Here is a 126584-nt window from a genome sequence, read left to right on the forward strand (position 1 = left end):
TTGATATATATATTCCAGCTCAGTGTAAATTCTATTTTTGTAAGTGGGCTTTAAGTCACAATTTGACAAGGAATGTGTTATGGAAAGCATAAGACAGCATGGCTGTTGTCATCGTATATAAACAGCAATCTGATCATTCATCTCCAGCCTATTACGTTGTGAGAGCGTTTGTGGAAGTCGTGATGATTTGACCAGGAAGGTTCACACTCATGCTTCAGCAAGTGAAATCTATCACCAGTACCTGGCCCTGCTCACCAACATCTGACCTTTGCTTCAATTAGTTTACGCTCTATCTGCTGAACCATGGAAAAGTACAAAATTGGCCTGGGAGTATCTTGTCTGCCCAATCAACATGTACAACACAATCTTGAGTGACTACCTTTCTCAATATCATAGTTCCACTCTCACCTCTCACCCTTTGATACATTGAGTCCAACCTATATTCTAGAACAGATTCAGTGGCAGTGTCTACAACCAATTCTGTTCATCTCATAGATTTTTTCTCTTTTCTGTCCTTTTCCTCCCTTAATCTATCAAGTTTCTATTTCCTGTACCTTTCTGATAGCTTTTTTTAATTAAAAAATATATATATACTTGTAAACCAAATTAAACAACCAGGTGATTTGATGTCTTACTCAACAAAATCTAAACAATCATTTCTGTAATCAAAATTAGTTTAGTTTAGTTAGAGATTTAGCATGGAAACAGGCCCTGCGTCGAGGCCGACCATTGATCACCCATTCACACTGGTTCCATGTTATCCCACTTTTGCATCCACTCCCTACACACAAGGGGGCAATTTACTGAGGCCAATCAAACTACGAACCTGCACGTCTTTGGGATGTGGGAGGAAACTGGAGCACTCAAAGGAAATCCACAATCACAGGGTGAATGTGCAAACTCCACACTGAGATCACCCAAGGGCATGAGTGAACCCTTGTTTCTGGCACTGAGACAGATTGTGCCACTGTGCCAACCTATTCCTGTACCTTTATATGCTGCAAAGAAGTGCCTCTACTTCCTGACAAGATTACAGAGAGTCAGTTTCTCAAGGAGGAATCTCTTGAACTTCTACAGGTGTACAGTAGAGAGCATATTGACTGGTTGCATCGTGGCCTGGTTCGGCAACTTGAACGTCCAGGAGCGGAAAAGATTGTAAAAAGTTGTAAACACTGCCCAGGCCATCACCAGCTCTGACCTCCCCACCATTGAAGAGATTTATCGTAGTCGCTGCCTCAAGAAGGCAGCCAAAATCATCAAAGACCCACACCATCCTGGCCACACACTCATCTCACCACTGCCATCAGGAAGATAATACAAGAACCTGAGAATTGTAAAGTGCAGGTTCAGGAACAGCTTCTTCCCTACAGTCATCGGCCTATTAAACACTACAGGTACACAAAAATGCAGGAGAAACTCAGCGGGTATAGCAGCATCTATGGAACAAAGGTGATAGGCAACATTTCAGGCCGAAACCCTTCTTCAGACCTGATAAGCTATGAATTACAATAGCTTATTATTATTATTATTATTATTATTATTATTATTATTATTATTGCGCTGTTATTATTTGTTCCGTTTTTCTGAGTTTTTGTTATATTATTTATTATAATAAGATATTCTGTTGTGCTGCAGCAAGTAAGAATTTCATTGTTCTATCTGGGACATATGACAATAAAACACTCTTGACTCTTGATAATTAGTAAAGCCCAAATGTGCGTATTTTGCTTTCAAAACATTTTTCTAGCTTGCTTTCATGTTAGTTCACAAACTCATTAACTGATCTCCTCTTTGGCAGCAGTGATCACTGGAACTTATTTCCACTATGTTGCATGATGGTGTCAGCATTTTCTAATCTGAACCTACCATTCAATATCACTATTTTCAATGGAATGATTTACAGAGCATAATAACATGCACTAATATAGCTGTGGATGGATTTCTCAGCAATCTTAGTCTACTTTGTGTGGCAAATTTCAACTACAATAAAACAATACTGAACTCCCCAACATTCATAAATCTCCATTGTTCAGCTTGGGTTTACCAGGTGATGATCCTTATATTCTCTACCCATTTGGCCAGGGCCACAGTTTTAACTACTTGGTGGAGACTTGGGCCCAGCACTCCCCTGGGACCCAACGCCCTCTTTAAACTCACCCCTTTCTGTTTCCTGCACTCCCATAAAATTAATTATGCTTACTGACGTTAAAAATTAATATCTAAAAAAAAGTGAGTTCATGGCACAAATCGACTATTGCCTCGTGCCCCTGTTCGACAGGCAATTCTTTAGGTGACTACAGGCGACTAGGCTGTCACCACATGGTCGCCGGGATGTTGCCTGTATGGTCGTGAGTCGTCTCCTCAGTCACCCAAAGAAACGTAACATTTTTCTGGTCGCCGCTGGATTTTGAAATGTTCAAAACTTTTCGGCGACAGTCGGTGACAGTTGCCTTAATGCCAATGAGCGTAGCTTGACTTCTCCTGACGTAGGTGTTGTCGTAGGTTGTCACCAGGATGACGTAGGTTGTTGCCGGTGCTGACATCATTTTTTTTGTTGTTAAAGTATGATTCTATTTCAAATTTTATATCGAAAGGGGGTCCAGTCACCGGTTTTTCAGTGACCTGCTGCGACTATGATAGTCGCCGGCAGTCGCCTAAAAATAGCCTAAGTGGGACAGGCCCATTAGAAATTACCTGAGTCCAATTCAGTTTGCCTATCACCACAATGGGTCAACAACAGATTCAATCTCAATAGCTCTCCATTCTACTCTGGAACATCTGGCTTACAGAAACATATACAGCAGGGTGCTGTTTGTTGACTACAACTCAGCATTCAACACCATCATGCCCTCCAAAGTCACCATCAAGCAGCAAAGCCTGGTCCTCATAGTCATACAGTGTGGAAACAGGCACTTCATCCCAATCTGCCCACACTGACCAACATGTCCCAGCTCCCAGGTGAATTTATTATGGGGAACAAGGAAATGGCAGATGAGTTGAACAGGTACTTTGGATCTGTCTTCACTAGGGAGGACACAAACAATCTTCCTGATATAGTAGCCAGAGGATCTGTGGTGACAGAGGAACTGAAGGAAATCCACATTAGGCAGGAAATCGTGTTGGATAGACTGATGGGACTAAAGGCTGATAAATTCCCAGGGCCTGATGGTTTGCATCCCAGGGTACTTAAGGAAGTGGCTCTGGAAATTGTGGATGCATTGGTGATAATTTTCCAATGTTCTATAGACTCAGGATCGGTTCCTGTGGATTGGAGGGTAGCTAATGTTATCCCACTTTTTAAGAAAGGCAGGAGAGAGAAAATGGGGAATTATAGACCTGACATCGGTGGTGGGGAAGATGCTGGAGTCAATTATAATAGATGAGATAGCCGAACATTTGGATAGCAGTAACAGGATCGATCCGAGTCAGCATGGATTTACGAAGGGGAAATCATGCTTGACTAATCTTCGGGAATATTTTGAAGTTGTAACTAGGAAAATGGACACGGGAGAGCCAGTGGATGTAGTGTACCTGGACTTTCAGAAAGCATTTGATAAGGTCCCACATAGGAGATTAGTGGGCAAAATTAGGGCACATGGTATTGGGGGTACAGTGCTGACATGGATAGGGAAGTGGTTGGCAGACAGGAAACAAAGAGTAGGGATTAACAGGTCCCTTTCAGAATGGCAGGCAGTGACTAGTGGGGTAACGCAAGGCTCGGTGCTGGGACTGCAGCTATTTACAATATACATCAATGATTTGGATGAAGGGATTCAAACTAACATTAGCAAATTTGCAGTTGAACCAAAGCTGGGTGGCAGTGTGAACTGTGAGGAAGATGCTATGAGAATACAGCATGACTTGGACAGGTTGGGGGAGTGGGCAGATGCATGGCAGATGAAGTTTAATGCGGATAAATGTGAGGTTATCCACTTTGGTAGCAAAAACAGGAAGGCAGATTACTATCTAAATGGCATCAAGTTGGGAAAAGGGGAAGTACAACGGGATCTGGGGGTCCTTGTACATCAGTCTATGAAAGTAAGCATGCAGGTACAGCAGGTAGTGAAGAGAGCGAATGGCATGTTGGCCTTTATAACAAGAGGAATCGAATATAGGAGCAAAGAGGTCCTTCTGCAGTTGTACAGAGCCCTAGTGAGACCACACCTGGAGTATTGTGTGCATTTTTGGTCCCCTAATTTGAGGAAGGACATTCTTGCTATTGAAGGAGTGCAGCGTAGGTTTACAAGGTTAATTCCCGGGATGGCAGGACTGTCATATGCTGAGGGAATTGAGAAGCTGGGCTTGTACACTCTGGAGTTTAGAAGGATGAGAGGGTATCTTATTGAAACATATAAGATTGTTAAGGGCTTGGACACACTAGAGGCAGGAAACATGTTCCCGATGTTGGGGGAGTCAAGAACCAGGGGCCACAGTTTAAGAATAAGGAGTAAGCCATTTAGAACGGAGACGAGGAAACACTTTTTCTCACAGAGAGTGGTGAGTCTGTGGAATTCTCTGCGTCAGAGGGCGGTGGAGGCAGGTTCTCTGGATGCTTTCAAGAGAGAGCTAGATAGGGCTCTTAAAAATAGCGGAGTCAGGGGATATGGGGAGAAGGCAGGAACGGGGTACTGATTGGGGATGATCAGCCATGATCACATTGAATGGCGGTGCTGGCTCGAAGGGCCAAATGGCCTACTCCTGCACCTATTGTCTACACTACTCCCACCTGCCCGAGTTTAGCTCATATCCCTCCAAGCTGTCCCATCCATGCACTTGATTAATTGTTTCTTAAACGTTGGGATAGTTTCTGCCTCAACTACCTCTTCTGGCAGCTCGTTCCATACACCCACCACCCTTTGTGTGAAAATGTTACCCCTCAGATTCCTATTAAATCTTTTCCCCTTCACCTTAAACCTTTGTCCGCAGGTGCATGATTCACCTACTCTGGTGATCATCTACCTGATCTATTTCTCTCACAATTTCATACACCTCTATAAGATCATCCCTCATCCTCCTGCGCTCCAAGGAATAGAGTCTTAGCCTACTCAACCTCTCTCTATAACTCAGACCCTCAACTTCTGGCAACATCCTCATAAATTTTCCCTGTACCCTTTCCAGCTTGACAACATTTATCCTATAACACGGTGCACAGAAGTGAACTAAATTAATTAAAGCCTCAAAAACACCTTATGTAACATGACTGGTGGGAGGGAGGGGTAACTTTTAATCTCTCCCTGCACGGGAGACCCAACCTTTTCTTTGTCGGGTCTCCGTTGTCGTTGGGGCTGCAACGAGGAGCGGCGTCCAACAGGAAGACCGGGGACTCTGGTGCCGACGACTCACCTCACCGTCGCGGAGGTGGCCGAGTCCAGAGCGGGTGGAGCGGTGGTGGAGCGCTGCTGCGGCCCGACCTCCGGAGATTCGGAGGCTGCAACTGCGGGTCTGGCGGTCGGCGGCACCGGGAGCCGCGCGGATCCCTGGAGGGAGACCGCTTTTCAGGGCTTCCGCAACGGCGACTTCTCCCGCCCGAGTTGCGGGGTCGAAGAGCTCCTGGAGCGGGGCCTCACAGCACCGCCCCGCGCGGCTTGGAATGGCTGCGGGACTCTGCGAGCGCACGCCGGGGGCTCTAACATCAAGACCCGGTGTGCGACCTTGCACCACCCGGCGTGGCTTTAATGGCCGCGGGACAATCGCCATCGCCAGCCGGGGGCTTTGACTTTGACTCTGACATCGGGGGGGGGGAGAGTGCAGTGGGAGAGATAAGTTTTTTTGGCCTTCCATCACAACGATGTGATGGATGTTTATGTAAATTATGTTGTGTCTTGGGTCTATTTGTTTGTAATGTATGGCTGCAGAAACGTCATTTCGTTTGGACCTCAAGGGGTCCAAATGACAAATAAATTGAATCTTGAATCTTGAATCTTGAATCTTGACTCCCTTTTTTCTTCTGTGCCTCCCTTTGCAACAGGATCTTTGGCTCTCTTGTCAGCAGACCTAAGTGCTTCCACACTTATTTAAATAGAATCCCAAATTTCCTGGAATTTAATGGTATTTCCTGAAATTTTCAAAAATGCTTCCTGCACGCTATTTGTTGTTTTTGTTTTTTCGCAGGCACACATTAACAACACTAAGAAGAACAAGACTAAATAGATCTATGTAACTAAACCATATCTGCCTGCTTCTGTTACTCACTTGTACAGTGTTATGCAAGGCAGCTTTCGTTGCCAATAGTTTCGTTGTCTGTTTTTTCAGCCTGCCCTCATGTGTCTCAGTCTCTGCTCTCTCTCCCTCCCACTCTCCCTCCCTCCTTCCTCCTCTCCCTCCCACTCTCCCTCCCTCCTTCCTCCTCTCCCTCCCACTCTCCCTCCCTCCTTCCTCCTCTCCCCCTCTCCCTCTCTCCCCTTTCCCTCCCCCTCCCTCTTTCGCTCCCTCCCTCCCTCCCTCTCTTATTCCCTCCATCCCTATCTCCCTTTCTCCCTCTCGGCCCCTTGAGCCCACCCACCGTTCTGTAAGATCAAGGCCAATCCCAATGTAACTGCAATCCCACCGCCCACTGGTAACCTTTCAGCACTAGGCTTATCCAGAATTCTACCACTGCCTGAAAAATAATCAAAGGCTCAACTTCCACTGAGAAAGAGAATTCCAAAGAACAGTCTGTGATCCAAGCGATGTGGCCATAGCGCTATGTTTAAAGCCCATACGGCTGCAGCCAGTAGCGCTATATTTAGAACCCATAGTGCTGCATCCAACAGCTCTTTGTTTAAATTCCCACGCGTTAAATTGACAGCGCTCTGTTTAAACCTTTGAGCGCCAAACCAGCAATGATGTGTGTATTACATTTACACCCCTTCGCAGGCCAGATGCAAAAAATTTCCCGAAATTATTCAATTTCCCTAAAATTACCCGAAGACAACCAGAATTTCCAGTATTTTGTGTAATTTCCTTTAAAGTGGAAACACTGGCAGGCCCTCATTCAGTGCAGATTGGTAACATCTTCTCACTGACCATCAGCACAGTGCTCCACAGGACTGTGTGCTTAGCACCCTGCTCTATTTTCTTTATGCCCATCACTGTGTGGATAAGAACCGATCCATTGCCATCTATAAATTCACAAATAACACCAGTGTGAATCACCAGTGGTGATGAATCAGCCACAGGAGAGAGATATAACACCTGGTTGAGTGTCGCTGCAACAACCTCTCACCAGTTTGCATTGCTGGGTTGGTGGTAATGAATGTCTGGTGGCAGCTTCAAATTCCTATTTGTTAACAACTCAGATAACCTCTACTTTCTTATAAGTTTAAAGAGATTTGATATATATCTAGTCTAGCAAACCTGAACTCTAGAAAGTATTCTGACTCGCTGTAACATGACCTGGAATGGCACTTCCAATGGACAGAGTTGCAAGAGCGTGCAAGGAGTGATGGGCTCGGCCCAGTCCATCACAGGCACAGGCTTCCCCTGCATCAAAATGATCTAAATGAGGCATGCCTCAAAAGGCAGCATCGATCATCAACAATCTCCGCCATCTGAAGCATTCTCACTTCTCACTACAATCATTAGACAGGAGATGCAGAAAGCAACCTAAACCACGTTCAGGAACACCAACATCCTACAGTTATTAGGTTTTTGAACATACACGTGTGGAAAAGAAGGCAAATGTTATGCTTGCTTTCACAGGTCGGGGCATGGAGCATAAGAATCAGGAAGACATGATAGAGTTTTATAGAACTTTGGTTAGGCTGCATTTGGAGTCTCGTATGCAGTTCTGGTTGCCCCATTGCAGGAAAGATGTGAAGACTTTGGAAAGGTTTACCATAATGATGCCTGGATTACGATTTAAATTTACAAAAATAAAACCACTAGAAAAGCTGATTACTTAAATTGGAATGTGGGAACTGCTGTGCTTTGTACAACAACCACCAGAGAGTGTATTTAATGATGCATACAACGTAGGCCAATAGATGCAGGAACCAACCCTTGATGTTTACATCCCCATCTGGGCATGCACTAGTGCTTCCATGAAACCCAGCTTCAATGGCCCAAGGGTGTAGCTACATAGTTCCATGGAAGTGGTGAAGGAGGTGTTTGACACACTTGCATACATCGCACAGGGTTGGAAAATCATGCTACAGCTGTATAAGACAGTGGTAAGGCCACATTTGAAGCATTGCGTACAGCTCTGGTTGCCTAGCTATAGGAAGGACTAGACTAAGTGGAACCCATTGTCCCAGTCACACGGGATCCCATTCCCCAACACAATATTCCACCACTCACCCATAGCCCGTAACTGTGTGTGGGGGAGGGTGTGTGTGGGGGGAGGGGTGTGCGGGCGGAGGGGTTGTGAGGGGAGGTGTGTGTGAGAGCAGGGGGGGGAGGGTGTGTGGGATGTGAGGGTTGTGTTGGGGCAGGGGGTGGGGGTGGGTGGGGGTGTGGGGGGATGTGTGGGCGGGGGGGTAGTGGGTGTTGTGTGGCGGGAGAGGGGCGTGTGTGGGCGGTGGAGTGTGGGGGGTGGTGTGGGCATGGGGGGTGGTGCGTGGGGGGAGTGTGTGGGCGGGGGGGGGGCTTGTGAGGGGGGTGAGTGTGTGTGGGGGGGTGGGTGGGGTCAAGTCAAGTCGAGTCATGTCAAGTTTATTCGTCACATACACATACGAGATGTTCAGTGAAATGAAAGTGGCAATGCTCGACTTTGTGCAAAAATACAAACAAATAAACAACCAAACAAATTATAAACACAATCATAAACACACACATTATTTTACATATTAAATATTGGAAGGAAAAACGTTCAGTAAAGTTAGTCCCTGGTGAGATGGGAGTTTACAGTCCGAATGGCCTCTGGGAAGAAACTCCTCCTCAACCTCTCCGTTCTCACCGCATGGCAACGGAGGCGTTTGCCTGACCGTAGCAGCGGGTGTGCCCGGAGTGTGCCCGGAGAAAAGATGGGACAGAGTCATGGGGGAGAGGGGCCTCATGGGGGGACAGGGGAGGAGTCAGCGAGGAGGATCAGATGGGTAGTGGCTAGAATTGGCGGTGCGATGGGGACTCACAGCGGGCACTGGTCATTCTTCTCCGCCGGGGTCAGAGTCTCCGCTTTCCGTTTGGCGACATCTCCAACTCTGGGCTGGGCTGGATCTCCAACGCTGGGCTGGGTCGGGTCTCCGACTTGGGCTGCTGCTTGGGGCACGGCTGCTTGGGGGCTGCTGCTTGGGGTGGGGCTGCTGCTTGGGGCGGGGCTGCTTCGGGTCCCTCCGAAAGTCCGGTTGGAAACCTCTGCCACCTTTCCTCAGCTGCAGTAAAAACGCAATGGTGCAGGAAGGACCGTCCCAGGGAGTGACAGTGGAAGACACTAATCTAAGGCGCTGGATGGCAGGAGAAGAGATCGATCTGCGCACGCACGGTTTTTAAGATTTTTAAACCTCGCTAACTTTTACGACATTCAACAGATCGGAACGAAACTTGGTGGACTTGCAGCACAGGAGAACGGTGAGTGAACTAGCGAAAAATCATAGTGCTATAGCGAACCGTTTTTGCGCACATAGAAAGACTGCCAAATTGGAAGATAATAAGACCAGTTTTAGTTATGTGTAGATAGATGTCAAAGAACTGGAAAGAGTGCAAAAAAAAAGACAAGGATGTTAATGGATCTGAAAAGATAGAGTTCTAAAGAGAGGCCAAATAGGCTATGTTTTTTTCCCTTGAACATAAGAGGCTGAGTTGTGATCTTTATAAAATTGTAAGGGGCATATATCATGTGAATAGTCACAGTCTTTTCTCCAAAGTAGGGAACTAAACAACTAGTGGACATAGGTTTACGTTGAGAGGGGAACAATCTAAAAAGATCCAGATGGGCACATTTTTCACATAGTGGTTGGTGCATATGTGGACGTGATCAAGCTAGGTACAATTGGAATATTTATGTAAGGCATTTGAATGATATAAGGCTAGGAAAGGTTTTGAAGGATATCGGGCAGGTGCAGGCAAGTGGAACTATCTTGGATCGGCACCCTGGTCAGCATGGGCCTCTTGGGACAAATGGCCTGTGTCCATGCTATTTAACATCATGGCTCCATAACTGCTTCTGCCACCCACCTAGCCTAGTTTCAAGAACAAATCACAGTAACCAGTTAACTTCCCAACATATATTTCGGATGTAGGAGGAAATCAGAGCACCACAGGGAAACCCATACCCTCACAAGGAGAACTCTGAATGTGCTCTCAGATCTCAGGATCAGTAAGACAGCAACACAAACTGTTACACCAGTGAGCAACCATCTATGGTCAGATATATAAAGTTGCTATTTATTGTGAAAGTGCCTTCAACAAAATATAAATAATGTGGTTTGAATTAATTTCCTGGCAGGGTGAGCTCATAGCTCAATGTCAAGATTCCTGATTTCACCAAGATTGGCTGAATAAGGAGGAATGGACCCTAACAAATTGAGCAGTGCGCAAGTATTATTCCTGGAAAGCTGCACCCGCTGAGTTTCTCCAGCGCTGCACCCGCTGAGTTTCTCCAGCTTTTCTGTGTAACCCTATTATTCCTGGAAGGTGTGTTCATATATATCTTAATAAGGCATTGTATAAGGAGTGACACGATGTATCTAATCATGTAACGGAAAGATTGATGCTGATACTATGTGCACGCTATCAATTACCAGCAATAACATCCTTCACCTTAATAAACAAAAGAGTAGTATGCACACCCACACAAACTTTTATATTTGCTTGTGAATAAACTCAAGGATTAGTTGTCTGTGAGAAGTTATCCCTGATAACAGTCTGAAGAAGAAGAATGCCTGGAAGTTAGGTTTCACCCTCTTTTGGTTTGCAATGTGTTGCATATGGCACCCATACCCAACTGCAAAAAATCATGAAATAGGCAAAAAAAAATCTGCTGAAGGCTTTGCACATGTATCTCACACTATAGGTAAATCTGGGAAATTCCTGTCATTAGCTGCATATGCTACAGCTGCACATTAGCTGCACTTCACATGTCACATCATAGCTTTGCTGATTGCTGGGGAACGTGCCTGAGCTTAAAGATATCTCGTCATTCAAACCCAACAGCTGCAGGAAAAGCTGCATGGGGATGAAGGAAAACATATCTTCTTTGTGTCTTCAGGTGTGATTCAGTTGTTTGGTAACAATTGGGAAGAAACTGTCCCTGAAGCTGGCGGTGTGCATTTTCACACTTCTATACCTTTTGCCTGATTGGAGAGGGGAGATGAGGGAGTGGCCAGGGTGCAAATCATCCTTGATTATACTGATGGCCTTGCCAAGGCAGCGTGAGATATAATTGGAGTCAATAGAAGGGAGGTTGGTTTGTGCCATGGTCTGGGCTGCGTCCACAATTTGCTGCAATTTCTTGAGGTCTTGGATGGAGCTGTTCACAAACCAAGCTTTGGTGCATCCTGATAAAATGCTTTCTATGGTGCATCTGTAGAAGTTGGTGAGAGTTGTAGGGGACATGCCAAACTTCCTAAACCTTCTAAGGAACTAGATACATCGGTGTGCTTTCTTGGTCAATATGAGTGGTCCAGGAGGTTATTGGTGATATTGACTCCTAGGAATTTGAAGTTTTCAACCATCTCTACTTCGGCGCGTCAATGCAAACGGTGGTATGTGTACTGCTTTGCTTCCTGAAGTCGTACAATGGTACTTGGTCATCAAGGACCCAGTGGTCACAGCATGCAATTCAGAAATGATAGGCAGGAAATGGGTCTGAATAATGCAGGAACCTCCACTGATGCAGATTCCATGATATTGACCACTGAAAACTATGGTTGCAAATGTTGTGGACAAGGCAATGATATAACATTGCAATATTTCATTTCATTGCTAATCCCAGTCGAAAGTGCTCCAAAATGTTCTCAGTATTTAATGAAGGCCATAGGTTTCACTCAAAATCTCCAACTGATGTTGGTAATGGAGGTACAATAGGATAGTAACTCATGATGTATCAGTTGCATCTCAGACGGTTCAAAAATGTCAGCTGTGCTAACGTGAAATGCACATACAAGTGCACAAGCCAATTTCCTGAACGCTCAATATTACTGGAAGCATATGTTAGCAAGGTCTAATCCAGGTAAAGTGATATGTTTGCGGAAACAAAAGTAAATCAGTCCAATTTCTAGGTTTTATGGATATCAAGCTGAAGCCATGGAGCAGGTCACACTAAGTACAAGTTGCAAGATTTTTTCCCTTAAATGCATAGTAAAACTTCGGGAGAGCTCCAATAATCCAGCATCCTTGGGACGATGCTGGATCAGTGGATTTTCCAGATGATTGGATATTATTCCTCCCTGGCTTGACTGTCTTTTATCATATTTTATATAAAACATTTTGACAGTACTAGATCCCACCCAAAAAGTGGTCTGAGACGCAGATGCACAAAAGCTAGTGTTAAACCAATATATAAACTCTAAATGTAACATTTATTATCTCCGCAGAAAAGGGTTTTTTGCACAGAATAAGCCATTTAATCTTGCAAATTTAAAATAATTACAAAAGTTTTTCATATTCTGCCTAATTTAATTTCCAGTAATGGCCAAATTGGAAACTGTGCCTTCATCTTGCTTTTGCTTATTCAGTACACTATAATGAAAGTTGAATCCATCAACCTTGATAGACTCAGTGAGTTCAAAGGATGCTTTTGAATATCCAAATGTAAAGTAAACAATTATAATTTAATAATTAAAAAAATGGTTCATTTATCTACGTGAAGATATGCATTTTATGATTTCTTGTATGTTGACAGTTGACAATGTGGGAGAAGGCAAACAGGTGAAAGCTCTGTCCTTCTTTAGGTTACAATGAAATGTTTGGACCCTTTTATTTTTCTCATTTCAGCATGCCACAATACTCCAGCAAACTATAAAACTCACATACTGGGGATCTATGGTGCTGAAGTCATTACTGTATGTAAGTAGCTTTGCCAAGTTTTAAGAGCAAAATCTGCCAAATCTAAGGACCCTTTGCACTAAATTTCTTAATTGATAACTCTAGTAACACTGCTAATTACAACACATTCACTGCTATTTAAACCCCCCCCCATTTAATTACCCTGAATAAGATAAAGGCTCAGGATCCATGTGTTGATGAAGGAAAATTGCATTTTGGATTCCAGTCCTATATTCATTCTTTGTAGAATTGTATTATTTTTGCTGCATGCAGTTAAATAAGCAACTATTTTTAAATGGCTGCTGTATGAAAATGGAACTTCTGTCCACAGATGCTGCTATGAAATGGCCTTTAACTATAATTCTCAGCCCCAATTCAAGATGTTTGAGAGGTCAAGAAATCTGAGAGGCACTTTGAATTAGACGTGTTACACTCTGGGATATGTTTGTACATTCCAACTGATTTTCATGCTGGGAACATGAAACTATGTGTACGTTTGTAGACTCTGGCGATCAAGATGAAAAAAACCCCATCTGGAAGAATAACTTATTTGCTGAATCAAAGCTGAGGTATAAAAACAGCATATTCAAAACTTTAAGCTTGTGACCACAGAATGCTATATTTTGGAATATAGGAAAATGAGTTGGGCATCTGGATGAAATACCACACGTACTAATAGGTCAAAGGACATGGTTCTATTTTTAAGACAAATTTATGTGGATTTCCATAAAAAATTCAAAGGAGTTGGATATGAATTGAGAATGAAGAATACAACAAATTGAGAATGTCATACTTCATATCCTTAAGTTATTTCCTATGCTATGCTATTGTGTGTGGCCTACTTGCACAATTCAGTAGAATAAAAAAACAGTTAAAATAATAGAAATGTTTTGCTGTGATTATTATATGCCATCTTTTTTTAATTCATGGACGACACCATAAGAAGAAATGGGTCTCTACTGACTGAGAAAGGGAAAGAATAGGAAGCAGTAAGACGGATCAATGCAATGCTTTAATTCGGTCTCAATGCTGTTCTTATTAGCAAATCTAAAGTTCTCTCAGCCAGCATTGCCACTTGACCTTTCCATGTTCCAGTTTAAAGTTATTCATTCAATATCCTAAATTGATTGGATGCGTTTTCCTTAAGATTGTCTGCCAATTTATTCATAAATGCACAAAGATTTGTCCTTTTATGGTTGAAATGTTTTATTTGTGACATTGCGTTTGCACAAGATGGATCTAAAAATCCTCTGCAATAAAGTCATAGTTGCTGAGAAAATAAATCTAAGGTAGACACAAAATGCTGGAGTAACTCAGCAGGACAGGCAGCGTCCCTCGTGACAAGGAATGGGTGACGTTTCATAGAAACATAGAAACATAGAAATTAGGTGCAGGAGTAGGCCATTCGGCCCTTCGAGCCTGCACCGCCATTCAATATGATCATGGCTGATCATCCAACAGTATCCCGTACCTGCCTTCTCTCCATACCCCTAATCCCCTTAGCCACAAGGGCCACATCTAACTCCCTCTTAAATATAGCCAATGAACTGGCCTCAACTACCCTCTGTGGCAGAGAGTTCCAGAGATTCACCACTCTCTGTGTGAAAAAAGTTCTTCTCATCTCGGTTTTTAGGGTTTCCCCCTTATCCTTAAGCTGTGACCCCTTGTCCTGGACTTCCCTAACATCGGGAACAATCTTCCTGCATCTAGCCTGTCCAACCCCTTAAGAATTTTGTAAGTTTCTATAAGATCCCCTCTCAATCTTCTAAATTCTAGAGAGTATAAACCAAGTCTATCCAGTCTTTCTCCATAAGACAGTCCTGACATCCCAGGAATCAGTCTGGTGAACCGTCTCTGCACTCCCTCTATGGCAATAATGTCCTTCCTCAGATTTGGAGACCAAAACTGTACGCAATACTCCAGGTGTAGTCTCACCAAGACCCTGTACAACTGCAGTAGAACCTCCCTGCTCCTATACTCAAATCCTTTTGCAATGAAAGCTAACATACCATTCACTTTCTTTACTGCCTGCTGCACCTGCATGCCTACCTTCAATGACTGGTGTACCATGACACCCAGGTCTCGCTGCATCTCCCCCTTTCCCAATCGGCCACCATTTAGATAATAGTCTGCTTTCCCATTTTTGCCACCAAAATGGATAACCTCACATTTATCCACATTATACTGCATCTGCCAAACATTTTCCCACTCACCCAGCCTATCCAAGTCACCTTGCAGTCTCCTAGCATCCTCCTCACAGCTAACACTGCCCCCCAGCTTAGTGTCATCCGCAAACTTGGAGATATTGCCTTCAATTCCCTCATCCAGATCATTAATATATATTGTAAATAGCTGGGGTCCCAGTACTGAGCCTTGGGGTACCCCACTAGTCACTGCCTGCCATTGTGAAAAGGGCCCGTTTACTCCTACTCTTTGCTTCCTGTTTGCCAGCCAGTTCTCTATCCACATCAATACTGAACCCCCAATGCCTTGTGCTTTAAGTTTGTATACTAATCTCTTATGTGGGACCTTGTCGAAAGCCTTCTGGAAGTCCAGATACACCACATCCACTGGTTCTCCCCTATCCACGCTACTAGTTACATCCTCAAAAAATGCTATAAGATTCGTCAGACATGATTTACCTTTCGTAAATCCATGCTGACTTTGTCCAATGATTTCACCACTTTCCAAATGTGCTGCTATCCCATCTTTAATAACTGACTCTAGCAGTTTCCCCACTACCGGTGTTAGACTAACTGGTCTGTAATTCCCCATTTTCTCTCCTACTCCCTTCTTAAAAAGTGGGGTTACGTTTGCTACCCGCCAATCTTCAGGAACTACTCCAGATTCTAAAGAGTTTTGAAAGATTATTACTAATTCATCCACTATTTCTGGAGCTACTTCCTTAAGTACTCTGGGATGCAGCCTATCTGGCCCTGGGGATTTATCGGTCTTTAATCCATTCAATTTACCCAACACCACTTCCCGGCTAACCTGGATTTCACTCAATTCCTCCAACTCCTTTGACCTGCTTGCTATTCCGGCAAATTATTTATGTCTTCCTTAGTGAAAACGGAACCAAAGTAGTTATTCAATTGGTCCGCCATATCCTTGTTCCCTATGATCAACTCGCCTGTTTCTGACTGCAAGGGGCCTACATTTGTTTTAACTAATCTCTTTCTTTTCACATATCTATAAAAACTTTTGCAGTCAGTTTTTATGTTCCCTGCCAGTTTTCTTTCATAATCTATTTTTCCTTTCCTAATTAAGCCCTTTGTCCTCCTCTGCTGGTCTTTGAATTTCTCCCAGTCCTCCGGTATGCTGCTTTTTCTGGCTAATTTGTACGCATCATCCTTCGCTTTGATACTATCCCTGATTTCCCTTGTTATCCATGGATGTACTAACTTCCCTGATTTATTCTTTTGCCAAACTGGGATGAACAATTTTTGTAGTTCATCCATGCAGTCTTGTAGGAGGTAGTGACAGGTATAGTGAAGGTATAGCGACATCTTCTACGTTTGCAGGGGAAGGTACTTGGGGAGTGGGTGGTTTGGGTGGGAAGGGATCGGTTAAGCAGGGAGTCGCGGAGGGAACGCTCTCTGTAGAAGGTGGAAAGGGGTGGAGATGGGAAAATGTGGCTAGTGGTGGGATCCCGTTGGAGGTGGCTGAAATTTTGGAGGATAATTTGTTGTCTAACTGTTGTCACAGCTGGCAGCATGTGTCAGTGCTAGTCTTCCTCATCCCCATCATCATCTTGCTCATTCACCACTTCTTCCTGCACTGAGTTCAAAACCTGCCCCCTCCTATTGTTTCTGCAGACTTTAGGTATGTTACAAAACTTACCTTCAGTGATGCTGCAGTTCTGCCGCTGCCCTTGTGTGTAACTTTGGTGCCTTTGAGAGGGGGCGGGTTTAAAATGCAATTTTTCTGCAGCCTATTCAAATCGATCTCTGTTAGGCTGTTTAGTTGCTAAAGAAAAATCGCTTCGACTGCCGTTTTATTAAGTTTATTAAAATTAGCGCTGTATAATTTAATTGTTAGAATAAATTAAAAATCATATTCTAAAGCCGTGAACGCCGACAACGGGACGGATCTCACGTAGGGGACAAGGCAAGGTAGGCTGTTTTTACATTAAAAAGTGCTTCTTAAGATGCCTTTAATCAAAATTTCAAGTTGCGAGAAGGTGACTTGGAGCCCATCCGAACCGGCAGTATTTTTCGTGCCAACATGGGCTTCAAAATCACTGCAACCGCAACGTTCCAAACCAGCGCGTTCCACAAAATCCCACTCGCAAGATGATTTAAATGGCCATTCATTTACAGCAATTAAACACTAAATTCCTTCCATTTGGCCTATAAATTTATGACAATGAGATTTTAAAATCATGTTATATTGTGAATTCTTGTGTGAATGTTATTTGGACATTTAGGTTATTTAAAAATGTAAATCTTTTTTTAAGAAATGGATAGATGTTTAGATCTAGTAATTGAATTTTGGAATTAGCTACAATTGGGTAACTAACTAATTATCTGCTTTAATTTCAGATCATCCAAGTAAGATTGTTTAATATTTGTTTCAGAATGCTTCAATCTATAATAACTGAAAATTTATTTCAGTTCTCTTCATTTTTAATAAAGTTATGGCCATTTGACTGTCTTTGATCACAGCTTTTGTGTTAAGTCAATGGAAAAGCAATAGGGAACAAGATGCTAATTTCCGAGCATGAAAATGGCCATAACCTTTTTTAATTCTGAAGATATGAAAGTAAATTAGGTGTCAAATTAAACTTATTTTTATGCTTTATCTGATGGGATAAATTGCAGACTTGATTTTTAATATCTCAAAATTTTGTAACATTGCTACAGACTTACACCAGAATTCCAGCCATCCTTGGATGAAGAGGATCTATAGCTTGTATAATATGATGTCTTACTTTATTTTGCAAAAGGTGGCCATCCTGGATTCCTACCAGAACTCACGAGCCAGTTTTAGAAGAGTCGTTGGTTTCTCGAAGGAACCAGCTCCAGCATAACCAGTATGATGCTCTAGGCTGCATATGGAATGTTGACAAGGTATCTTAACCACATAGATACTGTGCACAGATCTGAATTGGTTTGACAAGGAGAAACAGGCCACTAATAGTAGTGTCATTGCTTACAAAAAGAATCAGGCCAAACCTTTAATTTCCTGATGTTTTTGAATGAGCTTTGGTCCCTGGCATTTAGATCAGTGGTTTAGATATTATATGTTTTGAATATGAATGTTGAAATAGCATATCGCTATTTTCAAAACAATAAGACAGTCATAGCTGCCATCGCATCATCACGACTGCAACAACATGCCCAAATATTTGTAAGAAAAATTATCACAGAAAATAAATTAATTTAACTATTTCTCCTCAAATGATTATGGATTATGGTTCATAGTTAAAGACCTTCACAACAGCTACACATATCATTAACTTAAATACTGGTAGTTGGACATCTAAGTACTTTAATCTGCTTCTTACTCAGCGAGAGAAAAATACACCCATTGGAGACATTTACTTATTACAATGGCGTGCTCCTACTCTCTGAAGCCAAAGTCTAGGCTATACTTCGTGTATCTAACACTATGCACTTTAATTTGTAGACCTGTAATCTTTTGACTATGTGTGGCATACCGGAAAATATAGAATATTATAGCAAAATGTTTACAGCCCATAGGAGATGGGGTTTTTTAAATAAACAATTAATATACTACATTTACAAGTATTCATATTATAAAGCAATTGAGTACTAACCTGGCATACTCAATTCCAAGAGCTGTCTTTGTCTCATTTCCACCCCATTGTTTTATCTTTTTAGCAACTTCGAGGAGATCTTCTGTTGTGTTGTATTCGTTGAGACTGACTTCATGTGTGACTTTGTAGCCATACTGTATAATTGCAACCTAAATTATAGGTGAGTAAAAGAACATTACAGCAATTGAAATTATAAGCAATGGTCTTTCATTTCTTCTAAATGCCAAAGAACATTGGAAAGCAATGTAATTGTTTTCTTATGCCAGAAGAATGGCAGTAGGCTCCTTTGCTGCTTGCAAAGTAAGTCTGTAGTATTTAATATAGCATTCAAAACAATAAATCTTATGTTAAATCACAACAATGATCTGGGGTTCAGTTTACAAAAAAAATGCTATACTTTTAAGATTCAGATTACTTTAATACGGGTCTGCACCATTGCCTTGCCGCTTCGAACAATTGGGTCTAAGAATCATACACTGCCCTCTTGCTCTAATTTGGATATACTATCAAAAGGATCAGCATTTAGATTAAAGTGCACCTACACAGTTGTGGCCATGCAGAAGAATTATGGCATGGTTTTGCAAGTTGGGGAAAGTCTACAAATGCTGCATGATGACTACAATATAAGATGAGAGAGAGAGAGAGAGGTGAAGAAGACAACTCAGAATATAAGAATTGTAATACCACCAGCCTCTTTATCCAGCAGGAAAAACATTATTGGTCAGTAGGCTTGGTGAGCTGAATAAACTGGGCTGCAAACTGCAGCAACAATGGCAACCTGGAATTGGGGCAATGTCAAAGTAGATTCATTTATCTTCCACAAGCATGAAGTGTAACAGTTCTGTGTAGCTAATAAATACTGTGGATGAATGGAGGGGGCATTTGTACACCCCTGGCTCATCCATGAGTGAGCATTCCAGAGATCTTTTGTGCCGTACAAAGTAGAAGTTATCCCATAACTCCGCAGTTTCTTCACTGGCAACACTATCTATCTCACTGCTTATGGCTTATGCTGAATACCCAGCCACAGGATGGATTTGGCAATATTATTAATGGAAAATATATTCAGAGAAAGCGATTGAAATAAACTGGTGGAATTGGTACTGTTTGAGTGTTGATATGTTTGAAGATTTCAGTATTCGTGTACGCAAAGCTCCCAGCAGGCAGGCCTTGGCTGGTAGGGGAGAAGCCGCAAGCCCCTGCTCATCCCCTGCGGCCAGATTCACAAAGACCCAGCGGGCTGTGGTCGGTAGGGGTGAAACCACCGAGCAGGCCCTGCTTGTCCCCGAAGACCAGAGACTGGGGAGGATGGAGTCGGCGACGGGTGGGGAGCAAGGAGATGGTAGGAGATGGACCACAAGGTACACAAAAATGCTGGAGAAACTCAGCGGGTGCAGCAGCATCTATGGAGCGAAGGAAATAGGGACGTTTCGGGCCGAAACCCTTCTTCAGACTGAAGGAGATGGACCACAGTCTGGCCTACCGCACCCTCAAGGTTGGCTACGGGTGGCGCCCCGGGGGCACAAAGGTGGATGGGTGAGGAGAGGGACGTCTGTTCGCTGGTCGAATCAGACATCCAAGGAAGGCAATGGCTGGAGACCATGCAGCATCCTGCGGCTTGCCTGGCCTTGAAGCCTCTCATAAGATCTAGAGCATGGACTGGACATTGTAAATGGCGCCAAGACGTGGTGCCTCATCCATGCAGGTTCAGTGGACTATTTCTGTATACTTTGCTAATCTGGGATTGTGCTTACGTTTGGCAGAACTCTACTAGACTGTATGTAAGAAAAGAATTTCAATGTGTGTTCATGTGACAATAAAGAACCATTGAACAAATCGTCTTGCACAAATATCTACAAAAAAAAAACAACACAGGAGTTAAGTCTAGACACAAGGAAATGCAAGTGCTGGTTTACCAAAAAAGGATACAGTGATAATGGAATGTTTATCTGATTAAGGATAGTGTAATGAACCAAGATAGGAAAGATTTCTTGAAATTTTACAAAACATTTTACATTTTCCACTCAAGGACAGACCAATGCCATATCTAGGCAAATTGAAAATTCTAAAGCAAGATTCAACGTGAGAGCTTCTGAAAAACAGCAAATGTCATATAGTGGAATTTAGAGTAAGAAGTGGAAAGGGAAAAGAGCAATCATAAGTGAAATGACTGAAACTGCGAGTTATTTCTATGTGAAAAGCAGATTTAGCCGAAAAGGGCTGGAAATAAAAATTGATGGCTAAAATAAAGAATGAAGAGGAGATAATTATGGTGCAAACTTGTTGCGGTTTTACACGTGAGAAATGAAGACATAGAAATTTTGAGTTCCCAACATGAATGAAGAAATTGAGCAAGTTGATGTAGGGAATGGAGACATAAAGAAAATAGGGTTGAAAATATATCAAATAATTGAGCAGAAGCCAGAATGTGCAGAGCAAATGAAAAACAATAGAAATAAGCAGGACTATAAGGGCCAATGGGAAACAAATACTTAACCTAAAAGGTAACAAAAGAACATTTCATGAATACCGTATAGGGAGCAAATGGATGCTGAAGCAATAGTGGGAGGAAATGTTTTTTTCTTGTGGAAGCAGTTTGAGGTGCTGAATAAATGCTTCACATTTGGGTTATAATCGAAGAGGATGCATTTGAGAAACTCAAAACGTATGCCAGGATGGTGTAAATGATTCATATGGTGCTGTCATTTTTTTACTGTTTAATCTAATATGACAGAACATTGGCATAGTCCTTGTTGGTGGTGGTGAAGAATTGTGTCACAAGTCACAAATTCAACTGTTTTCAAATAGAAGTGGTAATTTTTGATGGGTGAAAAGCTTCCTCAAAGCATGAATGTTACTGGGCTGTTAATACACATGCACATCACCGCATATGGTGTTTAGCTTTTATTCTTGCAAGGCACATGCTGCAAACTCTTTATAAATACTACATTCCTGCCAAATGTTTACAACATGAAGATAAGCAGAGAGTGATTATATTTCAAGAAGATGCCTTGAAAAATAAAATGAGTGGAAGGAGATGGAAGTTTGGCACAGCACTGTAAATGGGAGGTTGTTAGAGCAGATTCCTCTTGGAACAAGCTGTCTTGTTCAGTTTCCTGTGTAAGAAAAGGCAGCTGATCAAGACCAGATGTACAAAAGCTGCATTTATATGAAACAGAGATTGTAACTTGTAAGTTACAGACTCCTGCTGCAGATGCTTGTTTCAGCACTTTCACCAAATATTGTAATAATGCCACCAATAGTAATCGACAGAACTATCTGTGATTTTTGCAGTAAATGAACATATTGATTTTTATATAAATTTATTTTATGTATTGGAACACAATATAGAGGAATAAACAGTGAAACCTACGGCTGCCATTTTTGTTGTTGTTTTTGTTTTAGAGATACTGCTTGGATACAGGCCCTTCGGCCCACTGAGTCCGTACCGACCAGCGCTCCCCGCACATCAACACGACATGAGGACAACTTACACTTAATATCAAACCAATTAACCTACAAACCTGTAAGTCTTTGGAGTGTGGGAGGAAACCGCAGATCATGGAGAAAACCCACGCGGTCATGGGGAGAACGTACAAACACTGTTCAGACAGCACCCATAGTCGGGATTGAACCCGGGCCTCCAGCGTTGCAAGCGCTATAAGGCAGCAATTCTACCGCTGCACCACCATGCCACACTCTATTTCCGAAAGATTTCAAATGTCCTTGGCATTTGCATTACCAACATAATTTGGTTAAAGAAGGTTGGAAAGATGTGAGCATGTTTGAGTGGAGACCTGATAGATGTATAGAAATTGTGAGAGCCATAGATAGGGTAGACAGTCAGGACATTATCCCCAGGCTGGATATGTCAAAGACTAGAGGGCATAGCTTTAAGGCAGAAGGGAAAAGCTGAAAGGAGATGTGTGGGGTAACATAGAGGATGGTGAGTGCCTGAAACACGGTGCCAGGGGTGGAGGTGGTGGTGGCAGGTAGACAGGGGCATTTAAGAAGCTTTTAGATAGGATGTCTATGCTGGGAATGGAGGGAAATAGATTATGTGCAGGTAGAGGAGATTAGATTAACGGCATCATGTTTGGCACAGACAACGATATCCAGCGATAGCTGTATTGTACTTTTATAACTGGTTCTCGTAAACTCCTTGGAAAAGGCGGAGACTCAGTGGGCTGAAGGGCCAGTTTCCACGCTGTATCTCTGAACTGAACTGAACTAAGGAATACAGCCATGCTGGCCAACCTCATCATGTAGAATGACTCCTGACTAAAGTGGCCAAGCAAAACACTCGTATTCTCATAGGGATTTGGGATATGCATTAATGTCAAACTTGCTGGCAATGTAAGCATCACAAGAATGAGTCCTATTAAATGTAACAGAAGAAATAAGAACTTCTTTCTTACAAATGCACATTTTTTCTGTTATCAGTCTCACCTAAGAAACTTTGAAGCACTGTGTCAGGCATTTATTGCAAAGGGGAGTTATGCAAAAGGTTATATCTGTGAATGTAAATCCACTGAAGCTAACATAAGATAGCACAAAATAGATTTGTAGAGAAAACATGAGACACAATCCTTTATAGGAGATAGAACTTTGATGTGAAATATGAGAAATTGCAATAAAAGTAGTTGCAGCTTGTGTTGGTGGGATGTAAAACCTTGACAATTTAGTTTGTCCAAGTTGGTTTGGTTGAGAAATGTTTGGACCCTTGCCAGGGTGTGTGGCTGTAGTTCCCTTAATACATTTGTGGCAAGGATACAAAAACAGAAGTTTGGAATCAAGTGGCTTCCGACATTGTTGGCGGGTTGAATAATACTTCTGGGACAAATCTCAATAACTTAGCAGTTATACACCTTGAATATTTGGCACTCTATGGATGAATAAACTGCTTCAGTAATAGGCAATGTGTTTTATTTTGTTGCTAGACTGAAATGAACTTTCGAAATAACAATGTTTTGGACAAGGAAGCACAGAAATGCTGTTTAACTTACTCATTGACTAGAGAAAATGTGTACTTGAGGACCGTTTCTCCAGAAGGAACACTGGGGCGTTAACCTAGATCGGGCAGAATGTCTGTCTGGACAAGATTAAGTAATACAGATTTTGAATTAGATCCAAGACTTTAACACTGCATTGTCTTGTAAATTTGCCTTATGTATATTAGTTAGCGAAGATCTCCTGCTGAATGTTTTCAGTTGGAAAAAGTAAATAGTTCACCAATATTACATTACACTAGGCAAGCAACATATGTTGAATTGAAACAATATGGCTGTGGGTGATGTGAATAAAACTGGCTTGAAATTATTTTTAGAATTTGACCAGTTTTCTTCAAAAAAACTTTATTGTATTGTCCAAATGCACAACACCATTTCTATATTCACTTTCACAGTGCTGTAGCTGCACACATTTGACATCTGATTTTTTTGACAAGGCATTGACAGTGATATTTCAAGAATCACTAGAGACAGGAGAGGTCCCAGATGATTGGAAAATTGCCAATATTACCCCGCTGCACATGAAGGGAGCAAAGCAGAATAGTGGGAACTATAGGCTGGATAGTCTGACTTTGGTGGTTGGTAAGATAAAGGATGAGGTTAAGGAGTACTTAGAAGTTCACAATAAAATGGGCTGGAGTCAGCATGGCTTTATGAAGGGGAGGTCTTGTTTGACAAAACTTGCTGGAATGCTTTGAAGAAGTAAATAGCAGGACAGACAACGGAGAGTCAGTAAATGTTGTTTACAGATTTTTAGAAAGCCTTTGATGAGGTGCCCACATAAGGCTGCTAAGGAAGATGAGAGCCCATGGTATCAAAGGGCAGATGTTAGCATAGATAGCAGGTTGGCTGGATGGCAGAAGACAAAGAGTGGCAATAAAGGGGGCTTTTGCTGGTTGGCTGCCGGTGACTAGCGGAGTTCTGTAGGGGTCAGTGCTGGGGTTGCTACTCTTCACGTTGTATATCAATGATTTGAATGAGGGGATTGAAGGCTTTGTGGCCAGGTTTGCAAATGATACGAAAATAGGTGGAAGGGCAGGTTGTGTAGAGAAAGCAGGGTGTGGGCTGAGAAGTTGAGGGGCGGAATATAGTGTAGCAATGTGTGTAGTAGGAATAAAGGTATAGACTATTTTTTAAATGGGGAGAGAATCCAGATATCAGAGGTGCAAAAGGACTTGGGAGTGCTGGTGCAGGACTCACAAAAGGTTAATCTGCAAGTCGAATCGGTAATAAAGAAAGCAAACTCAATGCTAGCATTTATTTCAAGAGGGCTTGTATACAAAAACAGGAATGTGATGCTGAGGCCGCATTTGGAATATTGTGAACAATTTTGGGCACTATATCTGAGGAAGGATGTGCTAGCTCTTGAGAGGGTCCAGAGGAGGTTTACAAGAATTATTCCAGGAATGAGTGGGTTAGCATATGATGACGTGGAAAAGCTTTTCCCACTGAGAGTAGTTGACGTGGAAAAGCTTTTCCCACTGAGAGTAGGGAAGATTCAAACAAGGGGACATGACATGAGAATTAAGGGACTGAAGTTTAGGGGTAACATGAGGGGGAACTTCTTTACTCAGAGAGTGGTAGCTGTGTGGAATGAGCTTCCAGTGAAGGTGGTGGAGGCAGGTTCGTTTTTATCATTTAAAAATAAATTGGATAGTTATATGGATGGGAAGGGAATGGAGGGTTATGGTCTAAGCGCAGGTATATGGGACTAGGGGAGATTATGTGTTCGGCACGGACTAGAAGGGTCGAGATGGCCTGTTTCCGTGCTGTAATTGTTATATGGTTATATGAATGCTTGACAGCACTAGTCACTGGAGTTTAGAACGTTGAGGTGGGATCTCATTAAAACTTGCAGAATAATGAAAGGCTTGGATAGAGTGGATGTGGAGAGGAGGTTTCCACTAGTGAGAGAGCCTAGAACTAGATGTCATAGCCTCAGAATTAAAGGACATTCTTTTAGGGAGGAGATGAGGAGACATTTATTTAGTCAGAAGGTAGTGAATCTGTGGAATTCTTTGCCACACAAGGTTGTAGAGGCCAAGTAAGTGGATATTTTTAAGGCAGAGAAAGATAGATTCTTGATTATTACATGTGTCAGAGGTTATGGGGAGAAGGCAGGAGAATGGGGTTAGGAGGGAAAGATCAGCCATGATTGAATGTGGGAGTAAACGTGATGGCCTGAATGGCCTAATTCTACTCACATCACATAACGTTTATTTTGGGTTATGTGGCAGCAAAAACAGTTTAAATGGTTAATCGAGATGCTGGACCCTTTATGGAACTACAGAGCATTGAAAGTGGACATAATCTCATATCTCACTATTCCAATCACAAGAAATAGCACAGCAAAGAACTAAATATAAAACTACAGCTGGAGATTTAATGCTGGCTCAGGAAAATGAATGCATCCATTATGAGAAGCAAATGCCATTTAATCGACGCATGCCTGCCAGTATTCTTTTCAAGCTTGGCCATGGCACACACTGTGTAGTCATTTCTAGCAGTAGATGGATTGTAATACTTGAATTGGTTACAATAGTATTTAATGGTGTCAACTATAGTTCAGTCATAGCAGCTAAATCCACGAGTTTGAAGGTTACAGATTCAAGTTCAATTCCAGACACTAGAGCAGTTAATCACACACTACACTCCAGTCCAGCAAAGAGAAAACGAAGCAACATTATGAAGGTGCTATCTTACAGATGAAATATTACAAATGAGGTTTCCCCTCAATTTGTTGTAAAAACATCTATTCAAAGGCAGAAGTGGTGAGCTCATTCTTGTTTTTCCAGTTAATATATAATCTTCAACCAATACTTTTAAAGATGGTTGGGTGGTCTTTATTTTATTTCTATTTTTGTGATCTTAACATGTGAATGTTGACTGAATCACTTCCTAAATAACAATGAAGATTCAACTTCCAAAAATACATTTCATTCCTTGTAAAACGTTGAGATCCTCCAGAAAGCAGCAAGCAAATGTTGTCACCTATTGTTGTGCTTATGCAGGACACATGTACTGACATTATAACTATTTTATTTCATTAAGCATATCTTGCCATCACTGCTGCTTAAATCACATGGTACTCAAACAGGTATGTGTTGTCCACAAAAAGCAGAATAAATCCAATCTGCGTAAGTACTTTCTAACCCACTGATTCTTAATCATCAGGAAAGTGATAGAAAATATCATTAACTTTGCAACTAATTGGCACTTAGCAATAACTTACTCCATTATACCCGGTTTGGATGTCAGCAAGACTACTTAGTTCTAAAAATGTAACACTGAGCTGAATTACAGATGCGAGATGAGAGTGCCGGGCCATGATACCGAGGCAACATTTGATTAACTGAGGCATCATAGGAGTCCTGGTAAAACTGCATTCAAATGGCCATTAAGAAGAAAACACCATCATGGTTGGATATAACTTTTGCAAAGGAAGATGATGGTATTTGTTGGAAGTTAATCACCTCAGTCTGTGATTTAATTACTAGAATTTTTTAGAGCAATGAATTAGGCCCATCCCCTTGTTCAGCTGCTTTATCAATGACCTTTCTTACATCATTAGATATGAAGTAGGTATGCTTTCTGATGATAGTGTAATGTTCAACTCCATTTGCAGCTTCTTGGGAAATATAGTCTAAACCTGCATGCAGTTGACTATGGCAAATATTAGACAAGGCCTGTTAAATGGCAAGTAACATTCACACAGATGCCAAGCAATGACTGGTTCCAGAATGAGTCTAACTGCTCTGAATGTTGTGAAGGATAAGATGTATATGGTTTGGATAGACAGAGGCTGATAAGGGTTAGTCAACATGATTTTGTATGTGGGAAATGATGTATTACAAATTTGATTGAGTTTTTTGAAGATAATAAATGAAAAAGATTGATCAGATGAAGCCGTAGATGTTATATTTCTGGTAAGGTGCCACACGTCAGGCTGTTAGGGAAGATGAGAGCCCATGGTATTAAAGGGAAGATGCTAGCATAGTGGATTGGCTGGATGGCTGAAGGCAAATAATTGCAATAAAAGGCACTTTTCCAGGTTGGCTGCTAGTGATTAGTGGAGTTGCAAAAGGGCCAGTGCATGGGCCGCTTCTCTTCACGTTCTATATTAATGATTTGGATCAGGGGATTGAAGGCTTTGTGGCCAAGTTTGAAGATGTTGCTAAGATAGGAGATGGGGCAGGCAGTGTAGAGGAAACAAAGATCCTGCAGAGGACTTGGACAGGTTAGGAGAGTGGGTAGAGAAGTGGCAGATTAAATTCAGTGTAGCAAAGTGCAGAGTTATGCATTTTGGCAATAAGAATAAAGATGTAGATTATTTTCTGAATGGAGAGAGACCAGAAGTCGGAGGTGCAAAGGGACTTAGGAGTGCTATTGCAGGACTCCCAAAAAGTTAATTTGCAAGTCGAATCAGTAGTAAGAGAAAGCAAATTCAATGCGAGCATTTATCTCAAGAGGACTGGAATACAATAACAGAGATGCAATGCTGAGGCTCGCTAAGGCGCTGGTCAGGCCGCTTTTGGAGTACTGTGAGCAAATTTGGGCCCCATATTGGAGGAAGGATTTGCTGGCTCTGGAGAGGGTCCAGAGGTGGTTTACACGAATGAGTGGGTTAGCATATGAGGAGTGCTGTACTCACTGGAGTTTAGAAGATTGAGGCGGAACCTCATTGAAACTCGCAAAATAATGAAAGGCATAGATAGAGTGGAAGTGGAAAGGATATTTCCACTGGTGGGAGAGTCTAGGTCCAGAGGTCATAAGGTCATAAGTGACAGGAGTTGAATTAGGCCATTCAGCCCATCACGTCTACTCCGCCATCGAATCATGGCTAATCCATCACTCCCTCCAAACCCCATTTGCCTGCCTTGACCTTATGCCCTCTGGTCCTGGACTCTCACACCAGTGGAATTATCCTTTCCACATCCACTCTATCTATGCCTCATTATTCTGCAAGTTTCAATGAGGTCCCCCCTCAACATTCTAAACTCCAGTGAGTACAGGCCTTCTCCCCATAACCTCTGACACCTGTACTAATCAAGAATCTATCAAACTCTGCCTTAAAAATATGCACTGACTTGGCCTCCACAGCCTTCTGTGGCAAAGAATTCCGCAGATTCCACCTTCAGAAAGAAAATTCTGCTCATCTCCTTTCTTAAGTCTCCTTCCTAAAACAACGTCCTTTAATTCTGAGGCAACTTGTTCAGTTACGTGATTCCCAAATGTGACCACCTTAGCGTGACCACTGTAAGGTCTGAATGACAATAAAGGAATTCAATTCAATTCAATTCAATTAACAAATGGGCCAAAGGGCCTGTTTCCATGCTGTACGACACTATGACTAGAGGCAAAATGTTAGTCCAGTCATCTGGACTTAACCCTACAGCCCCTAGGTGTCTGAGGATGTTTCATATATCTCAGCCAGGATACCTGCAGTTTATTCTTCAGCTTCCTACAGTGTCTTTGGATATATCTAGCTATACATGATCTTGTGCTCTTTCCGTTTGCGCGATTTTTCTATTTGCGCAAAAACGGTATGTGATAGCGCTATGATTTTTCGTCAGCTCATTCACCGTTCTCCTCTGCTGCGAGTGCAACAACTTACGTTCCGATCAGTAGTATAATGTGAAAATTAGCGAGGTTTAAAAATTGTAAAAAACGCATGTGCGCAGATCGATCTCCATTCCTGCCGGTCAGCAGTGCGCGGTTTGGTCTCGACTCCTGTCACTCCCCAGGACGGTCCACACCATTCCTGCATCATTGCGTCTTTACTGGAGCTGAGGTCGGCCCGCGGAAGTCTCCAACCGGACATAATTTTCGGAGGGACGGGAAGCGGTCCGGCCCGGCTCGGCGATGTAGCCAAACGGAAAGCGGAGAATCTGATCCCGGAGGAGGAGTGTGTCCCGCCCCCGCTGTGAGTCGCAAACGCCATCGCAATGCACTGCAACTCCAGCCCCTTTTCCTCTGGTCCCCCTCGCTGACTCCTGTCCCCCTCACCTGTGATATCCTCCTCTCCCCCATGGCTCTTCCCCTGTCTTTTCTCTGAACTCCCCACCCCCACTACACCCACCCCCCCTCCCGCCCATATGCCGGCGTGGCCACAGCTGCTGGTGCTTCCGGGCCGAGCCGAGGATCCGAGGCCTGGCTCTAAGCGTGCCGACGGCCGATGCTCCTCTGGGGCGTGCAAGAAAGGAGAGATGTGGCAACCCCGAAATACTGGGGAGGGGAGGAGGGAGTGTGGGGGAGGAGTGGGGATAGAGGGGGAGGCAGGAGAGTAGGGAAGGGAGATGAGTTACAGAGGGAGGGAGTGACTGAGGGTAGGGAAAAGGAGAGGTGAGGGAGGGATTGGGGAGGGGAGGAGGAGAGGGGAGGAGGAGAGGGGAAAGAAGAGGGTGAAGAGGAGGGGGAGAGAGTGCTAGGGATTAGGGGAATTGAGCTGCGCCTGTGCAGTTGGGGGAATATTGCGTTGAGGGACCAAGCCTCCTGTGTGACAGAGACTCAATGGGTCCTACTTAGTCTAGTTTCATCATAAGAACAAAGGCTTTTTTTTTTAGAAATTGAAAGTAAAATCTGAAAAAGAAAAGCTGTTTGAAACAGTGATAGTGATAATCCTGGATCAATCCAGAGTTTGAAGCTCAGAAAAGACTACTCCCTCTCAGTAGAGTGAATTCATTCACACAAGTAGTATTGGAATCCAAGCCGCAAGTTTTGTCAATTAAAACATGAAGTGATAAACTGGAACGTTAAAGTGTGAAATTATTAGAAGTCTGTGGTTTGCATGTATGTATATTTAAACCGAATGCTAATAAAGATTAAGCCTTATTTGAATGCTAATAAAGAATGCAAATTGAAAGCTAATAAAGATCAAACCTTATTTGACAATCTTTTGTTCGACACATCAGTTGATAAACGATGGAGTTTAACAAAAGCTCAACAAATGACCAAGACCTTTAGAAATACAAGGAAAGCATTTGACTAACCTGAGTTTGCTGACGTCCAATTTCAATTTTTTCCAATAATTTGATGAGGAAATTGTTAACACTGGACCAAGGGTAGATGCTGTTGGAACCATCAAGTACAATCACAATGTCAAGTCGTGACTTGCATGCTGTAATTACAGACATGGCATATTTTTATAGAGATTGACACCAAATAATATTTAAAAGACTAGTGTTATATCAATATGCATACAGTTTGCAAATGACAGCATAATGAATGTAGAAAACAGAAGTGGAAAATAGTGACAGTCATAGATACACGGCTGCAGGAATATACATATTGGATATTAAAGAATATATGACATTTAAGGAGGACAGGGAGCTATGAAAAGGTGTAGAAGTGGTACTGTTAATCAATGATGATTTAATACAAGTGAGACGGAAGACCAAGAAACCAGGATGTAGACGCCACTTGGAAGGTGATGGGAAAAAAAAGATTTTCAGAAAGATACAACAATAATTATGGGAATATTGATTTGTTGTCAAAACTGGTTTTAGAGTTACATTCATTGCAATTCAAATGTATAGGATATTTTGTATTAGTTCAATGCAATGAGTCTTGACATTTATTACATTGTGGCAGAGATAAATGTCTTGACAGAGTAATCAAGAAAGTTTATTTCTGTAATAGGACTACTTTCACTTGTAATAATCAATTCACAATGAATTATTACTCTAAAATGATTCAAGGATGATTTAACAGATAAACACAAAATTCAAAATAAAATTTAAATACTAAATTAACATCCTCATTTTTATCAATAATCAGCAGATGCAGACTGTTAGAGATCATTCAGGAGTTGTAGAATTATGTGGGTAGCAGGAATTAATTAAAATGTGAAACAGGCTTCATAAAAAACTTCATAATTTAACTTTTACTGATACTTAAAGGCCAATGAAACCAGTCATTGGGTGTGAGGCATTCTGAACCATTGTAACTGTGCAGAGGAGGACAATAGATGACTGTTTATGTTAATCCACATCGCCATGATGAGATCAGGGATCAGGGAAGGCATTAACTGGCCATGTCCTGTCATTGTTAAAGAGATATCCTACCACTTAATACACAATTCAGAACATGCCTGTTTGTCATGTAATATTCTGTCTGCATATCCAGGAAGCCATCGCTCAACACTGTAACAGAAGAAGTATGCTTTGCATGTCTGGTGTTTTTAAGAGTCATGTGTTTTATTTTCATATGTCCTGAAGAGAGCTTGCAAAGTAAGAAATTCCACAAATTTACCCATCTCCGCTCATGATATTCAAGTTCATAAGAACATACGATCAAAAGTCAAGTCAAGTCAAGTCAAGTCAAGTCTATTTGTCACACACACATACGAGATGTGCAGTGAAATGAAAGTGGCAATGCTCGCGGACTTTTGTGCAAAAGACAAACAACCAAACAAATTATAAACACAATCATAACACACATATTCTTTTACATAATAAATAATGGAAGGAAAAAACGTTCAATAGAGTTAGTCCCTGGTGAGATAGGCGTTTACAGTCCGAATTGCCTCTGGGAAGAAACTCCTTCTCAACCTCTCCGTTCTCACCGCATGGCAACGGAGGCGTTTGCCTGACCGTAGCAGCTGGAACAGTCCGTTGCAGGGGTGGAAGGGGTCTCTCATGATATTGTTGGCTCTGGAGTTGCACCTCCTGTTATATAGTTCCTGCAGGGGGGCGAGTGAAGTTCCCATAGTGCGTTCGGCCAAACGCACTACTCTCTGCAGAGTCTTCTTGTCCTTGGCAGAGCAATTTCCAAACCAGATGGTAATGTTCCCGGACAAGATGCTTTCCTCAGCCGCTGCGTAGAAGCACTGGAGGATCCTCGGAGACACTCTGAATTTCCTCAATTGCCTGAGGTGGTAAAGATGCTGCCTTGCCTTACTCACGAGTGCTGAGGCGTGTGATGCCCATGTCATATCCTCGGAGATGTGGACTCCCAGATATTTAAAACAGTTCACCCTATCCACAGGATCCCCATTTATCCACAATGGAGTGTACGTCCTCGGATGATGTGCCCTCCTAAAGTCCATGATCAGTGCCTTCGTTTTTTTGATGTTCAAGAGGAGGCTGTTATCCTGGCACCAGAGTGCTAGATCAGCCACCTCCTCCCGGTAGGCCTTCTCGTCGTTGTCTGAGATCAGGCCCACCACCACAGTGTCATCAGCAAACTTAATTATTGAGTTGGAGCTGAACCTAGCCACACAGTCATGTGTGTACAGGGAGTACAATAGGGGGCTGAGGACGCAACCCTGGGGCGATCCTGTGCTCAGGGTGAGGGACTTTGATGTATTCCCTCCCATCTTTTATTTACGGGTAACTTTTAAATCTCTCCCTGCACGGGAGACCCGACCTTTTCTTGTCGGGTCTCCGTTGTCGTTGGGGCTGCAACGAGGAACGGCCTCCAACAGGAGAAGACCGGGGAATCTGGTGCCGACGACTCACCTCACCGTCGCGGAGCTGGCCGAGTCCAGAGCGGGTGGAGCGGTGGTGGAGCGATGCTGCTGCTGCTGCGCCCGACCTCCGGAGATTCGGAGGCTGCAACTGCGGGTCTGGCGGACGGCGGCACTGGGAGCCCGCGGGTCCCTGGAGGGAGACCGCTTTACAGGGCTCTCGCAACGGCGACTTCTCCCGCCCGAGTTGCGGGGTTGAAGAGCTCCTGGAGCGGGGCCTGACATCACCGCCCCGCGCGGCTTGGAATGGCCGCGGGACTCTGCGAGCGCACGCCGGGGGCTCTAACACCAAGACCCGGTGTGCGACCTCGCACCACCCGGCGTGGCTTTAATGGCCGCGGGACAATCGCCATCGGCAGCCGGAGGCTTTGATAAGTTTTTTTGGCCTTCCATCACAGCGATGTGATGGATGTTTATGTAAATTATGTTGTGTCTTGGGTCTATTTGTTTGTAATGTATGGCTGCAGAAACTGCATTTCGTTTGGACCTCAAGGGGTCCAGATGACAATTAAATTGAATCTTGAATCTTGAATGCTATTCTCCATTGAATACTAGGGCAGCTATTAACTAACACAAGCACACAATAATACTTGAATTATTGAGATTATTTTCTAGTTAGATTGTTCCTGATGGAAAAAAAATCCAAGGTGAAATCTCTCACTTGTTGACCCTTGGAATACTGTGAGCAAATTTGAGCCCCATATCTGAGGAATGATATGCTGGCTCAGGAGAAGCAGAGGAGGTTTACAAGAATGATTCCAGGAATGAGTGGGTTAGCATATGATGACCATTTGACAGCACTGGGCCTCTACTCACTGGAGTTTAGAAGGTTTTAGGGGGATCTCATTCAAAGTGACAGAATAATGAAAGGCATAGTTAGAGTGGATGTGGAAAGGATGTTTCCACTGGTGCGAGAGTCAAGGTTTCAAGGTCAGTTTATTGTCACATGTACCAATTAAGGTACAGTGAAATTTGAATTACCATACAGCCATACTAAGTGAAAAGCAACATGACACACAACCACATAAAATCAAAGTTAACATAAACATCCATCGCAGTGGATTCCACATTCCTCACTGTGATGGAAGGCAATAAAGTACGATCTGTTTCCTCTTGTTCTCCCGCAGTCGGGGCAGTCAAACCATCTGCAGCTGACGATCGAAGCCCCCATTGGGGTGTTCGAAATCTCCCGCGTCGGGGCGGTTGAAACTCTCTCTGCGGCATGGAGCTCCCGAGTCGGCCTCTTCTTACCAGAGACCACGGGCTTCACGATGTTAATGTCCACAGGCCCCGCGGTTGGATGTTAAAGTCCCACAGGCTCCCAGGTGCCCCTGTCGGTCTCCAGGAAAGGCCGCCAACTCCACGATGTTAGGTCGCAGTGCAGATGGAGATACAATACGGTAAATAATTGCATCTCCAAGGTAACAGATTGAAAAAAAGTCCCCCCCCCACCCCACATAAAACAAACCAAGGAACACTAAAACATACTTTTAACACATACTTAAAATAACAAAAAGAAGAAAGGACAGACAGATTGTTGGCGAGGTAGCTACTAGGCGCCACACCTCCTCCTTCTAGGACCAGAGGTCATAGCCTCAAAATCAAAGGGCGCTCTTTTAGAAAGGAGGTGAGGAAGAACTTTAGTCAGAACGTAGTTAATCTGAGGAACTCATTGCCACAGAGGGCTGTGTCAAGACAAGTCAAGTCAAGAGAGTTTATTGTCAAGTTCCCCAGATAGGACAATGAACTTCTTGCATTGCTGTGGAGGCTGTCAGTCGATATTTTTAAGGCAGAGATTGAGAAATTCTTGATTAGAACGGGTGTTAAGGGTTATGGGGGGGAAGGCAGGAAAATGAGATTAGGAGGCAGAGATCAGCCATGATTGGATGGCGGGGTAGACACGATGGGCCGAATGGCCTAATTCTATTCCTATAACTTGTGAACTCCCCTTCCTATGCTGCCTTTTCGGTCCTGCGCTTCCTCCATTGCCAGAATGAGGCCACATGCAAACTGGAGGAACAACACCTCATATTCTGCTTGGGTATCATACAATCCAGAGTATGAACAATTTAGTTAACTACAAAACCACCCCCTCCTCCTTCTATCCTGCCCCCACACCATCCTGTGAACTTGCATGTATTTCTCCCCAACATTCCTTCCACTAGCCACCGTAATTCACAATTCTTCAATCGTTGTATCTCACACCTTATGTCTTTTCATCTCGATCTTTGTCCAATCATCTGCCTATCAAAAAATCCTCTCACCCCTATCCATCTATTTCTTGCCAGGCTTTGGCAAATCAAATTCCTTGTATGTTTTTACATACTTGGCTAATAAATTAATTACATTTACAATACAATACAGTTCCATATTTCTACATCCTAGTGATTTTAGTTCCAACTCCTTTATAGGAATAGAGGAAAGGCACTCTTGAAGCTATAGTGGTTCATTTATTATCCTTTTTTGCTTATTGCTTATTTGATCTCCACAAGCCACAGTTGTGTTTAGGGGCTTCAGAATATATTTAATTATAATCAAATTGGTACACAGTTCCAGCCAACATTTTGAAGCAATGATAGGCACAATGTTGGCTGCCAATGTTGCTTAATCATCAAAGCTTGAAATGCAGGTTTAGCACTGCATTTAGAATCCAAGGAATATCCCACCTGATCCAATAAATATGCTGCACTCAGTGTCAGCAACCCATGCTACATCTCTGCCCCACAAGGGGAATTAATTCTTCCATGCCTCAGAAGCCTCCTTCACCAACAAATAAACCAGAATAGCACCATGCAGGAATTTGTAATTAGAGCCTTTAAATGACGTGCCTTGTACCTGGACCTCTGAGGTAGTTGCAAGATCATAATTCCTACCCACTGTCCACTAGGTGCCTGGGATTAAAGTTAACCCTGTGTTTTATTCTTTGCTCACATTACACTGCTTTGCTCACATTTACATCCACAATTTCTCACTTTGTTTGCATATGAACTGTGGGTTCATTTCCGAATGCTCTTTTATTATACTTCAGGTGCTGATACTAAGTTTTTTTGGATTTCTTTTACATTTCAGATATTAATTCTTTTAAATTAATTAAGGAAGTACACGGGATAAATTACTGTGAACGTATAATGAACTCCTGCAGGAAAAGCAAATAGAAATTTTGAGTCCTCAACTTTTGGAACATAAGATTATTTTGATTGATAATAGATGGTATGACAACATTTGCTCTGGTCTTGATGTCAACTAATAAACAGATAAAATGCCTGCGTGAGTGGGTCCTTGTAAAGTGTACAACAGAGCACTAATTGTTACGCAGCTTTGAAAGCGTTGAAAAGCAAAACATTTTGATTGTTTATATCCATGTAAATGCTTAAGGCAGAATCAATATTTCTCTGGTCAATATCTATAACAACATAATAGATTTGTTGGTGGAATTTTTTTCAAATAAATAACAGAGATATAAATTTGTAAGGAGGCATATGTGATGCTGAGAGTTTTGTTAAACCAACAGCTTGAAAGCATTATGTTACCGGAAACCACAAGCCAGTGGCATGTCATATTCAGAGCTCCATTCAGTTCATGAACTACACTAAGTGGAGAAATATGTCACATTTTCTCTCAAGGAAGAATTATTATATATTGCTCAGTTAGCAGCTACATCAGTCTGTTTTCCTTGATTGAATGAAGTTGAAAAAGTCTTTAGAGATACAGCGCGGAAACAGGCCCTTCAGCCCACCGAGTCCGCGCTGAACAGTGATCACCCCGCACACTAACACTATCCTACACACTAAGGACAATTTACAATTTTACTGAAGACAATTAACCTACAAACCTGTACATTTCTGGTGTGTATGAGGAAACCGGAGCACCTGGAGAAACCCATGAGGTCACAGGGAGAATGTACAAACTCCGTACAGACAACACGCATAGTCAGGATCGAACCCGGGTCTCTGGCGCTGTAAGGCAGCAGCTCTATTGCGAAGCTACTGTGCAGCCCTGAAAACTGTTGAGGTTCTACCCCTCCAAAATATCACAGATATTGCTTGGTTGGGTATTCTCTCCCAGATTATGACTTCAAACTGTTCCAAATAGGTATTTATGCCAGCAACTAGAACCAAAAAGGTCTGCATCAAGTAGAAATATTAATATACTAGTTGTGGAATCATCTGGTTGTTTTTGCAAAGGTTTAATTGCAAGTTAAATCTCCCTGACAGTAAGAATTATAGTCCTCTCACAAATGTGTGGTATGGGGGAGTCAACACATTTACGGAAAGAACCTTAAAAAGTATTTTTGATGAGATGCAGCATTGCTGGCAATATCCACTTTTATAGTATAGAACAAAAACTGAAAAGTTACAGAATTTGCGGAGAAAACTAGATTATTTAAAATCTATTCAGTGCATGCACCACTAACAAAGCCAACATTATCCTCCATGCTTATGGTCCAATGTAACCTTTTTGGTGTTTTAACAGGCCATTTCTTTACTGTGGCCTGGAGTCACATACAGCTGGATAAGGTAATGGCAGGAGATTTCCTCTACATGGGGCATAAGAAAACTGAATGGGTTTTACTGTAATCAATGTACAGTAATCAGGTCATTTCTTGGTAACATAGAAACATAGAAACATAGAAAACAGGTGCAGGAGTAGGCCATTCGGCCCTTCGAGCCTGCACCACCATTCAATATGATCATGGCTGATCATCCAACTCAGTATCCTGTTCCTGCCTTCTCTCCATACCCCCTGATCCCTTTAGCCACAAGGGCCACATCTAACTCCCTCTTAAATATAGCCAATGAACTGGCCTCAACTACCTTCTGCGGCAGAGAATTCCAGAGATTCACCACTCTCTGTGTGAAAAAAGTTTTCCTCATCTCGGTCCTAAAAGATTTCCCCCTTATCCTTAAACTATGACCCCTTGTTCTGGAACACCAGACACCTGGAACAAGTAACCTTAAATGACACCGTCTTTCAAAAAATGCTTACATCATTCCAAAAAAAGAATCAGCTCAAAGGATAATCTCTGATACACTTTGACCAGATAGTAGTGAATTGGTTCCTTTAATTGCTGCTTTTACCTGCAAAATCCAACCCCAACCATCTTTTGTCTAACACCAACAAGTTTGCCTTGGCCAAGTTTAGAACTTTAACTTATGGACCTGCCCTGTCCTGATCTGTAACTATTTTAAAGCGAGTAGACTATGGTCGCTGGTCCCAAAAGGCTCGCCCATTGACATTTTGGTCACTTGCCTTTCCCAATTCCCTAAGATCAAATCTAGTAATTCCCAAAAAGTAGGTTCTCATTCATTGAGGAGAGAAACAAATTGCCCTTAATCAGATTGTTTCAACAATTTTCTTAAAGAACCATGAATTTGATAGTATATTCAAGGACGAGTATAATCAAGAATGAGTCTCACTCTGGACACTCCCTCTTCACCCCGCTCCTATCCGGCAAGAGATACAGATGCGTGAAAATGCATACCTCCAGATTCAGTGACAGTCTCTTCCCAGCTGTTATCAGGCACCTGAACCATCATCCTAACACCAACGAGAGAGTGGACCTGACCTACGATGCACCTCATTGGAGATCCTCAAACTAACTTTAATTGGACTTTTCTGATCTTTATCTTGCACTAAACGTTATTCCCTTTATCATGTACACCGTCCTGTACACTGGGGAATGGCTTGATTGTAATCATGGACAGCGTGATTGTTGACTGGACAGCACGCATCAAAAAACTTTCCACTGTACCTCGATACATGTTACAATAAACTAAACTAATTCTGATACTGAAGCCTGAGTTACCCTCAGCCAGCTAGGTGGGGTAGTATTCTTTGCATGCCTAACACCAGACACCTGGAACAAGTATACGGTTATGAACTCTGTAATGGCAAGAAACATAGCAGATAGACAAATAAACATTTAAGGATATGCTTTTACAATATTGAAGGAGGTAGTTTAATTCGTTCCCTCTGCGCTGGCTTTCAGCGCATTCTCATTAGTCCTAGTCTCATTTAATTCCTTTTATCCTATTCCCTATTTGATCAATTTCCCACCTGGGATAAATAAAGTTCTATTGTATTGTACTGATTCAGGATCAGTTCCTGTGGATTGGAGGGGAGCAAATGTTATCCTGGATCTGGATCTGGATCTGGATGTAATATGCTGAAAAGCTCAAGAGCATTTTTCAGCACTATGATGTGGTGGTGGACGTGCTAGTCGGGTTGGAGATGCTTTTGGAGTTGCATCTTTGTATGTGTTGATGTTTTGGAGATCTCTGATGCTGGCTGGTAGGGTATTCCAATCCCACTTTTTAAGAAAGGAGGGAGAGAGAAAACAGGGAATTACAGACCAGTTAAGGGCCTGTCCCACTTGGACAACCTAATCCACGAGTTTAGAAGACCCTAGACGAGTTGAAAAAAATGTCAAGGTTGTGTTGACTCGCCGAAGTAAAAGACCTCCTACGACCTCCTACGACTATGTCTACAACCCCCTACGACCCCCTTGACCTCAGTCTTCCACACCCAAGACCAACTACGACTTGCTACGAGTGGAAAATGATCACATGATGAAATGATGTCATGTTTGCATTTTTTTCTCGGGCCAGTTACCGACCTACGACTACCATCACGACCTACTACAACCTACCTACCTACGAGTAAAAAGTATCAATTTTTTTCATGCCGACCTTTTCTTTACTTGTGGACATTTATTATCAGGCTGGAAAAAAACGCCGCAACCTACTTGAGGCCACGAGTACGCGGAGACCACTCACGAGCATGAGGAAGAGTTACAAAGATCTCCTACGACCTTGTGGTGACCATGCTGCGAGTACGAGTCAAGTGCAAACTCGGCAGAGGTCGCCAATTAGGTCGTGAAAGTGGGACAGGTACTTTAGCCTCCCCCTGCCACAGGTACCATGTAATCCCGTGCTACCTGTTCCATGGTCGGATAGTCGGCGACTAAACCGTCTCTCTCACCTGGTTTGCCAGAGGAGTATAGGAGCAAAGAGGTCCTTCTGCAGTTGTACAGGGCCCTGGTGAGGCCACACCTGGAGTATTATGTGCAGTTTTGGTCTCCAAATTTGAGAAAGGACATTCTTGCTATTGAGGGAGTGCAGCCTCGGTTCACAAGATTAATTCCCGGGATGGCGGGACTATCATATGTTGAAAGAATGGAGCGACTGGGCTTGTATACTCTGGAATTTAGAAGGATGAGAGGGCATCTTATTGAAACATATAAGATTATTAAGGGATTGGATACGCTAGAGGCAGGAAACATGTTCCCGATGTTGGGGGAGGCCAGAACCAGGGAGACAGTTTAAGAATAAGGGGTAGGCCATTTAGAACGGAGACGAGGAAAAACCTTTTCACCCAGAGAGTTGTGAATCAGTGGAATTCTCTGCCTCAGAAGGCAATGGAGGCCGATTCTCTGGATGCTTTCAAGAGAGAGTTAGATAGAGTTAGATAGGTCTCTTAAAGATAGCGGAGAAGGGATATTGGGAGAAGGCAGGAACGGGGTACTGATTGTGGATGATCAGCCCTGATCCCAGTGAATGGCGGTGTTGGCTCGAAGGGCTGAATGGCCTACTCCTGTACCTATTGTGTATTGTATTCTCTTTCACACTCCTAACAAGATCTCCTGACATTTCCTGCCACCCTTCTACTTCAGGGCTAAATTACTGCAGACGGCAAGCACTTCTACATATCTCAGGGATATGACTGGTAATCAGAGCACCCAGGAGGTAACCCGCAATGTTAGAGAGAGAATGTACAAACTCCCCACTGCCCACACCCAAGGTCAAAATCAAGGTATGGATCCATTTGTGGACTAATTTCAAAACCTAGGTCATTTGAGCTGTGGTACAGCAATTCTATCTACCCACTGGCATCTTTCCCAACTCCTGAGAACCACTCACCCATTATCACAGATTGCAGGGTAGTATTTGGGATGGTATGGAGAACTTGTGTAAATGACAGGAGGAACACATCACCCGTAAACTACCCACCTACCTGTCCTGTCTAGCACCTTCCTGCTCATCTGGGATGAGTCTCTGATTTTCATATTTGCTTTATTGGCATTCTCAGAATCCATGAAACTGAATGGGAGCCAGCCTTACTCCAGTCTTAGGGGCTGTTTATGTCAAAGTGTAAATGTTAATAATATTAATATTTTGATAATTACAAGCAATAAGAAAAATGTAAAAGCAGAAGTCTGACGTTGTTTGGCATGTCGTTGCTTTGGTCATCCTCCAATTTAAAAACCATTTAAAGGGTAAAGTTAAAAGGCTAACACATTTTCACATGTAGAAACACTTCCATTGCCAGCAACAGCTTATCTTGAAAACTGTTAGCATTATCATGAAAGCAAGCTATCGTGAGAAAACCACACTTTTCATGTCATAATACATTTTCTAGCAATACCCATTATGGAAAATGTTTCACAAAAATAATCAAACAGTCTGGGATTTGCATCTGGTTCTGAATATTGAGACTGTTTTAGTTTCCCTAATTTGGTAATTCTGTTGACCGAATCCTCCATATACAGTATGTTCACTTTAACATTATGTCTGTGTGGACTCAATTGGCTTTGAAACCATACAGAATTGTACTCTTTGCCGCATACCTCTGACTGTAGGCGCTATGGTGTTTACAACTTGAAAAGTGGAGCTTACGTTCGAACAGGCACCGACTGTATAATATAGGCCGCCACACTTGTAAGAATAAAGTGGTCCACAAGTCTGAAAAAAAGAATGTGAAGTCAACATACTTTACAATTTTTGTAAAACATTAATCATCTCCTTCATCTATTTTTTTCTTCTGTTCTGTAGGTGGTTACTCACACAAGCAAAAACGGCTATCCATTGTGGTCATGCCAAAGAATGAATCCAGACACGTTCACAGTTTATATAAACATTGAGATATCAAAGCCAACAGCGATTCTAACTGCAGCAAATTTTCCAATAGAGACCACAAGAAATCATCAGCAGCAAATAGTCTTGTAACTTTGTTTAAGAAGGAACTGCAGATGCTGGAGAATCGAAGGTACACAAAAAAAAGCTGGAGAAACTCAGCGGGTGCAGCAGCATCTATGGAGCGAAGGAAATAGGCAACGTTTCGGGCCGAAACCCTTCTTCAGACTGATCGGGGGGGGGGGGGGGGGGGGGGGGGGGGGGCGGGGACAAGAAAGGAAAAAGGAGGAGGAGCCCGAAGGCTGGGGGATGGGAGGAGACAGCAGGGGGACTGAGGAAGGGGAGGAGACAGCAAGGACTAACAAAATTGGGAGAATTCGATGTTCATGCCCCCAGGATGCAGACTCCCCAAACGGAATATGAGGTGCTGTTCCTCCAATTTCCGGTGCTGCTCGCTGTGGCCATGGAGGAGACCCAGGACAGAGAGGTCGGAGACGGAGTGGGAGGGGGAGTTGAAGTGCTGAGCCACCGGGAGGTCAGCTTGGTTATTGCGGACCGAGCGGAGGTGTTCGGCGAAACGATCGCCCAACCTCCGCTTGGTCTCACCGATATAGATCTGCTGACAGCTAGAGCAGCGGACGCAATAGATGAGGTTGGAAGAGATGCAGGTAAACCTCTGTCGCACCTGGAACGATTGCTTGGGTCCTTGAACGGAGTCGAGGGGGGAGGTAAAGGGACAAGTGTTGCATCTCTTGCGGTTGCAAGGGAAAGTGCCCGGGGAGGGGGTGGTACGAGAGGGAAGGGAAGAATTGACAAGGGAGTTATGGAGGGAGCGGTCTTTGCGGAAGGCAGATATGGGGGGAGATGGGAAGATGTGGCGAGTGGTGGGGTCACGTTGGAGGTGGCGAAACTGACGGAGGATTATTTTTTGTATGTGACGGCTGGTGGGGTGAAAGGTGAGGACTAGGGGGACTCGGCCCTTGTTGCGAGTGGGGGGATGGGGAGAGAGAGCAGTGTTGCGGGGTATGGAAGAGACCCTGGTACGAGCCTCATTTATGGTGGAGGAGGGGAACCCCCATTCCCTGAATAATGAGGACATTTCAGATGTCCTGGTGTGGAACGCCTCATCCGCGGAGCAGATGCGGCGTAGACGGAGGAATTGGGAGTAGGGGATGGAGTCCTTACAGGAAGCAGGGTGGGAAAAAGTGTAGTCCAGATAGCCATGGGAGTCAGTGGGTTTATAGTGTATGTCGGTCAGAAGTCTATCACCTGCAATGGAGATAGTGAGGTCAAAGAATGGTAGGGAAGTGTCGGAAATGGTCCAGGTGTATTTGAGTGCTGGATGGAAGTTAGTGGTGAAGTGGATGAAGTCAGTCAGTTGTGTGCGGGTGCAGGAGGTGGCACCAAAGCAGTCGTCGATGTAGCGGAGGTAGAGGTCGGGGATGGGGCCCTGGTATGTATTGAACAAGGATTGCTCGACGTAACCGACAAATAGGCAGTTTGTAACTTTATTGTGTTCCACATCATGGATGAAACTGAATTTATTTTATTCACCTCTCTTACAAAAGCATTTATGCAGGTTAATATATTTAAAATAAATTCATGTGAAAGGAGTAGAACTAGGCCATTCGTTCCATCACACCTACTCTGCCATTCAATCATGGCTGATCAATCACTGCCCTACAATCCCATTCCCCTGCCTTCTCTCCATAACCCCTGACACCCGTACTAATCAAGAATTTATCTATCTCTGCCTTAAACATATGCATTGACTTGGCAAAGCACTCCACAAGTCCACCACCTTTATTGCTTCTTACTTACTGCATGTTTTTGTGTAAACAGACCAAGAAAACTCACTAATAGGACTTGGGGACATCACAACCCGAGTAGCAGCTTAATTTACACTTCATCAAATGTATAGTTATAGCAAAATACTAACAGATATAAAAGAGTAGCTTTTGGCATTGGTAAATATTGCATTCATTGCAGGGGAATATTGGCAGTGCATGGTTCCCCGAGAGGGTTTTGTCTTTGACAATTTATTTGGCCATTTGTCATCATTTTGGATCCAGTTAGAATGCTGTTGGTCAAGCTTAAATCAATTTCTGGACACAAGGGACTGCAGGTGCAGGTTTACAAACAAAAAGACATAAAGTGCTGGAGTAACTTAGCATATAAGGCAGCATCTCTCATGGGTCCCGATTGGGAAAACTAACTATTAATTTACTCCAGAGATGCTACCTGACCCTCTGAATTTCTACCGCACTTAGTGTATTTTTAAAAATCTATTTCTGCTGTCAACATTTTAAAATAGCAATAGGCTTGAAAATTATAACAGATTATATAAACTTAAAAAAAGCTTTAAAGATTAAATTAATACATATGCAGGTTAAATTAATCCAAATGTTATTCCTGCAAATTGATTAACAAATGCACATCAGATGTGTGCGTTTATTACAGAAACAAATTGATAAAATCAATAAATTGGCAAGTTGGAGAGTATTTTGTAGGTCAGTCCAAGTCTGGTGATCTCAAAATGTCCCATCAGGGCAGCACAGTGGTCGACCCTGACTATGGGGGCTGTCTGTATAGAGTTTGTACGTCCTTCCTGTGACCATGTGGGTTATCTCCAGGTGCTCCGGTTTTCTCCCACATTCTAAAGTCGTGTGGGTTTGTAAGTTAATTGGCTTCTGCAAATTGTCCCTAGTGTGTAGGACTTATGTGCAGGTGATCACTGGTCAGTGTGGACTTGGTGGCCCGAAGGGTGCATTTCCACCCTGTATTTCTAAACTCTTAAATCAGATTCATAGAGAATGCTGACAGTGCATGGATCCTGAGAGATTTTGTATAACTATTGTGTTGCTCAAATTGTAGTCTTTTATAGAAACACAAAATGAACCAGGACATGCTGCAAAAGTTCTATACTGTTGTCATGGATAATAGTTTACGGCATACAATCCAAGTAAGCATGTAGGTACAACAAGCAGTGAAGAAAGCTAATAGCATGTTGGCCTTCATAACGAGAGTAGTTGACTATGGGAGCAAGGAGGTCTTTCTGCTGTTGTACACGGTCCTGGTGAGGCCACACCTGGAGCATTGTGTGCAGTTTTGGTCTCCTAATTTGAGGAAGGATATTTTTGCTATTGAGGGAGTGCAGTGTAGGTTCATGAGGTTAAAACCCGGGATGGCGGGACTGTCATATGTTGAAATAATGGAGTGACTTGTTTGTATTCATTGGAATTTAGAAGGATGAAAGGGGATCTTATGGAAACATATAAAATTATTAAGGGATTGGACACGCGAGATGCAGGAAACATGTTCCTGATGTTGGGGGAGTCCAAAACCAGGGGTCACAGTTTAAGAATAAGGGGTAGGCCATTTAGAACTGAGATGAGGAAAAGCGTTTTCACACAGAGAGTTTTGAATTTGTGGAATTCTCTGCCTCAGAAGGTAATGGAGGCTGATTCACTGGATGCATTCAAGAGAGAGTTAGATAGATCTCTTAGGGATAGTGGAATCAAGGGATATGGGGAGAAGGCAGGAACGGGGTACTGATTGGGGAAGACCAGTCATGATCACCGTGAATGGCGGTGCTGGCACGAAGGGCTGAAAGGCCTACTCCTGCACCTATTGTCTATGTATCTATGTACCACTTGCCGTAACACCATTTTTTGTCAAGTGTTTCCAGCCTGTTTTGCTGCAATGCACTGAAATGTAATTAACCAGAACAAGTTCCAATCTTAAACCATCATTAAAGCAGCAACATGTGGAATCACTTCACAGCAGATCACAACCCAAAATTATTGTTGAATCACAGACATTAAAACACATGATCAAAGATTTGCTCATGGAATGCCTTTGAAGAGTTAAATGAAGTAGGATGGCAGGGATTCCTGGGGAGATTTCCAGTGCAAAGAGCATTGCAGTTGAGAGTCTGGATAAAATCAAGAATCTCTATATGGAATGGTAATGACATGGAGAAAACGTATCTAATCTTTGACCAGTCTGAGGATCTCTATGCATTTCATTATTTTACAGTCTAACGGACTTGGGATACTTACCAGAAAGCCTCCATTAGGATTTGTTGTCAGTGATATTCCGAGTGTCATGTTTTCCTTTACTTCAGTGATTTTAGGGACTGTTAAGAATTCTGCAAAATGAAATAAGAATACAATTACATTCAGATGCCTTATTAAATCCTGTCAGCAGATTAGGTTTGATTAAATACTGTCTGCAGATTTCCTAATAGATCTGTAGGTTGAGGGAGAAGGCATACTGAGTTAAAACTGATATTCTACAGAGTTCCATTCCTATTATTACTTCAACCACCACCAAGGGCGATCAGATAGCACAATGGGCTAAGAGTTCGGCTGGCGACCGGAAGGTAGCCGGTTCAAATCCCGCTTGGAGTGCATACTGTCGTTGTGTCCTTGGGCAAGACACTTCACCCACCTTTGCCTGTGTGTAATGGAGTGTAATTACGGCGGCAGGCGCGGGCACACCGCGACGCCCTGTGTCTCCCTTTCAAGGGAGATGCTAAAAATGCATTTCGTTGTCTCTGTACTGTACACTGACAATGACAATTAATTGAATCATTTCATTTCATTTCATTTCATTTCATTTCATTTTCAAACCCTTGCTTTCTGTCATCCTCTCCTGAAGGCAGATTATCATTGTAGAGCCTAGTTTGCTTGATCCAGTCTCCTGCTATTAATGTGAAAAAAAGCAGCATGGAAAAGTCTTAGTTGTTGCCTCGATCAACGGTGTGGGTCGGAAGGAATGTTAAGAATTAGCATTGATGCTGATTCCTGGAACTGTGGGCACACAGATCAGCAGACAGCTGAGCCCAATATCATCAATTGTATCCTGCAGGATCCAAAATGCTTGAAAGCCAACTGTCCAAATCATCCTCAGGTCTGTCAGTGGCAAGATGGAATTAATTATGGAAACTCCAAATGTTACGACATTTTGCTGAATTCGTGCTGGAAATGGATGCGGTAGAATAAACTTTGCGATCATTTCTGCCTTTTGTCATAGGTCCTGCAAGACTATCCTTGGTATTTTAATGCCAGTGTAGTGGTTATATAGTTAACTTCTTCATAACATTTCCAAAAGATCGGTCAATGGACTCCCAATACCATGAAGCCTCTTCTCTCCAATGTCAGTCATTCATTTAATCTCTAATACAGTGAAGCTAATGAATGAATAAATGCTGAAACCAAAACAAAGTGGAGCAGTAAAGAGAACTTTAGGTCGTGGGGGGGGGGGGGGGGGGGAGGTTGTTAAACTCCCTCCTATATTACCACAGAGTTTTGGTGTTCAAAATTGTGGCACTGAGGCAATTCTTGCCTCAGGAGCATTCCTATCCATGGCAGTACTCCTAACTGTTCTACTGAAGCCCAATGTTAGCTTAATGAAAAGCACCTTGTTATCTGACTACACACACATTTCAGGCTTCAAATATGGAAAATGATCTGCAATTCTTGCCTTTGTACTTCATATTTCCAGTATCCACGGAATTTTTTTAAATCTTTTGTTTTAGTGACTATTTAACTTTTTTTTTGTTTACATCCTCTCTAGATCTTATTCAACTGGTTCCATAAACCTTTTTATTACTTATTCTCTAATATGAAATTTTACAAAATCCTGCATATGCTGGAAATTGGAAATAAAATAGAAAATGCTGAGTACTTAGCAAGATCGGGTGGCACCACCAGCAGTGGCTGCCTCGTCAACAGTCTGTCTGTCCTTTCTTCTTTTTGTTATTTTTAGGAGGGGTTGGGCAAAACTTTTTTTAAATCTGTTACCTCGATGGAGATGCGATTTTTTTCCGTATCATATCTCCGTTCCCACTGCGGCTTAACATCGAGGAGTTGGCGGCCTTTCCTGGAGACCGACCTGGGGCTCCAAGTCACGGGAGTCTGCGGAACTTTAACATCGCGGAGCTTGCGATCCCTTTACCGGGTCATCATCGTGAAGCCCGTGAAGGGTCTCTGGTAAGAAGAGACCAATTTGGGAGCTCCAGGCCGCGGAGAGTTTCAACCTCCCCGTGCAGGAGTTTCGATCATCCTGATGGGGGCTTCGATCGTTGGCTGCTGGAGCATTAATCACCCCGACAGCGGATGGTTTGACTGCCCCGACCGCGGGAGAACAAGAGGAAGAAGATTGAACTTTTATGTAAGGAATGTGGATTCCACTGTGATGGATGTTTATGTTAACTTTTATGTGCTTGTGTGTCTTGTTGCTTTTCACTTAGAATGGCTGTATGTTAAGTCTAATTTCACTGTACTTTAATTGGTACATGTGACAATAAACTGACCTTGAAACCTTTAAACCTTGAAACATAGCGAGGATCTGTGAAAATCTGAGAAATTAAGTTAACATTTTGTGTCTGGATCAGAATGCTAGCTCTGTTTCTCTCCCCTCAGATGCTGCCTTGGCCTGCTACACGGTTCCAACAATCGCTCCTGCCTTGCATTCTATTGTAATCTGTATAAATACCCTTGATGTTACTGTATGAAGTATTTTATTACAAATGTATTCATGCATGCGCACAATTTGAAAATAATCTTAAATAAAACACCCACCTTTCAGATATTTCCATGCTTCTATTGCATTACAGTACTTGTACTGCATGTTCCTACACTACAGGTGCGAACAAAAGGGGCATACAAAGACTTTGTGTCCTCTCTGTCCTTCCTTCTTACGCTAATTTAAAATTTTGTACCATCATTAACTTTTATCAGTTCTGACAACAGGTCATCCACTTAACACACAAACTCTAGTTCTCCATTTCTACAGATGCTACCTGACATAAAACATTCTCAGCATTTTATATTTTGTTTCAGATTGAAGTGATATTAATGATTTTTGGCCTCTAATGGAAGAATGGATACTGGTATTGGGGCACATCTCGTTCAAGGTATCCTGCTGGTATTCTACTGTTCATGATATAAATAGAAGAATGTAGATCATTTGGAAATATGGGTAGACAACTTGAGCGCCCAGGAGCGGAAAAGACTGCAAAAAGTTGTAAGCACTGTCCAGTCCATCATCAGCTCTGATCTCCCTACCATCGAGGGGATCTATCGCAGTTTCTGCCTCAAAAAGGTTGGCAGCATCATCAAGGACCCACGCCATCCTGGCCACTCACTCATCTCCCCGCTGCCTTCGGGTAGAAGGTGCAGGAGCCTGAAATCTGCAACATCCAGGTTCATGAATAGCTGCTTCCCTACAGCCATCAGGTTATTAAACACAAACAAAACTCTGATCATTAATAGCCCATTGCACTTTATCTGTTTATTTTACTTCGGAGTCACGTGAGTGACTACGTGAAGAACCCGCCAGGACGCATGCGTGTCCATATCGCTTCACGCATTGCGAAACGACAGGCGGGGTGGAGCGTTCCCCCGCAGCGGTAAGTTTAAAACCGAGACCGACAGGTAAGTGAATTACTCTGCAGTCGTTATGTTTCCCGTGCTGTTTTACAGGGGGAAACTATGGACAAAACAAGTGGACAATGTGGTAAAGAAGGTTTATGGCATACTGTTGCAAGAGTAGAAAACTTTGGTTAAGCCATATTTGGAATATTGTGTGCATTCCTGGAAGTTCCATTACATGAAGGAAATGGATGGTTTCGAGAGGGTACAAAAAAGGTTCATGTTGATTTTGCCTGGATTAGAATGTATCACCTATAGGGAGTAGTGGGACAAACTTAGATTGATTTGACGAGAGCAACAAATGCCAAGGGGTGACTTCAGAATCAGAATCAGAATGCATTTATTGTCATTTAAGCATAGGTTCAAACAAAATTACGTTCCTGCAGTCATACAACAGAAAAACCAAAACACACAATTAACACAATTCCACACAAGCATCCATCACAGTGAATCCCCAAACACCTCCTCACTGTGATGGAAGCAAAAAGTCTTATCTCATCCCTGTTCTCTGTTCTTATTCTTCTCCTGCAGTCAAGCAGTCAAATTGCTGCATCGAGCTGATCGAGGCTCTTGATGTTAGAGCCCCCTGACGGGCGATGGCAAGTCCCATGGCCGATTAAACCGCGCCGGGCGATGTAAGGCCCCGCTCTGGGTCAATTGCAGGAGCGCCGAAAAGCGGTCTCCCACCAGGGAACCGCGAGCTCCCGATGGTACCGTCCACAGGGCCTGCAGCTGAAGCCTCGGAGCTCCAAAGTCGGGTTGCAGCCGCGCGCCAGCACAGCGCTCCGCACTCCGAAGTCGGCCAGCTCCACGATGGTGAGTCCGCAGGCTCTGCGACTGGAGCCCCCAGGTCGATTCCGGTTGGAGACCACCGGCTGCACGATGCTAGGCCCAACGACAACGGAGATTCGACAAGGAAAAAGTCGGGCCCCCAACTTGGTAGAAGAATATAAAATGATGCAAGGAATAAACAGCGTACATAATCAGAGACTTTGTTCCAAAGTGAAAATGTCAAATTTTACACAGATGCTTTAAGGGGAAAGTTTGAAAGTGATTTATCAACAAGTTTATTTTGTACACAGAGAATGGCAGATGCCTGAAAAGTACTGCCGGGGAGATGGTAGAATACAACAGTAACATTTAAGAGGCATTTAGACAGGCACACGGAGAGATGGGGAATGGCTGTGTAGGCTATTGGGATTAAATTTAATTTGCAACACTCGACATTGACATTGTGGGATGAAAAGAATGTTCCTGATCTCCACAGCTCTCTGTTCTTCATGGTAGAAGTCTACGGTGCCTGCCAATAGACGGCAAGAGTTTAATTGGCATTTATTAACCCAGACTCCAAATGCATCATTAGAGCATGCCTGTGATTTTGATTTCATACTAAAAGAGGACCCCACCATTACTTTAATTCCCTTTCTCAAGTGAAAGCTGAATCAAAGTTAATTAACTTTTTATTCTTGTGCAGTAGTTTATATGTAAGAAAATAAACTTTATTTTTACCTGCCAAGTTAAGTTTCACACATTCTGGATTGTTGGTCTTGAATGTTGGGCATTTGTAGACATCTCCAGTTCTGTATTTGGGCTGTCCTACCCAAGGAGAACCAATTAGAAGCCTAAACGCAAATAAAACAAAAAATCATGATGAACTTGTATTGTAATGGTGGAATGAAAGACATGCTCAAACACGGGGTTTCAAATTGTGGTGGAAAACATATCTGCCATTACGATGACACTCCAGCAACTCAACATATTTCAGCATATTTCACATGCCAGATGCACTTGGAATCTAGATCAAACTACAAAGTACTGGAAGAACTCAACAGGCCTGGCAGCATCTCTGGGGGGTATAGACAGGCAACTTTGAGGCAGGACCCTTCTTTGAGGCAGGACCCTTCTTCAGACTTGGAATATATTTCACATTACTTAATGGTGGTAGATGGTCTTCAGTATGAGAATGGACCATATTCTCCTCAAACATAAGTGGTTCTTCTTACCAATATTCTCGTGGACAGATACATCCATGTCATGCACACCATTGAGTCAAAGCAACATAGATTTATCCTGCATGATTGATGTTAATTTCAACCACAGATAAGTCCTTTGGAAGGCAACCTGCTCTGTCAGCTTTGGCAGAGGCACCTTTTGACACCCTGTCAAGCCCAAACATCTGGAAACTGTATGACTAAATGTTTAATGTGAATCAGCAAATTCTATCTTCCACCAACTACATCTGTAGTTTCAAACATTGCTCAATGCACAACTGGAATATCACTCTCCCACCAACAATCTTTATCAATCACGACCTGCAGCTAATATCCAATGTTGCATCACACTCACAAAAACCTTCACTACACTGAACTGCACACATACCTTACATCCACTGCCAGTTATTCAGCCATGGCAGGCAAACACACACCTAAGCACATTGTGCACCACTCATTAACACGTTTACAGGACAAAGTAACAAATAACATGTGTAAGGAATGAACGTGGACAAGAATGGCTGTAATACCTTGATTTTCTTGAAAAGAGAATATCCAACATAATTGGATTGTGAAGCACTGAGCTTAGTGGCTCATACTTTAACCTCCTACTTGCATCCCATTTCCCTTCTCAGTATTTAAACTGTTTTGATGTGCAAATGGCATAATCAAAATTTCCTTAGAAGATAGACACAAAATCAGCGGGACAGGCAGCATCTCTGGCGAGAAGGAATGGGTAACGTTTCGTGTCAAGACCCTTCTTCAGACGATCTAGGATATCTCCAGAGATGCTGCCTCTCCTGCTGAGTTACTCCAATATTTTGTGTCTGATTTAAACCAGCATCTGCAGTTCCTTCCGACACATCATGATTTCCTTAGTTCGCCCCATGCTCTCCTCACCAAACCATTTCTTCTTTCAGATCAGTAGTTTTGGAAATCAGCAGTAGGAAAACAAATGTGTGATGATGGAAGAAACATTGTGATCAAGTTTGTTGCTCGTGGCCATCAAAACTATATTGGGCTCAAACAGCACAGTGGGCTGCCACAGGTTGACAACATTGTAACTGCTCCCCATGTTAACGGGGCACTAATCAGCATTATGTACTTCCCTCTCTGGTCATTGAGGAAACCCTTGTTCCAGTACATCATACATTCAGTGTAAGCATATCAACATGCACAATGATCTCTCCATTTTTAGGTAACTTAAACCAACCCCACTTCCTCCTCCTTCCCCACCTGGACACCCACCTAGTTCTCTCCATCCTCCTCCCTTCCACCTGCATTCCTTCATCAGGCTTCACAATTTGCAACTCTTCAATCCTTTTGTCTCACACCTTCTGCCCTTTCACATCTGGCCTTTATCCAACCATCAAAACCACCCCTCACCTCTATCCACCTATTACCTACAGGCTTTGTCCCACCCCTCCAATCTTCCAGCTTCTCCAGTAACGCTGCCTGACCTGCTGAGTTACTCCAACACTTTGTGTCTTTTTTGTTAACCAGCATCTGCAGTTTCATGCTTCTGCATATTAACGTGAATTCAGTCAATAATACCCAGCTCCATGAGCAGGCCCACTGTCCTTGCAACAAGGCCAAGTACTTGCTCCTCTTGCAGCTTGCTGGCAATGTGAATCTGCATTCAATTATTTCACAACAGAGAATGATGTTGAGCTTCCTCATAGAAACATAGAAATATAGAAAATAGGTGCAGGAGGAGGCCATTCGACCCTTCGAGCCAGCACTGCCATTCATTGTGATAATGGCTGACCGTCCCCTATCAATAACCTGTTCCTGCCTTCTCCCCATATCCCTTGAATCCACTAGCCCCTAGGGCTCTATCTAACTCTCTCTTAAATCCATCCAGTGACTTGGCCTCCACTGCCCTCTGTGGCAGGGAATTCCATAAATTCACAACTCTCTGGGTGAAAAAGTTTTTCTCACCTCAGTCTTAAATGACCTCCCCTTTATTCTAAGATGTGACGCAAACTAACAGATTGTAGCTTCAGGCCAGATCGAGCCACATCCAAAGAAGTTGATGGCCCCTGTAAACTTAATATCATGAGCTAAATAGTTTTAGACAAGCTTTGTGACTGAAGATCTAGCTAGAGCAGATTGCCTATTTCAGCATGACATTAACCTTAATTCCTCTGAAGTGTGTAACCACTGTGACATATCACATCACTCAAATAGATGGAGGGGAATTTCTCCCTAAAATCCCCTTGTGGATATGACGTGATAAGTCAGATCCCTCGATCTTTCTCCACTCCTCCTCCTCCTTGCTTTTCTAGCAGCTTGGCCCCTACTCTATAAACTCTTTGATTATTCATTGTGTTGCATTCCCAAAGGAGTGACCATCAAAACACCCATGCCTGAAAGGTAGTTATTTTCTGAGATTTGGAATTGAGACAAATCACACCAGCTCTTAAAGCTCCTTTGTAGATTTATAGAGAGGAGCTTTAAATCTCTCAAAGCTTGGGAGCTGCCTTGGGATCAAAGCATCTTAATTTTTGGATACTTGGGAAAATAGTATAAACTATTTATACAATTATAAATAGTTTACAATAGTACAATAATCATACTATAATCATTATACTATATTATACTATAAACATAGTTATAGTGAGTACTATAGACAATGTACTTTATGAACTCCCAAGATGTCAGAAAAAATAATCATTCAATAGAAATCAATTAGTATCTAACATGTAAGCATTTGATAATTCCTTTAATGCGTGCAGATCAGGCGTGGGGTTATTGATGCTGCTGAATACTTGATCCTCCCTTCATGTCTAACGAATGATAATGTTTCTATGTTTCTATAATATCCACATTGTCCGACTTCAGTTCGGCAATACTGTGCATTGTCAGCATTGGTTGCCTAATCTGTGTATTTCAGGTGGGTGATGGTGTCATGGATGCTGGCACCCTTCTCCAATGGCGGCCAATGCAACTTGTCTTGTAAATATACAAGTGTCGCTTGATTGACCAAATGGAAATAAATAAGCAGCCGCATCATTGAAGAGCCACATTTCACGACCTTTTAATTTTTTCTTTCATGGTCACAACTTACTTACACACTTGGTAAATAAATATGAACCTCGACATCTTTGCAACCCTGACTGGAAAACGATGATTGTGGAACGAAAAAATAAAAAGGTTTGGCTTTACTTCTTGGCAGCCGCACATCTCAATATGAGAAGCATCTCCAAGTCTACAACTGCCGGTACTAAGCTGTAAACAGTGTTTTCCTCCCAGCAAATGCTTATGGCTAAAGACTGCCGCAAAAAATATTCAGAGAGCAATTTGTTTCTTCCATGCCACAACTATTACACTTTCAAATTCACCCATGAAAGATAGCTTCATTTCACGGTGCGATTTATACGTTACTTCATTATAGTAAACATGCAAGTATTTTAGAATTGAGATATGTTCAAAGTCTTTGCAAATATTTACTAAATGGAAGGGTCAGGGTGTACTTGCCTAATAAATGGTTTCATTTTCAATCATGCATTGAATTCTATCTCTGCAATGTCCAAAGGAAATTGTCGGGGGTCATTGCAAAATACCATATGTTTGCAGGAATCTACCGGAAATATAACTACAAAAGAGTGCAAACTTTGACACTGAGCCTGTAAAATACTTTCTTTAAGTGGATAATATTTGTGCCATTGACTCTGAAACACACACGAGAAAAGCTCCACGTAAACTAAAGTAGTTTTCCTTGCTTCCAGTTCTCTCCGCAATCCCTCACCCCACACAATCGATCTGAAGAAGGGCCCCACCCCAACCATCACCTCTCCCTTTTCTTCAGGAAAGCTGCCTGACCCACTGAGTTGCTCCAGCATTTTGTGCCTATCTTTACTTAAAAACAACCTTGTGCGAGAAAATAAATCAACAACATGCTTAGGATATAGGATCCGCTTTTGCCAATCAGAAGTTCAAATGGTATGAATGTTCATATTAAAAAAATTGTCAGAATATGGTATACATACATAATTATTGAAATTTTAGAATCATATATATTTGCCTCGTATTATATACATATATGTATATTATATAAATAACATACAGCCTCATATATACATCATTTATATTGGAAAAAGTTACTGTAGTGCCCCCACTTTTGAGTCTTGGTATTAAATGGTCAATTAAAATAAAAACTGGAACAGACCTTTTTGCAATTTCTATACACTTAAAGCACAATCCACATGATTGATAGGGATTGCATTTTTATTTGTCCAATTATGTAAATTAATGAGGATATGCCTCAATTCCTGGCCCTTGACTTCTATTTACAGAAACATTCTGTGCTTTCGGCACTCCATCAAAATCAAACTCTCATTTGTGTTTACATTTCCAAAAGGTCCTTCAGAAAAATCCTTTACAATTCCCACATCCTTCCTTCTTTCAGAACAATTATCAAACCTTTCACCTGGATTTTGCCATCGACAATGAAACAAGGCATGGACCTGGCACCTACCCAGAAATTTATTGTCTCACACAATGCATCGTGCCACCATTATTTTAACTATTTTTAAATGGAATATCATTGACTTAATTTTTATTATTATCAATTTCAGAATGTAGAAATCATTATCAAAGTCAATAATTGCCCTTGGGAACATGCAGTGTGCTGTTTTCTTGAACAGTTGCTGATAATCCACAGTAATCTTAAATGGAGAGTTCCAGGATTGGAGCTCCGTGATGATGAAGAGATAACTATAGGTTTCTATGTCAGCATGTTGTATCAATTGAAGGGGAACATATAGTTGGCAATGTTTCCATGCACCTGCAGCTCCTGTCCTTCTTAACTTTAGAGACTGTGGTCTTGGGAATGTTTAAATTGTTTGCTTGTGTAAATGCAGACTATTTTGTAGTTAGTGCACACTGCAGCCACTGTACGCTAGTAAATGTTTCGGATGGCAGAGAGGATATCAATCAAGACAGCTGTTTTGCCCTCAGTGTGCGATGGTATGATTGCCCTCATGCCAGAACTCCAGTTCTATTTTCTCCCACCTGCATCCATCTGTCTCACCCCCTCTGGTGGGTTCAAGGTCAAAGTCTCAAGGTCAGTTTATTGTCACGTGTACCAAATAATGTACAGTGAAACTCAAATTACCATACAGCCATACTAAAAAAATAGCAACAAGACACACAACTACATAAAAGTTAATATAAACATCCACCACAGCAGATTCCCCACGTTCCTCACTGTGATGGAAGGCAATAAAGTACAAGCTTCTTCCTCTTTTATTCTCCCACAGTCAGGGCAGCGAACCATCCGCAGTCGGGGGGATTGAAGCTCCCGGAGCCGGCGGTTGAAGCCCCCATGACGGGGTGATCATAGCTCCCGCTTCGTGGTGATTGAAACTCCCGCATCAGGGCGGTCGAACCTCCTGCGGCTTAGAGTTTCCGAAGTCGGTCTCTAACCAGAGACCGCGAGCTCCGCAATGTTAAAGTCCGCAAGCTCCCGCGGTAGAGCTCAGAGGTCGATCCCAGGCCAAGTGATTGCAGGCTCCGTGATGTTAAGTCCGCAGGCACCCGAGGTGGAACTCTCGAAGTCGGTCTCCAGCAAACGCTGCCAATGCTCCTCGATGTTAGGCCACAGTGCGGACGGAGTTACGACATGGAACAAAATTGCATCTCCTTCGAGGTGAGAGATTAGAAAACGTTTCCCCAACTACCCCCCCCCATCCCCCACATAAAGCAAGTTAAACATGTACAAACAACGAAGAAGTAAGGGACAGACAGGCTATTGGCGAGGCAGCCATTTCTGGCGCCACCCAGTTTGTCTTGCCAATAGGAGAGGACATACCCAGGGATTGCGACGGAGAAGTCAGGAATCTGTCTGTGTGGACAACTGTGCTAGGTTGTGGCTTCACTCATTTTTAAGACCTTTTCCCAAATTTCGATACAAGACACAATGTTTTTGACAAGGACCCTGCTGGTCAACTGGGCAAGGAATGATTTTACCATGTTCTGTTTATTTTTATTCCTTATCTTTTTTCAACCAAACACATGATGAGTGTTTAACGGCGCTGGGCCTGTACATGCTGCAGTTTAGAAGGATGAGGGGGTCCTCATTGAAACTTACTGAATAGTGAAATGCTTGGATAGAGTGAATGCGGAGAAGATGTTTCCACTATTGGGCGGTCTAGGACCAGAGGTCATAGCTTCAGAATAAATTAATGGCCATATAGGAAGGAGTTGAGGAGGAATTTCTTTAGTCAAATGGTGGGGAATCTTTGGAATTCATTGCCACTGATGGCTGTGGAGGCCAAGTCACTGGATATTTTTAAGGCAGAGATAGATAGATTATTGATTAGTACAGGTGTCTGGGTTTATGGGAAGAAGGCAAGAGGGTTGTGAAGGAAAGGTAGATCAGCCATGATTGAATGGCGGAGTAGATTCGATGGTTCGATTGACCTAATTCTGCTCCTATCATATTTGATAAGGTGTCACATGGGAGGCTGCTAAGGAAGTTGAAATTCCACATTATCAATTGGCAGATTATGTCATGGATAACAGGATGGCGGGATGGAAGAAGGCAAAGAGTGGCAATAAAGGGGGCTTTTCTGGTTGGCTGCCAGTGACCAGCGGAGTTCTGCTGGGCCTGGTGCTGGGACCGCTGCTCTTCACGTTTTACATTAATGATTTGGATGAGGGGATTGAAGGCTTTGTGGCTAAGTTTACAGATGATACGAAAATAGGTGGAGGGGCAGGATGTCCAGAGAAAGTTGGAGAAAGAAAGCAGGGACTATGCAGAAGGACTTGGACAGATTGGGAGAGTGAGCCGAGAAATGGCAGATGGAATATAGAGTAGAAAAGTGTGGAGTCATGCATTTTTGTAGTAGGAATAAAGGCGTAGACTATTTTCTAAATGGGGAGAGAATCCAGAAATCGGAGGTGCAGAGGGACTTGTGAGTGCTGCTGCAGGATTCCCAAAAGGTTAATCTGCAAGTCAAAAAGTTAACATATGATGAGCGTTTGACTGCACTGAGTCAGTACTCGCTGAAGTTTAGAAGAATGAGGGAGGACTTCATTGAAACACACAGAATAGTGAAAGACTTGGATAGAGTGGATGTGGAGAGGATGTTTCCACTAGTGGTATGGTCTAGGATTAGAGGTCATAGCCTCAGAATTAAATGGACGTTCTTTTAGAAAGGAGTTGAGGTGGATTTAATTTTGTCAGAGGGTGGTGAATCTGTGGAATTATTTGTCACAGAAGGCTGTAGATGCCAAGTAAGTCAATATTTTTAAGGCAGAGATAGATACTGTATAGTTTTGATTAGCACGGGTGTCAGATGTTATGGGGAGAAGACAGGAGAATAGGGTTAGGACGGAGAGATAGATCAGCTATGATATCTTTAGACTTGGTGGACCGAATGGCCTTATTCTACTCCTATCACATGATCTTATGATTTTATGATCACTTATGTACTTTATCTATTGTACTTGCCAGTCATTTCAGAGGAAATATCTGCATTAGTCATACAAAGGCCAGACCACGCAAGGAAGGCACATTTCCTCTGTTGGGTAGCATGAGAGAACCACAGTGACAAAACAAATAACTATTTTTATGGTGATCATTACCAATGACTAGTATATTTATAAAATCATTTTACTTTAATTTCCAAATCTGTCATGGTGGGATTTCAAATTGAGAGTCTTGGATTGTTAGTCCAAACATTCCCTGCCTTGTTCAGAAGTAACTCAGAGGTTAAAAGGCAGATGGTTGGAAAAAAAGGCCTGAGGTTAAATCTCAGTGTGATAACGACTGATTGAACAGAAGAAAATTGTGAAGCCAGAGGAAGGAACATAGGAGGAGGGGAGAATTAGGTGAGAGTTGAGCTGTGGCACAGGGGAAGGAAGGGGATGGGGTGTCGTTAGAGATTACCTATGATTGGAAAATTCAATGTTTATATCTTTGGGTTGTAAACTGTACAGCCTCCCGTTTGTACACAACCTCATTCTAGCAATGGAGGATGCCCAGGACAGAAAAGTCAGTATGGGAATGGGAAGTAACCAGGAGATCCAGTGGGCCTTGGCAGACCAAATGTGTGTAGGAGTGTGTGAGTGTGAGCAATAATTTCCTCTAATTGTCCTGTTGGCTCCTGCTGTTCACCCGTGATGAATCATCTCCTTCCCCCCACCCCACCCCACCAACACCCACACCCACACCCACACCCACCCCACCCCTACTCACAACCTGTTTTTATGGAGAATGGCCACAGAGGTCACCTACACTCTCTGTCTACACCCTCTCCTGGTGATCACCCATCTACTTTCTGCCTTACCCTCGGTGTGATCACCTCACTATAACTCTTATCCATGAGATGATATCTATGAAATGCTGACATAGTAATGTCAGCAAAACTAAGGAGATTGTTATTCTCAATGTCAGCACGACTATGGAGATTGTTATTGACTTCAGGAAGTGAAGCAGTACACACACCCCGTTATACAATGATGACCTTGCCAAGGAAGCGGGAAATGTAAATGGTAAGTACGTAGAGTTGGTCGAAAGCTTTAAGTTCCCTGGAATAAATATCACCAGCAATTTGGCTTGGACTTAAGCTATGACCAAGAAAGCACTACACCTCTAGTTCCTTAGAAAGATTAGGAAATTTGGCATATCCCCAACAACCCTCACCAACTTCTACAGATGTGCCGTGGGTAACATTTTATCGGAATGCATCACAGCTTGGTTTTGAGAAGCTCCATGCAAGACCGCAAGAAATTGCAGAGAGTTGTGGACGAAGCCCAGACCATCAAGCAAACCAAGCTCCCTCCCGCCTACACTTAGCGCATTCTTCCAGATTTAGTCACAGTTTCTTCCCAGCTGTTATCAGGCAATTGAACGGTCCTCTCATCGGGTTGAGTGTGGTAGTCTGACTCATTGGAATCCTTTGAACTATCTTTAATCGGACTTTATCATGCACTAAATGTTGTACCCTTTATCCTTTATCTGTGCACTGTGGATGGTTTGATTATATAGTATTTTCTTTGACTGGATGGCATGTAGACGAAAGCTTTTCACTGTACCTTGGTAAATGTGATAATAATAAACTAAACTAAACTATCATGCTCTCATTCTCCCAGTCGATCCCGAGGTTGTCCATCTGCGACTCCGGTTCCCTAATACTGCCTTATTCTAATCCCTTCTTATAAAATACATGTCATGCTGAAATTGTATCGTCTTTACTCTTGTGTGCCGGTAATTTTTCCTGTCTAGATTTCTCTAAAATGTTGTCTAAATGATGTGTTTTGGAGATCTTGGTTGCTGATTAACACAATAAGCTCTAAACCATGATGAAAGTACTCAGTTATACTAAATATACAGACTGCTGACTGCTTTATGTAGTAATTGGCATGACAGGGAATTTGGTGGTAAGTACTTATTACATGTGAATTTCTTTGTCATGACTTGCCTCATTTATTATTTATTCTGAGGATAATGGTTTAGTTGGAAAGCTTTGTTGATTTTCTGTAAGATCAGTCAAAAACATGTCTAATTAATTAAACATCCATTACATCTCACAGATGTTTACATTTCAACCAGGGCCCTCCTGAAAAATAGTTGCAAATCAAAGTGGTAGAAAGAGTTTGTGTGTCAGCAAATGAACATGCTTGTGGCAAGATGATTATCCAAACCAATATTTAATTTATATATGTAACATGAACAATAATTTCATACATTTTAAAAGATTGACAAGAGTCAGAGCATAAAACAGTTAAGTATCCTTAACAATTCACACAATGGTCGATATCTGACATATTTGAATGAGTAATGGTCATAGAAATGTGTACTGCTTGCTGGAATCTTCTGCTTCTCCCGATGCATGGTTGCCACTGTACACAGAGAGCAAGGATACAACATCTAGACCAAATTAGACAAATTAGATAATCATAACTTCTCCAGAGGGGTTGGTACACATTACAGATGGTGATTTATCCAGTATACAGTATTTGCTCCTTACATCAACACCCCAAAACTGGTCATGTCAGTTCAAATATAGTTCATTTCAAAGACACTGGAGAAATGTATCCTTGCTCTCTATATGCATGTATAGTAGTAATTGTGCATTGTACTCTGCTTTTGGAATCTGGCCCCTTAGACTTCATGTAACTGAATTTCAGTAGCGCAGCCTGTACTAAAATACTAAAAAAATTACTACTTGCCATTTTCCTTCTTTGTTTTCAAATTGTTTAACGGTGTATCCAAACATATCTCCTTGTGAACCATTAAATATCATAGGGCTTTTCATATCAATGTTGAATGAATTGGCCTGCTGCAGAATACCTGTGAGAAAAGCAAGGAATAAAATAAATAAACAATGTACATTTATCACGTGGAAAATGTAATCATGGATTTATAAAGGTACAGATAAAAAATGGGTCAAGTATGGCAGTCAAAAATTAGAGATGTAAGGGTTGCCGAACAATTTTACTCCATCATCCAATTCCCACACTGACCTTTCTATCCATGGCCTCCTCCACTATTAGAGTGATGCCACATGTAAATCGGGGGAACAGCACCTCATATTTCTCTTGGGTAGCTTACAATCCAGCGGTCAGACCGTTGATTTATCTAATTTCAAGTAACCCCTGCATTCCCTTTCTCCTCCCCTTCCCCCCCCCCCCCCCCCCCCCCCCCCCTTCCCCACCCTAGTCATCCTACAAGTCCAACTGTTTGCATCCCTGTATCCCCATCACTATCACTGCTTCCACAGCCAACAATGAACCATTGTGGACTCCACCCTACCTTGGTCATCTGTTGCCGGCCCTGATTTGTTCTGGCCTTTTCCTACTTCCAGTCTCTGCCCCTCTCCCCTCCCCTCTACTTTCATTCTGAAGAGGGTTTTGACTTAAAACATCACCCATCCTTTTTCTACAGAGATGTTGCCTTGGCCGCTGAGTTACTCCAATACTTTGTGTCTAATCTCAATTTAAATCCGTTGATTGGAATTTGTTACATCATTGCACTCCTCAGCCTGTATCAGGGGCACATGCCCTGATACAATAGTGGACAAAAATAACAGGCCAGAGACACACTACCATAGCTGTGACATTTAACAAGCAGTAAAATATTGGTAGCATTTCAAATGTTGTTTCCAAAGACATATTGGTACAATAATTTCCTGCAATTAATCCTTTCCATAATCAATTGCTCTGTGACATATCCAAAGGCCAAAGATACCAAAACTAAAAACGGATCACTTGCCAGTTGTGAGATTAGTACCCGAGTGCTCTCAATCAAATGAGTCAGTTCCTCATTTCCTAATTTCTAGTTTGAGTTTGGGTTTAGTAAATTGTCATAGGTACAGAGGTTCTGTGAAAAGCTTTTGTTGCGTGATAACCAGTCAGTGGAGAAACAATATTTTATTACAATCGAGCCATCCACAGTGCACAGATACATGATAAAGGTATTAACGGGAATACCGTTTAGTACAAGATAAAGCCAGTAACATCCAATCAAAGATATTCCAAGGGTCTCCAGTGAAGTAAATAGTAGTACAAGACTGGTCTCTAGTTTTGTACAATGGCTCAGTTGCCTGATAATAGCTGGGAAGAATCTGTCCGTGAATCTGGAGGTGTGCCTTTTCACACTTCTATACCTTTTGCCCGATGGGAGAGGGGAGAAGAGGGAATGGCTGGGATGTGACTCGCCCTTGATTATGCTGGTGGTCTTGCCGAGGTAGCATGAGGTGTAAATGGGGTCAATGGAAGGGAGGTTGGTTTGTGTGATGGTCTGGGCTGTGCACAATTCTGTGCAATTTCTTGCAGTTTTTAATGGAGCTGATCCCAAACCATGCTGTGATGCATCCAGATAAAATGCTTTCTACAGTGCATCTGTAGAAGTTGGTGAGAGTGTTGCGGACATGCCAAACTTCCAAAGCCTTCTAAGGAAGTAGAGGCGTTGGCGTGCTTTCTTGCTTTTGGTGCTAATAAGGAGCTGAACTGTTCACACACGGACACTACATCGGGGCGGTCCCTTTATTTCCTTTAATATTTCCTGTCCTCGAGGATGTTCACAAATCTATGACCATAGTTCGTATATAAATGTAGCAATTACATTTGATGTAATTTTCACAATTACACCTTACGAAACACAGGATACAGGATGCAGCTCTGTTCTGCATTCTACTATTGAAGGCACACAAATGAAACAACCTATTCAAGAAACAGGAAGTTTTTTTTTTTAGAAAGAAACAATTGTGAAATTATCTCCCTTACACCGTGGCTGAATGAAACTTAGTTCCTGAGTCATGACACAATTGATTCTTTGTACAGGTCCACCCTGGGTTGCAGCACAGTTGCATTCCTGTGAACTGTTCATAACCTGGACAGTTTGCAGGCAGTCTCGAACCGAGTTACCAGGAGGCAGAAGATGCTTGCAGCTCCACAACATGCGGCCAAGTCAGTTGTGACAGCCTTGGTGTGTTTAAAGTTCAATTGTATTTGTCCTCTGAATTGACATTATCAAAAAACAAGAACAATTTATGAAGATAATATGTACATAGTTGTCAAATACTGTTTGCAAGTATATCTGATCTTCCCGTAGAACAAAGATTAGTTTGTAAACATTCTGTAAACATTCATCTTTGTCAAAAATTGCATGTTGAAGAAAAAATGTTTGAATATAGTTTAAAAAAAACCTGTGTCTATCACAGCTGTTGTCTCAAAAGAGCTTAATAATGGCATTTATTCATTGGTGCGAATAAGAATTCACAATTTAACATTTGCTGATGTAAAATCATTAGAACAAATTAAATGTCCTTTTAATGTAATTTTATGACAGCATTTAACTGTTGAGAGACTGCTTTCCAGATAAATTAGTTTAAGATACTAAGAAAATGTAAAATTAATGAAACAATCACAATGTTAATAGACACAAAATGCTGGAGTAACTCAGCAGGGCAGGCATCATCTCTGGAGAGATGGAATGGGTGACGTTTTCGGGTCGAGACCCTTCATCAGACTGATCACAATGTTAAATTCTGCCTTGGTCATTATCACATTTGCCTTGGAGTTAGTTGGTCACATCCAACCCCCATTTTGAGGATTAGAATGCCTGGGATGTATGTGAATCCCATTACGGTATCAAGATGATCTTCACTGTTCCTCATTATCATCCATTTCGTCATATGATCAGGGCAGTGGGGACCTTCATCAAGTGAATAATTGTCCAAGCCATTTGTTGCACACTCAGGTAGAAAGATGGGGAATGGAGTCACAAGTAGTTATTGTGCAAGATAGGTACATGCCTCTTAATGTTCTAAAGGCTGGTTGTTTCATTTCACAAATTAGCTGCCAGTCTTGAGGCGCCGATGTAATCATTTGCAATTAAAATCACTGAGGAGTTTCCTATCTCATGCGACCAATACTTTCATATTCCGGTGTGGGTGAAAGCAAAAGACAATTATCTGAGACTAGACCAAGTGCAGACCCGTTGGGTCTGCTCCCCCAATGGTGTGATTCCCCCAACCCAATATTCCACCATGCACTCGTCTCCTCCAATGGAACTGAAGCCGTTGCCAAATGTAAGTTTCCAGCACTCCCCTGCCTCCCTCAATTGCACCTCCCCTGCCTGCTGCAGCAGTGAAAAGTTCAGTGTTCCTGTCTTGCAACTTTGTTTCGAAGTGTGTTGGAAGCTGACAGGAAGGAGCAGCGAATCAAAAGGAAGAAAGGCAGCTGGCAGCCGGACGGCAGGCGGCAGCCACAGACTTTTATATATATAATATAGATAGATAGTGAAAAGCACCTAAACTTTGAACCCTCTGCTCTTTCCCATGATCTCATTGAATATGTTCATCAGCAGCGAACCCTGCCAGGACCCGATACGAAAAGACTATAGCTCAGGCAACATGACCCTCAGAATGCTGGGGAGATAAATAACCTTCAGGGCACGAAGGAGGCCAAATTGATGGTAATTGGGAGCGATAAAGGGGTTTGAACAAGTGTACATGGAGAGAGGAGAGGCACCCAATACGTTTGCTAACTAATTATAGATACATTTTTATGGCGTGCATGGATCATGTCTGGACCAATAACACTTATGGACGATTAATGGCACGAGAAGGACAAGGAGCAGGACAACCCACCCTGTATCAGCCATAGGGTGATAGGCAAACATATGAATATTTTGACCGGAACATTTCACACATAGAGGCAGGAGTATTTAGACATACAGTACAGGCTTGGATAAAGGAGGTTACAGAGGCTGAGAAATTTAAAAAACAAATAAGGAAGAATTAAGCCTGCTAAGGGCCAAAGCAAAGGTGCCATAGCGGAAACGAGAGAGGGGGCAAAGCCAGCAATGGTCTCTCGGGCCACCCATCCTAATATAGACCCCTTGCTGGAAGAGGGCAAAATTAATGTCAGAAAGCTGACCAGCATGGACAGCAGGGTTTTTGTATTCCAGTTGTGGGAGCTTCCACGCACTATTGTATCCAGCAAGGCACCCATTTCACTGCCCAGATCATGCAGATTACTATGTCCTATATTCAAAATAGATTACTATTTTCAAAATAAACCAGAAATTCCACATAGCGTGCCATCCACAGACAAGTGGCAGAGCTGAAAGAAGAAATAGAATCCGAGAACACATGATTCAGAAAACTGTCCAACAGAACAATTCCATTAGGAATACTCTCCTATGTGTTGTCCTCATGCTGGTAAGGAATATATCAAATTTAACTGAGATCATCCCTCATATTTTGAGGACAGGACGGCCACCAAGAAGAACTATGGATCTTCTGGGACTTGACTTCTCAGAGCCCAAGGATGTGGTCTTAAGTTATGAGAAGGTTGTGCAACAGCTATGGGACAATATCCAGGCTGCACAAATATCATCTTCAGTTGAGGTGGGTCCCATAGAAACATAGAAAATAGGTGCAGGAGGAGGCCATTCGGCCCTTCGAGCCAGCACCGCCATTCATTGTGATCATGGTTGATCGTCCCCAATCAATAACCCGTGCCTGCCTTCTCCCCATATCCCTTGATTCCACTAGCCCCTAGAGCACTATCTAACTCTCTCTTAAATCCATCCAGTGACTTGGCCTCCACTGCCCTCTGTGGTAGAGAATTCCACAAATTCTTCAGTCTTAAATGGCTTCCCTTTTATTCTAAGACTGTGGCCCCTGATTCTGGACTCACCCAACATTGGGAACATTTTTCCTGCATCTAGCTTGTCCAGTCCTTTTATAATTTTATATGTTTCTATAAGATATCCCCTCATCCTTCTAAACTCCAGAGAAAACACGCCTAGTCTTTTCAATCTTTCCTCATATGACAGCCCCGCCATTCCAGGGATCAATCTTGTGAACCTACGCTGCACTGCCTCAATCACAAGGATGTCCTTCCTCAAATTAGAAGACCAAAGCTGAACACAATAATCCAGATGTGGTCTCGCCAGAGCCCTATACAACTGCAGAAGAACCTCTTTACTCCTATACTGAAATCCTCTTGATATGAAGGCCAACATTCCATTAGCTTCTTTCACTGCCTGCTGTACCTGCACGCCAACTTTCAGTGACTGGTGTACAAGGCCACCCAGGTCTCGCTGCACCCACTCCTTGCCTAACCTAACCCCCTCGAGATAATAATCTATAACCATATATAACAATATAACAATTACAGCACGGAAACAGGCCATCTCGGCCCTACAAGTCCGTGCCGAACAACTTTTTTCCCTTAGTCCCACCTGCCTGCACTCATACCATAACCCTCCATTCCCTTCTCATCCATATGCCTATCCAATTTATTTTTAAATGATACCAACAAACCTGCCTCCACCACTTCCACTGGAAGTTCATTCCACACCGTACCACTCTCTGAGTAAAGAAGTTCCCCCTCATGTTACCCCTAAACTTGTGTCCCTTAATTCTGAAGTCATGTCCTCTTGTTTGAATCTTCCCTATTCTCAAAGGGAAAAGCTGATCCACATCAACTCTGTCTATCCCTCTCATCATTTTAAAGACCTCTATCAAGTCCCCCTTAACCTTCTGCGCTCCAGAGAATAAAGACCTAACTTATTCAACCTTTCTCTGTAACTTAGTTGTTGAAACCCAGGCAACATGCTAGTAAATCTCCTCTGTGCTCTCTCTATTTTGTTGACATCCTTCCTATAATTGGGCGACCAAAATTGTACACCATACTCCAGATTTGGTCTCACCAATGCCTTGTACAATTTTAACATTACATCCCAGCTTCTATACTCAATGCTATAAAGGCTAGCATACCAAAAGCTTTCTTTACCACCCTATCTATATGAGATTCCACCTTCAAGGAACTATGCACGGTTATTCCCAGATCCCTCTGTTCAACTGTATTCTTCAATTCCCTACCATTTACCATGTACATCCTATTTTGATTTGTCCTGCCAAGGTGTAGCACCTCACATTTATCAGCATTAAACTCCATCTGCCATCTTTCAGCCCATTCTTCCAAATGGCCTAAATCACTCTGTAGACTTTGGAAATCCTCTTCATTATCCACAACACCCCCTATCTTGGTATCATCTGCATACTTACTAATCCAATTTACCACACCTTCATCCAGATCATTGATGTACATGACAAACAACAAAGGACCCAACATCGATCCCTGAGGCACCCCACTAGTCACCTGCCTCCAACCCGACAAATAACCATCCACCATTACCCTCTGGCTTCTCCCATTCAGCCACTGTTGAATCCATCTTGCTACTCCTGCATTTATACCCAACAGTTGAACCTTCTTAACCAACCTTCCATGAGGAACCTTGTCAAAGGCCTTACTAAAGTCCATATAGACAACATCCACTGCTTTACCCTCGTCAATTTCCCTAGTAACCTCTTCAAAAAATTCAAGAAGATTAGTCAAACATGACCTTCCAGGCACAAATCCATGTTGACTGTTCCTAATCAGATCCTGTTTATCCAGATGCTTATATATATTATCTCTAAGTATCTTTTCCATTAATTTGCCCACCACTGAAGTCAAACTAACAGGTCTATAATTGCTAGGTTTACTCTTAGAACCCTTTTAAAACAATGGAACAACATGCGCAGTACGCCAATCCTCGGGAACTATTCCCGTTTCTAATGACATTTGAAATATTTCTGTCATAGCCCCGGCTATTTCTACACTAACTTCCCTCAATGTCCTAGGGAATATCCTGTCAGGACCTGGAGACTTATCCACTTTTATATTTTTCAAAAGTGTCAGTACTTCTTTTACTTTGAAACTCATAGTATCCATAGCTACTCTACTAGTTTCCCTTACCTCACATAATTCAATATCCTTCTCCTTGGTGAATACCGAAGACAAGAAATTGTTCAATATCTCCCCCATCTCTTTTGGCTCTGCAGATAGCTGTCCACTCGGTCTCTCCAATGGACCAATTTTATCCCTCGTTATCCTTTTACTATTAATATAGCTGTAGAAACCCTTTGGATTTACTTTTACCTTACTTGCCAAAGCAACCTCATGTCTTCTTTTTTTTTAGTTTTTCTAATTTCTTTCTTAAGATTCTTTTTACATTCCTTATACTCCTCAAGCACCTCATTTACTTCATGCTGCCTATAATTATTGTAGATCTCCCTCTTTTTCCGAACAAGATGTCCAATTTCCCTTGAAAACCAGGGCTCTTTCCAATTTTACTTCGGAGTCACGTGAGTGATTCCGTGAAGACCCCGTTCAGCACGCATGCGCGACATCAAATGGATGTTAAAACCCCAAAAATATATATTTTTCACAAAAGTTATCAAGCAATATGGCACGCCAGATATCGATTTATTTGCATCTAGGCTAAATCACCAGGTACCTATGTATGTCGCTTGGGAACCAGACCCTGAGGCAGCAGCGGTAGATGCGTTTGCGCTGGATTGGGGAAATACACAGCCATGGTTCCCAATACTCCATGACATGGTTGTTGGAATTCCGATGGTATTCCCCAGTGACCCAGCATTATTAACACTCAGTGTTGGGCACAAGCCACCCGTGCCATGAGAAAATCAAACTCCTGGGTTGCAGATGCTGCACAAACCACTTCTGGGACTGGGATTATCATAACAAACCGTCGACACCATGTCAGCATCCCTCCGAATATCCACTAAAAAACAGCACTTGTCCAGCATGAAAAAATGGGAGAAGTACTGCTTGAATACAGGGACCACCTACACAACCGCTACAGTTACCAACGTACTGGAATTCCTGGCGAACCTTCACCACGATGCAGCACTTCAGCTACAGAGCCATCAACACAGCTAGAATTGCCCTGACTGTCTATTTAAAACCAGCTCCAGGACAACAGGCCATGGGGTCCCACCAGCTGGTGGTCAAACTAATGAAGGGTATTTACAACTCTAACCCCTAGACCAAGGTACACCCATAAATGGGATGTTAGTGTGGTCCTGACATACCTCAGGGGATGCCCACTAGCCAGATCCCTCAACCTGAAACCATCTATGCTCAAAACACTCATGTTGATGGCACTTGTAGCTGCACAGAGGGTCCAGTCACTACACCTATTGCGACTGGACACCATGCTCACAGCTCCAGACCAGATCTCTGTCGTTATCCAGGGAATGATCAAACAGAGCAGACCAGGAACATCTAATCCAGTCGTGGAATTCCGGGCTTACCCGCCAGAAACACGGTTATGTGCCATGACCCTATTATCCTACATAGACACAACCAAAATATTCGAGGGAGATGAAAAGCCTTGTGGGTCAGTCATAAAAAACCTTATGGTCGGGTGACGAGCCATTTCGAGATGGCTCAAGCAGGTGCTAAAAGTTGTTGTGATAAAAACTAACATGTACAAAGTTCATTCCACCAGGGCAGCATCCACGTCGATGGCTAAAAGAATGGACGTGCCTATAAACCACATCCTGGCTACAGCAGGATGGTGGGGGGTAAGACCGTTCAGAAATTTTATAATAAGCCGTTGGCAAAATCTGTTTTATTTGCAGGAAAGATTTTACAGACTGCAAATATTTAATTTAAGCCCAGGGGAACAATTTAATTTCTTTGTTGTTATTGTTAAAAAATACCATTGTGTTTTTCTACAAACAGATTCATTGGTTGATTACGATAACACACTTCCTCCTTCAAAGACTTCGGCAGTGATGTAGTAATAACTGTTACACGGTTTGAAATTACAGAGCTTTGAAATTTTCACGGAATCACTCACGTGACTCCGAAGTAAAATAGTAAGATTAAACGAGAGCTTACCAGTTTGAAGTTTGATCTGTATTTTATGAGGAGTTACGATGAGGGATTACGTGCCCTCCGCTCCCACCCTCAATAATATGGGTCAAATTCATAAACTGATGTCTCCTTATCTTTACTATGTTTACTTCAATAACTGTGTCTATCTGTGATTCCACACCGCTGCTTTGAAGTATGCCGCGCATGCGTGCTGAACGGGTTCTTCACGTAATCCCTCATCGTAACTCCTCATAAAATACAGATCAAACTTCAAACTGGTAAGTTCTCGTTTAATCTTACTATTTTTACTGTTTCCTTTCAACCGAACAGGAACATGAAGATTCTGTAATCTGCCCCCTTGTTTTTGCCGCCAGTGGATAATCTCACATTTATCTATATTATACTGCATCTGCCACGTATCTGCCCACACCCTCAACCTGTCCAGGTCACCCTGCAACCTCCTAACATCCTCTTCACAGTTCACCCTGCCACCCAGCTTTGTGTCATCAGCAAACTTGCTAGTGTTGCTCCTAATTCCCTCTTCCAAATCATTAACAGTTGCGGCCCCAACACCGAGCCTTGCGGCACTCATTCTGAAAAGGACCCGTTCACTCCTACTCTTTGCTTCCTGTCTGCCAACCAATTTTCTATCCATGTCAACACCCTACCCCCAAAGCCATGTGCTCTAATTTTAGTCACCAGTCTCCCGTGCGGGACCTTATCAAAGGCTTTCTGAAAGTCTAGATACACTACATCCACTGGCACCCCTTCATCCATTTTACTTTAACGGTTTCCACTGCCTGAAGCACCAAAGATCTGGCGCCGTGCCAAGGTGATCGCTCTGCCGAAGCCAAACAATCTAGCGATGACCCCAAGGGATACCGACCCATCTCACTGCTGTGTGTTCCATACAAGCTCCTGGAACGTCTCCTCCACACACGTCTCAATCCAGTGATCGACCCCCAGCTGCCTAAGGAACAGGCTGGCTTCTGAAGCAGTAGGTCAACGGCGGACCAGGTGACCCTCCTGTGCCAAGACATAGAGGACAGCTTCCAGGCAGGGGTGAAGGCAGGCGCTGTCTTCTTGGATCTCATCGCTGCATATGATACTGTCTGGCTGCGTGGACTACACATGAAGCTTCTGGAAACCATCCCAGACAAGCACATGGTGAGCTTCATCATGGAGATGCTGAGCAACGGCAGCTTCAGGCTACACACCAGCAACGGGCAATGCAGCAGGGTGAGGAAACGCAAGAACGGCGTCCCACAGGGCTCAGTGTTGGCACCAATGCAGTTCAACATCTACATCCATGACCTGCCTGCAACTCAGTCAAAGAAGTATGACTATGCTGATGACCCGGCCATCCTACTCAGTAAACCATCCTGGGAAGCAGCAGAAGAGGGCCTCTCTGAAGACATGAACATCCTGTCTTCATACCTGAGCAACTGGTGCCTCAAGCTCAACATGGGTAAGACAACATCTTCAATGTTCCACCTCAACAACAAGGAAGCGACCCGCGAGGTGAACATCATGGTGGATAGCGCCCGGTTACGGTCCCAGCCCGTCCCCACGTACCTCGGTGTGAAACTTGACAGAACGTTGTCATTCAAAGAACACCTGGAAGGTGCCAAGGCAAAGACAAGCGCCCGTGCCGCACTGATATGCCGCCTAGCCGGCACCACATGGGGAGCCACGCGAAGACACTGCGCATGTCCACAGTGGCCCTGGTGTTCTCAGCCGCCGAGTATTGCGCCCCGGTCTGGTGCCGTAGCCCTCACACCAAGAAGCTGGATGCTGCCCTCAACAGTGCCCTGCGGACTGTCTCCGGATGCCTACGAGCCACCCCAGTAAATGAACTGACCGTCCTCGCTGGCATCGCCCCTGCCAACATCAGTCGAGACGCAGCCACGCTGGCCCTCTCTCGAAAGGCACAGACCAGTGAATCCCACCTCCTCCATCAGATCATCACAGAGACACCGCGAGGAGTGCGCCTCAAGTCACGGCGCCCCTTTGCCACGCAAGCCCAAGAGCTGCTCTGCACAACATCGGCTGACGCTTCTAAGGCCGCCTGGGTCAAGACGAGATGGAGAGACCAGAGGAAGTCAGCGGAACCATCAAGTCTACACCATTACATCAATGACCCCATGGACGCCCCTGGCCAGGACCTGCCCCGAAAGCAGTGGACAACCCTCAACCGCTTGAGAACAGGCGTCGGACACTACGGAGTAGCGATGAAGAGGTGGGGCCTCGTGGTTAGCGCTTCCTGCGAGTGTGGGGACCCAACACAGACAGTGGGGAACATAGTCACCAGTTGCCCCAAACACCAGCCACCGAATGGTGAACGAGGTCTGATTGATGATGACACGTTGGCCTGGCTCACCTCAACGGAGCTGCAGGTCTAAAAGACATACGACAGAAGAAGAATCCATTTTACTTGTCACATCCTCAAAAAATTCCAGAAGATTAGTCAAGCATGATTTCTCTTTCATAAATCCATGTTGACTTGGACTAATCCTTTTACTGCTATCCAAATACCCCATTATTACCTCTTTATTAATTGACTCCAGCATCTTTCCCACCACCGGTCAGACTAACTGGTAATTCCCCCTTTTCTCTCTCGCTCCTTTCTTAAAAGGTGGGATAACGTTAGCTATCCTCCAATCCACAGGAACTGATCCTGAATCGATCGAACAGTGGAAAATAATCACTAGTAAGTAAGTAAGTAAGTTTTATTTATATAGCACGTTTTAAGTCAACTCGCATTGACACCAAAGTGCTTTACATAAATTAAATAATAAGTTTCCAAACAAACCATAGAAAAAGGTTAAAAAAAATGCATCCACTATTTCTAGAGCCACCTCCCTGAGGACCCTGGGATGTAGACCTTCAGATGAAAAAGTGTAGTACATTGTATTTTGATGACAAGGTGATGAATGTTGTGCTCAGAATGAGTTGTCCTACCACTACTCACATCCCTGTATCCTTTCGTTATCACCACTTCCCCAGCCAACAATGGCCTATTATGGGCTCCACCCTTCCTTGGTCATATGTTGCCAGCCCTGCTTTGTTCGGGCCATTTCTTACCTCCAGTTTCCTCCCCTCTACTTTTTGCCTGAATAAGGGTCCCGACCCAAAATGTCACCCATCCTTTTTCTCTAGAGATGATGCCTGATCCGCTTTGTTACTCCAGCACATTCTATCTATCTTCAGAATTTATCAGCCAGGTACCTTTTTCAGGATCCCACTTGGTAATAGACAAAGCTGAGCTTGAAGCCAAGACCACAATGACAGAGGGACAGAGAGAGAGAGTCACGCAATGGACACAGTGCAATGTGAGGGGACAGATGGGAGAGATGTATAGCTCTGTGATACAAACTTTCTTTAAAAGAGACTTAAAAGTGATGAAATACAAAGTAAATACATCCACCTTATTAATGAAGAACTCTCGACCCTGTTAAGGAAATAAGACATATTTTGTTTACCCGGAGCTTGGATGAATGATAACTTGAAACGGTCAACTTCAGTTATGAGAATCCCGGGTGGGGTAAGAACAAAGAAAACCTTTGAAGATTTGTATTAAAATAATAAACACTTGAGTTTCTTTATAAGGGATAGATTGTACAGGCATTTGGATGGGCAAGGGCTGATGAGGGATAGTCAGCACGGTTTTGTACGTGGGAGGTCATGTCTCACTAATCTGATTGAGTTTTTTTGAAGACGTGACCAAAAAAGTCAATGAGGGCAGAGCTGTAGATGTTGTAAACATGGATTTCAGTATAGCATTCAACAAGATTCTGCATGGTAGGCTGCTCTGGAAGGTTAGATCGCATGGGATCCAAGGAGAGATAGCTGAATTGGAAGGAAGCAGAGGGTGATGGTGGAAGGTTGCTTCTCGGACTGGAGGCCGTGACTAGTGGTGGGCCCATTACTGTTTGTCATCTACATCAATGATTTGGATGAGAACATACAGGGCAAATTAGCAAGTTTGCCGATGATACAAAAGTGAGTGGTTTTGCGGATAGTGAAGATGGTTGTGAAAGATTGCAGCAGGATCTGGATCATTGGCCAGGTGGGCTGAAGAATAGTTGATGGAATTTATTACATGAAGTTGCATTTTGGGATGTCTAACAAGGGCAGGATCTGCACAGTAAATGGTAGGCCTGTGTGGAGTGTTGTAGAGCAGAGGGATCTAGGAGTGCAGGTGCATGGTTCCTAGAAGGTTGAATCGCAGGTAGATAAGGTGGTCAAAAAGGCTTTTGGCACATTAGCCTTCATCAGTCAGAGTATTGAGTATAGAAGTTGGGAGGTCTTGTTGCAGTTGTATAAGACGTTGGTGAGACCGCATTTAGAATATTGTGTTCAGTTATGGGCACCATGTTATGGGAAAGATATTGTCAAGCATGAAATGGGTTCAGAAAAGATTTACGAGAATGTTGCCAGGATTAGATGGTGTGAGCTATAGGGACAGGTTGAGTAGGTTGGGTCTCTATTCCATAGAGCGGAGGAGGATGAGGGGTGATCTTATAGAGGTGTGCAAAATCATGAGAGGAATAGATTAGGTAGATGCACAGAGCCACTTGCCCAGAGTAGAGAAATCGAGGACCAGAGGACATAGGTTCAAGGTGAAGAGGAAAAGATTTAATAGGAATACGAGGGGTAACTTTTTCACACAAAGGATGGTGGGTGTATGGAACAAGCTGCCAGAGGAGGTAGTTGAGGCTGGGACTATCCCATCAATTATGAAACACTTGGACAGGTACATGGATAGGTCAGGTTTGGAGGAATATGGACCAAGCGCAGGAAGGTGGGACGAGTGTAGCTGGGACATCGATAGCCGGTGTTGGCAAATTGGGCCGAAGTTCCTGTTTCCACACTGTATCACTCCATGACTATGATCAGGAGTGATAACTCAGGAATAATCTCGGTATGAAGGAGAATCAGAGTTCAGAACTCAGAGAAGATTATCACCTCCAAAATTCTTTGTTCTTTCACAAAAATTATAATCAGGACACCTCATTAGTTTTTTAATCTGATGTTTGCGAAGATGCCATGACATTTTCCCCACCCAACTATCGAGGTAATTTATTCTCTCAAAACATGAAAGGTGCATGTGAAATCAAGTTGTTTTCTTTCTTATTCTTCAAGTTTCAACTAAATTATACAATTTGGTTAATTATAGAACATACAGTAATGAAATTAAAGCAGAAAATGTACACAACACTGACTGAGACATACACATAAACTAGACTCTTGAGGTTGCAATAAGTTAGACAAGAAAAATTAGCCAACACTATACTTTTGAGCAATCCCTAGTTGGGGAATTTGTAACCTTGTTGAGATTATCAATAGACTTTAAATGTTTGGCTGGAACATTTGGCGGCGCTGTTAACAGTTGCGGCTCGTCTGCAGTCCGTCTGTCTTTACTTTTTTCTGTTGTTTTTTTTGTCTTGTTTTGGTTAAGTTTTAGTTTGTTGGGTTGTGTTAGATGGGGGGTGAAACATGTTCTCTGTCTCTTCCTTCGGGGGAATGCGACTTTTTTGTGTCGTATCCCCTTTCTCTGCCTCCGTCTGCACTGAGGCCTAATGGCGGAGCTGGCGACCTCCAGCCTGCGACTGACCCCCAGGCTCCAGAGGAAGAGCCAGCCAGGACTCACCAATGAGAGACTGGCCGTCTTCGGGGCTAAGGCAGCGGTGGCCCGACTTGCTGGTGCGGCGTTCTGGCGTTCTGGCTTTCGGCGGCGGCCTGGAGCTGATGCAGCGGGGCTCGGAGCTGAGACTGCGGGACCCGGAGCTGGGGCAGCGGCCTGGAGCTGGGGCGGCTGCCCGAAGCTGGGGCGGTGGCCCGGAGCGGAGACTGCGGGACCCGGAGCTGGGGCGGCGGCCCGGAGCGGAGACTGCGGGACCCGGAGCTGGGGCGGCTGCCCGGAGCTGATGCTGTGGAGACGGCGTTCCGGCTTTCGGCGGCGGCGACATCACCACGGAGGTCTGCTGGACTGGAGAGCGGCATCTCCGGCCTGGATCGATCGCCTCAGCGCAGAGGGAGAACAAGGAGGGAAGAGACGGAGACTAAGACTTTGCCTCCATCACAGTGAGGATGTGCTTGGTGAACTCACTGTGGTGGATGTTTAATTTGTGTTTATTGTATGTTTTGTTTTTATTGGTTCTGTGTATGACTGCAGGCAACATAATTTTGTTCAGACCGAAAGGTCTCAATGACAATAAAGGAATCTAATCTAATCTAATCTAACATCAGTTATCATTTAATGACATTATCCAGCTCACAATATCTGCACATGCATACTGGGTTCATGGACATATGCCCAAGTATCAAAATGGAAAATGTATTGGAAAACAAACTACGATATCCAAGCATTCTTATGTATCTCTACAACAAAGGATCTTATATAAATATTCACCACCCAGATATTTTCCATGTTGTTACTGCTTAATTAAAGCCCTTCATGGTTTACCTCTCTGCCAAAACATCTAACCTCATTTTGATATGGAACAAGCCTTCATTCTACATGAAGTGGAAGTGAAACATCAATGATTTGGATGAGAACATACAGGGCAAGATTCACAAGTTTGCTGATGATATAAAAGTGGGTGGTTTTGCAGATAGTGAAGATGGTTGTGAATCATTGCAGCAGGATCTGGATCAATTAGCCAGGTGGGCAGAGGAATGGTTGATGGAATTTAATACACAAAATTGTGAGGTGTGAGGTGGACGACGGCGCCGGGAGCCCGCGGGTCCCTGGAGAGAGACCGCTTTTCGGGGCTTCTGCGGCGGCGACTTCTCCCGCCCGAGTTGCGGGGTCGAAGAGCTCCTGGAGCGGGGCCTACATCACTGCCCCGCGCGGCTGGAATGGCCGCGGACTCTGCGAGCGCACACCGGGGGCTCCAACATCAAGACCCGGTGTGCGACCTCGCACTACCCGGCGTGGCTTCAATGGCCGTGGGACAATCGCCATCGCCAGCCGGGGGCTATGACTTTGACTCTGACATCGGGGGGGGGGGAGAGTGCAGTGGAGAGATACGTTTATTTGGCCTCCATCACAGTTATGTGATGGATGTTTATGTTAAATGTAATTATGTTGTGTCTGGGGTCTATTTGTGTGTTATGTATGGCTGCAGAAACGGCATTTCGTTTGGACCTCCAGGGGTCCAAATGACAAATAAATTGATTCTGATTCTGATTCTGATTCTGTTGCATTTTGGGACATCGAACAAGTGCAGGACCTACACAGTAAATGGTAAACCTGTGGGGAGTGTTGTGGAGCAGAGTGATCTAGGAGTGCAGGTGCATGGTTCCTTGTAGGTCGAGTTGCAGGTAGATAAGGTGGACAAAAAGGCTTTTGGCACATTGGCCTTCATCAGTCAGTGTATTGAGCATAGAAGTTGAGAGGTCATGTGGCAGTTGTATAAGACGTTGGTGAGACTGCATTTAGAATATTGTCACGTTCACCGAGGTACAGTGAAAAACTTCATCTTCCTTCTCATCTGATTCCACAAATTGCTTGCCAGCCCTTGCCTTTAATGCGAAATGTCAATCATCCCTTTGCCTGCAAAGATTCTGCCTGACCCACGGAGTTTGTTCTGCAGTTTGCTTTTTTAACTAAGCATTAATATTTAACTAAATCCAAGGCACTTAATAGAATGGGAAGGTTAATGCACATCCTAAATAACACTAGAGAAATTTTATATTCCTTCCAATGACAACAGAGGGAAAAGTAGCTAACAAATAAAATACACTGGAGTAGATGCCTTGAATAGAGTGGCAATCAATAAAGGTTTGAACTAAGTAATAGCAAAGAATAATATGTTTATTACTGTCACATGTACGGAGGTATGTTTAGATTTAGATTTAGATAGATTTAGATTCAATTTATTTGTTATTTGGACCTCTTATGGTCCAAACGAAATGACGTTTCTGCAGCCATACATTACAAACAAATAGACCCAAGACACAACATAATTTACATAAACATCCATCACATTGCTGTGATGGAAGGCCAAAAAAACTTATCTCTCCACTGCACTCCTCTCCGCCGATGTCAGAGTCAAAGTCAAAGCCCCCGGCTGGCGATGGCGATTGTCCCGCGGCCATTAAAGCCACGCCGGGTGGTGCAAGGTCGCACACCGGGTTCTTGATGTTGGAGCCCCCGGCGTGCGCTCGCAGAGTCCCGCGGCCATTCCAAGCCGCGCGGGGCGGTGCTGTAAGGCCCCGCTCCAGGAGCTCTTCAACCCCGCAACTCGGGCGGGAGAAGTCACCGTTGCGGGAGCCCTGAAAAGCGGTCTCCCTCCAGTGACCCGCGGGCTCCCGGTGCCGCCGACCGCCAGACCCGCAGTTGCAGCCTCCGAATCTCCGGAGGTCGGGCCGCAGCAGCGCTCCACCACCGCTCCACCCGCTCTGGACTCGGCCAGCTCCGCGACGGTGAGGTGAGTCGTCGGCACCAGAGCCCCCGGTCTTCCTGTTGGAGGCCACTCCTCGTTGCAGCCCCAACGACAACGGAGACCCGACAAAGAAAAGGTCGGGTCTCCCGTGCAGGGAGAGATTTGTACTGTGAATAGCCTTGTTTTTCATGTTATCCAATCAAATCAGATAATTCTATACACAGAGACAAGCAAGGCAAACTCGTGTACAATGGGTAGTGCAAAGGGAAAGATTCAAAGTGTAAATATAGTTCTCAGCAGTAGGGAGCAACATGTCTGAAGCCAAAGTCCTATGCCTGCAGTGAGGTAGCAGAGAATTTGATAGTACCCTAGCTTATGGAAGTTGTTCAAAAGGCTGATAACTGAGGGAAATAAACAGTTTCTGAGACTGGTGGAACATGCTTTCAAGTTTCTGTACCTACTGCCTGACAAGGTCATAAGTTCATAAGGAATAGGAATAGAATTTGACCCATCAAGTCTACTCTGCCATTCAATCATGGCTAATCTATCTCTCCCTCCTAACCCTATTCTCCTGTCATCTCCCCATAACGTTTGACACCTGTACTAATCAAGACTGACTTGGCCTCCACAGAGATCCGTGACAAAGAATTCCACAGATTTACCACCATCTGACTACATTTCTCCTCATCGCCCTCCTAAAATAATGTCCTTTAATGCTGATCCATGACCGCTAATCCTAGATTCACCCGCTAATGGAAATATCCTCTCCATATCCACTTTATCCAAGCCTTTCACTATTCTGTATGTTTCAATTAGGTGCCCCCTCATTCTCTAACTTCCAGTGAGTACAGGCCCAGTGCCGACAAATGCTCATCATAGCTTAACCTACTCATTCCTGCATTCCAAGTACAGGGAGAAGGAATGGCCAGCGTGAGAAAGGTCTTTGATTAGAATTGCTGCTTTACTAAGGCAACGTGAAGTGAAAATTGAGTCAATGGTGGGGGATCCGGTCCATGTGATGAACTGGGCTACATCTACAATACTCTGAAGTAGTTTGCGGACTTGAACAGAGCTGTTCCCAAACCAAGTTGTGATGCAGCCAAGTTGTATGTTTTCAGTGGTGTACCCATAGAGGTTTGTAAGAGTCATTGAGGAATGGGCTCAGTCTCCAGAGGATGTAAAGACATTGAGGTGCCTTTTTGGCTATTGCTTCAATGTGATTCATCCACACCAGATCTTTGGTAATATTTACTCCAAGCTTTAGGTTAATTTTGTCATGTGTAACAAGATACCACAAAACGCTTTGTTTTGCATGCTATCCAAACAGATCAGACACACAATAGATAAATGCAATTAAGTCAAACTCAAATACAACAGATGGAGCAAAGGGGAAGATACAAGTTACAGAATTTGGTTCTGAGCATTGTTGCGCATCAGTTCCTTAGACTAAGTCCAATATCCACAATGGAGTAGAGGTGAATCAGTTAGTACCCTAGATTATGGAAGGACCATTCACAATTTGAAGTTCTCCACAATCTCTAACACCATGCCATTGGTACGTACTCCACCACACTTCCTGAAGTCGATAACTAGCTCCTACGTCTTGCTGACTTTGAGAGGTTGTTATCCTGAAACAATGTTACTAAATTCTCTATCTATTTTTTGTACAAGGATTCTGATTGTACAACCCATTAAAAATTGAAAAGAAAAATGGCAAAATCGGTCAAAATTACAACTTGTACGAAAAGGTAATTATCCAAAACAGGCAAGAGCAGAATTTTTGTTTATGATATGAAAGTGCAATTTCAGTATGTTTAAAACTACGTGCTGAGGAAGCAGCAAAGGTTTTGCAGTTTCCAGTGAACTGCAGTGCAGCCTCAAAACCACCTATCCTGGCCACATCCTGACTGCAACATACTGATACTGCACTGTGATGAGCTGGCCTTTTGACAAATTCCACATGTTGCAGATGGACTTACCCAACAACTGCTCCTGATTTACTCTCCTTAGCTCCTGCCCAATAACATTGTAATCTGACAATCCAATTTGGTAAATACCCCCAATACATTGTGAGCTATTTTGGGCATCATGTCTGAGGAAGGATGTGCTGGCTCTGGGGAAGGTCCAGAGGGTCACAGGAGTGAGTAGGTTAACCTAAGATGAGCATTTGTCGGTACTGGGCCTGTACTCGCTGGAGTTTAGAAGAATGAGAGAACACCTCTCTGAAACATTCAGAATGATGAAAGGCTTAGATAGAGTGGATGTGGAAAGGATGTTTCCACTAGTACGAGAGTCTAGGACTAGAGGTCATTGCCTCTGAATGAACGGACGTTCTTTTATGAAGGAGATGAGGGGAAATGTCTTTAGTCAAAGGATCTTTGGAATTCTTGCCACAGAAACCTGCAGAGGACGTCAGTGGATATTTTTAAGGCAGAGATGGATAGATTTTTGATTAACATTGAAATAGAAAATAGATGGGAGGTCATGGTGTCGGATGGCCCTCCAGACGTCCACATCTGCACCAGGTGCAGAGAGATGGGGCTCCTAAGTGACCGTATTAGGATCCTGGAGCAGCAGCTCGATGACCTCTGTCTGGTCAGGGAGAGTGAGGAGGTCATAGAGGGGAGTTATAGGGAGGTGGTCACTCCAAAACCACGGGAGAGAGACATGTGGGTCACGCTAAGGAAGGGCAAGGGGCAGAGGCAGGAACGAGTGAGTACTCCAATGTCGGTACACCTTGCAAATAAGTACTCCTGGGGTAGCGACAGCAGACGGGCCTCCAGCACAGAGACCGGCCCTGTTGCCCCGAAAGGTAGGGAAAAAAAGAAGAGGGCAATAGTAATTGGGGACTCTATTGTTAGGGGGTTGGATAGGCGTTTCTGTGGACGCTGTCGGGAGACCAGGATGGTGGTCTGCCTCCCTGGTGCCAAGGTCTCAGACGTGTCTCAAAACATCCAAGATATCCTGAAATCAGAGGGAGAGGAGCCTGAGGTCGTGGTACATATAGGTACCAATGACATAGGTAAAAAAAGGGAAGAGGTCCTGAAAGGAGGATTTAGGTAGTTGGGAGGAGAGTTAAGGAAAAGGACAAAAAAGGTAACAATCTCAGGATTACTGCCTGTACCACGCGACAGTGAGAGTAGGAATGGAGCGAGGTGGAGGATAAATGCGTGGTTGAAAGACTGGTGCAGAGGGCAGGGATTCAAGTTTCTGGATCATTGGGACTTATTTTGGGGAAGGTGGGACCTGTACAGAAAGGATGGGTTGCACTTGAACCCGAGGGGGACTAATATCCTGGCGGGGAAATTTGCAAAGGCTACTGGGGAGACTTTAAACTAGAATGGTTGGGGCGAGGGACTCAAATAGAGAAAGCTAGTAGACAGAATGGGAGGCAGGAAGCAGAAAAGGGAAGCATAGAAACATAGAAACATAGAAACATAGAAATTAGGTGCAGGAGTAGGCCATTCGGCCCTTCGAGCCTGCACCGCCATTCAATATGATCATGGCTGATCATCCAACTCAGTATCCCGTACCTGCCTTCTGTCCATACCCCCTGATCCCCTTAGCCACAAGGGCCACATCTAACTCCCTCTTGAATATAGCCAATGAACTGGCCTCAACTACCCTCTGTGGCAGAGAGTTCCAGAGATTCACCACTCTCTGTGTGAAAAAAGTTCTTCTCATCTCGGTTTTAAAGGATTTCCCCCTTATCCTTAAGCTGTGACCCCTTGTCCTGGACTTCCCTAACATCGGGAACAATCTTCTTGCATCTAGCCTGTCCAACCCCTTAAGAATTTTGTAAGTTTCTATAAGATCCCCTCTCAATCTCCTAAATTCTAGAGAGTATAAACCAAGTCTATCCAGTCTTTCTTCATAAGACAGTCCTGACATCCCAGGAATCAGTCTGGTGAACCGTCTCTGCACTCCCTCTATGGCAATAATGTCCTTCCTCAGATTTGGAGACCAAAACTGTACGCAATACTCCAGGTGTGGTCTCGGACACAAGAGGAGAAAGAAAAAAAAGGAAATAAACAGAGAAGAAGAGGCGGGGGGTTTCTTAAATGTGCATATTTTAATGCTAGGAGCATTGTAAGAAAGGTGGATGAGCTTAGCGTCTGGATAGACACCTGGAAGTATGATGTTGTGGCGATCAGTGAAACATGGTTGCAGGAGGGCTGTGATTGGAAACTAAATATTCCAGGATTTCGTTGCTTCAGGTGTGATAGAATTGGAGGGGCAAGATGTGGAGGTGTTGCATTACTTGTCAGGGAAGATATTACAGCAGTGCTTTGGCAGGATAGATTGGAGGGCTCATCTAGGGAGGCTATTTGGGTGGAACTGAGAAGTGGGAAAGGTGTAGCAACACTTATAGGGGTGTATTATAGACCGCCAAATGGGGACCGAGAATTGGAAGAGCAAATATGTAAGGAGATAGTAGATATTAGTAGTATGCACAAGGTAGTGATTGTGGGAGATTTCAACTTTCCACACATAGACTGGGAAACACATTCTGTAAATGGGCTGGATGGTTTGGAGTTTGTAAAATGTGTGCAGGATAGTTTTTTGCAGCAATACATAGAGATACCTTCTAGAGGAGGGGCAGTGCTGGACCTCCTGTTAGGAAATGAGACGGGACAGGTGGCGGAGGTATGCGTTGGGGAGCACTTCGGGTCCAGTGATCACAATACCATTAGTTTCAATATAATTATGGAGAGGGTCAGAACTGGACCTAGGGTTGAGATTTTTGATTGGAGAAAGGCTAACTTTGATGAGATGCGAGATGATTTAAAAGGAGTGAACTGGGACATTTTGTTTTATGGGAAGGATGTAGAAGAGAAATGGAGGACATTTAAAGGGGAAATGTTAAGAGTACAGAATCTTTATGTTCCTGTTCGGTTGAAAGGAAACAGTAAAAATTGGAAAGAGCCCTGGTTTTCAAGGGAAATTGGACTTGTTCGGAAAAAGAGGGAGATCTACAATAATTATAATAACAATAATCCACTTCCAAACAAATATGTGGTTGGATTATTCAGCGTATGATCAGCCTGTGTCAATAAATCCTGGACCTTGATAACATATACCCTTAAGGACCATAGCATGGGTCGTTATTGCTATTGGTACATAAACACTCTCGCTTCCCACATATAATTTATCCACAACAAAATATGCAGGTTGCAAGGAATTTTCTAAAGGCATTTTATGATAATCTATTAATATATAAAACTGTGTGCCTGATGTCCGGCTGCCTTTCTGCCTTTTGATTCGTTCCATCGTGTGATGTCACAATGCCCAATACTCGCAGATGTCCAATCGGAATGGATCTATTTACATGAACGGCTGCCGGCCTCCTTTCTTCCTTTGATTCACTGCAACTCCGAAACCAGACGCAGAATCGCCGACATCTTTTCCATTTCGGTAGAGATTTCACTTTTCTTTCTAAGTATCTGCTCCTCATTACATTTCGTCGTGTTTAAGTACACGTTTTTAATCAAATCCTTCTCCCGCCCCCCCCCAGATATTTCAAAAATAAACTGGCTTCTCACCCATAGAAGCAGCACCAGCCCCAGCCCCTGGTGAACGTTCCATCGTGTGATGTCACAATGCCCGATGCTCACAGATGTCCAATCGGAATGGATTCATTTGCATATGCCCTTGCAGGAGCCCCAGCCCCTGGTGAAAATTCCATTGTGTGATGTCCATTGTGTGATGAACATTGTGGGTTTAGCGCTGGCTGTGGGCCTGGGGGCACCGCTCCCGTCTGACTCCTGACATCTCTGGCCACCCCTCAATGCCCAATGCTCAAAGACATTGTTGCCATAGAGGGAGTACAGAGAAGGTTCACCAGACTGATTCCTGGGATGTCAGAACTTTCATATGAAGAAAGACTGGATAGACTTGGCTTGTACTTGCTAGATTTTAGAAGATTGAGCGGGGATCTTATAGAAACTTACAAAATTCTTAAGGGGTTGGACAGGCTAGATGCAGGAAGATTGTTCCAGATGTTGGGGAAGTCCAGTACAAGGGGTCACAGTTTAAGGATAAGGGGTAAATCTTTTAGGACCGAGATGAGAAAAACATTTTTCACACAGAAAATGGTGAATCTCTGGAATTCACTGGCACAGAAGGTAGTTGAGGCCAGTTCATTGGCTACATTTAAGAGGGAGTTAGATGTGGCCCTTGTGGCTAAAGGGATAAGAGGGTATGGAGAGAAGGCAGGTACAGGATACTGAGTTGGATGATCAGCCATGATCATATTGAATGGTGGCGCAGAATCAAAGGGCCGAATGGCCTACTCCTGCACTTAATTTCTATGTTTCTGTTTCCCTCTCCTCACCCTGCTCCCTCTCCCACCCACCCATCCCTCTCTCCCCACCCCCCCTTCTGCGAGAGAGAGAGAGAGAGAGAGAGAGAGAGAGAGAGAGAGAGAGAGAGAGAGAGAGAGAGAGAGAGAGAGAGAGAGAGAGAGAGAGAGAGAGAGAGAGAGAGAGAGAGAGAGAGAGAGAGAGAGAGAGAGAGAGAGAGAGAGAGAGAGAGAGAGAGAGAGATGTCTGTCAGAGAATGTCAGAGGAATGGAAATCGCTATCAGGAATGGAATCGCTATCAAAATATGGAGGGGACCGGGGAACAGAATATCTTGGCGACCGCACGCGCATGCGCACACTCACACACATGCGCGAGGCTTCGGAGGCCCTGTGAACGGTAATTTCAGCTCAATCCAGCGGTAAATGCCGTTCAAATCTGCCTGTCTCGCCTACAGCCCCGTCTCAAATCCAGACAGGGCTGTAGGTTAACTTGGCGGGACAGGCAGAGTTGAGCTGGGTTTAGCGCTGGCTGTGGGCCTGGGGGCACCGCTCCCGTCTGACTCCTGACTCCTCTGGCCACCCCCGGGGGGACTCTCTGGTGGGGACGTGGATGGTCCAGTGGGGGTTCGGCAGCGATTGCTGCGCTGGAGACCGGGATCGATCCTGGCTGTGGTGAAGGTCTGCCGAGAGTGTTTTGGCACGTCTCCCTCCTCCAATCATCACGCTCTATCCTCAGTCCCACCTCCCCCCCCCCCCACTTCCGCCTCTGACCGACACCTCCCTCCTCCAAGGGTTTGTTTTGATAGCGCCGTTGGCGGAGTGGGAAGCAGCGGCCGTTATCAGGCCGGGCGGGGTGCGTGAGGAGGAGGAGATGGAGCCACCGCCGCCGCTGCTGTTGTGCAGGGCCCGTCATTCGCTCCGACCCTACGTCACGCCAAACTTAGCATCTTTCCCACAACCGTCGCCGACACAAAACGTCACATTCCTTTTCTCCAGAGATGCTGCTGGACCCGCGGAGTTACTCCAGGTTTTTGTGTCTAACTTCGGTATAAACCAGTATCTGCGTGCCAAGCCGGGAAAAATGACTCGCTGTTTAGGTTGCCCAGTTGGGTGGTCAGTGGCACCCGGGCAACCGCTAATTTTGAGCCCTGCCATTCCCTCCACATATGCTTCCTGACCCGCTGAATTTCTCCAACACTATATGTTGTGTTCAAAATTCCAGCATCTCAGTTCTTGTGTCTTCAAATTAATATTGTAAAAGTTGTTTTCAAGACTGCTTAACAAGTCAGTAATAACAGAGCAAGAATCAAACATAACAAATAATTAGAGAGCAGAGGTCAAGGAAAGAGCATTCACGTCGTGGCCGAGTTCCCACCAATCTTTTCACCACCATGCACAAGAAGCACAAGAAGCAGCAAGACTGATATGCAGATGCTGACAAGTGTGTTCAGCTCAGGATGAACAATTTCTAATCTTGTGTGTGGACTCGATAAGAAAATTAGAGAGCAGATTTGAGATTTTTTTTCAGAATAATTAGAATGTAGATTTCTGTATCACATCTCCACACTGAAGCAAATATTTTAAATGTATTTTTGCAATTGGAATTAAATAGCTCATTGAAAAAGAAGAAGTATCAAAATAATTTAAGAAATGAGATTCTGTCGAGTAAAATTGGGCAGGATGGACTGTGAATATGGTAAATTTTGCTCCACAAGATTGTTCAAACATTATCACAGGATGGCTTGTAACTGTTCTGTGACATTCCATGATAAGTAAATTAACTGCCTTAAAAAAACAAACATGGAATAAAAGCAAAGCACTCTTGTTCCACAACATTTTTTAATGTTTATTTTCCTTCAGACCTCTTATAGGCGTTCATTTTAGAACATCTAATGGATCAGGAATCTTGTGGAGCCAATAATTAATTAAGCCAAAAACAGGAAGGCAGATTACTATCTAAATGGCGTCAAGTTGGGAAAAGGGGAAATACAATGGGATCTAGGGGTCCTTGTACAACAGTCTAGAAAGTTAGCATGCAGGTACAGTAGGCAGTGAAGAAAGCGAATGGCATGTTGGCCTTTATAACACGCGGAATCAAATATAGGAGCAAAGAGGTCCTTCTGCAGTTGTACAGAGCCCTAGTGAGACCACTCCTGGAGTATTGTGTGCAGTTTTGGTCCCCTAATTTGAGAAAGGACATTCTTGCTATTGAGGGAGTGCAGCGTAGGTTAACAAGGTTAATTCCCGGGATGGTGGGATGGTGGGACTGTCATATGCTGAGAGAATGGAGCAGATGGGCTTGTACACTCTGGAGTTTAGAAGGATGAGAGGAGATCTGATTGAAACGTATAAGATTGTTACGGTCTTGGACACGCTAGAGGCAGGAAATACGTTCCCGATCTTTTATAATTGACTCCAGCATCTTCCCCACCACCGATGTCAGGCTAACTGGTCTATAATTCCCCGTTTTCTCTCTCCCGCCTTTCTTAAAAAGTGGGATAACATTAGCTACCGTCCAATCCACAGGAAGTGATCCTGAGTCTATAGAACATTGGAAAATTATCACCAATGCATCCACGATTTCTACATGATTCACAAGTTCATAAGTTATAGAAGTAGAATTTGGTCATTCGGCCCATCAAGTCTACTCTGCCATTCAATCATGGCAGATCTAATCCCATTTTCCTGCCTTCTCCCCGTAACCCTTGACACCTATTCTAATCAAGAATTTGTCTATCTTGGCCTTAAAAATATCCATCGACAGCCTCCACAGTCCTCTGTGGCAATGAGTTCCACATATTAGCTAGCCTCTGACTAAAGAAGTTCCTCCTCACCTCCTTTCTAAAATAGTGCCCTTTAATTCTGAGGCTATGGCCTCTGTTCCCAGACTCTCCCACCAGTGGAAACATACTTTCCACATCCACTCTGCCTATGCCTTTCATTAATCTGCAAAGGGCCTGTCCCACGAGCATGTGACTCCATGCGGCAAGCGCGAACTAACGTGGTCGCTTGAGCCGTACGGCCTCGCGGGTCCGGTCCCACTTCGATCGCCGAAGCCGTATGGAGTTGTGCGGAGCTGGTCCCGACATCGCGCGGGGCTCCGAAAAACTGACCGAGTTCAAAAATTCCTCGCGGCAACGGCCTGCCGGCCCGCAACCGCCTCGACGCCGTACGCAGCGTTTCTTGACGCCGTACGTCATGCTCGAACTTCCCGCGGACTTCGCTCGAATTTCACATCACTCACTCGACCTCTGCGTGGCCCCCGCTTCCGGTTTGGTCGCGCTCGCCGCATGCAGGTGCATGTTGGTGGGACCGGCCCTGTATGGGGACCACTCGACCTCCGCGCGGCCCCAGTTTCCGGTTTGGACGCCCTTGCCGCATGCAGGACGCATGCTCATGGGACAGGGCATTAAGTTGCAATGAGGTTCCCTCCTCAACCTTCTAAACTCCAGCGAGTAGAGACCCAGTGATAATGGGATCTAGGGGTCCTTGTACAACAGTCTAGAAAGTTAGCATGCAGGTACAGTGAAGAAAGCGAATGGCATGTTGGCCTTTATAACACAAGGAATCGAATATAGGAGCAAAGAGGTCCTTCTGCAGTTGTACAGAGCCCTAGTGAGACCACTCCTGGAGTATTGTGTGCAGTTTTGGTCCCCTAATTTGAGGAAGGACATTCTTGCTATTGAGGGAGTGCAGCATAGGTTTACAAGGTTAATTCCCGGGATGGTGGGACTGTCATATGCTGAGAGAATGGAGCAGATGGGCTTGTACACTCTGGAGTTTAGAAGGATGAGAGGAGATCTGATTGAAACGTATAAGATTGTTACGGTCTTGGACACGCTAGAGGCAGGAAATACGTTCCCGATCTTTTATAATTGACTCCAGCATCTTCCCCACCACCGATGTCAGGCTAACTGGTCTATAATTCCCCGTTTTCTCTCTCCCGCCTTTCTTAAAAAGTGGGATAACATTAGCTACCGTCCAATCCACAGGAAGTGATCCTGAGTCTATAGAACATTGGAAAATTATCACCAATGCATCCACGATTTCTAGAGCCACGTCCTTAAGTACCCTGGGAAGGAGACCATCAGGCCCTGGGATTTATCAGCCTTCAGTCCCATCAGTCTATCCAATACCATTTCCTGCCTAATGTGCATTTCCTTCAGTTCCTCTGTCACCCCAGATCCTCTGGCCACTACTATATCAGGAAGATTGTTTGTGTCCTCCTGAGTGAAGACAGATCCAAAGTACTTGTTCAACTCATCTGCCATTTCCTTGTTCCCCATAATAAATTCACCTTTTTCGGACTTCAAGGTCCAACTTTGGTCTCAACTAATTTTTTTCATCTTCACATACCTAAAGAAGCTTTTACTATCCTGCTTTATATTCTTGGCTAGCTTACCGTCATACCTCATCTTTTCTCCCCATACTCCCCATTATATTCAACATGGACATTGTGGCCCGAAAGGGTTGTTTCTGTGAACTACTGTTCTGCATTTTACACTTTGGCAAAAGCAGAGCTCATGAAAATGATGACACCAATAAAGGCATTTGTTTCTTTTTTGTGTATTTATAGTATCCCTATGTTATTGAACATTTTCCATGTAATCCTTCATTTTAAAACAGTTTGCTAGTAACATTTGTCATGATAAACATTTTTGAATGGCAATCTTGTTACATAGAAACATAGAAAATAAGTGCAGGAGTAGGCCATTCGGCCCTTCGAGCCTGCACCACCATTTGATATGATCATGGCTGATCATCCAACTCAGTATCCCATCCCTGCCTTCTCTCCATACCCCCTGATCCCTTTAGCCACAAGGGCCACATCTAACTCCCTCTTAAATATAGCCAATGAACTGGCCTCAACTACCTTCTGTGGCAGAGAATTCCACAGATTCACCACTCTCTTGTTAGAAGCTCCTACAAAATCAGAAACATTTGAATAAAAAATGTGTTATATTTTGGATTTTCTATGATGTCTGGGTGATCTTTTATGGAGCTACATGATTCACAAGTTCATAAGTTATAGAAGTAGAATTTGGTCATTCGGCCCATCAAGTCTACTCTGCCATTCAATCATGGCAGATCTAATCCCATTTTCCTGCCTTCTCCCCGTAACCCGTGACACCCATTCTAATCAATAATTTGTCTACCTTGGCCTTAAAAATATCAATCGACAGCCTCCACAGCCCTCTGTGGCAATGGGTTCCACAGATTAGCTAGCCTCTGACTAAAGAAGTTCCTCCTCATCTCCTTTCTAAAATAGTGCCCTTTAATTCTGAGGCTATGGCCTCTGTTCCCAGACTCTCCCACCAGTGGAAACATCCTTTCCACATCCACTCTGCCTATGCCTTTCATTAATCTGCAAAGGGCCTGTCCCACGAGCATGTGACTCCATGCGGCAAGCGCGAACTAACGTGGTCGCTTGAGCCGTACGGCCTCGCGGGTCCGGTCCCACTTCGATCGCTGAAGCCGTATGGAGTTGTGCGGAGCTGGTCCCGACATCGCGCGGGGCTCCGAAAAACTGACCGAGTTCAAAAATTCCTCGCGACAACGGCCTGCCGGCCCGCAGCCGCCTCGACGCCATACGCAGCGTTTCTTGACGCCGTACGTCATGCGCGAACTTCCCGCGGACTTCGCTCGAATTTCACATCACTCATTCGACCTCTGCGTGGCCCCCGCTTCCGGTTTGGTCGCGCTCGCCGCATGCAGGTGCATGTTGGTGGGACCGGTCCTGTATGGGGATCACTCGACCTCCGCGCGGCCCCAGCTTCTGGTTTGGATGCCCTTGCCGCATGCAGGACGAAAGCTCATGGGACAGGCCGTTAAGTTTCAATGAGGTTCCCTCCTCAACCTTCTAAACTCCAGCGAGTAGAGACCCAGTGCTGTCAAACACTCATTTTACTTCGGAGTCACGTGAGTCACGGGCTCTCCCACTATGGAGGTGAAAGAACGGACCGTCAGGTAAGCTGACGTCGGTTTCCTTCACAGGGAGCCTTCTGCTGTCCGGCAGAGAAGAAAGGCTCTGCAACAAACCTGTCCCCCGCTCGACTCCACGGAGGAACGTTTCATCACGCGGGGGCAGCAACAAGGCGGTAGGACCACTTACTGGGCGGTCCGCTACCCCGACACTGCGACCGAGCCCAGCCCCGCTAGCGCCTGAGCAGCGGGCTGGATGTAAAAGCCAAGGAAGAGGCGTTCCGACCGGGGGGTCCAACTTATCGGACGGGGACATCTCTCCACCCGGGGGGGAGAGACAGCCGCCTGAGCTGCATGGAGCGGCTCTTGGAGCAGGAGCTCCAACGAGGTGCACCCCAGGAGGGGCGCTCTCGCAGAGGGGGGTCAGGCACTCCCTCCACAGTGCCTTGTGCACTGTCCATTGCTTCCTCCTTTCCAGAGGATAGCTTTGGTGACCAGGACTGGGCTGGTCAAGAACAGGGGCAATGGCTGAAGATCTCGGGAGTATGCAAGGGGTGCAGGAACAGGAAGAGCTGCTAGGTGTGGTGGACAGCTACGTGGAACCCCAAGTGCAGGAGGCCATTAAAAGCCTGACAACAGCCATCACATCGTTTTTTCTCATGAGGGCAGGGCCGGGACGAGTAACCAAAAACAGTAATTCCTACGCAGTAGCACCCCATCGCATCCATCAGTCAACGTCTACCATATCAGACTGATGAAAGCTCGGGGTCCGCATCTATCACCGAAAGTCTTATTTAGACCAGGGGCCAGAGTGGACCCCATGGGAAATGTGCCACCCCCCAACGTCACCGCCACGTCAGACGACGTGCAACACTTGTTGGACCGGCAGGAAACAGAAGAATACCCATAACCATGGAGGTAGGTGGGTCTGGTTCCTACCAGTATATAGAGTAATACTAACACATGGGAGTCTATCACGAGTGATCAGTATATACTCAATGGCATTAGTGAATACAATTCATACTAGAAAAATTGCCACCAGGTCAACATTCACCCCAGAGGGTATTTTTCCTCTCTCCGTTAAAGAAACAAGAGGGACAAGCTGAACTGGTGAGAATAATTACAAAGGGTGTCATGGGGAAACCTGAACCCTTGCAATTCATATCAAATATATTCCCTAAACCCTAAAAAGATGGTGGATGTCCCATCATCATTGACTTAACTTCACTAAATATGTTTGTTAAGTATGTACATTTCAAAATGGAACCGGTTGTTACTGCCAAACATCTAAATTCCAAAGGATACTTCATGGCAGATCTTAAAGATGTTTACCATTTAGTACCATTCACAAGGATCATCGCAGATATCTGACATTTACCTGGATGGGGCAGCTATAGCAGTTGAAAGTGTTACCCAATGGGCTCACATCAGCCCAAGATTGTCACCCAGACACTAAAACCAGCTCTGGCAATATTCAGAAGACAAAAACATATTGTCATGGCATATCTTGATGATATCCTAAATAGTAGGCAAGACCATGAATTTGACTATGTTAGCTGTTCAGCTACCAAACAGTTATTCGAAACACTGGGGTTGTCTTACATCCAGATAAATCTAAGTTGAAGCCATCCTCTATCATGGACTGCTTGGGCTTCACAATTAATTCAGTCTACGTGACTGTAACATTGCCAAGAGACAACATAGTTGAATTGGCACAATCGTACAACAATTTAATGGTCAACAAACTACCAACTACTCGACAAGTAACAGAGTAATTGGGAAAATGGTTGCAGCATTTCCGGCTACATAATTCGGACCTTTGTACCAAAAATGACCTACAGGTCATTATGATCGTGTCATGAAGTTACCCACTGAAGTAATATCAGAACTACAGTGGTGGGCAAAAAACGTTTGACATAGTTTCAGCCTATTATCATCACTAACCCCACATCAGTTATCCAAACAGATGCCAGTGCTCAAGACTGGGGAGCAACTAACTCTATATCCAGCACAAGTAGTAGATGGACTAACCCAGAATCATCGTTACCACTTACACTGGGCATTAATTATCTAGAGATGTTGGGTGACTTTTATGATTTAAAAGCATATGCATAAATATACATTACTTGCATGTACGGTTATAAATAGATAATACTACGGTGGTGGCCTACATTAACCATATGGGCAGCATAAAATCGGTATCATGCGACAAGTTGGTCAACACAATTTGGTAATGGTGTGTCCAAAGACATATTTGGCTATCAGTCACTTACCTGCCAGGTAAGCTAAATACAGTGGCAGACACCAGGTCACGTAAATTTAATGACAACATCGAATGGATGTTAAAACCCAAAAAATATGGCACGCCAGATATCGATTTATTTGCATTGAGGCTAAATCACCAGGTACCTATGTATGTTGCTTGGGAACCAGACCCTGAGGCAGCAGCAGTAGATGCATTCGCGCTGGATTGGGGAAATTCTTCTTCTATGCATTTCCTCCCTTCTGCCTCATCAGCCGGGGACTACGCACAGTACAAATTGACTCTGCTTCAGGTATTTTGATAGTACCCGACTGGCCTACACAGCCATGGTTCCCAATACTCCATGACATGGTTGTTGAAACTCCGTTGGTATTCCAGTGACACAGAGTTATTAACACCCAGTGTTGGGCACAAGCCACCCGTGCCATGAAAAAATCAAACTCCTGGGTTGCAGATTCTGCACAATCCACTTCTGGGACTGGGATTATCAGAACAAACCTTCAACACCATGTCAGCATCCCTCCGAACATCATTAAAAAACAGCACTTGTCCAGCATCAAAAAATGGGAGAAGTACTGCTTGGATACAGGGACCACCTACACAACCGCTACAGTTACCAACGTACTGGAATTCCTGGCGAACCTTCACCACGATGAAGGACTCAGCTACAGAGCCATCAACACAGCTAGAATTGCCCTGCCTGTCTATTTAAAGCCAGCTCCAGGACAACAGGCCATGGGGTCCCACCCGCTGGTGGTCAAACTAATGAAGGGTATTTACAACTCTCACCCCCTAGACCAAGGTACACTCATATATGGGATGTCAGTGTGGTCCTGACATACCTCAGGGGATGGCCACCAGCCAGATCTCTCAACCTGGAACCATCTATGCTCAAAACACTCATGTTGATGGCACTTGTAGCTGCACAGTGGGTCCAGTCACTACACCTATTGCGACTGGACACCATGCTCACAGCTCCAGACCAGATCTCTGTCGTTATCCAGGGAATGATCAAACAGAGCAGACCAGGAACACCTATACCAGTCGTGGAATTCTGGGCTTACCTGCCAGAAAATGTGCCATGACCCTATTATCCTACATAGACACAACCAAAATATTCGAGGGAGATGAAAAGCCTTGTGGGTCAATCATAAAAGACCTTATGGACGGGTGACGAGCCATTTCGAGATGGCTCAAGCAGGTGCTAAAAGCTGCTGGGATAAAAAATAACATACACAAAGTTCATTCCACCAGGGCAGCATCCACGTCGATGGCTAAAAGAATGGACGTGCCTATAAACCACATCCTGGCTACAGCAGGATGGTGGGGGGAAAGACCGTTCAGAAATGTTATAATAAGCCATTGGCAAAACCTGTTTTATTTGCAGGAAAGATTTTACAGACTGCATATATCTAATTTAAGCCCAGGGGAGCAAGTTTTTTGTTAAAAAATACCTACAAACAGATTTATTGGTTGGTTACGATAACACACTTCCTTCATCAAAGCTTTGGCAGTGATGTAGTAATAACTGTTACACGGTTTTAAATCACAGAGCTTTGAAATCTTCACAGAATCACTCACGTGACTCCGAAATAAAATAGTAAGATTAAACGAGAACTTACCAGTTTGAAGTTTGATCTGTATTTTATGAGGAGTTACGATGAGGGATTACGTGCCCTCCGCTCCCACCCTCAATAATATGGGTCAAATTCATAAACTGATGTCTTCTTATCTTTACTATGTTTACTTCAATAACTGTGTCTATCTGTGATTCCACACCGCTGCTTTGAAGTATGCCGCGCATGCGTGCTGTACGGGTTCTTCACGTAATCCCTCATCGTAACTCCTCATAAAATACAGATCAAACTTCAAACTGGTAAGCTCGTTTAATCTTACTATTATATGTTAACCTACTCATTTCTGGCAATCATTATTGTAAACTTCCTCTGGACCCTCTCCAGAGCCAGCACATCCTTCCTCAGACATGGGGCCCAATCCAAATGCGGCCTGACCAGTGCCTTATAAAGCCTCAGCATGACATCAATGTTTTTGTATTCCAATTCTCTTGATATAAATGCTAGCATTGAATTTGCCTTTTTTACTACTGATTCGACTTGCAAATTAAAATTTTAGGAGTCCTGCAACCAGCACTCCCATGTCTCTTTGCTCCTCGGATTTCCGAATTCTCTCTCCATTAAGAAAATAATCTATGCCTTTATCATTATTACCAAAATGCATGACTCTGCACTTTGCTACACTGAATTTTATCTGCCACTTCTCTGCCCCACACTCCTAACCTGTCCAAGTCTTTCTTCAGAGTCCTTGGTTCCTCTACACTGCCTGCCCCTCCACCTATCTTAGCATTATCTGCAAACTTGGTCACAAAGCCTTCAATCCCCTTATCCAAATCATTAATATACAAATTCCTCATTGTTTATTCCCTTTCCTCACTAAATGAATAATATTTTTCAATGCTTAGTTGCAAATCCTATTGTTTCTGGAGCCCTGTTTCAATCATAGCTATTTTATCCAGATTTTCTACAAATTGTCTCCATTTTGTTTTGAAGTCTCCATTTTGTTCTTGGAGTGCAGCTGCCAAGAACCACAGCAGCCAGGAATCTGCCAGGAATCTTGGCGCCTGCGCAGGACTGGCAGCTTTCTGTAGACCTGGTGAAACAGCTGAAGTTCCCACAGCACATTGCCACGACCACCCTGAGGCCAGACATCCTCCTGGTCTCAGAGGCGACCAAAAACATCGGCTTGTTGGAACTGACAGTGCCGTGGGAGGACCGTCTGGAGGAGGCCCACGAGAGGAATAAGACCAAGTATGAAGAGCTGGTCATAGATTGCCGTATGCACGGCTGGAAGCCAAGGTGTATGCAGGGCTCTCACTTAACTTTTTTTCGCTGTTGCCAGACAACCTAGGCAGCTTTTTAGGTTGCCAAATGACAGTTTAGGTGGTCATTTAAGACAGCTTGCATGACGCGTGCAATAATGTGCTTGGACGAAGTGCGTAGTTACCAGTCGGAATTATACTCAATGAAGCATTCACATATTATTTCTGCTTCAAATAAAGTCACAAACTAAACATATTCACCAATCAAGACATGTTGCAATGAATGCAATTTCTATTATTTCTTTCCACTTCCAAACAAAAATGTGGTTGGATTATTCAGCGTGTGATCAACCTGTGTCAATAAATTCTGGACCATGGTAACATATATGCATAACCATGCACACTCCAGATTGATGCAAGTATATTTTCTGTGAACGACCGAAAATTATCATGACATGGTCATAGCATGGGTCTTTTCCTCGTGAATCTTCAATCATCAATTTCTGTTGTGCCCAGTCACAGCAAGGTAAGTTGATAAAGAATTGAATCAATCTGTTTGACACCTTTGAAGGTGGACAGAGTAACAACATCAAGAGGGGAAAATAGATACATAATATATCCCTTCTGCTTTACGATTTTGTAATTTAACAGAAATAAAGAAAATGAAAGTGTACTTTGATTTTCTTTTTCTTGTAAGATACTTGCTATTGTATTATTATTACCTGACCAGACCTACACCATACTTTTGAATGTACATAGTACCTATTTTACTCTGTGCCCACTAAGAATATGAGTCATGGAAGTAGTTGACTATATTGAATCAATCATGGAACTTGGCAAGTGAGATTGCCTAGAAGGGCAATAAAAATGACTGAAATGTTTTTGTTTTTTTGTGTGGGAATGGGGGGGGGGGGGGGGGGGGTGGATATGAACTTTAAATGTACAGAAACATTATATTTGTGAGAACTTGTGCAACTTTTCTGCTTGATATTTAAACCATCTCCTGAAAAGTGAAGCAAAGACAGAGCTGTTCAAATACATCTAAAAATCACTTTAATTGTCATCTGAGTCGCTCTCGAGCAGAGCATCCTCCTCCTCAGACTTGTCAGGGTGGGGTCCCGAGGATGATGCTGCAGCTGGGTCTTCTCCCGTGTCAGGCCTCCTGGCCCTCATCCCTCCTGCATGCCACAAGCTGTAACAGGGTATATTCCTGTACGTACACACACGAACACGTTCGGTGCTCACATCAGAATCAACACACTTGGGAATCCAGGCAATGACTCGCTGGGAATCAAAACAGTGATTCACAGAATCTACCCAGCCTGCACTGCACCGCAGTAGCACGTGGCCCGGTAAGCATTCACATAACATGCGAGCATAGTGCATGCAGGGAGGTGGGTCTCTTATGCTCGCGAGGCAAAGATGGCATTGCGACATAACAATACAGATTGAGCAGTGCGCGAAATCTGTAAAACATTGTGGCACTAAGCTTGTGTGTACCTGAGCTTGCGATCCGGGCGAGAGCACTACAGAATTCACTTTTATTTTGGTACAATCACGGTAATCAGGCCTGTACCAAGCTTTTCAAAGTGGGGGTTGGCATGACAGGTTTACAAAAATGTTATGTGAAATGACGTGCGCATAGCGCACATCACAAACGTGAAGCTCGAATTCCCTTACGGCCAGAGTCCTGGAAGCTCTGGGGTTTTAGATGCTCTCTGGTGCATTCTGAGCTTTATTTTGGAGCATTTTTGCACCAAATTTATGACCAATATTTCAGAAATAATTTGGGTTGAGTCAAGAGTAATGAGTGGGTGGAATGGGATGATTGGGGTCATTGTTGTATACATTTTTTTAAATCAAGAATTGAAGTTGATCTTGTTTTAATAATCAAGTTGTACTGTTGTAAAATGTTATGTTAAATGTTATAAAGGAGCATGCAAATAAAAACTGCAAATAAAATAATAATAAAGTGTTTGGAGGAAGAGGGAGCATCACAATGAACAGGTATTTTACCTGGTTAGATACAGGAGGTGCCGGGCCCGGAAGCACCCCATAGAGCCCGAAGCCTCCACGTGGCGCAACTAGTCCCTCAGAACAGACCTCCGGAGAAGGTAGGAGTCAAATGGCCACAGGCCTGCAAGATGGCAGTCTTGCGTCAGTTCGACGAGGACGTCGACAACGTGCAAGAAGCAACTGCGAAGGGACAATCATCAGCCTAGATGTGGAAAGGTTTGGCCCTTCAAAGTATTAATGATGCCACCTTCTCATTTTCAAAAAAAGTCCCTTCTCAGTCCGGCTACTTTTCAACCTTGCTGCGAGTCTCTCTCTGCCCAGCAATTTTTCAATCTAGCAGCGAGTTTCTCTCTGCCCGGCAACTTCTCAACCTCATCTCTTACCAACTACTTTCCTAGTAGCAAAATTACATTAATTTACGACAAACCATTTTAGTTTGCTCAACCAATCGCCTACTACTCTCTTGGTAGCAAAATACATAATTTACGCCAAACTTTTTTAGTTTGCTCTATCCAATTGCCGACTACTCTCTTGGTAGCAAAATACATACACAATTGGTCTTACCGTTGTCTGTATTATGGACCTCAGCGAGGAACCAGATCAACCTCTGACAAAGGACAACAGATGTTATAGGGAGTTTCTACGGGAGTCGGACTCAAAGGGTCCGATTCAAGCTCAGTTTTCTCCCTGTCCGATCCCAGTCACTCTGTCGCCTCTTGCGCATCTGTTGACGGTCCCAGCGAGATCCTGCTGACTGCGCCAATGATAAGTTTCACTATTTAATAAACAGACAACTCACAAAAACGTTAGGTAGACCAACTCAAACTTTACTGATCATTGGCCGATGGAAGTGACGAGGATACTCCAGTCAAGTAAGCAACACAGACACTTGAATTTCCTCGTGTCACCACTTCAATGAACGAAGAATTGCATGATATTTTATACTGTGTTTATGTCACTTAGTCACATTCCAAAGATGTTAGTCATGGTCAGAGATACAGTCAATACACATTACCACAGGATGCATCTGAGCTTGTCTCTTGTCAATTAGCAGTCACATTTCAAAGGCATCTTATCAGTTGATAATTTCAAGACAAGACCTTTCAAAGGCATCGGTCATTGTCTCAATATACATCACTGAGACAAGCCTGTGCTTCCCTCTCTCATCAATTGGTAGATGCATTTCAAAGGCATCGGTCATTGTCTCAATACACAGCAACCTGAGGCAAGCCCAGGCTTGTCTCTCTCTCTCTTATCAATCCACTGAATAAGGCCTGCTTGAGATGAAATATAAGCTATAACCTAGTCCAGGATTACATTATATATCTTTTATATATTTAAAAGCATTTAACCTTTTCACCTAGAAGATCGATCAGTTCAGGATAATCTCCTTGCTAAGCATTGAAGGCAAGATCTTCTTCAGCATAGTAGTGAGGCGGCTAACCAACTTCCACTATGGATACATCGACAGCTCAGTGCAAAAGGGAGGCTTATCTGGAGTGCCGGGTGTCTAGAGCACACGGGAGTGGTGACCCAGCTCATCAGAGAAGCCAGGAAGAACAAGGGAGACCTGACATTGCTCTGGCTTGACCTGGCCAAAGCCTACAATAGACAAAATACAATAGGTGCAGGAGTAGGCTATTCGGCTCTTTGAGCCAGCACCGCCATTCAATGTGATCATGGCTGATCATCCCCAATCAGTATCCCGTTCCTGCCTTCTCTCGATATCCCCTACGGCTCCATCCCGCACAAGCTGATTCAGACAGTCATGTTCAAGCATCATGTGCCGGGCCAAGTGGCAGATCTCATTCTGGACTATAAAAACCAGTTCAGCATGAGAGTCTCAACAAGGTCAGTAACATCACAGTGGCACAGACTGGATGTTGGGATCATCACAGGCTATACCATCTCTGTGATCCTTTTTGCCTTGGTGATGAACATGATCGTCAAGTCTGCTGAGCCAGAGTGCCGGGGCCTTCGGACCAAATCAGGAATGCGCCAACCACCAATCAGAGCCTTCATGGACGACCTGACTTTCACCAGAGTCAGTGCCAGGAGGCAGGTGGATCCTGCAGGGGTTGGAGAAACTGATTAGATGGGCAAGGATGAGGTTTCAGCCAGGAAAATCAAGGTCACTGGTGCTGAAGAACAGGTTCCGCTTCAGCATCGAAGGGACACCAATCCCAACTGTCTCTGAAAGGCCAGTGAAGTCTTGGCAAGGTGTTTAACAGCAGCCTGAAGGATACAGCATCTGCCCAGGCAACCTGTCAGGAGCTGGAGAGCTGGTTGAGAGCAGTGGACCGGTCGGGGCTTCCCGGCAAGTTCAAGGCATGGATTTACCAGCATGGTATCCTGCCAAGGATACTCTGGCCACTGCTTGTCCACGAAGTCCCAATATCCATCGTAGAGAGCGTGGAGAGGAAAGTCAGCAGCTTTCTCGGGTGGTAGCTGGGACTACCCAGGAGTCTGAACAGCATCGCCCTTTATGGAAATAACATCAAGCTCCAGCTGCCCCTGAAGTCCCTGGAGGAGGCGTTTAAGGTGATTCGGGCCAGAGAGGTGATGCTGTACAGGGACTCCAGCGACCCCAAGGTGGCTCAGGCAGGAGTGGAGGTGAAAACTGGGAGGATGTGGAGAACCGGCGAAGCCGTGCTACAAGCGGAGTTTCAGATACACCGCAGAGTCCTGGTGGGAGTAGTGAATAGGGGAGGAGCTGGTCTGGGAACCTTCCCAACTCCCCAGTTTGACAAGGCCAAGGGGAAGGAGAGGCGCAGGCTGGTTCAGGAGGAAGTGAGGACAGCGGTGGAGGAGGTGAGGTCTACCAGAGCGGTTGGCTTGAGACAGCAAGGGGCGTGGACAAGGTGGGAGCAGGCCAAGGATCGAAAAGTCACATAGACAGAGCTCTAGCAGGCTGAACCACAGCGCATCAAGTTCCTGGTCCAGGCAGTGTATGATGTCCTGCACAGCCCATCAAACCTCTTCATCTGGGGCAAAACGGAATCTCCGGATTGCCCGCAATGCTCAGGCAAGGGGTCATTGGAACACATCCTGAGCAGCTGCCCAAAGGCTCTTGGGCAGGGCTGGTATACCTGGCATCACGACCAGGTTCTTAAACCCATTGCAGAAGCCATCAGTATGGGAATCAGCAGCTGCAGACGAGCACGGCCCACCACCCAGATGATCACCTTCGTGAAGGCCGGAGTGCCGCTTCCAAGAACCACAGCAGCCAGGAATCCATCAGGATTCCTCCTGGTCTCAGAGGCAACCAAAAACATTGTCTTGGTGGAACTGACAGCGCCATGGGAGGACCGCCTAGAGGTGCATGAGAGGAAGATGACCAAGTACGAAGAGCTGGTCATAGACTGCCGTAAGCAGGGCTGGAAGGCAAGGTGTATGCCCATCGAGGGTTGCTGCAGAGGTTTTGCAGATCAATCGCTCTACAAAGCCTTGAGTGTACTGGGCATCAACGGAGTGGCGAGGAGAAGAGCCATCAAGAAGACCATTGAGGCAGTGGAGAAAACCTCGAGACATGTCTGGATCAGGAGAGGTCATGGGGAGGAGCGAATGTCACTTTAACACGTCGTGGTCTGATCAACCACGGCTGGGTCGCCTGGGTGAGGGTGTCTGATGCTGAAAGACCCGAAACATCAAATGACCCCAGGTTACATCACTGATGATGTGTTCAGGAGCATCTATCGATGTATTTTTAATCATACATTGCTGTGCAACTGTTGAAACTGTTTCATCTCCTCTACATAATTAATATTCAAGCCACCTTTAATCTTTATAGCCACTTAATTTATATAAATATACTTTTGTCATTTCCATTTCTTCTTTCTGACCTTTATATTTTTTTGTGTCTTGGTTATTTTACTGTTTCTATTATTTCGAGGAATTCTCACCTTATAATCCTATCTAGCCTTTCTGCTAAAATCTTATGGTAGACAAAAATGCTGGAGAAACTCAGCGGGTGAGGCAGCATCAATGGAGCGAAGTGATGGGTGATGTTTCGCGTCGAGAGAATGTCATTTTGGTTTAGGTGTCATTCATTCAAATACCATAGTGTCAATGTCCTTTGAAACTATACCATTCCACCTCACAGACATGCTCTATCTAGTGGTTGTCCTTCCTAATCTGTTTGTTCCTCAGTTAATTTTTAGGAACCTTGCCTAATGATCCTTAGTTTATTAATTGTGTAATTATACCATCTGACGTTTGACTATTCCTCAACAGAACTGTTTCTCAAACCTTTTTTTTACTGTTGGCTCTGGCATTGATTCCAACAGCTGCATCTGGATTCTATACCTACCACGTTAAGATTTCTCTTATCTCTCTAATGGCTATTTTTCACGGGGCGACTTGACACAAGATGTAGCCAGAGTGGAGTGGTCGTGGTCTAGCACGATATCACACGATATAACGGGGGTAGAGTAAAGAGTTCCCACGGTACTCGGCAATTCTGTCATTTGTGCGAGTGACTTGTCCGTCTCCCGATCTTTCCCGAATGAACATCGTGGACTGTAGTGTAGTTAATCATGTGGCACAAATGATGTTACTTTGTTGTCACACACCATATTGGTTTTTTTCACCCGAGCTCTTTAATGAGCTGAAGAATAATCTGTGTTTTTTTAGACAAATGTTGTTTGGTGTGATGCACCTTCTCTCAATATGTGCAAGAAGTCGTCTTTTTATTTTGTCAAATATGAATAAACACTGTATCTCACATTGACCGTGATGATTGTGTTATTTTATGATCTACTGAGAGGTGAAACTTTCAGCCTGAAGAAGGCTCTCGACCCGAAACGCCACCCGTTCCTTCTCTCCAGAGATGCTGCCTGTCCCGCTGAGTTGCTCCAAGCAACTGGTGTCTATCTTCAAAGGACTGACCAGGACTGCCTCTCTCTCTCTCTCTCTCTCTCTCTCTCTCTCTCTCTCTCTCTCTCTCTCTCCCTCTCTCTCACACAGGCATGAATGGATGAACTCCGCGGGCCAGGCAGCATCTACGGAGGGAAATGGACAGGCGACCCATTCTTCAGGCTGCCTTATGTCTCTCTCTCTCCCCCCAACTCCCACCCACACACACGAATGCTGGAGAAACTCAGCGGGTGCAGCGGGGCCGAAACGTTGTCTATTTCCTTCATCCCATAGATGCTGCTGCACCCGCTAAGTTTCTCCAGCATTTGCGCGTGTGGGTGGGAGTTGGGGGGGAGAGAGAGACAAGGCAGCCTGAAGAATGGGTCGCCTGTCCATTTCCCTCCGTAAATGCTGACTGGCCCGCGGAGTTCCTCCATTCATGCCTGTGTGAGAGGGAGGGAGGGAGGGAGGGAGAGAGAGAGAGAGGCACACACAAGGTGGATGCGAAATCTCACCTGCCTGTTTCAGTGACAGACACCCACCGCCAGTAAATGAAGACACCCCCATCTGTCTCCCCCTTCCTCTCCCTCGACTCCCCCACCTTTCCCTCCCAACTCCAGTCCCGTCCCGACCCCCTGGGAAACTGAAGGTTTCCCGCTGTAATTAAAGAGTTCCCACGGTAGACTGTAAAACTGGGACCCTGGTTCTGGACTCCCCCAACATCGGGAACATTCTTCCTCCATCTAGCCTGTTCAATCCCGTAGATACGATTAGACAGGTATCTAGTTATTTAATTCAATTAATGATTTCTATCGCCCAGCCTCTCATCTTTCAATCGGGTTCGGCCAGGAAGGAACTGCAGATGCTGGATTAAAACAAAGATAGACACAACATGTAGCTCAGCGGGACAAGCAGCATATCAGAAGGGTCTCGACCCGAAATGTCACCCATTCCTTCTCCCCAAAGATGCTGCCTGCCGTCGAACTCATTCTCTTTAAACCGGCATCTGCTGTTCCTTCCGACACATACACAAGAAATAAGCAACTTTTCGGGCCGAAACGTTGCCTATTTCCTTCGTTCCATAGATGCTGCTGCACCCGCTGAGTTTCTCCAGCATTTGTGTGTGTGGGTGGGAGTAGGGGGGTAGAGAGATAAGGCAGCCTGAGGAAAGGCTCGCCTGTCAATTTCCCTCTGTAGATGCTGCCTGGCCCGCGGAGTTCCTCCAGTTAGAAACTGCTTTCAGACAAAAAGAGACACACTGACATTAATGAAATGCTTGTTAGCTAGTTTTATTAGATTTGTATGTAAATAGCAAACTGGCTGGATTCACTCTGTCCAACTTCCGGGTTCACCGTTCGCAGGAGTTCCCACGGTGACTGCAAGAGTACTACGGATATCGCACTGGCCACTACGTTCATAAAATGTTGCAATGCTCAACCACAAGTGTACAAGTCACTCTTGGACAAATTCAAACATGTTTGTGGGAACATTTTTCCACGAATGCCGTACTGTTACTGCACGAGGTTCCCACGATGTTAAACTCTGGTTACCTCTTGCGTCAAGTCGCCCCATGAAAAGGGGGTTTAATTACAACCAACATATAATTTGAAAGTCGATTCGCATTTCAAGGATTACTTGCTGTACTCTTCTGAATTTTTGCATTTTCTATATATCTACCAGAGTTCCATTTTGCAAATCCAGTCAAATTTCATGGTGCATTGGTTAGCAATTTGGCTGTTTCTCACATAGTTTTGTTTTATCCGCACAGCCCACGCATTGTATGTTTTGGACAGCAGTCCACGCAGTCCTATGTTTGCTAGGTAGTGCTGACTACCTCTCCTGCGGAAGTCAATCTTGGCTAACTGGTGGATGACTGATATTCCTTCCACTTCCTTGGCCTGGGTGACTTCCAGCTTATTCGTGGATTCCAACCCATTGATTTTCAACCAGAGCACAAAAACATGGACATATTATAAACAGAATAACAGTCTTAACAGCTACAAGTTCTCATGTACAATGCTGCAAGCACATCATATTAACTGCACTGCAATGCCTTAACTCATGATGCAAGTAAGATATTAATTTCTTAATTTCTATCCAGTCAGATCATACTACATGTGTACAATCACAAGTACAACAGATAATGTAAAAAGAAATATATCACACTTCAGAATACAGTGTTACAACATTGCAATATTACAACTAGAGAAAATAGATTTAGAAAGAGCAAGGACTGCAATGAAATAAATTGGGAGATCAGGACTTCACACTTAAGGGCCTGTCCCACTGTACGAGGTAATTCAAGAGTTCTCCAGAGTTCTCCCCTGATTTGAGCTTGTGTAATGTACGTAAGCGTGTACGTCGGAGCTCGTGGATGTCACGTAGCGGCTCGTACGAATAATGGTCGGTACTCGGCAAATCCGGTAAACTCGTGATGTTTTTTCAACACTGTGAAAAATGTCCACGAGTAAAAAAATACGTGATGAAAAATGTTTTTACTTTTTTACTCATACGAGCCGCTTTTTACTCGTACGAGCCCCTACGTACCCGCTTCATACACTACACAAGTTCAAATCAGGGGAGAACTCGGGAGAACTCTTGAATTACAGTGGGACAGGCCCTTTAGCTTATGAGAGGTTTGTTCAGCAGATTAATAACAGCAGGGAAGAAGAAGTTCCTGAATACGGTGGTGCGTGCTTTCAACCCCATGTTTCTGCTTGATGGCAAAGAGAGTAGAAGGAAAGATCATATGTAAACAATCCTTAATTATGTTCGCTGCTTTCCCGAGGCATTATGAAATTTAATTTAAATCAATGGGGAGGGGTTCAGTTGGCTGGTTCGTGCGATGGAATGGTCCACATCCACAACTCTGCAATTTCTTGCGCAGAACAGTTGTCAATTTATGATGCACCCCGATAGGATGGAGAGGGTGAGGCAGAGTGGGATCTAAAACTGTGGGACTGTAATGCCATTCGATAGATCGTGAAAGAATATTAGTGGAAGACATTGCATAAATTGTATACTATTGCTGTCTAATGAATATTCCATTCTAAGGTCCTGGAGGACGAGAGAGTAGCTAATGATCCTCCTTTGTTTAAGAAGAGAAATAGAGAAAATCCAGAGAACTATAGGCCAGTGAGCCTCATGTCAGTGTCAGAATCTATTGGCGAGTAATCTTCAGGATAGGATTAATCCCTATTGTAAGAGAATAGGTTAATTAGGGACAGTCACATGGATTTGTACATGGCAGATCATGTCTTAATAACGTGATGAAGGTGATCGATGAGGGTAGGGGAGTGGATATGTTTGCATAGATTTTAGAAAGTCATCCATGATATCCATAACAGTGACTTGGTGGTATGGATTCATAACTGGCTTACTGATAGAAGACAGAGGATAATGGTGGAAGGACGATATTGAAGCTATAAATCTGTGGATTTCTGCAACAATCTGTGGTCTAACCTTTGTTGTTTGTGATGTATATAAATGACTTGGGCTTAAACATAATGTGCAGAAAGGAACTGCAGATCCTGGTTTAAATCGAAGATTGACTCAAAAGCTGGACCAACTCAGCAGGTCAGACAGCATCTCTGGAGAAAAAGAGGAGGTGAGGTTTTGGGCCAAGATCCTTCTTCAGACAATTCTGTCTGACCTGTGGAGTTACTCTAACTTTTTGTGTCTATGGATGTAAACATAGATGGGTTAGTTATCAAGTTTGCAGATGACACGAAGATTGTTCATAAGATCATAAATAATAGGAGCAGAATGAGGCCATTGCACCCATCATGTCTACTTCGGCATTCAGGCTTATCAATCTTTCCCTCTCAATCCCATTCTCCTGTCTCATAACCTTAGGCACCCTTAAACCCCCTTTTCATGGGGCGACTTGACGCTAGAGGTAACCAGAGTTTGACATCGTGGGAACCTCGTGCGGTAACAGTACGGCATTTGTGGACCACCGTGGCGCTAACGGCAGGTAATCGTGTAACTTGGGTACTCGGGAGAAAATTCAAACATGTTTGAATTTGTCCAAGAGTGACTTGTGCACTTGTGGTTGAGCATTGCAACATTTTATGAACAAAGTGTCCCGTGCGATATCCGTAGTAACTCTTGCGGTCACCGTTCCTTCCTGGCCGAACCCGATTGAAAGATGAGAGGCTGGGCGATAGAAATCATTAAATGAATTAAATAACTAGATACCTGTCTAATCGTATCTACGGGATTGAACAGGCTAGATGGAGGAAGAATGTTCCCGATGTTGGGGGAGTCCAGAACCAGGGTCCCAGTTTTACAGTCTACCGTGGGAACTCTTTAATTACAGCGGGAAACCTTCAGTTACCCAGGGGGTCGGGACAGGACTGGAGTTGGGAGGGAAAGGTGGGGGAGTCGAGGGAGAGGAGGGGGAGACAGATGGGGGTGACTTCATTTACTGGCGGTGGGTGTCTGTCACTGAAACAGGCAGGTAAGATTTCGCATCCACCTTGTGTGTGCCTCTCTCTCTCTCTCTCTCCCTCCCTCCCTCTCACACAGGCATGAATGGAGGAACTCCGCGGGCCAGGCAGCATTTACGGAGGGAAATTGACAGACGACCCATTCTTCAGGCTGCCTTATGTCTCTCTCTCCCACCCACACACGCGAATGCTGGAGAAGCTCCTCAGCAGCATCTGTGGAGCGAAGGAAATAGACAACGTTTCGGCCCCGCTGCACCCGCTGAGTTTCTCCAGCATTCGTGTGTGTGGGTGGGAGTTGGGGTGAGGGGGGGGGAAGAGACATAAGGCAGCCTGAAGAATGGGTCGCCTGTCCATTTCCCTCCGTAGATGCTGCCTGGCCCGCGGAGTTCATCCATTCATGCCTGTGTGAGAGAGAGGGAGGGAGAGAGAGAGAGAGAGGCAGTCCTGGTCAGTCCTTTGAAGATAGACACCAGTTGCTTGGAGCAACTCAGCGGGACGGGCAGCATCTCTGGAGAGAAGGAACGGGTGGCGTTTCGGGTCGAGAGCCTTCTTCAGACTGAAAGTTTCACCTCTCAGTAGATCATAAAATAACACAATCATCACGGTCAATGTGAGACATAGTCTTTATTCATATTTGACAAAATAAAAAGACGACTTCTTGCACATATTGAGAGAAGGTGCATCACACCAAACAACATTTGTCTAAAAAAACACAGATTATTCTTCAGCTCATTAAAGAGCTCGGGTGAAAAAAACGAATATAGTGTGTGACAACAAAGTAACATCATTTGTGCCACGTGATTAACTACACTACAGTCCACGATGTTCATTCGGGAAAGATCGGGAGACGGACAAGTCACTCGCACAAATGACAGAATTGCCGAGTACCGTGGGAACTCTTTACTCTACCCCCGTTATATCGTGTGATATCGTGCTAGACCACGACCACTCCACTCTGGCTACATCTTGCGTCAAGTCGCCCCGTGAAAACGAGCCATTAGTAATCAAAAATCTATCAATCTCCACTTTAAGAATACCCAATGACTTGGCCTCCACAGCCATCCATGGAAATCACTATCAGAGTAGACTTGATGGGCTGAATGGCCTAATTCTGCACCTATAACTTATGAGCTTGTGAACGACCCCCTGACTAAATAAATTGTGGTTACAAAGTATGAGGAAGGCTGTAAAAGTATACCGTGGGATATAGACCAGTGGGAAATAGATAAAGGGGGAAATATACAATTAATGACAAAATCCTTAACAGTGTTGATATACAGAAGGATCTTGGGGTCCACATTCATATCTCTCTGAATCTGGCAATGTAAGTAGATAATGCAGTTATGCTTGCCTTTATTGGCAGGGGTTTTAAGTATAAGAGTCAGGAAGTTATGATGCAGCTTTATAGGACATTGGTTAGGCCCCATTTGGAGTAGTGTACAGTTCTAATTACTCCATAGATTTTGGCTGATAAGAATTGATTTGTGTATCATGTGCGGCACAAATATTGTGGGCCGAAGGGCCTGTTCCAGTGCTGTACTGTTCCTTGTTTTATGGTCGATGATTTGATGGCAGATGTTTATTCTTCTGACAAGCTGGGAGAACACTGCTCAGTTATTCATTTTGAAAGGGTACAAAGATTACAATTTGATAACAATTTTATAAGAGCACATATTATGAAACAAGATACAATGATTCAATCCGGATGTTTGTGTAAGATGATGGAGCTTTCAAAACGATCTTGGAGCAGAGGAAAGTACAAGTTAAAATATACTAGTTATTGAAAGCCATTGATAGATACCAGGTCATTTAAGGAATTGTTTGCAAATAACAAATTCCACAATTGTAATATGACATCACTTAAAATAATGGGAAATAAATGTGCACACTGTGAGCACAGAATGAGCACAGAGGTCTGTAATTAAATTATGGAGGAATTATCCAAGGAAATGGCTGGGAGGTCTTACACAAGGAACCCCACTGATTGAAGCTGCTCTGCATTTTAAACACTCACTTGATCCATACCGAAACTGCACTGTGGACAATCTACAAGCATGCCACCTCAACTTTCCAACAATTCTTTAGTAGTCGTTTCCAAGCACTCCTGGTGAAGAAGCTAAGCAGGCACCATAGAACATCACTGCCTGCAAGTTCCCTTTTACACACTTATTTGAAAATATATGCCCATTTTTTCGCTGCTGATAGTTAATATTTTAGATATCCCTTTCTAAAACAGCTTTTCAAATTTGCTCATCGTCTCAGCGGCAATTCAAGTAGCCCGCTGACTGCTCATTGGTAATGCACTGTGCATGCTGGCCTGTCATACAATCCTCCTACTAAAGGAAGATTAAAGCAAAATTGATAAATGTGGGCTTGCCCCACTGGCAGTCCACGTTGCAGGAAGGATGACTATGAAAAGTAAGACAAAAGGCAAAGACTGTAAATTGTTGAAAGCTTCTGAGTGCTTTAGTTACATCATCTAAATCAGTACAAAGTAAAAGCAATCTCTACAGAGCTTAGTACCACATAAAAGCTTTACTAAGCTAACCTCAGGAAGAATGTTTATAATGTTCACCACAATTACATTCAGAATAGTTCGAATCTTAGTTAAATGTAGAGTTCTCCGACACACAGTTTTTGAGTTCAGACTGAATTTAAGTAGTGACATCTCCTTACATGGCAGATAAATGTCCAGGTATACTTGCAATGATGCTCCCTTACTTTGTCCTGCTCTCTTGATTGTGAACCCATATAACACATGGATTGCAGCCATTGCTGTCTGTCTATCTTACAGAACAAACAATGAAGACACAAGAGATGTAGGATCTTGAGCAAAACACAAAGTGCTGGAGGAATTCACCGGGTGAGAAGGCATCTGAGGAGGGAATGATAGGTGACGTTTCAGGATCTTTCATTCAGACTGACTGGAGTAGCGGGAAGAAAATGTATTTTTGTTTAGTTTTGTCATGTGTACCGAGGAACAGTGAAAAGCTTTTGTTGCATGCTAACCAGATAACAGAACGACAATACATGATTACAATCAAGCCATCCACAGTGTACACATACATGGTGAAGGAACTAACGTTTAGTTCAAGTTAAAATACAGTAAAATCCAAATAAATACAGCCCGAGGGTCTCCTGAGGGGTAGATAGTAGCCCAGGGCCGCTCTTTAGTTGTTGATAGGGTGGATCAGTTGCCTGATAACAGCGGAAAATAAACTGTCCCTGATTCTGGACATGTGAGTTTTCACACTTATGTACCCCTTGCCTGATGGGAAAGGGGAGAAGAGGGAGAGACCAGGTTGAGACTCATCCTTGATTATGCTGGTGGCCTTTCCGAGACAACGTGGAGTGTAAATGGAGTCAATGGAAGGGAAGTTGGCTTGTGTGATGGTCTGGCCTGCGTTCACAATTCTCTGCAATTGTTTTGCAGTATTGGATGGAGCTGTTCCTCAGCTATGCTGTGACGCATTCTGATTAAAAAAAAAACATTCTTTGGCACATCTGTAGAACTTGGTGAGAGTTGTAGGGGATATGCCAAACTTCCTAAGCCTCCTAAGGAAATTGGTGAACTTTCTTGGCCATTGCATCAATAGGGGTAATCCAGGACAAGTTGCTGGTGATATTTACTCCTAGGAACTTAAAGCTGGAAAAAAAAGTGCTAGGAACTTAAAGCTCAGGAAAAAAAAGTGCTGGGGTAATTTTTACACAGAGACCATTTACTCCACTGCTCCGGGCATGTGATAGATGGACACATCCCTTCCCACCCAAACTGCCCCCCCTAAATACTTTCCCCTGCAACCACAGGAGATATTACACATATCCCTACATGTCCTTTTTCACTTCTAGCCCATCCCCCCCCACCATCTTTCTCCTCTCCCCTTCCAGCGTTACATTTCACTCCTCCCCTCCGCTCCTTATCTGACATCCTTTAGTCTCCTTTTCACCTCCAGCTTTAAGTTAATTAGTCCACCCATCTGCCAATTTTACTTCGGAGTCACGTGAGTGACTACGTGAAGAAGCCCGCCACGACGCATGCGTGTCATATCGCTTTCACGCTTGCGAAACGACAGGCGGGGTGGAGCGTTCCCCCGCAGCGGTAAGTTTGAAACTGCGACCTGCAGGTAAGTGATTTACTCTGCGGTAGTGTTTGTCCCCGCGCTGTTTTACACAGGGGGGGGGGGGGGGGGGGGGGGAAGCTGGACAAAATAGTGTCCACAAGTGCTGCGAGTGAAGCTGGCTGGGGAGGACCGCGAAGTTGCGGGAGCCAGCAGCAGCTGAAGGCACAAGCCCCGTAAGGGATCAGCTGTGCCGATTTCTGATCCCGCGCCGGCCAGAACACCACGGCCGGGCGGGAGACTATTCAGAATGGGGCCGTCGACTTTTGACAAGTCGATAACGGCAGGAGGCGGGGTGGAACGACGTTCCCCCGTAGCGACAATTTAAACCAGGACCTGCAGGTAAGAACTGCGGTCTTTTTGTGTTTTCCCATGCTGATTACAGGTGGAGAAGACAAGGTCTGCGACAAAGCTGGTGAGGGAGGACCGCGGAGCAGCGGGCAGCCAGCAGCAGCCAGCGGCACTCGGATCACCGATAGTGGGATCAGCTGTGCCCGATGTCGCCTCCGCACCGGCCAGATCCACGCGGCCGGGCGGTAAGGCTAGACACAAAAACAAACAAGGTCGTGGACTCAGAGGAGTCCGACTTTGAACAACCGCGGGCGGCCAGCGACCGAGAGCGCTGGAGCCGGATGGAGCAGTGTGTGGAGCATTTGCTCCAACGTGACAGACTCCGGGAGATGGAGTCAGGTCACTGTGGGCCCTGTGATAAACCCACAGCAGTACCTCTTGAAGGGCTGCACAGTGCTTCTACCTCATCAGAGGGGAGCACTGCGGGTCAGTTCTGGGCTGACCTGGAAGAGGGGTCCGCAGAAGGAAAGACAAGTGTGCAAGAGGGGTGCAGGAACGAGAGAACCTACTGGACTAATAAAAGGGACTCCAACAAAAACCCACTACAGCCAAAGACAGCATCCCTACGCACCCACCAGCAGAAGTGGTGAAAGCTTGAAGGCCCGGTACTCAAAACATGAGTCTTTTTTAGGCCATGGCCCAGGCCGGCCGTCTTGGAAGATGCGGGGACCTCCAACGCCAACCAAACCAAAAATCCAGACACCAGCGCAACAACAGCAGCGAAGAACCTACAAAGAGAAGTAAACCTGCCACTGGTAACTATGGAGGTAGGTGGGTCTGGTTCCCTACAAAATACAGGGAGCATGGAGGTTGGGGGGAGATTACACTCTTTTCTGAATGCATGGAGCAAGTTAACAACCGATACTTACATCTTAAGCAGTATCCAGGGATATACAATAGAGTTCATACACAAGTACAGCCCTCCAGTTCAACATATACCGAACCGAATGTTCGTGCTTTCTGATAAAGAAAAATCAAAAGCGCAAGCTGAACTGGAGCGGCTTTACGTAAAAGGTGTAATTGAGAAAACTCAACACGAACCATTAGAATTCGTGTCCAATATTTTTACCAAAAACAAAAAAGATGGTGGTTGTCGCATCATCATAGATCTGACAAAATTGAACACATTTGTACAATATATTCACTTCAAAATGGAAACCTTTGTTACTGCTAAACAATTAATTTCCAAAGGTTACTTCATGGCCAGCATCGATTTAAAAGATGCTTACTATTCAGTGCCTATACGAGGTGACCACAGATGTTACTTAAAATTCAACTGGATGGGACAACTCTGGCAGTATAAAGCACTGCCAAATGGGTTATCATCAGCCCCAGGCTGTTCACAAAAATTTTGAAACCAGCCCTAGCGTTTCTACAGAAACGTAAACACATGGTCATGGCATATTTAGATGACATACTCATTGTGGGCAAAGCTTTGGAATTGGCCAAACAAACTGTAACAGCCACAAAACAGTTATTTGAAAAACTGGGATTTATTATCCATCCAGTTAAATCTAAATTAACGCCTTCCACTACTATGGACTATTTGGGGTTCACCATTGACTGAGTTCACATGTCGGTGACTCTGCCCAAGGGAAAGGCTAGAGATTTAATAGAGGCTTGCAATAACCTCATTGACATCAGCAAACCATCCATCAGATTGGTAGCAAAAGTAATTGGCAAAATGGTGGCTGCCTTTCCAGCCACACAATTTGGACCTCTACATTACCAAGACTTACATAGAGCAAAAATACAAGCACTCTAAATTAATGCAGGTCACTTTGACAGACCTATGAAACTACCAATCAAAGCTAAAATGGAACTAAAATGGTGGATAGATAACATCTGGCTGTGCCAATCCAATCATTGTCAGAAACCCTTCCATGGTACTACAAACTGATGCCAGTGCACTTGGGTGGGGAGCCACCAATACCATCACCAGCTGTGGAGGTAGATGGACTCCTCAGGAGGCATCATTATTACTCACACTGGGCATAAACTACCTGGAAATGTTGGGTGCATTCCATGGCCAAAAGTCATATTGTACTGGGTCATATCACCAGCATGTTAGACTACAGATATACAATACCACCGTGGTAGCATACATTAACCACATGGGTGGAAACAAATCGACATCATGTGACAATCTGGCTAATACAATTTGGCAATGTTGTATCCAGAGAGATATTTGGATATCAGCCACATACCTACCAGGAAGACTAAATTTAGTGGCAGACACCAGGTCACGCAAATTTAATGAAAACACCGAATGGATGTTGAATAAAAAAGTATTTGCTGATATTACAGCAGAATATGGAACACCAGATATCGATCTATTCACATCCAGACTTAACCACCAGTTATCAAATTATGTTTCATGGGAACCAGACCCTGGGGCAGCGGCGAGATGCATTTACACTGCATTGGGGCGAATTGTTTATTTACGCATTCCCTCCTTTCTGCCTCATCAGTCGGGTATTAAGGAAAATACAACAAGACTCTGCGTCTGGTATTTTGGTAGTACCCGATTGGCCTACTCAACCATGGTTCCTAGTGGTATTAAACATGGTATTAGAACCATGTATCACCATCCCACATAGACCAGATTTATTGCTACATCCTGTAACAAGGGATAGCCACCCATGCCATAAACATTTGATCTTATTAATTTGTAGAGTTTAAAAACACCTCTACTACAACTGGGACTGACGGACCGAACAGTGAACATGATCTCGGCGGCCCAAAGACAGTCAACCAAAAAACAGTATCTGATCTATATCAGGAAGTGGGAAATGTACTGCCATAAAAACAACATCACCTACAGAGACATGAACATCCCGTCTGTTCTGGAATATCTGGCTGGCCTCCACTTTGATGAGGGGCTCAGTTACAGTGCCATCAACTGCGCCAGAAGTGCCCTATCAACTTACCTATGGCAGGGGACAGAGCGTTACACTGTTGGGACTCACCCACTGGTAACAAAACTTATGAGGGGAATTTTTAATACTAATTCCCCAAGAACCAGGTACTCCCAAATATGGGATGTAAGTATTGTCCTGAAGATGCTCAGGAATTGGTATCCAGCAACAACTCTGTCCCTACACAGACTGACATTAAAAAACAGTCATGCTAATGGCATTGGTCACGGCACAGAGGGTACAGTCACTGCATAAACTAAGACTGGACAACATGACTTCCTCAACAGAAAATATTACGTTTCATATCTATGAGTTAGTAAAGCAGAACAGACAAGGATCAGCAGGCCTCAATATACAATTTAGGTCATACCCAACAGATGACCGTCTGTGTATAGTAAGACATCTGTCGTTATACATGGAGAAAACGAAAATCCTAAGAGGCAATGAGAAGGCACTTTTTGGTCAGCCACAAGCAACCACACAAAAGAGTGACGGTCCAGACCATCTCAAGATGGCTGAAACAGGTGCTAACACAGGCTGGGGTGGATACTAATATTTTTAAATCTCATTCCACCAGGGCTGCAGCTGCATCGGCAGTGATACAGTTGGATGTACCAATGGACCAAATCCTCAAGGCAGCAGGATGGTCTGGGGGAAAAAACATTCCAATTATTTTACAACAAACCAGTAATGAAACCTGGAACGTTTGCAGAAACAATTTTAAGTTCTGTAAATTAATTTAAACCCATAAAAAGGGGTTATAATTTTGTGTTAATATATTTTATGATTTTAATGTCGAATTCATGTCCAAATTATGTTAACACAATTCCTCCTACAGTCATCAAGGCAGACGTGATGCATGGACTCGTTTCCATGGCATGAAATCACAGAGCTTTAAAATCTTCACGTAGTCACTCACGTGACTCCGAAGTAAAATAGTAAGATTAAACGAGAACTTACCAGTTTGAAGTTTGATCTGTATTTTATGAGGAGTTACGATGAGGGATTACGTGCCCTCCGCTCCCACCCTTGATCATATACTTAACTGGTATCTCTTCTCTAATCTTACTATGTTTAGTCATTATAGTTATCTGTGATTTCACACCGCTGCTTTGAAGAATGACACGCATGCGTCGTGGCGGGCTTCTTCACGTAATCCCTCATCGTAACTCCTCATAAAATACAGATCAAACTTCAAACTGGTAAGTTCTCGTTTAATCTTACTATTAAACTCCTCTCACCTGTACCCACCTATCACTTGCCAGGCCTTATCCTCCTCTCTTTTCCAGTTTCCCCCCCTCCTCTACTCCAATCAGTCTGAAGAAGGGTCCCAACCCAAAATGTCACCTGTCCATTCCCTCCCCAGTCCCCACATCCTGCCTCACCCGCTGAGTTCCTCCAGGACTTGTATTTTGATAAAAACAAATAAATTAAGTGCAGGGTAAGCCAGTGAGTTTCTCGAACCAGCAGAGTTGTTCAGTATAATCATGGCTGATCTGATTGCAATCTCAATATATCCATACTTCCATTCATCAGCAGTAACCATTCTCCGTGTCAGGACCTCGCACGATCTAATATGTTTCAATCAAATCACCATTTCGAATACCCAAAGTAGTGGAAGCAGAGCTCTCAACACACATGGAAATGATTTTAAAAAACAACAGCTTTCATTTCTTTCTTGCAAATTCATAAATTTATAAATCCAGGGACAAATTCATAAATCTATCTTCAATCTTGTGAAAAAATAAACATGGTAAAAAAAGGATTCGGACTTATTATTTTTTGAAAATGACTGTACAAACCATAATAATTGACTCGCCAAAGCTTCTACATACAAACCCATTAGTAACTGCTCTCGGGAAGACATGCAGTACTCAATTTCAAAGTGAATGCAATAATAAACTTAGATCCATTATTAAAGATCCTTAAGTGGGCTCTAGTGCAGTATCCCATCATGAAATAAAATTAGTTGGCACCAAGCCCCAGTGAAGAACGACTGTACTGCGTGACAACCAAGAACCGAGGGATGCTCGTAGTAGCAATTAGTTCCGACAATATGTTTCTCATAAACTTAGCACAGTATTGCCTTCATTTGATCATCGCATCCGTTTGGCCCTTTCTTGTGTTTTACATTGTACATGGCAATGGTTATTAAAAATAAACTAAACTCTGGAGAATAATCTGTTTATTAAATGTCAGCGCTGGTACTCCGAGTCTGGTAGTGTCCGACAATAATATTAAGAAATTGACTCACAATTAAATCTTAATGATAACTGTAGTAACTATCGCTGTTCAGTCCAAAAATAAAACCTTTTCTTACCGACAACCAGGATCAGAACCGGACATTGAAGCTTCCGCGACATGGCTGATTGTTATTATCAACAAAACCTTGTAAGTTTATTTTTCTTGTCCTGAGAGAGAAAGCAATAGAGAAAACCGTCTGATCCGCTTGGATGCAACTTGCTCCAGTGACAAGTCGCGAAAGTTCCGTGGCACTCGGAGTTGGAGCTATGAGGAAATCTTCAGGCATTTCCTGTTTGCCCGAGATTACAGAGGATAAAACCCGACTCCACATATTCCGCACTCAGACTGATGAGCGGGGCTTGGGATGGATACAAATGGCCTGCGGCCGGAGGGAAGCGGCACTCACATGAAACTTCACCCCACATGTTCGCATCAAGGGTTGCAGGAGATTCAGCGCGCAGAGACCTCAGATCTTTCTTACAACGGAGAGAAAGGGAGGGAGGGGAGGGCAGAGTGGGAAGTAAATCATACGAGGATCAGACGACTCGATTTAAAAGAGCTCCTCACGGTAAAAAAGTGTTTTTCCCCCCAGAGAAAGGGACAGACAGCAAAAGAAAGCACGTGCTACCCTCCAACATTGGCGGGAAGGACATAACTTGCTCCTTTCATCGTCGACCCGCTCCAGTTTCAGAAGGATTACAGATGCACTCACTCCTAACAAGCAAGGCAAACCTTATTAGGAGACCGAGCTCTTTTCTCTTATCTGCACTACAAAAAAAAGGGAATTATATTTTTCCAGGACCAGTTCCAGAGGGTGAGGAATGATGACGCGTTTTCAAGAAGTGCATTGGTCATCACAGATTTCCCCATTTATTTTAATTCCATTTGGTTTTCTGCATTCCATGAGCAGATATATTTGGCACAAAGAACATTTGAAATTCACCGTGCTCTGGCATGAAGTTGAACCCCAATTATTTGCCAACATTGCTGCTGCTGTTTGCCAAAGGAACAGAGGCATGTGTTGCATCCACAAGGGAACTTGGTCTTTGGACCATCTGGACCAGAGCAGAGCAGCGGGGATTGCTTCTGACTCTTGAGAAGGTCCCTATAGAACAGTACAGCATTGGAACAGGTCCTTCATCCCACAATGTCCCTGCTAAACATGATGCCGTTAAAATCATCTCTTTCTGCAATTCATCCATATATTCTCTGCATAACCATATATAAAAGCCACTATCATATCTGCCCACAACAACACCCCTTGGCAGCATGTTGCAGGCACCCATCACTCTGCAAAAAAAATCTTGCTCCGCACATCTCCTTTAAACTTTGCCTCTTACTGTCTATCCTATCTATGCCTCTCATCAATTTATATACTTTTATCAGGTCTATGCCCGCTTTGAACAGAAAGTCGGTGAAAGAACGTCACCCACCCCGACAATCTTCAGTGTGCCCGTACCAACAGTTACTGTCAGATGTGCAATTGGTCTTCCTGAGAAGGAATTTGCAGAAAGCAACTGACCCGGATCGAGTGTCTGGCCATGGCCCCAGCACCTCCTCTGAACATCTTGACAGAGGTATTCACAGGCATCTTTAACCTCTCAATACTACATTTTGAGTTCCCCACCTGTATAAAGAAGATTACTATTATTCTGGTGTCAAATAAAAAAAAGTAAGGTAGCGTGTCTTGATGGCTACTGTCCAGTGGTTTGACATCTATCATCATGAAGTGCTTTGAGAGACTGGCGATGGCACACATTAACTCCAGCCTCCCAGCTAGGCTTGATCCACTGCAGTTTGCTTACCATCACACAGTTTCAGAGCAGATGCCATCTCCCTAGCCCTAAGCCCATCTCTGGAACACCTAGAAAACAAGCACGTTACACTCCTATATATCCACTACAGTTTTGCCTTCAACACCATAATCCAAACTCATCTCCACACCTGTACCTAGGAATCAGCACTCCCCTCTGCCACAGGACCCTTGACCTTCTGACCCACAGGCCACAATCAGCAAGTATAGGTGACAACTCCTCCTCCACAATAATTCTCAACACCAGTTTGATTTGATTTGATTTGATTCAATTTATTGTCATTGCACTTTTCAGTGCAACAAAATGGTTTAGCCTGCAGTCATAACATAGAATAAATAACAAACACTCAACACAGTTTAAAGTCCCAAAGTCATTGTCTCTTCCCTCCTTGCTCTCCCTCTGAGCTGAGGCAATCCAAGCCTCCGGTGTTGTGACTGCAAGGATGCATTCTCACTATACTTCCTACACACTCATGACTGTACAACCAAATTTGAGTCTAACTCCATCTACAACCATGCAGATGGCATCACTGTGGTGGGCTGAATCACAAGCAATGACGAAACGTAGCACAAGAAGGAAACAGGGAACTTAGTAACATGGTGTCAGGCCAATAATCTAGCCCTCAATGTCGGCAACATGAAGGAGCTAGTTATCGACTTCTGAAAGCAATGTGGAGAGTACATGCCCCAATCAGAATCAATGGTGCCAGAGAGATTGTGGTGAGAGCTTAAATTCTTTGGCATTAATATTACCAATGACAATTTATAGTAAACCTTCATTATAATGGACCATAGCGGATGGAGCAGTGTCCGCTATTGCCGATGTCTGCAGCTGATTGTTAATAGACAAAAGGACACAGTGCTGGAGTAATATAACTCCACTTTTTAAGAAAGGAGAGATAGAAAATGGGGAATTATAGATCAGTTAGCCTGACAGCGGTAGTGGGGAAGATGCTCGTTTATTAACGATGTAATAGCAGTGCACTTGGAAAGCAGTTACAGGATCGGTCAAAGGCAGCATGGATTTATGAAGGTGAAATCATGCTTGACTAATCTTCTGGAATGTTTTGAGGATGTAATAAGTAGAATGGACAATGGAGAACCAGTGAATGTGGTGTATCTGGACTTTCAAAAAGCCTTTGACAAGGTCCCACACAAGAGATTAGTGTGCAAAATTAGAACACATGATATTGGGGATAGGGTATTGACATGGATAGAGAACTGGTTGGCAGACAGGAAGCAATGAGTAGGAATTAATGGGTCCTTTTCAGAATGGCAGGCAGGGACTAGTGGGGTGCGGCAAGGCTTGGTGCTGCGATCCCTGTTATTTACAATATATATTAACGATTTAAACAAGGGAGTAAATTGTAACATCTCCAAGTTTGCGGATTACACAAAGCTGGGTGGCAGTGTGAGCTGCAAGGAGGATGCTATGAGGTTGCAGGGTGACTTGGATAGGTTGGGTGAGTGGGTAGATGCATGGCAGATGCTGTATAATGTGAATAAAAGTGAGGTTATCCACTTTGGTGGCAAAAACAAGAAGGCAGATTATTATCTGAATGGTGTCAGATTAGGAAAAGGGGGGGTACAACAAGACCTGGGTGTCCTTGTACATCAGTCATGGAAAGTAAGCATGCAGGTACAGCAGGCAGTGAAGAAAGCTAATGGCATGTTGACCTTCATTGCGAGAGGATTTGAGTTTAGGAGCAAGGAGGTCCTACTGTGGTTGTACTTGGTGAGACCCCACCTGGAGTATTATGTTCAGTTTTGGTCTCCTAATTTGAGGAAGGACATTATTGCTATTGAGGGAGTGCAGCGTTGGTTCACCAGATTAATTCCCGTGATGGCAGGACTGACATATGATGAAAGAATGGATTGACTGGGCTTGTATTCGCTGGAATTTAGAAGGATGAGAGGAGATTGTATAGAAACATGTCAAATTCTTAAAGTACTGGACAGGCTAGATGCAGGAAAATGTTCCTGATGTTGGGGGAATCCAGAACCAGGGGTTACAGTTTAATATTATGGGGTAGGCCATTTAGGACTGAGATGAGGAAAAACTCTTTCACCCAGAGAGTTGTGAATCTGTGGAATTCTCTGCCACAGATGGCAGTGGAAGCCAATTCACTGGATGTTTTCAAGAGTGAGTTAGATTTAGCTCAGGGCTAAGGGAATCAAGGGATATGGGGAAAAAGCAGGAACAGGGTACTGATTTTAGACGATCAGCCATGATCATATTGAAAGGCGGTGCTAGCTCGAAGGGTTGAATGGCCTACACCTGCACTTTTATTTTTCCTATGTTTCTAATTCATCCAGTCAGGATCTCTGGAGAACATGGATAGGTGAAAATAGGACCCTTCCTCATACGGTTGAGTTACTCCAGCATTTTGTGTCATTTCACTAGAACTAGGAGAAAAGTGGTGCTCCCTCCCCTCTCACCTGCGGTGGTCTCCAAGGTATGTCGACGACTCCGGGGGACAAGGAGTCAGAGGTGGGGGGTGCAGGAGGTGGGCCAGAAAGAGGGCAACTGGACAGAGCGACCGACGAGAGAAGCAGGTAGTGGTGGTCAAGTGGGGAGGGGATAAACAGCAGCAGGTGGTAGGGACTCGTTGGTGCACCTTGCAAGTGGCGAGTGGAGTATGATTCTGGGACTCTAAACGGCTGGGGAAATGGTGCGAGCTGGGTATTGGTCGGCTGGCCATTCCATTCACATTTAGTTTACCTTTTATAACAGTTTTATTTACGTTTCTGCCACTCCATGATGTTTTAGAGACGCGAGAGGTGACAAAAATAGATAATCTAGAACGGCTTTGGAACCGAGGGTGCCGGAAAATTGATGTTCAACCTGGACTCTGCAAACACCACAATAAACAACAAAAAAGAAGTTCAGTGTATACAAAAAATCAAACAAGCAGTAATAATGTAAAGACAAAAACAATGCCCCCCATGTCTAAGGTACACAAAATTGCTGGAGAAACTCAGCGGATGCAGCAGCATCTATGGAGCAAAGGAAATAGGCGATGTTTCGGGCCAAAACCCTTCTTCAGACTGATGGGGGGTGGGGGTGGGGGGGGGAGAAGGAAGGAAAAAGGGAGGAGGAGGAGCCCGAGGCCGGGGGGATGGGAGGAGACAGCTCGAGGGTTAAGGAAGGGGAGGAGACAGCAAGGGCTAGCAAAATTGGGAGAATTCAATGTTCACGCCAACCATACGCAAGCAACCCAGGCGGAATATGAGGTGCTGTTCCTCCAATTTCCGGTGTTGCTCACTCTGGCAATGGAGGAGACCCAGGACAGAGAGGTCGGATTGGGAATGGGAGGTGGAGTTGAAGTGCTGAGCCACCGGGAGTTCAGGTTGGTTATTGCGGACTGAGCGGAGGTGTTCGGCGAAACGGTCGCCCAACCTACGCTTAGTCTCCCCGATGTAAATCAGCTGACATCTAGAGCAGCGGATGCAGTAGATGAGGTTGGAGGAGATACAGGTGAACCTTTGTCGCACCTGGAACCCCCCATGTCTATGTAGTTTGGAGTGTATTTGAAGTTTGTAGTGTTGAATAGTTGTTGAGAAGAAGCTTCTCCTGAACATGGACGTTACAGACATCCAGGGATTACCTCCTTTCAGTATAGTGTGCACTGTAAAATATATGTAACTTTGCTACTTACAATACGATCTATATCACGCCCAAGTCATCCACATCCTTTGACTTTACTAACATGCTGGTTTCTAGTCTTTTAGTCCCTTCAATTTCAAATCCTCATATTTAAAATATCTCTCAATTCTAGCTACTCAAATGCTTTGCCTTTGTTATCTCTACAGCATCCAGCAGATGTATAATCCTGCCTTCATTCCCTGCAGAACATTCCAATACTCCAAATGTTGAGGCTTTTAAAGTCTTCGTCTTGAACTCTCTCTTATAAACCAGACATAAGATACACTATATTTAACTAGTTTTTCTATTAACTATCTTTAGATCCTTGCCCAATTTTTATCCTTTGCTTTGTGGACATTTTTGACATTTGAGGAATTAAATAAATGCAAATTATAGTTGTTTTGTTTCTGGTCTTAACTATGCCAAATGAACACATTCCCTGCTGCTACCAGTATTAAAATAGACCAATAAATAAGTATAGTTTATTTAAGTTTAAAAAATATATTTAAAGCATAAAATGCTTTACTTGTGTGATATAAGGAAAATATCATGAAACCGTCCAACTGGAATACAGGAAACCTAACTTTAATTCAGAACTTGTGGATTGGGAGTTATTTGAGAAGACAAAGGGAGGGATTCTTTAAGTCTTGTGGCAAAGCCAAATATATTCTGTGGTATGAGCTACGTTGGTTTTTGTAAAAACTGCTTATATCACCACTGTGGCACTCTAGTAGTGCACTGCCAAGGACCAGCAAGGAGAAAATGACTATGTTAACAGTTTTGTGACTGGGTTTGATAATTTTCTCCTGAACTCCTTAGCTCTGATTACTCTGTAATTCACCTGCATATTTTTCTTTTCTCTTCGTGTATAAAGACATTGAGTAGTGAATGTAATGCTCTCGAAACAAAGATTTATAGAATTCCATTCAATCAAATATCTTGCTCCAGACAGGTATCAATTCATAAAGACAAGCACTGTAATACAGCAATTATTTGAAAATTTAACTTCCATGTAGACTTTACAATTTGCTTTACTAAAGTGGAAGATGAATTCATAAAATGCATAAAAGGTGCTTTTCTTATTCAATATGTTGTGAAGCCATCTAGGGACCTATTTTATGCAATAACAATTGATAGTTTTATCATCAAGGGACCTTTGGGGAACAGTAACTATTATATTACTAACACTCTTTTCTTGATATTGGATTTTCTCACCCGAGCTCTTTAGATGACGCTGAAACTAATCTGTGTTTTTTTTGACAACCTCGCTCAGAGCCCCTTCTCCTCAATATGTGCCGAGTCGATTTTTCCCCCGTCAAATATGAAAATTGACAGAGATCACATTTTTTATGAACATTCCCCATTTTCTGATCTGCCCCTGCTGAAAGGGAGGGGAAGCGACTATCGACCCGAAAGTGGTGTGCCTCAATCAGTCTCTGCAAGTGTGTGCCTCAATCAGCTCCAAGCAAGTGGTGTGCCCATCAGTCTCTGCCCCCCCCTCTCTCTCTCCTCCCCCCTCCCTCTCCCCCACCCCCCCTCTCCTCACACGAATGCTGGAGAAACTCTCGGGCCAGCAGCGGGGCCGAAACGTCTGTCTATTTCCTTCGTTCTGTAGATGCTGCTGCACCCGCGGATTTTTTCTCCAGCATTCGTGTGTGTGTGGTGGGGGGGGTGGGTTGGGGGGGGGGGAGAGACATAAGGCTCTCCCTGAAGAATGGGTCGCCTGTCCATTTCCCTCCGTAAATGCTGCCTGGGCCCGCGGAGTTCCTCCATTCATGAAGAAGCCGGGGACTCTGTGAGAGGAGGGAACGAGAGGAGAGAGAGAGAGAGCTGCTCTGCTGAGAGAGCTACCTGCTGCTGCTGCTGCCGAAGGAGCTGCTGAGTCCCCCTGCTACTGAGGGTCTGAGAGAGAGAGCGCCGGGAGCCCGCGGATCCCTGGGGGAGACCGCTTCTTTTCGGGGCTCCTCTCAACGGCAATGCTCTCGCCCGCCCTGTTGCGGGGTCCAGACCCCCACCGCCTCTCCTCACTACACCCCCCCTCTCCCCCCCCCCTCCCCCTCCCGAGCTCCCCCCACCTTTCCCTCCCAACTCCAGTCCCGTCCCTCTCCCCCTCGGAAACTCTCCACCCCGCGTGGCTTCTCCTCCCACGGTACACTCGCCATCGCCCCTGGGGCCCTGACTTGGACTCCCCTGACATCGGGAACATTCTTCCTCCCTCTAGCCTGTACAATCCTGTAGATACGATTAGACAGGTATCTAGTTATGTAATTCAATTAATGATTTCTATCTCGCCCATCCTCTCATCTTTCAATCGGGTTCGGCCAGGAAGGAACTGCAGATGCTGGATGTAAAACGAAGATAGACACAACATGTAGCTCCCCGTGACAAGCAGCATATCTTGAAGGTCTCGACCCGAAATGTCCCCCCATTTCCTCTCTCCCCAAAGATGTTGCCTGCCGTCTCCTCTCATTCTCTTAACCTCCGGCATCTGCTCTTCCTTCCGACACATACACAAGAAATAAGCAACTTTTTCGGGCCCCTCTCCTCCCCCCCCTCGTTCCATAGTATGCTGCTCCCACCCGCTGAGTTTTCTCCAGCATTTGTGTGTGTGGGTCTCTCTGGGGGAGGGGGGGGGGGGTAGAGAGATAAGGCAGCCTGAGGAAAGGCTCGCCTGTCAATTTCCCTCCGTCTCCTGCCCCTCTCCCGCGGAGTCTCCTCCCCCCTCTCCTGCTTTCAGACAAAAAGAGACACACTGACCTTAATGAAATGCTCTGTTAGCTAGTTTTATTAGATTTGTATGCCTTTCCTCCTCCCCTCCCTCTCTCCCCCTCTCTCTCAAACTCTCTCTCCTCTCTCTCCCCCTCCTCCCCCCTCCATTAGTATGAGGGCGGGCGGGGGGGGGGGGGGAAAAAAGTCTAGTAGTGTGTGACGCTGCATGCCCCCCCCCCCCCCCCCCCCCCCCCCCCCACAATCACACGTTGGGGGAACAGACCCAACGGGTCAGCACTTGGTCTAGTAAAAAGATAGAATTCGGTATTGAGTTTGCAAGTAATGTAGTTAATGCCAAATGTCTTCATTCCAAACAAAAGAAAGCACAGAGAAGAGTTAGCTGGGCTTCATTGAGAGAAATCTTTGAAAAGTATGATGGTGGAAAGGCAATGATTAACATTAACAAAAAATGCATGTTGCAAAAAAAATTCTGTAAATGTACAAAACAGGGAAATGATTAATCTTTGGTGAATAAAATATTTAAAGTCTGTGTTAAAGGCAAGGAAGATGCTGATTTATTTGCCAGCAATGGCAGTAGGCCTAATGATTGAGATCATTTTTAGAACTTAGGAATCAACGACCAATATATTAATAATATGTTAGAATATAAGGGTTTATAAATATGTGGCAAGAAAAAAGTCTAGTGAGGGAAAGCAAGGAGCACTTATGGACTGACAGGGACATTTCTAATGGGGAATAAGCAAATGGGAGTGGAATTAAACATCTAATTTACATCTGTGTTCAGAAAAGAAGACGCATATATTAGAGGATTAAGAATTCATTGTCAATGAGAAACTGAAGGAGCTATTAGTCAAAGTTAGTACGAGAGAAGGTGGTGAGCTACAGAGCTGAGAAATCCCAAGGAGTCGATGATCCACAGAACTCGAAGACTACGACATTGTGGCCATTACAGAAACTCAGTAGCGAGAGGGACTAGCAGCTCAAAGTTACAGGATTTCAATCATTTAATGGTGATGGTGAGGGAGGTG

General features: G+C 44.0%; 1 protein-coding gene across 1 annotated transcript; it reads right to left on the reverse strand.

Annotated features, from left to right (window-relative positions):
* Positions 1-18642: 18642 nt before the first annotated feature.
* LOC129696242 (integrin alpha-1-like) lies at positions 18643-119136 on the reverse strand. The gene is made up of 7 exons (XM_055633951.1): positions 117444-119136; positions 61685-61805; positions 51021-51133; positions 46134-46222; positions 41787-41901; positions 30684-30811; positions 18643-18834 (listed from the first exon to the last, which is right to left on the reverse strand). The coding sequence occupies exons 1-7, from the start codon at positions 117484-117486 to the stop codon at positions 18658-18660; spliced, it is 786 nt and encodes a 261-aa protein (XP_055489926.1). The 5' UTR covers positions 117487-119136; the 3' UTR covers positions 18643-18657.
* Between the last annotated feature and the right edge of the window lie 7448 nt (positions 119137-126584).

This window comes from Leucoraja erinacea, chromosome 1 (assembly GCF_028641065.1).
Source record: "Leucoraja erinacea ecotype New England chromosome 1, Leri_hhj_1, whole genome shotgun sequence".
NCBI classification, from domain to species: Eukaryota; Metazoa; Chordata; class Chondrichthyes; order Rajiformes; family Rajidae; genus Leucoraja; species Leucoraja erinaceus.

Coding starts and splice junctions, on each gene's coding strand:
- LOC129696242 (XM_055633951.1), bottom strand. CDS start 117,486: ATGTCGCGGAAGCTTCAATGTCCGGTTCTGATCCTGGTTGTCG. Junction 51,134..61,684: donor GAAAACAAAGAAGGAAAATG/GCAAGTAGTAAT, acceptor ATTTGCGTTTAG/GCTTCTAATTGGTTCTCCTT. Junction 18,835..30,683: donor TTGGACGTCAGCAAACTCAG/GTTAGTCAAATG, acceptor CCTATAATTTAG/GTTGCAATTATACAGTATGG.